Source organism: Callithrix jacchus, chromosome 4 (genome assembly GCF_049354715.1).
Source record: "Callithrix jacchus isolate 240 chromosome 4, calJac240_pri, whole genome shotgun sequence".
Lineage (NCBI taxonomy): Eukaryota > Metazoa > Chordata > Mammalia > Primates > Cebidae > Callithrix > Callithrix jacchus.
In genome coordinates this window covers 16,388,730-16,532,908 of record NC_133505.1, presented here as the reverse complement: position 1 = coordinate 16,532,908, position 144,179 = coordinate 16,388,730, and the positions used below count along the sequence as shown (strand labels likewise).

General features: G+C 43.8%; 1 long non-coding RNA gene, 1 other non-coding gene and 2 pseudogenes across 2 annotated transcripts; all 4 read left to right on the top strand.

Annotated features, from left to right (window-relative positions):
* Positions 1-6,402: 6,402 nt before the first annotated feature.
* Positions 6,403-6,542, top strand: LOC118153193 (U4 spliceosomal RNA). Its single transcript, XR_004742462.1, has one exon. It is a non-coding gene; the product is annotated as a U4 spliceosomal RNA (small nuclear RNA).
* A 12,358-nt stretch (positions 6,543-18,900) lies between these two features.
* Positions 18,901-18,968, top strand: LOC118153342 (U7 small nuclear RNA; annotated as a pseudogene).
* A 14,390-nt stretch (positions 18,969-33,358) lies between these two features.
* LOC108591351 (uncharacterized) lies at positions 33,359-102,471 on the top strand. Its single transcript, XR_001911250.5, has 5 exons — positions 33,359-34,716; positions 51,624-51,722; positions 55,999-56,188; positions 59,149-59,339; positions 86,570-102,471. It is a non-coding gene; the product is annotated as an uncharacterized LOC108591351 (long non-coding RNA).
* LOC118153382 (5S ribosomal RNA) lies at positions 41,956-42,074 on the top strand (annotated as a pseudogene).
* Positions 102,472-144,179: the final 41,708 nt, after the last annotated feature.

Genomic DNA, 144,179 nt, shown 5'->3' with positions numbered 1-144,179 from the left:
GCAAAAGTTAAGGCTTTGATTGATATTAGAACAAGAAAGGAGAAAAAGGTAGCAGAGAAAGCATCAGTAACCATAAATCTTGGACAAAGTGGTTTTGTTAAAAGGAATGAATTGGCTTTGGTGAAGGAGTCATGTTGCTTTCAGAGGATTAATACCCAGTGTACTAAATGCTCTATGGCCGTTAGAATTACAGTGCAAGACAGACCAGGGAGGAGGGCTGCCCTTTGTCAATTTGTACTGAATTAAGCTGGAAACATGATAGAAATTTGAGAGCAGGTAGGCGCTCCATTTCACACCTAGTCTTTGGTATAAGAAAAAGTTTGTGTGTGTGTGTGTGTGTGTGTGTGTGTGTGTATGTGTGTGAGACAGAGAGAGAGAGAAAGAAGGGGATGTAGAAGGGAAGGGAGGACAGAATAAATTCCTTGCTAAAGCAAGGAAAGTGAGCTGCTTCCCACTGCGTCAATTGAGGCCTATGAAGATATTTCAGAGGAAGGCAGATGATCATGGACCGTATTTATTCTTCATCTCCACCGCCAGGGAAAACTTTGTATTCAAGGCTGTCCTTTGCCTGTGAAATTAGATCTACAGTTACAATAATTCACCTTGGGATGTCCCAGGACACAAATATAAATGTGAATATCAGCTCCACATTCTTCCAAAGGAAAGCCTGTGTTTTTTTCATATTTATAATAATACTTAGGTGGTTTCCTCATAGAAAATACTGAGCCACACTCATGGAATCCAACAGAGCCCGATTATTTGCTGGAGTTGCAAGGGAAGAGATACAACAGCCACCTCTGGACACAGAGACAGCAAAGTGAGGCCATATGTTCGACCTCACAGCATAGGGAGAGTCAAGAGAGTCTTGGAATAATTCAATCTGGTTTCCAGCTCTTTCCTCACTGGCAACTCTATTTGGTAGCATTAACTGGATCATTGTTTAATACCTCAGCTTTCCTATGTGAAAACAGCCGAAGGCTTAGAAATCTTAGGCTATGAGCTATGTGCTTAATTCACCAGCTATTGTCCTCCGTGGTTGTGTAGCTGATCGTCTGCAGAGGCGGGTGTGATCTTACTGGTTGCTTCAGTGCAGTCAGTCAGTTATCTGATCACAGTCTACTATTGCTATTTATTGTCTTCTCAAGACTAGATGTGTAGTTTTTAATTTTCACCTTTAAAGTACATTTAAAATACGTAAGGAATTAAGATTGTACCACCTGCCATTCTGTGGTGTGTGTGTGTTGAATGGGTGAAATTGAACATAAATTATGCTGACTGGGTATTTTCTGTGGATACAATACTGTTGTAGGCCCTGTGCAGTACTTAACCTAGTGGGACACATTCTTTCAAGGAGCTTACAATCAACTGGAAGGAGAAGGGCGCTCAGAGCTGGAGGCATGGTCACTTGTTCACTAAATATGAGAGCAATATATGAAATACAAAGATTACTGGGAGCACAGAGAGAACTGTGGCAATGTCCAGATTCTTTGGGAGCACCTTAGGAGGCCTTGCAGAGCTGATTCTGTGTGAACTTGGACTTGATTTTGAAGGGCAGTGATGGAAAGAGTGGTGAGAATGGCGAGGGCACAGTCTCTAAGGCAGGAAAGGAGAAAGCAGACTGAACAGAGGGTCGTATGGGAGTTTAGGTGGGCGTGCGGCAGCTTCCGCCCAGGTGTAGGAGGGAGGAATCGGTAATGAAGGATGGGTAAGTTATTATAGAGTTTGTGCAGTGGAAGTGTCAAAGGATTCTGATTTGGGGCGCCATGTTTTCAGATCCAATTTTGGAATAATAACCAGGAAAACAAAGTAAAGGATAAAAGAGCTGGAAGAGATGGGAGGCAGGAGGACCACATAGGGGACTGAGGGGGGGAATCCTGAAGAAGCACTGCATCCATGGAAGAGAAGAGGAGGGCTGGACCCCAGCTGGCTCCTGCACGTGCCTGTTCAATTGTCAGCCCTGGGTTTTCTTATGAGCCTAGCTGCTGCTTATATGTTTTTGTTATTTTTTAAAACACAGCTATCTTTTTGCTTTTTAAAAATAACAGAATGCAAAACCAAACAAAAACCAAAAAAAAACAACTATCCCTCCCATCTTTATCTCTACCTAAGAGGCAGAACTCAATCACTGCAGACCATGCAAAAGGTTCCCCATGATGCACAGTCATTCCTGCAGTTAAGAAGACACTGCTGCGGCAGCAGCATAGGCTTCCCGTGCATGTGTCATGCTGCTTTAATCCTTCTTCACTTCCCCTCAGTCTCTCCTGGAAGAATATTCCTGGTTTTGCCCTTATATAATTTGCATTTCTGTCCTGGAAGAATATTCCTGTTTTCCTCGTATCTAATTTGAGATTCTGTTTACTTGGCGATGGATTGACTTAGGAAGCATGGTGTGCATCACCTGAGCTCTTCTGGTTTATTTCTTCCTGTGTTGATAACCATGTAACTGACATTGGATCCCTTCATTGATTTTCTGCCTTTATGCTTTTGTCCAACGAATTACATGTTATATAATTGCTCCTGAGCAATTTTTTTTTTTTTTTTTTTGAGACAGAATCTCACTCTTGTCTCCCAGGCCTGAGTGCAGTGGTGCGATCTCAGCTCACTGCAACCTCCGCCTCCTGGGTTCAAACCACTCTTCTGCCTCAGCCTCCCAAGTAGCTGGGACTACAGGCATGCGCCACCATGCCTGGCTAATTTTTGTGTTTTTAGTAGAGACGGGGTTTCACCATATTGGCCAGGCTGGTCTTGAACTCCTGACCTTGTGATCCACCCACCTCGGCCTCCCAAAGTGCCGGGGTTACAGGTGTAAGCCACCATGCCTGGCCAGAGCAATTTTTAAAAATAAAATCTTTCAGCAGTTGGATGACTAACAGACATTGCTAACAAAGCAAAATGATCAACCAAAAGATACCTTCAAAGGAATGTGATGGGTTGTGCCTGAGTGACGAGGGAGGAGTATGAATACTTCTTAGAGGAAAGGAAAATCGTACCTTATAACATTGTTTATTGCCCCCCAAGCTTGATAAATCACACATGAGCCCTACTCTGTCCTTCAGCAACAAGACATTTCACTTGCAGACGTATCTTTCTTCTTTTCCACTTTTTTATTTCATTCTCCCCATGGGATCCCAGGCAGTGCACACTGAAGTAACAAAGGACGATCAGGAAAACATCATCTAGGTGGGGTGTATTTGTTTCCATGGTTCCTGAGAAGTTTGGGTGAAGGAAGGAGGCAAAACGTGGGCACTGGAAGCAAATCTTCTATTCTTTCCTTCTTTCAATGCATAAACACGTACAGTATCCCTCCGGGCAAGGGAGAGAGACCTCACTTAGAGGTTCATTTAGATTCTGCATGAGAAGGAGATATTGTTTTATTCTTCATTATAAGAGGAGCTATTTCTTCAAATTGACCATTTCCCCGCCTCACTCTTTGCAAAAGTAACCTGTTTACAATCTACTCTTGTAGATTACAGTACTTAGTAGAGACAAGTAGAGAGAAATTCAGAGATTGAAAGGCTTTGCGACATCCCACAGAGTCGGAATGCTTTTTTCAAAGGGGAAAAAATCTGCAAATGTGTATGTACTTGCCTACATACCCAAGAGCCAGCTGGACGGCCCATAAACGGCTCCCATTCAGGAACAACAAAAGCCCATGTCAGAAGTCAAGGGACAGGAGGCTGAGAACTAATAATAATTTTGCACTTACACAGCAGTTTTCATCTGAAGACCTGGAGTGCTTTATAAACATTAATTAAATCGCCCAACAGCCCCGTGAGATGGCTGTGTATCACTGTTTTCAATGTGCAGGGGTATGGGGAGGAGAAATGGATGCATGGAGTGAAGTTGGAGCCAGGCCATGCTACAATGCATGTGGATTGCAAACTCAGAAGAGGCAGCAGGAATGTCTCCCTTGTGAATCAGGGCTGTGGTCAGGTGTACACGGTCCCTGCCAGGCCAGTCCCCACCAGACAGTCTGGTGACTCCTTCCGCAGCGGGACCCACCTTATTCGTGCAGCAAACCCGCCACCTGCACCTGGGCTTGAAGGATGCCGGCACAATCTCCCCCATGGGCTTATCACCACATGTCAGATTGCCATCATTGCAGACTCATTCCTTTAGTGAGACTTGCGATGGCCAATCGGCTTCGCCGCAGGTGTCACCTCTGATTGCTGGTAGGTACAGCCAGGCCGGCTGCCTGGGGGATCACTGTATCCAGCTTGTCCAGCAGAATAGGCCATGATTGATTAGTGATGTCTGGGAAAAGGTAGTCACTGTAGATTAAATTGTGTCTTGAGAAAAGATATGTGGAAGTCCTAATCCCTGGTAACTGTGACTGTGATCTTATTTGGAAGCAAGGTCTTTGCAAACGTAGTCGAGTTAGGATGACATCATTCTGGATTGGGATGGGTGTCCTTATAACAAGAGTGAAATGTGGAGACACACACAGAGAGAAGAGAAGGCCTTGTGGAGGCGGAGGCGGAGATTGGAATGAGACATCTACAAGCCAAGAAATGTTGAGGATTGCTGGCAACCACTAGAAGCTAAGAGAGGGGCCTGGAACAGATTCAGAGGGAGCATGGCCTTTGCTGCTGACCCTTTGATTTCTAACTTCTTGCCTCCAGCACTAAAGGAGAATACATTCCTGTGGTTCTAAGTCACCCAGTTTCAGGTACTTTGTCATGAAACAAATGTCACAGCCCTAGAAACTAATGATGATTTGAAGATTGGAAATCCTTCAAATGCAGGACTGTTCAAAATGATCGTTCATTTAAAAATACATCCTACCATCGTGATAACTGAAGGAAGCTTTCCTGGAAGGACTGGGCTGTGACTGTGGTGTGCTCCAGCTGGAGAGGAGGTCAGAGTGCAATGGTGGTGACAGGTACATGCCAGCAGTCCTCTGGCATGGCAGGTGTTGATGGTTCTCAGACACTTAGATGTTTGGCAGGTCGATCCTGTCTTAGCATGTTGAATTGCACTTGTGCAAATGCATTTAACACATTCCATTTCTAATCCCTACAATAAATCAGAAAATCAAAGAATGCACCCAGAAGCCAATGGTGCTAGATCAAGTGTAGCAAAAGGAAAAAAGAAACTATAGACATTAAGACCCAAAGTCTGGAAATACCATTCATCTGGCCTGGGTGAGGCTGCAGACATTCGTGGCAAGAGAGTATACGTGGTACTCATCTTTAGTCGTATCCCTTTCAGGATCCTTTTTAAAAAAGCAAACAGTCCCTAGAAGGTATAACACATAAAATGATAGAATGATGACTTACACACTGGTGTGAAAAAAAAATAGTCTTTGGAGTCACTCAATGTGAATCAGAAGCCAGGTGACTCAATTTACTCATCTGGTAAATGGGTATGATATTCTCATAGATTTGTTGTGAGAACTAAATGCATTGCTATACGTGTGAAGGTGTGGTGTACAGTATGTGTTAAATTATGTAGCATTTGCTTCTGCTCAATAAGTAGTTTTCTTCTTTTGGAGAGTGGAAGTTGATGAGTAGGGGCAGAAGGCAAGGCTGGGGGAGATGGTGCCGTAGAAAGAGGCTGCATAATTGAGGCTGCCGTTGGACTGTGGCTTGGGGAGAAGTTGCTTCCTACCCTGCATGGCTTTAGTTAGCCCCGCCCAGGATTTCCCTGGGAAGATTCTCCTTGTCTAGGGTCACCGCCTCCCTCCCACCAGAGCTCCTGGCGGCAGCAGCAGCCTCTCCACAGTGGGCCAACAGTGGGCAGTGGGGCTTCTTCCTTCTCTCCCTCTTCTCTCCGAGGCAGGGTACATCTCCTGGGGAACCAGAGGTGGGGAGCAACAGGGAGGCAGCGCAAGCTGTGGATGGACCCTCTTCACAGGCAAGAGCCACACAGGACAAAAAAAGGAAGAAGTTGCTCCTCTCACACTAGGCCAAACAACAGCCTCAGCTGAACCCGAGGGAGGTGAAACCAGCAACCTTACTTTCTTTGAAAGTGATTTATGGGCTGTGCACAGTGGCTCAGGCCTGTAATCCCAGTACTTTGGGAGGCCGAGGCAGCAGGATCACTTGAGGCCAGGTGTTCAAGACCAGCCTGGGCAACATGGCGAGATGCCATCTCTACAAATAATAATAAAAATATTAGCTAGGTGTGGTGGCGCACATCGGTAGTCCCAGCTACTTGGGAGGCTGAGGCAGGAAGATCCCTTGAGCCTGGGAGGTTGGGGCTACAGTGAGCCCCAACAGTAAAAATCATAGTGAACTGTGATCATACCACTGCACTCCAGCTGGGTGACAGAGCGAGAACGCTGTCTAAAAAAAAAGTGACCACTGAATCCCCATTATATTTTTCAACCCGAATTTACCCAGACAGAAATGATCTTTGCCAACTAACTCATTATGTTTTCATTTTTAAAAAACAAATTCTAGCTTTGCACAGTGGCAGTATCGTAGCCAATGGGTTTATCCGAGGTGCGATTATTGCTAATTGAAAACTTTTCCCAATACCCCGCCATGACGACTTGAAATATAGTCGGCATTGGCAATTTTTGACAGTCTCTGCGGAGACCGAATAAAAAGAAAAAGAAAATGAAACAAATCTTAAGTTTTGAGTATAACTTTATTTCTCCAGGCTTTTCATGACCAAGGACATGAGTAACAACCCGGATAAAAATAAAACTATCCTAGACGCCGCATTTACTCACCAAACAGAGCTGGTATCCCACGCACAGGCCCCATTCCCGTGGGCCTCAGTGGCTCTCCGTGTGGCCCTTGGCCGCGGTCGATGTCGTCTTCCTGCATCGGCCTCTGCTGCTCTCTGTGCTGCCACCTGGTGGACCAACTCAGCAACTGCTTCCCTCATTCCTTCTGCTCAGGCTGCAAGAGGCTGAATTGCTGCTCACAAGGCTGCAGCCGCTGGACCCCTGGGAGGCGGAAAGGGCTCTCTTGCAAATAAAACCTCCCTACATAATAAACTAGCTTCTTGTTGCTTTCAGTTCCTGAAATTGGGACGTTTTTCACCACCCCAGTGTCCCATTCGAAAACATTTTGCCCCCAACATTAGCCAAAAACCACGGCAGAGTCCAGACACAGCTGTTGTCACTGCAGGAAAATGCCAGGCCCACACGGGACTTTGCAGGTTGTGCAGCCTTTCTCTGTCATTTTTGTGACTCTTCAGCCCAGCATGGGCCTGATCCATCAGGTTCAGTCTCTCGATAATCTTCCCTAGGAAGCCTGTGGAGGTTGGCGGCCATATAGCTTAGATTTCGGGTGGTAGTGTAGCAGGTGAGGAGGCATCAATAATTTCAAATTTTCTTTCCCGCTGCATGGCCTCTTTGTTCCAGTAACCAGGTCAGCCTATTTTCTGCTCATGTGCACTAGAATTCCCGATGAGACCATCGCTTGGGGGTTTTCATTCTCACAGGCTCCTATAACCTCCCTTTCCCACAAAGATGTGTGAGCAAGTATCCAGCCACCTCCTTCAGCTTCCGTATTTGCGTGTCCTTCATGGCCCTCCTGAGAGCTAGTTCAGAATAGCAGCAGGCCGGCTGGGATGCAGCCCAGTAGGCCCACTTTCATGGTGCCCTGGTCCTCAGGACGGGGTAGGAGCAGAGAGGAGAGGAGAGAGGAGAGGAGAAGGTGTGCCTTAGTTCCCTCTTCTCCTCTCTGCCTCCTTCCCTAAATCATGCGAACTGGAAATGGGATGCTCTCACCTGGCTCCTTTATTCTCATAAAAATCCCATTGTCCCCAGTGCCAGATGCTTAGTAAAAAGAAGGCCAGGTTGAGGCCAAGCCTCTATCGTGATGAATAGGAAGCAAAAGCAGCCTGGTGGTTCTGGGCACAGAAAAGGGATTGGTTCAGAGAAGGAGAGAAGAGGGCCTATGTGGCAGGTCTTTGCTGGGGAAACAGCACAGTACACACGTGGGGAACGTGTGCAGCGTGGGCTTTGCACCAGGCACTTTGCATCTGTTAGCTTTTCTCACTTTATGGATTAGGTAACTGAACCTCAGAGAGGTCAGATAATGTCCCAAGGCCCCATGGCTAATGTGTGGAGCCAGGATCCAGACTCAGTTCTGCAGATCTGTTTGATTTCCATGCTCTGGCTTTTTTTTTTTTTTTTTTTTAAATGGAGTCTTGCTCTGTTGCCCAGGCTAGAGTACAGTGGTATGATCTCAGCTCACTGCAACCTCCACCCCCTAGGTTTAAGCAATTCTTCTCCCTCGGTCTCCCGAGTAGCTGGGGTTACAGGTGCCCACCACCACGCCTGGCTAATTTTTGTATTTTTAGTACAGACAGGGTTTTACCATCTTGGCCAAGCTGGTCTCGAACTCCTAACCTCATGGGGGAAGAATGCACGAGGCCCTGGGAATGTGTGTGCAGAAGAAGCCTGGCCACCTTCTCCTGACTACTGCCCCTCTGTGCCTCTGATCCTGTTACCATTGGTACGCTTTCAAACCAAATATTTGCAGTCATCTTTGAGGTGGCAGAGATGGCACCCGTGTGCCGACATCTGGAAGAACTCAGGCTGTGTGACCGCTGGCACTGAATCCAGGCTCGACCCATGTCCATTGCAGACATCAGATGGCCTGAATCAGATGCTCTTGGCAGGGAAGAGCCTGAGCAAAATCGCAACCAGGCCTGAGAGATTCCCTTGAGACACAGCCATGAGTTCTGTCTCTGTGGGAAGGGCGATTTGTGTAGCAAGCCCATGGGGAGTAGATAACCCAGTCTGACAAGTGACCTTGAAAGAATTACAGCAATAATATTTTCAGTTGGTTGGGCCAATCTTGGCCAATTTCTCCAGAGGGTTAGGTGCGAACGGCAGTCTGAGGCTCCACATTGCTCATGCATGTGTTTGCCGTGTTCCCTTCACTGTTTTAAGTGTTTATCCTGTGGCTTGTACAAGTGACATCGCTCTCTTCCCTGGTGAGAGCCAGCCTCCAGGTCCCCCTCCCCAACTCTGCTCGGAGTGCAGCGAAGCAGTGCGGACAAGGATCTTGTTCCAAGCCCACTGAGCAAGCTCTAGCATTCAGTGACCTTCCGCACCAATAATTCTGTCCTTCGGGGATTGCAATTGATTTTCCTCCTTTCTGTGTGTGAGCACAACCAGAGTGCACAGCTCTGTTACAAGCGCTGATCTCAGGTGTGTATTTAAAGGTAAACAGCAGCACTCTTGAAAAGAGAAATGACAAAAGTTGTTTTCAGAGCCTCTGTGAATGGACAGGATGTCTGCTTAAATTTTCAAAGACTCCATGCCCTTCAGTGTGTATGTACATACGTGTGTGTGTGTGTTGTGTTGGGGTGAGGTGGGATGTCTGAAGCTATAAGTGAACACATATACAACTGTTCAAATTCCTTCCCACGAAGCTGGACCAAGAGTGGGGTGTTTGTCTCTGGCACGAGACTTTAGAAGGTGTCCAAAGAGTCAGTACTCAAGATTAAAATGTTTTCATGTTATATATTTTAAAAATCCAAATGAATGCAATGATGAGCAAAATCTGCAGATGTTAAATAAATAAATACCCAGCACCAAAATCTGCAGATGTTAAATAAATAAACACCCAGCACCACTGATTTTTTTTTTCTTTTGCTTCTGACTCCAGGAGGGCTTGGCAGGGCACCTTTGTGTATGAAATGTTGATATTTTGCTTATCATGGCTTTTTGGGAATATTGGAAATATTTTATGTCTTGATCACTGAGTTTTCAGGGACCCCCCCTCACGGTTTGCCTCCCAGGTGAATTGCCTCTTCCTAGTCCCAGCTTTCTTGAAGCATTGCCCAAGTAAATCCAGGGACAGGGCTGATGTTGAGACTGGCTAAAGACACTAGCTCCCTTTATTTCCCAGCAGGCGAAAGGAGTTGTTGAACTATTCCTCTAGGTAGTAACTGTCGAAGCCCAAATGGCATTCATAGTTTGTCATTTGCTCTGTCACAGCTAAAGTCATTGTCAGAGCCAAGCAGAAGAAGTAAAGGAGCCTTAATTCTCTTGGGGAAAGTGCCAGTTTTGTAGACCATGATGGTCCAGGAACTGCCCAGGCCATGGGAAGATACGATGAGGGTTGTGGTGGAGCCCCAAGTGTGATTTCGATGCCCAGTCCTTGCTGACGAGGTTTGTAGAGGAGCCTCAATCTCATCTCCCGCCTTGTCCAGCTCATAGCACACGCTTGGCTGTGCACCCAACGTACCCCTACGTCCCCACCATATGCAAATCCCCATCCCCAGTCTGTCCCCAGCAACAGGCTGCGCAGGTGTGATATTCATAGCTGCCCTTTGAGGATGTAGACGGGTGGTGGCTGGTGTTTCTGGAAAAGCTAGCTGTTTTTATAATTGCAAAATTGACCTCTACTCCACAGCTTCACTGCACACTGGAGTATTTTCTGGCAGATCCATCTAACCCAAAATGAGATTACATTTCCTGGCAAGAAATGGGCAGCTGGTTTAAAATCTCACAGCAACCACACAGCTCAACTTGCAGTATTTCTTTACATTCAGTCACCCAGGTCTTTCTGGGTCTATTAACTGGCAAGGTTAAAGAGGCAATAATGGGAGTGTGGGGTCCTACCCTTTGAACCGAGAGTTCAGTGAGAGATGGTCTGATGCTGTTTTAACTTTGCTGTGCATCTTCTCCACCTCAAACCTATTCTCCCTCCTCCATATGCCTTTCTTCAGGAGCTGCTGTCCTCACCTGGACCCAACCAATCATTCCCAAGGTTACCTCCTTCATTATTTAGAGCCCTTCTGCTGCCAGGGCGATCCTGCTGTTCCGGTGCTGGGATGGCCAAGCCATCTAACTGTATTAGAGCCTTCTGGCCTCCCACCCCATCGGGGCTCTGTCCACCTCCCTGCTCAGGGCTCATGCTCTCCCTGCCTGGTGGTTTGCAGTTGGGTCTCAGCCTCTGTGGCTTTGCACACATCATAATTCCGGTCTCGCTCCCATTTCCTGCCTGGGGGGTCACTGAGCTCTGCCCTGGCAGTGTGGTGTTGGGTTCTTAGGGTCCAGCATGTGGGCTTTTTACTCCTTGTCCTGATGTCAGTGGGGCGCCAGCCCCTGCCCTCTGACCTGCCTGGTAGTTTTGAGCCTGGAGCCACTATAGTCAATGTCATCCCCCCAATAAGACCCTTGAATATCCTGGTGAGAGTGGGCATGGGGACCAGTTACCCCGCTGGACAAGTTGGGAAGTCTTATTGCCTCTTTTGTGACGTCTAATCAATCTTCCTGATTGATTCACTGCTCTGCCTCCCACCTTCAGTGACCCTCCGGCAGGGCCTGTAATTCCTGAATCTGTCTGGGGTCCTAAGAGCAGATGAGCTTATTTACCATTGGTAACCCCTTTGTGCAAACACTCACAGCTCTCTCAGGTTTGCTCACATCCTGGGTCTGACTTCATTTTCCTCTGCTGTAAAATGATAAAAATTTTACATTATTTTGAGCTCTATTAAAGAGTGGAATGAGCTAATCTCTCAGGTGACTTTTAAGCCCAGGATTATTTCATGATTAGTCAAGGAACTTAGGTTTGACAAAATGTTAAGTTCCTCTTTCTTTTCTAGTTGACTTTGGTCAGAGGGGGATTGGGGTTTGTTGGCACAAGGAAAAACTGGCAAATTAACATACATTTGTTTTTAGGTTAAAGTCAAATGTTGGTTGTGCGCGTGAATCTTTTCTATGATTCTGCATGTTAATAGACATTTGGATTAGTTGACTAATGACAACAATAGTCATCGTGTTGATAAGAGGCTTTGTGAAAGGAAGCAGCCGGGGATTCGTGCTGGAGAAGAACAGAAGAACCCACTTAGTGAGGCATGAGTGATGTCACCCTCTGGCGGAGGCAGTAACCGCATGACCTGCCTCCCCCCATGACTCGGTGGGTAATGGTGTAAGGTTCAGGGACAGATGTTATCGGACCAATTAAATAGCTCCGAACCCTTAAAAAAGACCAAGATTTCATTATGCTTTCCAAGAGTGGGCTGTAATTTTTATTTAAGTACACACAAACCACAGAAGTCTGAACCGTACTACTAGTCAATGTATGTAACTGTTCTTTGGCAAATGGGACATCACCCTGAATTGCTACTTGGGGAGCCATGAGCGGCCACTGCTGGCAGCAGCCAGTCACCAGGCAGCGCTTTCCTGGCAAGCGTGGACGGGATCTTAGCACTGCGATGATTTTGGAAGGGAAAATGAGCAGATGTGCCCCCGACTGACTCCCCGCCTGCCTTGGGACTCGTTTGCACATTCTAGGGGCTTGGATACCCTAAGGCACACGGTTGCTTTCGGTTAATTGTTATTACTGCATGTGTAAGGAGAACTCTGGGTAAAATTGCCAAGCGTTGTGCTTGGCCCCAAACTAGAAAAATCTTTCAAACAGAAAATGAAGTGTAGTTTGGCAACCTCATAGATCATTAGCCTGAAAATGTACACTTGGCCTGACTGGTAGGTTGGAGGAGAGGAAACAGAACCAGGCGTGGTTTGCACGCTCTGCCCAGTGAGGCCAGCCTCCCGGCCCACGTGCCCTTAGAGCCCAGGCCTGGCTGAATCTCTGCTTGGGACCAGGTGCTCCTGCCCTGTCGTTTTGCTGTGTGGGGAAGGGCTGGTCCTCCCTGGTGGCATCTCATCTGCTAGCATGAGCATTTTGCTCAGTGTATACTTGGTCTATTCAGTTTATGCTCCTCCCACAGCTGTGCCAGCTCCACCTGACCTCCCTGTTGCCCATGACCTTGGCCTCCCTTCTGAACTCCTACTACCCCTACACAATCAACACCAGGACATTGAACATGGACACAGCTGTGGTTTCTTCTTCTGTGTGAGTCCCTTCTTCACAAGCCTGGGACCCTGGAGGATTTCATCTGATGTGTCGCACAGCTCTCATGCATGCGGTTAACCTAGTTTCTGACGTGGCTCAATTTCATCCCATGTGGAAAGAAACGTGCCAGTCTTTGGAGCTCCACAGCTAGGTTTGGGAGCACGCTGATGTCACTGATGATGTGAGGGTCACTCAGATGTACGTGGCAAGCTTGCTTGGTAAGCCGCACCATTGGGGGCACAACCCCCTGCTCTTTCCAAACTGTGACCGAAACTTATCTACATCTCGAGGTGTTCTTTGAGTGGAGGTTATTGACTCAAGTGAGGGTTCATGCAAACAAAAATGTCAGTCACAACACTGACTCTGTTTGAAGGAAGCGGGGAAGGAGGGGAAATGCTGAGGTCTTGGGAGCAGAGCAGATGAGGACCGACAGCCTGAGGGTGAAGAAAGGAGAAGGGGGAATTCCAAAGACACAAAACAGACTATTCGAAAATTGACTTCTTGGATTTTGTGTTGCCATAGCTCAAAGGAGAACTGAAAAAAAAAGTGGCTGAGGGGTGGACATGGCTTTGGGGACAAATAAGTGGAGTCTGAATTCTAACTGTGCTGGTCACTTGGAGATCTGACTCTGTACCTCAGTTCCTTCTGTTGTTGCCAACATGTAGAATAAACAACCCATCCTCATGATTGCTCACTGGCCCTTCTAGGAGTTTGTTTCAAGGCGTGGCGGGGGCATAATTGCAAGATCACGATGGCGAGAGTTTGAGTCCAGGGTTGTGTGAGCTCACTGCAATCCCTGGAGGTGAGATGCTAGGACTTTAGCAGGCACGGGAGAAGGGCATCATGTGCCCATGCCTGGAATCAATAGAGCATGAGCAAGTAATTTAAGAGAAAATAACTTGGGAGAAAATCCAAGTTGAAGCAAGGTAGGCTGCCTTAAGGAGCAGAGTACATTGTGTTGACTGGATCTTTCCAAATAGGGCCCCAGCAAGTAGGCACTGGATGCAGATGCTCTCTGAGCAATGAAGAATGGAGCACCACACTTGGATCTGGTCATTTAAACATTTCTTATACAGGCAGTATTCCTCCTCCTCCCACTCCCCTCCTTCTCCTTCCCCTTTTCCTCTCCCCATTCTTCTTCTTTCTTCTTTCTTCTTCCTCCTCCTCCTTCTTCTTCATCCTATTCCATCTCCTTCCTTCTTCCTTCTTCTTCTTCCTCCCTCTTCTCTCTTTCTTTTTTCTTTTCTTCTTCTTCAGTAATCGCTATATCCTTTGGGCTTAAATTGGTAGAGATTATTTAAAGCTATACATGAACATACAATTGGTCCCTTCTTCCTGATGTGGTAGTTGTGTATTTGAGTTTAATCATTCTAAATATAATATTTTACATTCAGTCGCACTGAATTTAATCTTGTTTGTTTTGGCCTCTTGTTCCAGCTTGCCAAGATCTTTTCGAGATTCGGGTCTGTTTTCCAGTATATTATTGTCATTCCCAGCTTTCTGATGACTCAAATTTGATATTCATGTTTGATAAACTTTAATTGACATAAATGTTGAAAAGATAAGGTTGAGATCATCTACAAAATCTGTAGCATTCCATTAGATATCTTCCAGTTTAATATCAATTCTGCAATCCAATCTCTGGGTAATTGCAAACAGCCAGCTATTGATCATCTAACCCAATATGCAGGATACACAGTCTACTCCTCTTTAATGGCAATGGGCATGCTGCGTAGGCCAAGCCTTTACCTCCCATCCGGTCTGCACCACCTCCCTTCCAAGGGAAACTGCTTTACCTAACCCCCTACTCAGGCAGCCTGGCTTTATATTCTGTCATCATGTCCCTTTGCTAGCTAACCCTGACTCCACAGCAATAATCCTATTACCTTTGGCCTCATGTAAAAAAACTGGATCAGCCATATCTCCTCATTTTAAAATCTGAACTAGGAAAGTAAAAAGAATTTTGTAATTTGCAATCGATCTGGAAGTGAATGGATATTGTGGGGTTGAGATGGGGCTGAGGCAAGCCAAGGCTTTGCCTCTCTTTCTGGAGAGAGAGTGATAAGGAGGAGGTTTTAAGCTTCTTGTATCTTAGATTACTCTGAGAATCTTACAAAAGCCACAGACTCTCCTCGCAAAGAAATGCGCAAATGAACAATTTGCTGGCTGGGCGTGGAGGCTCAAGCCTGTAATGCCAGCACTTTGGGAGGCCAAGGTGGGTGGATCACAAGGTCAAGAGATCGAGACCATCCTGGTCAATATGGTGAAACCCCGTCTCTACTAAAAATACAAAAAATTAGCTGGGCATGGTGGCGCATGCCTGTAATCCCAGCTACTCAGGAGGCTGAGGCAGGAGAATTGCCTGAACCCAGGAGGCGGAGGTTGCGGTGAGCCGAGATCACACCATTGCACTCCAGCCTGGGTAACAAGAGTGAAACTCCGTCTCAAAAAAAAAAAAAAAATTGCTTACAGTTTTAAGATGTTTATAGACCTTCCAAATTTTGGAGTAGTTAACCCTGGAGAAGACATAATAAAGCCAATAGTGTGGAGATGAGGAGGATATACAGAAATAAGTGGGGTTGGAGAGAGATGGACACCCCCAGACCTGCCTCATTTGCTGAGGTCTCAGGGTCTTGTCCAGACTCTTCCACGAAAACTCTTTTCTCCTGAGATAAATTTAGTGAGTTCCAGTTCCTGCAACTAAAGGTGCTTGCCTGAAATATTCAGGTCAGTATCTACTCAGTCATTGGAGTGATAAACCCTAGAGTCCCATCGCTAACTCTAGGCATTGCTTTCCAAAGCTCCGTGCTTGACCCATGACCCTTCTTACTGTACCGATATTCTGGGGTGAATCCATCCCTCTGTCTTGTTTATTGGGCCATATCTCCTAATGATTGCTATGCCTCTAGCCCAGAAAGCTTCCCAAACCTCAGACCCCAGCCTTAGACTCAAGTATCCAACCACCAGCTGATCATCTCTACTTGGTTGTCCCAAGCAGAGATGTGAATAATGTGATAAATAAATAATGTGAATGCAACATGTTCGAAACTGAACTTGTAGTTTCCTTGCAGACAACAACAGAAATAGAAAGCAGCAATTCAAAGAGGCCCACACGGTGGGGCTTCTCCACATATGCTTTGCCTTTGTTTTTTGTTTTGATCAACAGTATCCATTCCAAGAAGCCTAAGGACATCACAGAAACCCTTCCCTCACCTGAGTTCAGTTGAATCAATCACTCCATGTTGCCCATTCTGTTCTTTGGAGAGTCCTCAAACCTTTGTGTTTCTTCCTGCTCGCTACCACGATCCTTATTCCACCATCCTCATCCATCACCTGGATGAGGTTTGTTGCAAAATAAAACCCTAATTTGTCTCCCTGTCTCCAATCCTGACCACTCGAATCTGTCTTCCAGCTGCAGCCACATGCTCAGTTGAAGTTACACATCTAAGACACTCCCGCTTAAGGCTCTTTGGTAGTTCGAAGTAATCTATGAGATAAAGTCCACAAGTTGTACAAGACAAAGGGATCTCCAAGACCTGTCTCCTGCTATGTCCATCAGGCCCCATCTCCTGTCCCTTTCTGCCTGTTGCTTTATGGCTCCAGCCAACAGACCTTCTCACACTTCCGGCCCAGACCATCCTATTTCCTGTCCCAAGACTCTGCTGGGGATGTCCTTCTTCTCTAGGTGGAAGTTTTCACAGGTTCAGCTAAATTCCTTTGGAAGTAGGGGGAATGGTTTGGAAAGCTATATACATATTCACAACGTTACCGATGCTTTCCTAAAGAAATGAGGAAGAATTGTACCTCACGCAGCATATGGCTAAGCATAAAACCCCCTTTGAGGATACCTAATATATGGAATTTGTCTAGTGTTTACTGTCTAAAGTCCCTGTGTTTGTCTGATGGTCTCTTTGTGGCTCCTTTATGCTCCAGTGGCCTTTCCCCTGCAACGTCGCCAGCAATGCTGCCCAGCGGTTCCCTCCTCCCGTATTTCTCTTCGTCCACTCTAGTTTTTCCTTTTAAAAATAGAGAATGGTTTTCTTTTGCATTTTTCCACCAGCATCCTTCAGCTTAGCACTCCGTTATCAGAAGCAACATTTCTCTAGGGATGTCTTTGTTGGAAGGCAAGGTGAGTCTGAAATAATATATGAATTACAACTAATAAGTGAACTTTAAAGAACAAATAAATTTTAAATAACATAGTTTTTCTGGTTACAAAAATAATTTCTGCTCAGTGAAAAAATGTGGAAAATCACACAAAAAATAGAAAGGGAGTTATAACAATTTCCACATTGCTAACTACCACCAGCATAACATATGACATATATATATATTTTTCTCTCTCTCTCTCTCTCTCTCTCTTTCTCCCTCCCTCTCTCCCTCCATCTCTCTCTTTCCAGTTTGGTTAGAATCCCCACAAGATACCAGGAGGAATCTCTCCTAAGACCTCCTGGAAGGCTGAAATCAAGTCCAACTTGCAAAAAATTCTGACGAAAGTTGAATGTTTTCTTTTAATGGAAGTAAACTGCCACAACTAGGAAACCCAGTGGTACTCATTCCCTTCTTTTAAAAAAATTGATGGATTAAATATTTGAATTAGGTGGTGTATATATATATATACATATATATATATGTTTCTTTATTGCATTTTAGGTTTTGGGGTACATGTGAAGAACATGCAAGATAGTTGCATAGGTACACATGTGGCAGTGTGATTTGCTGCCTCCCTCCCCTTCACCTATATCTGGCATTTCTCCCCATGCTCTCTCTCCCTAACTCCCCACCCTCCACGGTCCCTCCCCTATTCCCCGCAACAGACCCCAGTGTGTGATGCTCCCCTATGTCCATGTGTTCTCACTGTTCGGCACCCACCGAATAGGTGGTATAGTTATGGGTCTGCAAGTTCTTTGACACTCTTCTAATCAAAGATAGAGTCTAATTTCTCTCCCCTTGAATATGGCTTGCTCTTCTTAGTGACCCAGTTTCTTGAGTATCCATCCTATTTTTTATGCACTTGCAAAAGATACATATTCTTTTCTCTCCTTTTCACTCATTGGTTTGTATCTTTTTTTTTTTCCAGTTAGCAGCATATACTGGAGATCTTTTGTTCTTTTTTCCACCTTAATAATATTTCCTTGCCCAGGTCCCTTTTTAGTGGGCTTTCAGGTAGTTTCCAGTCTTTTGCTCTTATGATGTTGCAACAAATAATCTTGTACATACATCATTTTGCATATGTGTGGGTACAGCTGTAGGATAAAGGCTGTGAAATGAATTGCAGGGTCGAAGGGCAGGCACATTTGTAATTTTAATAGATATTGCCATATTGACCTTTGCGGCCATTCAATTTATTTCCTCTCCAGTGATAAATGAGATCCCTTTACACCAAGGCTCACCAACTGAGTATGTTATTGGGATTTTGGATCTTTGCCAATTTCAGCAGCAAAAAATAGTATTTCGGGATAGTTTTAACTTGTATTTTTTTTGAGTGCTGTGAATATTTTCCATATTTTAAAGAGGCTTATTATATTTACTTTTCTAAGAACTGTTTATATCCTTTACTTATTTTTAAATGGATTGACCATCTTCAAAAATTTAATTTGCCTGATAACATGCATCGTGGGGAAATTAGGTCTTTGTCGTTGATGGAAGAACTATATTTTTTCCTGATTTTTCATTTGTCTTTTTGACTTTGCTTGTAATGTTTACTGCACAGAGAATTTTCATTTTATGTTTTCATGATAGAATTTTATTAATCTTTTTTTTTATAACTTCTGAATCTTATGTTGGAAAAGTTGTTCCCATTCTCAGCTTATTAAATCTCCTCTCATGCTTTCTTTGACTACTTTGGGATTTTGATTTCTTACCTTTGGATTTTATCTGGGTGTGACGTGTGAGGCATGGAACCAGTTTTATTTTTTCAAGATGGCTTTTGTGTTGATCCAACACCACTGATCAAATAATCCACTTTTCTCTTTACCATTTGGGATGTCATCTACATAATGTATTACATTCCCAGGTGTGTTTCAATTTATTTCTGGACTCTTCGTTTTGTTCCATAGATTTGTCTGTCTATTTTGAGGCAGTACCATCCTGTTCAGCTACTGCCATTGTAGAATATAGAGTTGAGTGTGACAGCTCTTTTAGAATTTATCTAACAGGGTTCAGGGTTTATAATTTTCACTTGAAACCATCTTCATCCCTCAAAAAGAATATGTACAGTGGGCCCTCTGTATTCACAGATTCTGCATCTGCAGATTCAACTAACCTCAAATTGAAAACATTCATGAGAAAAAAAAACAATAAAAATAACAATACAATGATGAAAAATATACACATTTAAAAAACAATGCAGTATAACAACTAATTATATCACATTTACATTGTATTAGTATTATAAGTAAGCGAGAGATGATTTAAAGTATATGGGAGGATGTGCACAGGTTATATGTAAACATTTTATGCCATTTTATATCAGGGACTTGAGCATCTGTGGATCTTAATATCCATGGGAGCCCTGGAACCAGTCTCCCACGGACACTGAGAGACTGCTGTATTTTAATATCTGGTATATATATTTCCCATTCATTGTTCTTCTTATTCACATTTTCTGAAATAAATTTTTTTTATTGGCCCATATGAAATTTTGAATTGCTATGTCTGTATTTTCAGAAATACAGATCTGAAGTTCATGTTTACCAATATTCTTAAAACTTGGATCCTAGGGCCCCTCCCTACCTCCCTCCCTCCCTCCCTCCCCTCCCTCCCCACTTCCTCCCTTCCTCCCTTCCTCCCTTGCTTCCTCTCTCTCTCTCTCTCTCTCTCTCTCTCTCTCTCTCTCTCTCTTTCTTCTTTCTGAGAGGATCTTGCTCTGTCCCCCAAGCTGCAGTGCAGTGGTGCAACCCTGGCTCATTGCAGCCTCAGTCTCCTGGGGTCAAGTGATCCTCCCACTGCAGCCTCTTAAGTGGCCAAAACCACAGGTGCATGCCACCATCCCTGGCTAATTTTTTGTAGAACCAGCATCTCATGATGTTGTCCAGGCTTGCCTCCAACTCCTGGGCTCAAGCAATCCTCCCAACTCAGCCTCCCAAAGGGCTGGGATTACAGGTGTGAGCCACCATGGCTGGTCTGGCCACTCTCTTCAGCTTTTTATCTCTTTCACATTCAATCCTAAATGGTTCTCACTGGTTGGTGAGAGACAATTCTAAGAGATACAACTTCTATTACTCCCTGAAGGTGAAATTATTAGCAAGATCAGTCAAAGAACCCATGTTTTTGGAGTACATAGTATTTGTCACGTCTGGAGACTATAAATCCATCACTAGTCATGGACAGATGTTAGGAGAGCATCAGTAATACCCTCTATCTTGTGGAGCAGCCTGTAGTATATACTCAGTCTCCACTCACATACACTCTCCCACTGGGCTTTCCTCTCCATAGGCATGGATTTTCATACTCATTTATTCATCAGCTATTTTGGGGGACCCACTATGTACATGACACTGCTATAAATAACAGTGATGCAGTTGTGAACAAAACAGATAAAAAAAATATTCCCTGCCTGTGTAGAGCTCGCTTTTTAGGTAGCTGATAGCATTTGCTATGAAATAAATATATATATTTATCATATTTGCATGCACACATATATGTTATGTATATATTTATATTATTTTTATGTGTATATATTTTGTGTATATGTATTTAAAAATAAAACGGTGCTCTTCCTTTGCTAAAGCCAGGTCAAGAGCTCCAGGCTAAAATCATAGGTATCCGTCACTCTTTGCTACTCAGCATTCTTTCCTTCTTCCTCTGACTTTCGTTTTTCCTCTTCCTTTGACTTTTCTTTCCTTTCATTCAACTTTCCCACCTCTGGCAATAAGGAAGCTCACTGATAGTACTTCACACCCTTGCTCCAATCTTTGATTGGAAAAGGATTATGTGCTTTGTTAAGCCAGAAGGAGAGCCCAGGACTTCTTCTGGAATAATTTAGAAAAAGGAGTTTTTTACAATGGGTTTACTAAGCTGATTGAAGGTAAACTATGCTTTCTAATGACCATCTCAGGCATAGTTCAAGCATAAAAAGTTTATTGAGAATGAAGTCAACGCAAGAGAAAGCAAGACCAAGAGATTTTACTTCTATTTTACCGACATAATTTGAACTCCTCGATCCACCTGAGATGGTTTGGATTTGTGTCCTTGTCCAAATCTCTTGTCAAATTGCAACCCCCAATGTTGGAGGTGGGGCCTGGTGGGAGGTGAGGGGATCATGGGAGCAGATTTCCCCTTTTGATGCTGTTCTGGTGATAGAGTTCTGGTGAGATCTGGTTGTCTAAAAGTGTGTGGCACGTGGCACCTCCTGCCCCTCTTGCTCCTGCTCTGGCCATGTGATGTGGCTGCTCCTCCCTTAGCTTCCTCCATGACCGTTTCCTGTTTCCTGATGTGGATTTGTTTGGACCCTGGTCCTGTAAACAGTTGTGATATTGGGACTATTAGCCACACTTCTTTACCAGGTCACATTTGGCCTTAAGGGATTCCTGGAAACGTCTTGGTAGCTACAGGCAGCTCTATATCTGCCTCATACTTAAGCACAGCTTCCTGGCCAGGTGATTGTGTGTTTGCTTGATATGCAAATTTTACAAACCATTCTTATTTACTATTAAAAAAATCCCCCATTCTGCTGATGGCAATACTGCCAAGTATTTCCCTTAGTTAGCTGAGCTTCTTATATAAAGACTATGCTCATACTCAAAGGCTTCCGGTTCCAAGACTGCTAAATTTCTTTAATTGCCAGAATTTATTAAAAACCTCCTTATCAAAATAGCATAACAATCATTGTTGGGAAAAAAAGTTTAACTTATCCAGCCACTTACCTCTTGTCCACTTGGTCTCAACTCTTCTTCCACGTGTTCACATTTTACGTTCTTCAAAAACGCAGAGGTTTGAGGATGGATTGGATTGTTGGCTTTTATGGATGACAGTTAGTTTAATTCCTCAGTGGAACTCCATGAATTCTGCCCCTATGGGTAGAAGGTGTTACAGGGCCCACAGTGACCCAACTTTAACAGCAAGGGATCTTATGGTTCAAAAACATGAAATTGGCTAGTGAGGGTACAAGAGTGTACCTTTGTCTATTTTATACATACATATACAATCAGATCCATCCCAAGAATATGGCCCTCCTGAGGGAGGATGCAGTCGGTAAAGGCATTGGCTGAGGTTTGACCTGCTTCAGTCTGACTTTCCATGTGCTCATAAAATTGGACTCTGCTCTGAGATAAAAGAATTCTGCTTTCTTCAAAGAGAATGCCCGGTGCTCCTGCTCCACTTTCAGGAGCAGCCTTCTGCTCTGCAGCCTCCCAGATCCCCGCTAGAAAGACTGCTTTTGGTTCTCACTTGAAGCAGCTATATGTGAAAGAAGAAACTTCCTAAGGTAAGTTTAAAAAATCCACCCAGGGTCTCTGGAAGAAATCTGTGTCTCTCAAGGCCTTAGTGGGAAAAGGTGGAGACATGGTAGGGAGGAGGGAGAATTACATGCGGGAGCCAGGAACTAAAACCAAAGACTAATGGAGGAAAAAAGGGAAAGAGAGAGGCATCAAGCTCCATAAAAAGCAAGATGGAAAATCTTTCTTTTTTTTTTTTTTGAGATGGAGTTTCGCTCTTGTTACCCAGACTGGAGTGCAATGGCGCGATCTCGGCTCACCGCAACCTCCGCCTCCTGGGTTCAAGCAATTCTCCCGCCTCAGCCTCCCGAGTAGCTGGGACTACAGGCATGCGCCACCATGCCCAGCTAATTTTTTGTATTTTTAGTAGAGACGGAGTTTCACCATGTTGACCAGAATGGTCTCAATCTCTCGACCTCGTGATCCACCCGCCTCGGCCTCCCAAAGTGCTGGGATTACACGCTTGAGCCACCGCGCCCGGCCAAGATGGAAAATCTTAGAGAGAAGTGGAGAAAGTGTGGAAAGCTGCACAAGTCAGCAAAATAGGGAGCAACAAACCCATAAAAACCAAAAACCAGAAACACTAAACAGTAAGAAGGAGTCGAAACTATTTTTTCCGGTGTCCCCTGAAGTGTGAATCTTCACTGTAAGTAATTGTGTGGTTGATTACTGCCTGATTCTAAGGCATGCCACGGTTTGTTTATTTATTTATTTATTGCTTACATATATTTTTTTGAACATCTGAATTTTGAGAATTCTCCTCTGTGGGCATAAGCAGCTAAATCCTTGCTCTGAAATTCACAAAACAAGATGGAGGCATTCTAATTTCCGATTCATGCTGATGACCTTGGAAGTTCCTAACTCAAGGCCTTGAAAATGCAAGGGGTTCCTTAACTGTGTCCTGAATTAATGAACTAAGAAAGTGACGTCAGTGTCAGTTCCAGTGATGATAAAGTAAAAGACCCCATGTACCCCGCAATCATATAGCCTGGTTTAATGTTCTTTGCTGCTGGTTCTCGCAAATATTGAGTGACATGGGCAGAATAGATGCACAAAATCTTAAAACAATTTCTGGACTTGAGAATCATTGTATTTGGATCTGTACACATGACTGAAGATCATTTCAGTGGTCTCTTTTGAGTCTGGTTTCTTGATAAACCTACTGGGTTCTTGAACTAATTGGTGGATACCCTCTTCTTCTGGACAGGTCAACACAGGGGTCAAGTTTCTGCTCCTTGCAGACAAAAGCTTCTTCACTGGTGTGATGGACTGAATTATTCTCCAGAATTCATATGTTGAAGTCCTAATTCCCACTGTGGCTATATTTGTAGATAAGGCCTTTAAAGAAGTAATTAAAATTAAATGAGGTCATAAGGCTGGGCCCTAATCCAATAGAATTGGTGTCCTTATAAGAAGAGGAGGAGGCCAGGTGCGGTGGTTCACACCCATAATCCCAGCACTTTGGGAGGCTGAGGTGGGCAGATCACAAGGTCAGGAGTTCAAGACCAGCCTGACCAACATGGTGAAACCTCATCTCAACTTAAAATACAAAAATTAGCTGGATGTGGTGGCCTGCGCCTGTAATCCCAGCTACTCAGGAGGTTGAGTCAGGAGAATCACTTGAACCCAAAAGGTAGAGGTTGCAACAAGCTGAGATTGTGCCACTGCACTCCAGCCTGGGAGACAGAGCAAGACTCAGTCACAAAAAAATAAAAAAAGAAGAGGAAGAAACCCAGGGATGTGCATACCCATAAAAAGGGTCATATGAGGACAAAGAGAAGGGGGTTATTTACAAGTCAGGGAGAGAAGCCTCGGGAGAAACCAAACCTACTGATATTTTGCTTTTGGATTTCCAGCCTCCAGAACTGTGAAGAAATGAGTTTCACTGTTTTAAGCCATTCAATATGTGGTATTTTGATACGGCATCTGTAGCTGACTGATAGCACTGGTAACCCCACCTTCGTGACTTTCCTGCCTCTGCTGGGGTTACAGGGACTTGACCCCCTTTAGGCTGTTGGCATTAGACCGTCTATATATGATCCATGACCCAAAAGTGAAGCCAGGGCCTGATCCTTGGCTAAAGGCCCGACACACACTAGGAGCTCCACATGTGCTTGTAGACCTCACAGAGAAGAAACTAGTAGGGAGGACTTCATAAAGGGGCCTCTGGAGCTCCTGAAGAAGCAACCTCATGCCTTGACCCAAAGAGTAAAGCAGAGGATCTGGAGACTCCAGCTGGAGGAAGAAACTTCAAGGAAGGACGGGAAGTCAGAAAGGTGAGGCAGTTAGGGAGAGCAGAGGTGTCTTGGAGGTCAAAAGTGAGAGGAAAACTTTGGAGATTTTGGCCATGAGTGGATGAGCTGGCTTGTGCCCAAAAAGAAAAGGCAGTGGAGCTTGGGGGCAAGGAATTCTGGTGGCTGGTCTACACAGGGACCCTGGAGTCCAAAATCATTGTTACTGTGAAACCACAGGCTTGGCACGGGATGACTTGAGTGTGGCTCACTAAAGGAGAGAGCAAGGGTTACACTCACCTCCACCAGCACAGAAGCTTCAATTTTCTCTGTACAAGGCCCTGTTTAGTAAAAAGCCAGTTGGTTACCCTCCACATAGCTTCCCATTTTCCCATGCCCCCTTCTGGGCATAGTGATGTTGGACAGAAAGGGGGCCAGAGCAGCCCAAACACTGGAGAAAGGGCCATATTCTATGCCATTGTAACCATCCTGCTCCTGACCCCAGGGTGAAAACATTAGCATCCAAGGTAAAGAGAGGCTCTAGTTATCATCAGGGCTGTCTTCTTCCCTCATTTTTTCTCTGGCTCACCCTAAGTCATTCCGTGGAAGATGCCTGCCCAGGATTTCACACTTTATCTTTCATGTAAAATAAATGTAGCTTCATCCTTTAAGGAGTTATCCACACCACGTTTCTGTCCTTCCACCTTCGATCCTTGCTTGAATTCTCTATTTGCTCATTTTCAGAATCCTTCTGCTTGCCCCAGCCATGACCATTGACTGCCCCTACTGCCAAATTCAGCCTTCACGGGCAGCCTGTGTCGCTCAGCTGCTTGGAGGAGTTTCTGGGTGGAAGGTCAGCCAGCTGCTTCCTCCACACCAGGAGGGGTTCCAACTCTGAAGTCATTTTCTTTATGTCATCAACTTACTTGGCTTGCTTTGCAAACACTGGCTGCCCTATTTCATGGCATTGAAATGTCATGAGCCATACATGGTGCCCTTCAAAGCTGGCATCTGATACTTTCTGCATTTGATGCCTTATCTGCAGAAGCTTCACATGCCCTTGGCGCAGTTGCTCCGTGGCTGAAAACAGATGTCTTGGTATTCAAGAGTACTTTCTGTCTCCTGTGACTCAACACAGGTAAGATCATCTAATTCCAGCATCGTGAGGAAGGATGAAAGAACACAACTTCCTAAGAAATGGGTTTGTTAGAAAGGAAAAGCCTGTTAACACTAGAAGCACAGTCTTGTGTTAAAATGGAGATGGTAGAGAATTTGAGAAGGCTTTCCGGAACCACGGAATTTGCTGTAATTTCTTAACATCAGAAAGAATAGCTTTAAAGAAACACTTTTACACTGTTGGTGGGAGTGTAAATTAGTTCAACCATTGTGGAAGACAGTGTGGCGATTCCTCAAGGCCTTAGAAATAGAAATTCCATTTGACCCAGCAATCCCATTACTGGGTATATATCCAAAGGACTATAAATCGTTCTACTATAAAGACACATGTACACGAATGTTCATTGCAGCACTGTTTACAATAGCAAAGACCTGGAATCAACCCAAATGCCCATTGATAATAGACTGGATTGGAAAAATGTGGCACATATACACCATGGAATATTATGCAGCAATCAGAAATGATGAGTTTGTGTCGTTTGTAGGGACATGGATGAATCTGGAAAACATCATCCTCAGCAAACTGACACAAGAACAGAAAATGAAACACCGCATATCCTCACTCATAGGTGGGTGATGAAAAATGAGAACACATGGACACAGAAAGGGGAGTACTAAACACTGGGGTCTATTGGGGGGAAAAGGGGAGGGCCAGTGGGAGGGGAGGGTGGGGAGGGATAGCCTGGGGAGAAATGCCAAATGTGGGTGAAGGGGAGAAGAAAAGCAAAGCACACTGCCATGTGTGTACCTATGCAACTGTCTTGCATGCTCTGCTCATGTACCCCAAAACCTAAAATCCAATAAAAAATTTAAAAAAAAAATAAAAATAAAGAAAAATAAAAATTGCCATACTAGGGTAGAAATTCTATGTTTATAGCAGTTTTAAAACATGTATTTGTTCACACATAGGAAACCTCTTGGGTTCTTCTTCCTATAATTGCTTTCTAATTCATTCTAACTCAACAGCTGTAAATGGCTTTGGTAAATCGCACTAGTACATTTCCATTAACATTAGCAAAACTTATGTCAACTGCACTGACAACAACTGTCAGCCTTGAAAGACCCTAATCTTCTCTTGCACAGAGAACACACATCCGTGTCACACCTACAGCTTCTCATACATCACAGAACCATTTGTCTATCTTGTTTCCACTTTGTTGTCCTCTGGACTCAGAAGGCTCCTTGCTCATCAATCAGCTTTAGTGTCAACAAGGTGTATTCTGACTCCATATAGGCTCCCCTGGTTACTCCCTCCTCTGGCACAGCTGGCTTTTTATGTCAATGAATGAGGTTTTCCTTGCAGAGCAGATACATTTGTGTGCTGCGAAGATAGATGATAAATTGGTTTTGAAACGGCAACATACTGCGTAACTTCAGGGTAATGTCCATTATTCCATCAACAGAATCTTTTTTCCTCCTGAAGCATATGCAAGGGCTTACGACTCCCTCGCATCAAGAATCATTACCCCAGGTTGGCAGCTTTTCTGCAAGTCACGTGGCACAGAGTCTGTTCGATAGACCAACTAGGCCGCCTCTACATTTGACCCAGCTGAGACCCGGCTGAGACGCAGCCCCCACACTATTTTAGGTGGAGAATCAGTGATTTTTTTTTTTCTGATATATCTATTATGGGCCAGTACTTTAAAAAATACAACATAAAGTGCTTGGATGCTGTGGCAATGTCAGTAGCACATATAAGTTTGTAAGTGCTTGTTCTCACATTCTACTTATTCAGAGAAGTGATACAGTTAACTCGTGGGCCAGGCCAGGTCTGTGGACCACACTGTGACTAGCATTCAGTCTTGGCCTGTGGGTCACATGATTCTAAGGCTCATCCTGTAAAAACCACCATGTGATACAAAATGTGCTCTCTCTTGTTCCTAGAACAGAATAGTTTTAGATTGACAAGGAAGGAAACAATTTAAACTTGTTTCTAAGGAACAGGTGCTGAAAACATATGTCTCTGTTGGAACCCTGAGTCACTGTGATCAAAGCGTGATGATGTACAGCACTCAGGTGAGAAAAAGAAAACAAATTAACCCACAGGGCAGCAAACAAATCCGTTAAATAGCGTTCAAAATTAGAAAAGGGAATCACAACCAAAAGAATGAGTAAGTTAAAAAAATGAAAACATTTTATTTTAAAATTCATCCATCCATCCATCCATCCATCCATGAAACTGATAAAGGTGATGTTTTCAGGGAATTTATGTAGAGTTCCTGAAGATGGTTACCAGAAAAAAATGGGCATTGAAGATTTTAAAAGACAGATTTTCTCCAGAAAACCCCCCTTTATGGCTGTCTAGTAGAAAAAAAGAACTAATGCCATCAAAATTGGAAAGTATTGCTTGATGAAAGAGATTAAGAAAGAGCATAAGCCTGCACTTGTTTGAAATCAATACTAATTCAGAAAAAACAATTTAAGGAGACTTATTACTACAATGGACACCAAAGCCAAGAGTAAAAGTTTCTACACAAAAAAGAGCAAATCAACTACAGAACCAGAAGGCCACTCAATAACCGTGTTACAAAAGGTGGTTTGAGACCAAAGAGAGGCAAAGAGAGCCTCAATGACATCTCGTTTGGATTTCCATACTGATGAAATTCACAACTCTACATTTTCTTTTGAAGCTAATTAAGCAAAAATATTAGAAAAGTAGTTATAAGATCACAGATTATTCTAAAACTAAAAAACTGGCCATGAAAATAAATTCTCAAGCTCCTAAATTACCCACCCAAGAGTTTAGACATAACTGAAGGATGGCATTATGAAATTTTTAGCCATCATGTATAATATGCAGCAATCAATAGCCCCTGGGCACTGACTGATTAGCTGAGGAGTGGCAGAGTGGCAGAGGGACTTCCGTTCATAAGATCTCCAAAGATGCCCAGGAACCACAGTGAGAGAATCTCCCTTCCACAACTGGCCAGGTGGGGAAAATAACAGAGAAACAGAGAAAGCTCGAGGAAGCACCATCATTTAGAGGGGAGGATGTGTCTGGTCTGCTTGTTAGATTTCTTTAAGATACAAAGTTCTAATTATCCTTTTTAATGTTCAAAGAGGGTCTTCTCATGCCTGATCAATACAGACTTATTTCAACCAATCTTTTTTTGAGATAGTGAACTCTTTGTTACACCAGGGTATTAAAGACAAACTAGAATATAAGTTCCAGGAGAGCAGAGATTTTTGTCTGTGTTTTTTTTTTTTTTTTTGCCAGAAGCTGTATCTCCAGCACCTAGAACAAAACCTTGTATATATTAAGTAGTCATTAGTATTTGTGGAATGAATTAAACAGGCCTAGCTAGAGTCAAGGCTCATACATCAACCAAGAAAAAGGTTCAGCAAAGTCAGCAAGAAAAATAACTGGAAGCTTGTCCACACACATCTTAAGCTTTGCATTGTTGGGTCCTGCCCAAAGGTTTAGACAATTTGGCTCAAAGGGCTTGAATCTTCCTGGAGCAGGATGCATGTTTCTGATGAGATCTATCTTTGCAGGGAGCAGAGGCAGAAATATTTGCCTTCTCTTATACACATAGAACAAGTAATTATACGTAAGTAATTCCTCATGAGGCAGAGCTAAAATATGCAATTCTAGACACAGTTCAAAAAAAAAACATAGATAAAGCCAGTTTATTACCAGAATGCATTATTTAAGGGAAGTTAAGGGTAACAGTTGTATATCAGGAAGGGCCATGAGGTGACATTATGTTCTGCTATTAAGCATCCCTGGAGATACTCTAAGAGAAATAATACTGGTTTGTATGGGCCACTGAAATAAGCTAGGTATAGTCAGTAGCATTTCCTGTACATAATGCTAGATGTAAGCTCTTTTAGATGCAACATATAGCAAAGGATGAATAAAATGGAAGTAACAATAGTAATCCATCAGTCAGCAGTGAAATGGAAGCCTGCCCTGTCCTGAGACAGTGAAAATTGAACAATGGTTTATTGCTTGCCTTCATGCCTCATTTACATTATTTCTTTTTATTCTCACAATAATCCTAATAGTGGATATCATTATATTTCAAAAAAGAGAAAACCAGCTAAAAACTGACACAGTTGGGGTTAAAGTCCATGTTAGCATCACACCAAAACCACTGCCTTTTCCACTGTACTTCACTGTAATCGCTAATCAAACTGTTGAAAGACAAAGACAAAGGGAGAATCCTGCAAGCAATTAGAGAGAAGCAACTGATCACATACAAGAGATTCTTAGTAAGACTTAGAGCTGACTCCTCATCACAAACCATGGAAGCCAGAAAGCAGTGGAATACTAATTCAAAGTGCTGAAAGATGAAAAACTATCAATCAAAAAATTTATATCCTGCAAAACTATCCTTTAAAAATGATCAAGAAATTAAGAAATCTCCAAATAAAATCTGAGAGAGTTTGCACTACTAGATGTACCCTATAAGAAATGTTATAGGGAGACCTTTAGGCTGAAATGAAGGGACATCAGAAGTTTAACTCACATGAAGAAACTAAGGACACTGGTAAAGGTAAATAATGACATAAGAAATTATACAAGACAGTACTAATGTATTCCTTTGGTTGTAATTCCTTTTTTTCCTGTCTGATCTAAATGACAACTACATAAAGCACTAAATATAAATGTATGTTTATGAGAACATATGCACAAAGATGTAATCCACGACAATAGCAACATTAAGTGAAGTATGGAGCTGCACAGCTGCAAAGTATTAGTATGCAAATTTTTGAAACACAAAAACTGCCAAAACTGATTAAGAAAGAAACAGGAAATCTAGACTTTACAGAAAAAGAAAACTCAGGACAAGATTCCTTCACTGGTGAATTCTACCAAATAGTTAAAAAAGAATTAAGAACACACATTTAAAAATACTTCAATAGAAGAAGAGAAAGCACTTCCTGACTTAGTCAGTATCACCACAATTTCAAGCCAGACAAATACATCACATGAAAAGAAAACTACAGACCAGTATCTCTTATGAACGTAGGTGCAAAAATCCTCAACAAAATACTTGCAAACAATCCAGCAGCAGGTTAAAAAGATTATACACTGTGGCCAAGTGGGATTTATCCTAGGGATACTCGGTTGTTTCAACAGATGAGAATCAATCAATGAATCACATCGTATTAATAAAGGGTTAAAACCATCATCAACTCAGAGAAAGCATTAGAGAAAAATCCAGCCCTTTCATGATTAAAAAAAAAAACATAGAAAACTACTAAAAATAAAAAGGAACTTCCTCAGTATGATAAAAGGCATCTATGAAAAACCCACAGCTGGCATCACACCCAGTGGTGAAAGACCGAAAAGAAAACTTTCTCCTTAAGGTCAGGAGCAAGACAAGGTTGTCAGCTCTTGCCTATTTCTATCAAAATCTCAGCTGCCTTTTCTTTTTTTTGAAGAAATTGACAGACTTATCCTAAAATTTATATGGAAATTCGGAGGATTCAGAATAGCAAAAACAATCTTGAAGGAGAACAAAATTGGATTACTTATTATTCATGATTTTAAAACTTACTACAAAGCTACAATAATGAAGATGATGTGGTACTGGTGTAAGAATGGGCAAATAAATCAGTGGAACAGAATTGAGGGTCCAGAAATAAACCCTCACACTGTGGACAATTGATTTTCAGTAAGTTTGCCAAGACAATTCAATAGGGAAATAATAGTCTTTTCAATAAGGGTAGCTAGGACAACTGGATATCCACATGCAAAAGAATAAGTGTTAATCCCTAGTTACCACTATATACAAAATCGAAAGAAAGGAATGACAGACTTAAATATAAGACATAAAACTGTAAAGCTATTTGAAGGGGTGGAAATCCTTGTGAACTTATTAGGAAATCACTTCTTAAATATGACATAAAAAGCATAAGCAACAAAAGGAAAAAATAGATAAATTATAGTTTTTAAAAGTAAAATTTTGTACATCAAAAGACACTATCAAGAGAGTGCAAAGATAACCCACAGAATGGGAAAAAATGTTTGCAAATCAGATATAGATCTGATAAAGGTTTAGCATCTAGAATAAAATTTTTTTAAAACCTCTTGCAACTCAACAAAAATAACCCACTTCAAAAAAGGTGAATAGACATTTTTTTAAAGATAAAACAAAGGACTAATAATAAGCACATGAAAAGATGCTCAACATCATTAGTCATTAGGAAAATGCAAATCAAACCAACAAGGAGATATCACTTTGTACTCTCTAGGATGGCTAGAATGTCTTTAAAAAGGAGAAATAACAAGTGCTGGTGAAGATGTGGAGAAATCGGAACCCTCAAACATTGTTGGTAGGAATGGAAAACATTGCTGGTGTAGCTGTTGAGGAAAACAATTTGGCGGTTCCTCAAAAAGTTAAGCATAGAGTTACCTACCACATGAAGTACATATGAAGTGTCCCAAAGAGGCAAATCTATAAGAGACAGAAAGTAGATTACTGGTTGTCAGGGAATGAGAGGGAGAAATTCAGAGTTGTGGGGTTTCTTTATAGGATGGTAGAAATGTTCCGGAATTAGATAGTGGCAGTATTTGCACAAGATTGTAAATATACTCAAAGCCAGCTGGGTGTAGTGGTGCAAGCCTGCAGTCCCAGGTACTCGGGAGGTTGAGGTGGGAGGATCACTTGAGCCCAGGTGTTTGAGGCTGTAACGAGCTATGATCATGCCACTGCACTCCGGCTTGGACAACAGAGCAAGACCCCATCTCTTAAAAAAAGTCACTTCACTAAATTATACTCTTAAAATTATTAAAATGATGTTTTATGTTATGGAAATTTCATCTCAATTAAAAACATTTGAAATGCAATGCTTTGCATTTAACTTGATGGATTGTAGGCAAATTTGAATATTTAGGTCCTCTGCTGCTGGAGAATGCATTGCTGAGGTTGGCTCTTTTAGTTTATCTTAAAATCAGAATTTAAATACAATGATGAGTTATATTGTATTTGACTTTATACCAACAGTCATAAATCATAATTTTAGATTTTTTTTAGGGTGGAGGGGCCTACAAAGACAAAAGTGCCTGGGGGCCACTGCAGTCATAATGTAGCTCTGGCTCCATGAGCAGAGGTAAAGTGATATGGATGTGTTTAAGAGATGTCTAGATGATCAAAACTGATGGGTTTGGTGTTGGGTGTGGGGATTACACAGCTGAGTGGTGAATGGTGGTGTCTGCTGCTGAGATGGGAAGCACTGGGAGAAGACTGAATTTGGGGAACAAGGATGAATTCCTGTGGTTGTGCTTAGTCTGAGGTGTCCATGGTGTTGGAGGATGGAAATGGACAGCTGTGTGTAAACCCTACTGTGGTTAGATTAGCAATTTAGCTGCTTGCAACCGGGACATGAAAATTGCTTTACTAAACAAAAGATTCTCTTGATATGGCATTTATCATGCTGGAGTTATACCTATCCTACATTTATCATAGTGAGCTGAGGTCTGGGAGCTGTTTGGAGAGATCTGAAGAAGCGTCATTCTTTTGCTGAAATGTGCAAACTCTACCAGTTCTGATGATATTTTGCAAGACGTGGGGGAAAAAAAAACATGTTGAATTAAAAATTTTTTAAAAAGAAAGAAGAAAAACAAAAACAGTTATTCACCCAGCTCCTTTGTGCACATGTAGGCAGATAATACCATGAATACCGAAGCATAAACAACAAATTATATTAAACAAACCAAGCTATGTACATCTCCATTGGAAATGCATTAAAAGATGAAACTCAACAGCTGCCAAATGTTCAAAATGATCAGATCAGGAGGAAGTGAATGTCGTTTTGAATCTCTCCAGAAAGGTTTTACGACTGAAACATTCAAAGAACAGAGATAATATGCATTTGACAGTGATCTTAGAAACATCTTAAATATCTTTTGACATCTTCAGTTCATGTTTCAGAAAAACCTTCGTTTCTCCAATTATATCTGATAATGTGGTACATTTGGTAAATTACAGAGAAAACTATGTGTTTTGCAAAACGCTTATGTATAAGAATGATATGGCACCTGATTTAGGCATTTTTGTAATAAAATAAAATGTGACCCCAACATGTCGTAATAAAAGAGCCGCTGAAATAGACCCGATGATCTTGTCCCTGAGAAATGCCCGATTCATCTTTTTCCTGAAGCATCAGCAGAAGTGTGGTTTTCTTTTGTAAAATTAACTCCATGTTAAGAGTCTTTTCCCTTTAAATTTCTTCCTGACAATTAGTAATTTGGGAGATCAACCAGAGCCATAAAAATCTCTATGCATTTAGATGTAACCATCGCTTTTATTCCTTTTGACTCTGATGCCTGGAGTAATGGTCAGGCCAAAAACAATTAAGCAGAATGTAGGTCAGTTCACCAGGTGATAAATTTACCCATCTTTTGGATCCTCACTGAAGTTTCTGAGGCTAACGCGATGGCAGGTACTATTCTGAGCAGAGATGAAAGAAAAGGATCTTCAAAGAACGTGACTGCACAATGCCTGGCGCTCAGCTTCAAGAGAAGCCTGCTGTCCCAGAAGCAGCTGGGAAACTCAGAGGCTCCATCTGCCAACGTGGCTCTTTTTAAAAGCAGGAGGAGAGAATGCGTAGTGGAAAAGACTGACTGATTGTTGAGTTGGATTGTTTTGTGGAGAGCACTGGCCTGGGAGTCAAGTGCTGGATTCTAGACCCTGCCAGGCCCCTAAGCTGCTGTGTGTATGTGGCCAGCATTTTGCCTCTATGGGGCTCAGTTTCGCTCATCTACGAGGGTGTTATTGATCTTTCAGGTGTACTTCATAGGTATCCTGATGGTCTAAGAATCTGCAATGCTTTCTATTAGACGTTTATGTTTCTCAGTAGGATTGCAGGCAGAATATTGGCCTCCCAAATATGTTCCCCTCCTAATACCTGGAACCTGTGAATATGTTTCCTTACATGGTGGAAGGACTTTGCAGATATAATTAGGGATCTTGAGATGGAGAGATCACTCTGAATTATCCTGGGGGGACCAATGTAATTACAGGAGTCCTTATAAGAGGGAAGCAAGAGTGTCAGGGTCAGAGAGAGAAGAGATCTGAAGACACTGCCGCTGGCTTTGGAGATAAAAAGCCAATACGTGCAGCTGGCCTCTGGAAGCTGGAAAAGGTAAGGAAATGGATTCTCCCCTAGAGCCTGCAGCAGGCAGCTCTGTCACCCCATTCGAGACTTCTGACTTCTAGAATGGTGAAATAAGAAATGTGTGTTGTGAGAAGCCTCTTAGTTCGTGGTAATTTATTACAGTAGCACTAAAAAACAGATACACCTGGCCTATAAGAACTTGAGTTTCTGTACCTTCCCTTCTGGTAGTGTGGTTGGTGGAGAGGATGAACAATGGGCAATGGAGGGGAATGAAATTCTTAGAAGACATCTTTTTGTTCATAGACTTCCCAAGCCAGGGAAGAACAAAAGAAGACATCTTTTGTTCACCTAAAGCCAGGAAAGTCTATGAAGCTCCCTTCTCTGCAGAAACCGGGTCCCTTAAGTGGATGATTTGCACTGAAGGCCGACACAGTGAAGGTAGCTCTGTCTACAGTCCTACTTGGGTCAGGTTTGTACAGCATCAAATGGAACAGGAAGAGCAAGAGCAATAGAAATGCAACCGCAAACTTGGTGTGGCTGCTGCGGGGACCATTCCCATTCGGGAATGGATTTCAGAAAGTGAAGACAGACAGAGAGACAGGCAAAGACTACACTGGGTTCACGTATCAGTGTCAGAAAGGGTCTGCTCTGGCAGGCGCAGAGTGCATACCGAGGTGGCCAATGCAAATGGGGAGGGACAGTACAAGGAGATATGAGAAAATGGACCAGACAGGAGAGACATAACAACCTAGTACTACTCACTAAATGGCTGCAATAATGCTTTCACAAGAAGGGATCGATAGTTAACACCTGGAAGTATTTTAGTTTTATCACTGTAGTCATTATTTTATAGGTTCATTATATTTAGACGCGGAATGCTTCCGTTAACCTCCGCTGTCGTTCATTTAGAAATGCGTGTGTTCTGATCTTTTCCACGGCTCCATCTTGGGTGTTTATAGAGCTCTGGATTTATTCTGCCCCTTGTTTTGTGTAGCAGAGACATCTTAACCATGTAGAACCCAGATAACGAGTTGTTTTCAAGAAAATGCCCTGCTTAGGCACATGAGGTGAAATGACCCCCACCTAAGGGATCAAGGCTGTTTTTCTTGTCAGGCTAGAAAGTTTGGCCAAGGTCATTTCCAAGGCTGCGTGTGTGCAGAAAGCAGGGGTGATGGGGAAAGTGGCTGGCAGGGTGTGGGGAGGAATGTGGCTGTAGAGGGGCAGCAACGGAAGCAAAATCTGAAGTGGCGACCAGGTTCCAGCAAGGAAACAGTCCAGTACTGGGTCGTTATCCACGGGGGCCAGAGTAGAAAATAAAAGTAAATAGAAGTTCCGCTTCAACGCTTTCTTCTTAGCTTATTAAGGATGAATAATAGCTTCTTCAAAAGTTGATTTACTCTAAAGCCTTTTGTTAATAATCCTAAATAGCTGTTAGTTATAATAAAAAAAATAAGTATATTCTGTGTTCCTAGTTCTCATACCCTAGCCCAGATGTCTGCCCTGACATGTCTGGACAAGCCCAGGGAGGCCTCAGCCCATAGTTAACTCCCCTTCCTTAGTTAGAAATGTTACTGCCTCATAAATGACTTCCTCTTTTCCTTTCTTCTCTCTTGCCTTTACCGTTCGAAGAAAGGTTTTGAGCATTAGCCAATTAGCATGGTTTAGATTGTGAGGCCCAGCTCCAGCCAATGGAGGCAAGCACAGCAGTAGAGGCCAGCCTGTGAAAGAAAAATATGTGTGCCTCCTTTGTTCAGTGTACTCTTGAGGGAATGTATTCTCTTCCTGGATCCACAAGGGGGTGTAGTTTCAAGGGCAAGAACTTCCAAGTGCCATAACCTTGCCTCCTCCCCTCTCTCCACCCAGGGAGTAGAGGTCTTTGTTTAAATTTTCGCAGGCACGGAAAAATTATCAAAGTCAACCACTCCAGCAGAAGCTTAAAGGAACTCCTTTCAGAGGTCAAAGGGCTTGGAGAAGGAGGGAATTCCTCCCAGGTTTAAAGTCCCTGTCACCCACATCCAGGTGGATTTCCCCCTCAGGGGTCCCCTTCCGCTCAGTGTGGAAGCTGCTTTCCCTCTCTGGGATTCCATATTTGGGTCCCCTTCCACAGTCCTCTTGGAAGCTTTCTCTCACTCATCTTTTTCCACAATGTCTGGAGGCACATTCCCCCCAGGGAAGAAGGGCCCACCAAGAGAACTCAGATTGCTCACCCACGTTTTAGACAGACCGACAGGGAGCGTGCATCTACTGAAGGCGACACGTGGCAGAGTGTGTCGGAGGGAAGCAAAGATTTCTGGAGAAATCAATTCTTATTGAGTCAACATTTGAAAGTGATTCATAAAAGGGCTTGAGCAAGGACTAAAATTTGTTAGTAAAAATTCAGGAAGACATTCCAGAGCAGACAACGTGCTTACATGGAACAAGGAGTGCATTTGGGATTATTTACATAGTCATCAGATGTAGGCAGGACATTGCTGAAATGATGGGAAAAGGAATGCTAGAGTCTACCCGAAATTGCTTAGATTCTTCTGTTGGTTGTAAAGATGCATAGTAAATTCCATTGCTCTTACTGCGTAAGTCTTTGTCAATTGAGTCTTTTTGCTGGTTTCATGAAGTGCTGAGTAAAAGCACTCTTTCTGGTATTGATAAATATAGGCTCCTGAATTGTGGGTGCTACAGACTCTCAGATTCACCACCCTACTCTTCAAGTGGATGCTGTATTCTCAGGGAGGTACTGTCGTACAGTGCCATAGCACAAAAACTTGGGATGCAGAGAACTTGGATTCATGGTTGTCCCGCCCCCTTCATAGCTTTGTAATGCTGGGCAGTGCCTTCATTTCCCCACCCTTCAGTTTTCTCATTCCTAAAAGGGAGCTGATATAATACCTCCCTCTGGGATGCCTGTGAGGAAAAGCACAGTGGCTGCATACAAAATGCTAAGCAAAGGAAGTGTCCAGCTTAAAAGAGGCACTCCCTGTTTCCCCGTTATTCTTTTTTTTTTGAGACAGAGTCTTGCTCTGTCACCAGGCTGGAGTACAGTGGTAAGATCTCGACTCTCTACAACCTCTGCCTGCCGGGTTCAAGTGATTCTCCTGCCTCAGCCTCCAGAGTAGCTAGAACTACAGGCGCGCACCACCACGCCCGGCTAATTTTTGTATTTTTACAAGAGATGGAGTTTCACCATGTTGGCCAGGCTGGTCTTGAACTCCCGACCTCAAGTGATCAACCTGACTTGACCTCCTAAAGTGCTGGGGTCACAGGCGTGAAACCACTGCGCCCAGCCATCCTCATTTTTCTTAATAACTCGTCTGAACATGGGTTATTTCCGCCTTCGTGTTCCTTGTGATGATCAGGTCCCTGTAAGAAGTTGGGAGTTCAGGCTGGGCACAGTGGCTCACACTTGTAATCCCAGCACTTCGGGAGGCCAAGGCGGGTGGATCATCTGAGGTTAGGAATTCGAGACCAGCCTGGCCAATATGGTGAAAACCCATCTCTACTAAAAATACAAAAAACTAGCTGGGTATGGTGGCGGATGCCTGTAGTCCCAGCTACTCAGGAGGCTGAGGCAGAAGAATCGCTTGAACCCAGGAGGCAGAGGTTGTAGGGAGCCGAGATTGCACCACTGCACTTCAGCCTGGGCAACAAAAGTGAAACTCCGTCTCAAAAAAAAAGAAGTTGAGTTCAGAATCCTACTCCAGAGTGGTCACTTTGTGAACGAGTTGAGCATGACAATGGAGCCATAAGTCCCAGATACTCAGTGAGCCTTAAGCACCTGTCCCTCTGCTTTCATGGCTTGGCAGCTTACAGCAAGTTCTCTGGCAAAAGCTGCCTCTATTTTGTAGGTGACACTTAAACACCTCCTCATCCTCTGCAGAGCCAGAGCATACCCCGGGGTCTGTGCAATGATTGAATATGGAAAATCCAGGAAGGAAAATCTTTTCTTTCTCACCTTTGCGAAGGCACAGCAGGTGACTTCCCAAATGCAAAAGCAAGCTGATGCCCACCCTTGGCCCCTGCTGACAGTATTGACAATCCTCAAGGATATAGTGTTCCCCTCCCAAGGCAGATGCTGACCTTTAAGGACCAACGGAGCCCACTGGAGTTGATGACGGGACGCTCCCAAGCTGCAGCCAGGGTCCAGCACTCTGTGATGGGAGGACACTTAGCTTTCCATCCCCCAAACCTGATCGTGTCTCAAACAGGCCTTGTTCTGCTCTTGCAGAGCTGGACGCTGATTTCCTCTTCGATGGCCCTCCAGGAGTGCCTTGTTCGTGTCCTTCTCCCTCCTGGCAGTGGAGTCCCAAGTGTACTCACAGCCAGGTGGGGCCACCAGAGAGAAGACAGCAACAGCCCTAGTAGGCAGGAAGTCTGCTTCCTGGGGAAGACTGTTCCTTGAGAACTCTTCCAACAGATGATGCATTCTGTCTTCTAGAAAGCAGTAGGGCCTGGCCAAAGCATGGGAGCATTTCACTTTTTGTCGCCCTGGGCCTAATGGGCTTGAATGGGAAGAGGCAGATGTGGTAGAGCCCAGCCTCAGCCTGGCTGACCCAGCAGGGCTCTGACTGACCCCAGCGCCTGTTCTTTGACTCTCCCCTCTCTCTGCCACTGCCAAACCCACCCCTTTCATTTCGATAACTCCTTAGAACGCACCAAGCAGATTCAAAATTCTTACCTCATTTAGACTGCAGATAATTTTGTGGACATGGAAAGAGAAAAGAATAGTTACTGGTCATCGATGACACCTCACACTTGTGCTAGGGACATGCACCAGAAAAGAAGCGCAGCTGATATCCACTCAGTATGCACCATACACCAAGCACTGAGGCAGAAGAATCACTCTAATGCTTCTCAATATTTTTTTTACTTGCTCCCGACAGCAACCCAGTGAAGAAGTATAAGTATCATTATTCAGCCCTACCCTTTTATTTTATTTTTTTGAGTCAGTGTCTTGCTCTGTCATCATCATCCAGGCTGGAGTACAGTGCGTGATCTCGGCTCATTGCAAACTTGGCCTCCCGTGTTCAAGAGATTCCCCTGCCTCAGGCTTCCAGGTAGCTGGGATTACAGGCATGTACCACCCCACCCGGATAATTTTTGTATTTTTAGTAGAGATAAAGTTTCACCGTGTTGGCCAGGCTGGTCTTGAACTCTTGACTTCAAGTGATCAACGTGCTTCCCAAAGTGCTGGGGTTGCAGGCAGGAGCCACCACACCTGGCCCATTATCTCCTTTTTATAGATGGGAAAACTGAGACCCTTAGGGTTTGAATTACTCATCCAAGGTGACTCAGCAAGCAGGTGTCAAGTATGACTAAGTACAGCTGCCTGATGGCAAGGGCCTGCTCTTTATTACAGTAATGCAGCTCTTGCAAGGTTTCAAAGAGTCCTTTTTGAACTCAGAGTTTCAAAAATTACAAGTTTGTGATACAGGAAGTCATTATTCACATTGTACAGATGAACATCTAAGTGTCCTTCAGTCATCATCTTGGGTCATGGCTCAGTTTCAGTATTGGTTTCAAGCATATCCTCATGTATTCATTCATTTATTTATTTTTATTTTTTAGCAGCTGTAATCGTAGCACCTGGGGTAACACTAGGACCAACCCAGGACAGCTCATATCTTTTCCACTAGCCGAGGAAAAGGCGGACTTCACCCTGTGTTCCTAATTTTGTTCCTTTAAGGCTTATATAGTTTTATCACATCTGTATAAATTTCTAAAATGTATATGTTTAAATTTGAAGGATTTTTTCTGAACATAAAAAGATACAAAGCTGTAATAAAAGAAAAAGGAGAGAAAAGGGCTTTTCCAGGAGGCATTACCTAACCAACACTAGGTAAAGCTCAAAGGGAATCCGGTTTCATGGCTACATATTGATAGAATTATTTTTACTGAAAATTGTTTTTCGAATATTTTAGGAAGCCATCGTAGGAGACTTCAAATGAGTGGGAAGGAAAGCAACTCATGTCTCAGTGAAATTTTTATTAATCGAGGATTAGGAAGGCCTTATCTGAGATTTAGAAGAGCAAAACTGAGGCATTCACATGAGGGTTCCATTAGGAAGTTTGAAAGGGCCTGAAAAGACATGTTAAAAAATAATTCCAAAAAAGAGAGAAAAGGTGATTACCAGACATGGATGCTTTTTATATGGCCGGGGTGATAAAACAGGCTGGTTATCAACCTGGCAGGTAGAGAGAAAACCCATTGATGATAATTGGGGAAATTAGTGCTCAGGATGTAATTCTTCCCCTTCCACCATTCTTTGGAGGAAATAAATGCTTTATTGAAGCGATTCCGTGAGAATCTTTACAATTTCTTGGAAGAGTTGGTGATTCAAGAGGCTTTTGTGACTGCAACGCAGTTATTCAAATCACTTCCTGAGGAAAGAGGTTGGAAGAAGGTAAGAATAATCAATGCCAGTGTAACTGTTGGTATGGGAATGATGGGAGTTAAAGCGATGTTTGCCCGCCTCAGTCTACTTTCTGTGGCTCAAAAGGCAATGTCACATCTTGGCAAACATGAGAGCTGAGTTTCATGGTGGCAAATAGGCGCCCCCTTCCAAGTTTAATACCATGGTGTGATTCTAGGAATGTTGCAAAAGATAGACTATTGTGTGTCAGGGTTTACGGTAGGAAAAGAACCAACAACCAAGAAAGCAGAACCTGAGTCAACTACATTTCGCCTCCCAAAGGAATTGTATTAGGAGAGAGAGTGTTTTTGTTTTTGTTTTTTTGTTGAGACAGTCTCCCTTTGTTGCCCAGGCTGGAGTGCAGTGGCACTATGTCAGCTCATTACAACCTCTGCCTCCTGGGTTCAAGCGATTCTCCTGCCTCAGCCTTCTAAGTAGCTAGGATTATAGGCACCCGCCACCATGCCTGGCTAATTTTTGTATTTTTAGTAGAGATGGGGTTTTACCATTCTTGGTCAGGCTGTTCTCGAACTCATGACCTCAAGTGGTCCGCCCGTCTCAGCTTCCCAAAGTGCTAGGATAACAGACATGAGCCACCGTGCCCGGCTGAGATCTGTTTTCACTAATGCTTTGTTGATCAATACTTTGGTCTAACCATGTTGTACTTCGGTATCCTACTTCAGGAGAGAATCTGAGCTCGTAACTGTGGACAGTGGAGAAGCAAAATCATTTTAGTACAGGACTTTAGTAGAGTGAATATGCAATAGTATAAAGTGGACTGAACACTTCTGGGAAACTGTGACATAAACCATGGCTGGACTGGATTTATGTGATTTCTTAAGTACGTGAAATAAGTAATCGTGGTCTTCGGCCATACCACCCTGAACGTGCCCGATCTGGTCTGATCTCGGAAGCTAAGCAGGGTCGGGCCTGGTTAATACTTGGATGGGAGACCGCCGCGGAATACCGGGTGCTGTGGGCTTTATAAAAAATAAATAAATAATATAAAATAAAATACCGGGTGCTGTAGGCTTTATAAAAAATAAATAAATAAAATAAAATACCGGGTGCTGTAGGCTTTATAAAAAAATAAATAAATAAAAATAAAATAAAAAAATATATAAGTAATTGTGACTTCACAAGCTCATTGGGTTAAGTCACAGAGTTTTCACTCTGGATACAGAATTTGGATTGTCATGATTTTTTTTAAACAAATGCTGCCTGAATTATGGGCATTTGTAATTTTACTGAGTTTTTAAAAAGCCCCTTCCTAATTTTCTGTTATAAAGAAAACAGCTATGTGCATATTTAGTATTTTTTAATATTAAGTGCATATTGTCAGGTTCTTTGCATTAAGAGGATGTTTTCCATTTCATATCCCTCTGCCCTTGTCTAATCCTTTCAGGGGCATAATATTCTCCTGTGTGTGTTTAAGAGTGTGTGTGACATCATGCCTACTTGTAGAGTGATAAATTAAGTGTCACTTTGAAGTAGTCACAAATCATGTTAGTAGTTTGCATTAAGTTGCCAGTTAATTAAATAACCTCTGTCTTTTACTGCAAAAAACTTGAGCCTTATTAAGTTAGAAAATTTACAACCAATAGCATAATCAATAAAACATTAACAAACGTGTCACCCCTGACAAACCTTTTGTATTGATTTTCACATTCTTACAAAGCTTGCCCATAGCCTGAAATTTAAAAAATAAAAAAGCCACCAGCAGTAAAATGGGTGTAACATTAGCCAGACATACCATTCCATAGGGCACTTTTGAAACTTGGATAGTTGCTGTCGGATCCAATTATCTGGAAGTCTGCTTTCGAAATAGCTTCACCGTTGATGAAGTTTAACTCCGGAGTTCACTAGTGAGAGATATATAACTAATAATAGTAGGATGTCACTGTAACCTTCATTCATAGGTGACTGCAGATTGAGGGAAGAATCGAGGCAATTTTCTTACTAATCCAAGTAACAACCACAGGTTCAGCCTTAGTCGTTGAATTTTCAGGAGGCTGTAATCATTTTCCGTCTGAAATATCCAAATAACAGCTTTATGTTTCTACATCTGCGTGTAGGGACATCCATTTTATGGACTGAGTACTGGGGAGTTGGGTTTGAAGAGCTTCCGGAAGTGAGTGACTGACAAGCTGTTTCTCCTGCATGGTCTGTCCGTCAGCCAGTGAGAGCAACAAAGGTATTCCCGAACATGCATGTGAAAAGTCTGCATCGCTCTGTGAAAAATTTGTGAGTTTGCAATTCAGGGAGCGAAGGCTGCTTAAGACGGCTTGAAGAAGGATTCTGTCTTGTGTCTCCCCTCGTACTGTTTGAGTAGATAGGGTGCCATGTGGATGTGATGCCTACTTTCCGGAGGCAACCCCATGGGCGATTAGGCACCACCCATCCCATGCACGCTCAAGAAGCCACATGGCAAATTGTCTGCTTAGTCTTGACTCTAGAAATGCATCAGCGGCAGACTGACTCCCTTCGGCAAGTCGTGGAAACAATGTACTCTTCTGGCAGTTCAGTTTCCCATTTAGAAGAAAACCGCTATTTTGGAGGGAAAAAATCATATATTTGAAGAATGTACGTGTCTGATGCAACTACAGTGCACAAATTTTAAATTTTGACTCTTTCCAAGTCCCAAACACATTCATTCATTCATTGAATAAAACATGTGCCAAGCGCCTACTGTTGGCCAAGTACTATGTTTACTTTCTGATGCAAAACTTTATGTAAATCCTCACCTATCTCAAGACCTAAAATGGTTACAAGGAAATATTGGTGTTTCAGCATTTTTAAGTCGAGGTGGGATCTTGGTTGGTGGTGACAGCAATCTCCTTGCCCAAGTTGCTAGCAGGCTGTGCATGAGGTCTGGACGACCATTCAGGGAGATATGGTTGTCTCTTTGTATGAGTCATCTTCAGAGGATGCCCTTAGTGAAGGCCACCCTCTATAATAAACCGTTCTACAGCTAAGGTCAACAGTTTCCTGTGCCCTTTGGGGAATAGTTATCTGTCATTTGAATGCAAAGTGACAACCTGGAGAAAGGAAAAATGAACTGAATTTTGTGTGAGCTCTGGGCTCACTTTTACTAAGTATTAATATACTTAATATTTAATCTAGAGGATTCCTTTAGGATTTTCTGACGCTTCCCTCAACCTCTCTTTCTATTTTTAATGGTAACTACAGCAAACAGAAATGCTGAGCTCTTTAAAGCTATGATTCTTGAGATGGAGATATTTAGGTAACACAAATAATTCACTTGGTTTTGGACATTGGAAAGCAAGAGACTTGTATCCAAGCAATACCTTTAGAGAATATTTTATTTAATTTCTTTAGAGATGGGGTTGAAGAGATACTGGAAGTGAATGACTGACAACTGGTTTCCTATGCTGCTCATGTTGGAGTGCAGTGGTGCAATTACGGATCACTGCAGCCTCAGAATCCTGGGCTCCAGTGATCCACCTGCCTCAGCCTCCTGAGTAGCTGCAACAACAGGCATATGCTACCACACTTGGCTAATTTTTATTTTTTGTAGAGGTGGGAATCTTGCTATGCTGCCCAGGCTGGTTTTGAACTCGTGGCTTCAAGTGATATTCCTGCTTCAGCCTCCCAAAGTGCTGAGATTTACAGGCATGAGCCACCACACCTAGCTGAGAGAATTTTAGAACAAAAACTTCCCAGCTACTGGGAACTGAAATGGGACAAAATCTACACTTGCTATGTGTCACATGTTGTTTTAAATCGAATTATATATGCTGTACTGACAAGTTGAATAATAGCTCCCAAAAGATGTCCCCACTTTCTAACCCCCCATACCTGTGAATATGACCTTATTTGAAAAAAGAGTCTTTGCAGATGTGTTTAAGTTAAAGATCTCAAGATGAGATGATCCTGGGTTACCCAGGGATGCCCTAAGTCCAGTTGGAGTGTCCTTGTGAAAGACAGAGGAGAACACAGGGAGAGAAGAGAAGTCCCTGTGGAGATGGAAGCAGAGATTGGAGTGATGCAGCCACAAGCCAAGGGAAGCCCGGAGCCACCAGATGCTGGAAGAGGTGTGGATTTTCCCCTAGAACCTTTGAAGGGTAGTGGCCCTGCCCACACTATGATTTTGTACTTCAGACCTTCAGAGGTGTAAAGGAATGAATTTCTGATTTTTTTTTTTTTAGACGAAGTTTCGCTCTTGTTACCCAGGCTGGAGGGCAAAGGTGCAATCTAGGCTCACCGCAACCTCCGCCTCCTGGGTTCAGGCAATTCTCCTGCCTCAGCCTCCTGAGTAGCTGGGATTACAGGCACGTGCCACCGTGCCCAGCTAATTTTTTGTATTGTTAGTAGAGACGGGGTTTCACCATGTTGACCAGGATGGTCTCAATCTCTTGACCTCATGATCCACCCACCTCGGTTGTGGTAATTTGTTTCAGCGATCCTGGTAAGGTAATACACCTAAGCTTTGGAATGACCCTACAATTTTAGGAATGATTATGATCGTAAGTTATCTTATAGCTAAAGAACCTAAGGTGCAAGGACGTTGAGTGAGCTGGTCAAGGTTTCCTGGCTCCTAAGTGGCTGTTACTGGGTGGCACCAGGTTGCCAGGCCTCCACAATCCATGTGCATAACCACTGTGTCCGGAGTCCCCAAACAGACGCCGCTTTCTAAGATATTGACCCAAACCCCTGTCTTTTATCAGACTCCTCTAGCTTCTGCCTCAATATATTTTTTTAAACTGCCAACGCAGAAAACTTGGGTAACTCAGAAAAGAAGAAAGAAATGCAGACACTGTCCACAGTCCTGCCTCCCCAAGGGAACCAATGTTTACATGTTTGTAATTTATACCCCCCGCCCCAGGAAAACACATACCCACACATATTTTACTTGAAAGCGGTGTGTTTTAGTATTCATCATGATTCTCAGATTTCTTAGTAAAATTTCAAAAACAACACATCGGATTACCATACCAACTGTTTATTTTGCCAACTAAGGCCACTGAAACAACAATAAAATAACAAAGAAAACCTACTATCCAAAATCACCTTCATTGTATAAAAGAAAGAAAGCTTCACTTTATGAAAGCAAGATCATAATCTCAGAATAAAGAATGGGACTCTAAGTTAAATATATTTAACTGTGTGAAAAACTCAATACATTGCCCTTACTTTTCTCACGATGCCATGGACCAGCAGAAACTTCTTTGTAAACCTGTAGCAGTCCGTGGTCTAATCTCGTGCTTCTCAGACTCTAATGTGTTCTGAGCATTCGGGCCTCTTGTCTAAATGAGAACTTTTTTTTTTTTTTCTTGGAGATGGAGTCTCACTCTATCACCCAGGTTGGAGTGCAGTGGCACAATCTCGGCTCATTGCAATCTCCGCTTCTAGGGTTCAAGCAATTCTCCTGCCTCAGCCTCCCAAGTAGCTGGGACTATAGGTATATGCTGCCACACCCAGCTACTTTTTTGTATTTTAGTAGAGACAGGGTTGCCCAAGCTGGTCTTGAACTCCTGAGCTCAGGCAGTCTGCCCACCTTGGCCTCCCAAAGTGCTAGGATTACAGGCATGAGCCACCACACCTGGCCCCAAATGCAGGTTTTGATTCAATAAGTGTAGAGTGGGCCCTGAGAGTCAGCATTCTTACAAGCTCCCAGGAGATGCTGATATTGTGGATCCGTGGATTATCCTTCTATCCATGGGTGGCTGGGCTCTAGACAGTGATACTGGCCTTTATAGTCTGACTTCCTTTCCTTACAGGAACCTACTGTGAACATTTTTACATATGAAGAGACATATTAGGATGACTTTTTGGCTGCATTTATACTCAGTCACGTGAGCGTATCTTGATTTTGATTTAGTGATCCAATTTCCTATTGTTGATTATCTAGGTTGTTTTCAAATTTTCTTCTCTTTCTTTTCCCCTTTCTGTCCCATTACAAATAGAGCTGAGATGAATATTCTTGTACCTACACATTTGTGCACTTGTCTGATTAGTTCTTTAGGAAATACTCTAGAAATAGAGCTACTGGTTAAAAGGACAAGCATATTTGATAAGTACATTTTCAAGGCATTTAACTTGTTTTCCTTTCATCCTAAACAAGCCCATAAGTCAGAAATTATTCTTCAAGTCTCAGGGAGTCTCGGGGAGCTCAGTGCTTCATCAACATCTGAGGCAATCACAAGGTAGTGTGCGAGGTGATGGAATAAAAGTCCAGGCAACAAGAGGAAGGTGGGTCAGGAAAGGCTTCTGAGAGGATGCAACCTCTAGACTCGGACTTCTTGAGTTTGTCTGTTCACAGCTGTGCGCAACAGTGCACCTTAAATGCATGCATGAGAAAGAATTCCTAATAGACTCTATAGCTAAATGATTTTTGCCTGACTAAATAGCATCACCTGAAATACAAAACATCAAACAAATTCCTCAAAATGAATCAAAGCAAAATAAGAGACTTCCTAATAATTTATTAGGCCTGTTTATTTCTATACCTTTTAAGTAGGCTTAGGAAAAAGGTGAGGAAACAACAGCATTTTTTAGTATTAGATAGTATTTAGTATTAGATAGTATTTATAGGGATTAATGAGGTCAGGTTATGAGACTCTGTCATCAAGTTTAATTGACATCTTCTTTCTTTAAAATTGGTATTTTTACGCTTGACTCCTTATACTAACCTATAGAAGATTTGGAAGAAGAGTGGAATATTCACTTTTTTTATTATGTCAAAATTTTGTTTTTTAGAGACAGGGTCTCACTATGTGGCCCAGGATGGTCTTGAATTCCTGGCCTCAAGCAATACTCCCGCATCAGCCTCTTGAGTAGCTGAGACCGTATGCTCATGCCACCACACCTGGCTAACAATGAAATATCTTAACACGGTCTTAACTCTCTTTCATGGCCCAGCTACCACACCTGAAAGAATGTATCTCAAATATTGTAGCCTGGAGCCAGTAGGCTGGCCGAGGGGCTTCTTAACTGCAATCCTGTCAGGTGAAAATAGACCTTCATTCTGGGATGTTACCCTACCAAAGGCAGCAGAATGACCCCCCAAAGACCTTTTGAGGTTCCTTCCACCCAAGGATTCAAGAATTTTCAATGGATGCCTCTGTGGGAATAGTTAACAGCTAACTAGTGAACAGGTAGTTGGGAGTAGAGGAAAAATGACAGACATCAGAGTACAGGAATTCCACTATGCCCTGGTCTTCAAGAAAAATCATGGCAAAACGTTCTGGAGCACTAATATTTTCTGCTTCCATGGTGACAAATATATGACACAAATGTTGCAACATACACCAGCCTGCTGCCCTCCCATGCTGGTCTGATGCCCTGACAGACATTACTAATCGGTCACTACACTCTTCCTGAATCCATCCCAGATCTCAGAGTCTCACTGAGACTCGGGGTTGCTGGGTGGTACCACTCCAGGAAGTACCAGTTGTATTATACTCAATGGGAATGTACCCCTGCCATCATAAAATGGGGCAGCCCTGCCATTGTGCATAGAACATAGTAGACACAAAATAAAAATTCACTGAATGAACCAGATATCACCTCTGAATCCTTCTCAATGTAACGCTTCAAACAGCCACTACAAATTGATTGGATTTGGCATGCAAGTTGAACCTATTTGCTATTCCTGCTTTAAGGAAACACAGTAAGAGGCTGCCAACATGAAACATATTTAATCATCTTTGCACAAGTGTGTGTTGGGTACATGCATAATGTGTATGCAAATACAGTTTGCTTAGAACATGCAACTCTCTCCTCTCCCTCCCTCCTACTCCATCCCTAAATATACGATTTCATAAAAACCACACCTGCGACTGCTTATTGGAATGGGAAGGGCTCCAACTTATGTTCTCAAATTTATAACACTTGCCTGTGGATTTCTACACCACGGCTCCTGTGATAAACTACAGTGCCTGGCAGAAAGGTGCAAAATATTTATATCTGGGCCTAACGAAGTTTTCCTTGGCTTCCCAACCTGGGATGATTGCACCCATGTTTGTGGACATTGCTCTTTTCTTTCTCCTTCCTTGTTTGGCTTCACACCTGTCCCTCTCTACTGCTCCCATGGCATCAGACTAAGAGAAGAATCAGACATGAGTGGTACTGAAGAGGTCATTGGAAAATTCCAAAATTTGTTAAAATTTTTGAAAAAATTAATTGAAAAAGTAACAGGAAAGGAAGGCAGGATAAGCACATTTTGTATTCATCTCCCAAGGTTTGCGGTGTTGCTCAGCCTCATGACGAAATGGGGATGCACTATTTCACTGGCCATGAAATAGTACATCTCATAATCCTGTTGTAAAGACAATTTCAAAATAGACGCCTCTCCATCCATTTACTGTTTTTGAAAAAATAGCATTAATTTACAAATGTTCTGTTCCTAATCAGTCACAAGGAAAACGATCCTGCCTTCACATTTATCCTTTTCCCTTATACTCCCCTCAGAAACCATCATGCTTAGGGGAAAAAAATCTTAAAACAATTCCATTCCATTCCTTCCAGCAGCTTACACTGAGTTTACAGTTTTGACAGTGTAATTGTCCATCCCGAGCCTATGGCCTCTTTTGCTAAAGAGCAGAAGGAAAAATCTTATCTTGACCAAAAAGTAAATAATATCAGGCAATAGTAGAAGAAAAGATAAATATTTGGGATAGATAAATGTTGGTTTGATTCGGCTAGGACCATAGCTTTGGGTTATTAAAAGAACCTCAAGTGGATAAAATTTGGCCCTAAATTTTGTAGTGAGGTTAGCACTACCCTATGGGAAATGCAAAACATTCTTCTCTTATTCTAGTTTTAGAAATGTCATAGGAAACACATTTAAAGTCCATTAAACGTGATTGGAGTTGACAAGACTCCTTCTGGTGAAAGGCTGGGTAAAGCAAGAACTAAAAGTTTCCCATCAGCTCTGACAACTTTAGCTAGTGGTTGATACTATGTGTTAATCAAAATGGAGACAAAACTAGTGACCCCTTGAGAGCCAAAATAGCTCCTTATTGAAAGAAATGGAGTTAAAAATTATAATAGAATATTGACTGCTGTACCTTCTGGAGATTATAAATTTGCAAAATCTGCTTATGTAGTTATTAGTTGAAGCTGAAATTGCCAAACGGGCCCCTAGAGGTGTGATAGGAAGGCGCATATTGGAAGATCTGAAATCTTGATCCCTCTCTGAAGGAAGGGTGGCTCCAGTCATGTACAGCTTGAGCTGGAGGCTGGATAGGGTTGAGTAAACTTTGGGTTAGTTTTCTCACAGTTTTTGTTAATGTGTGTTGAGTGTTGGCTTGCTTTCTCTCCGATTTTCAGACATGGGGCCCTTGGGAGCAGTAACCCTCCAGCCAGGCTTTCTGGGAAGGTTCACATCCAAGTAAAACATGAGTTTTCTGAGCCAATTTGATAGACAATTGGTCTGAGCAGAGCTCTTCTTTTGCCAACAGATAGAAATGAAGCTGGGAGTCTTACAATACCCAGGGCAGGGAGAGGATTAAAGCTTCGGGCGAGCAGAGCGTAGGGAGGTGTGAGGATGGGAAACTACCTTCCCGGGATGTTGGAAACAAACGTATGGTGCCGCAGAGAAAAATCAGCACTGAGACAAAGGATCTTTTAGCAATGTCATTTTTACTTCCTGGACTGCAGGAAGGGTGCCCTTGCTAGCCATCTTGCCACGAGAGTACCATGAACAAAGGAAAACACACAAATTTATCCCTTACGCATTTGGGGTTGTCCTTACTGTTGCGTCTGATCTCCGTTGGCTGGAGCCAGACCTCACAATCTAAGCTAAAACCCAATTGGCTAATGATTTAAAACTTTTCTAAACAGGTGAAAGCAGTGGAGAGCTGGGACATGCCTGTGAACATGTCCAGCACAGATATCTTGGTTAAGTACAAGGTAATAGAATGTGCTACATGCTTGTAAGCATGGCATAGCTAACAGCTACATAGGATAAGGCTTATCAAAGTTATTAGCAAACTTACTTTTTAACAAGAAAGGAAACTTTAAAAAGGAACTTTTCTACTTCCCACGTAGGAGTTGACAGGTGGCTGATGATGACTCTTTCATTACAACCTCACCACCGATCATTTAAGGATTTAGGAGTTACGGCAAAGTGGCGCGTACAATCTGTGAGGTTTAGGTGCTTCTCCATGTCATCTCTTCTGTACCCCCAGCACCTAGAACACACAGTAGGCCCTCGATGCTGGGTACTATTGACTGTTGGAAAGAGCACAGGTGTGGTTTAGCACAGCCCCTCCATTGTCATTTATAAGCTGAGAGGCCCTGGGTCTGTTACTTAATTTTACTAATGTTTTTCAATTTTTTTCTTCTATAAAGTGGAATTGTCATTTTTACCTGGTAGGGCTGTTTGGAGGATTAAGCAACACAAAGAAGGTGAAAGGCCTATCACAGTCGCTAAATAAGTATTCCTTATTTTCATGATTACCAATTAAATAAATGCTTGATAATCATCAGAATGCATCTGTACTATGTGCTAGGTGCTGTCCTATGTGGTTAGAGGATGATACTATTTCTATCTTCACTTTAATAGATGGAAAATGGAGTTTTAGAGATGAAAAGAAACCTAGAGGGAAAGGCACGTGGGACCTGTGGCTGAAAAGAGGCTCTAGGAATTCTGTGGCTGCCAGAGGTGAGACCTAGAAGCAGATACGGGCTATTGGGTTTGTTCCTTGAAGGGATCCAGGCCCTCCTGAATCTCGGCCAGTCAGTGTCACAGACCTTGGGACTGTGCAGAGTGAGAATCCAATGAGCTGCCTGAAGCTGGTGTTCACCAAGAATTTATGGAAGCCTTTATTGCTATTTCCAACTAAGAACTTTTCTTCAATCATTTATGGAAAACATAAAAGCCAGTGGGAATCAACTAGGATAAAACAAGGTCAGAATCACTCTTCCAGATGCTGAGCACAGCTGGTTTTTGCTTAAGCAGTGGGAGCAAGAAAGGAGGATATGCATTGACTATTTGGGTCAGAAACAGCACCTTAAAATATCTCCTCCATAATTCATCTCGTCCCAAATAGAATGTGGGGTCAAATTGCAGACCCTAAACCTTTTCATCCCTTCTCCTCCCCCTCCTTCTCTTCTTCTTCCTTTTCTTCTTCTTTTTCTTATCTCATGGAATTGGTATGAAAAATTAAGGATTTTATTCCATAAAGGCAAAAAAAATATCTCTCTGGGGTGGTAGATACTGCAATCCCAGAAACAAGCTGGAACGCACTGAGGGCTTCCTTATATGCCTAAATGCAGGCTGCTCTTCCTCTGCCTCTGTTTTATAGTTGGTGGGGCCATTGCCCTGGGAACAAAAAGGAAAATGGGAACAATCCTAATTTTAATATTCATAACTCATGAGCAGGCTGAAGTTTTTTTTTTAAATAAGTTAATGGTTGTCCTTTGAACTTAGAGTACCCCTCTTACCCAGGGGGCTTTAGAGGGGTTTGAGAAGAGCCAACCAGCCAAGATCACCCTTCCCACTCCATGACCTCTAGATAGCACCCTGCCTGGGAACTCGACAGAGAGAATGCATCTGTCCAACCCACACTGGCTATCTCCAGGAGTCCAGAAGAGCATGACTCTTGCTGCCAGCAACAGATCTAAAGCTGCCAGTAATCCATGTGTAACTGTAGAAAGGACTACTGGAGGGGGTTATGACCAGATTGGCACAATCACATATTTGGCATTCTCATATGCTGTTCATAACACAAATCCATCAGTCCTCCTTTTGGGGATACACCCCGGAATGGCCGGAAGAGACAGACTGGGGCCCACTGTTCTGAAGTGTGGTATGGTGGTGGTGTGCCTGGGAGGGGTAGCAGGCACATATTCCTGATGGGAAGCCACCTTGACTGATCCCAGGGTCCCCACCTCCTCCTGAAAGCAGACGAGAAAGCCTGGGTTTGTACTCTGATTGCCAGTGTGCCTAAGAGTCTAGAATAGATTTCAGTGAGACGGAAGAATGATTATTTAAATGATACAAGCGTTCGCTTTTAAAGTGTGGGAGAAGGAAAGCGTGGAATTTAAAATGCCCTTGAGTCTGCCCATGGGAAAGAGTTTAGGGAGTGACACAGAGCAGAAAGGAAGGCTTTTAGGGGGGAACCAAAGACTATTAGAGTTCTTTTTGGGAATGGTAATGAGCTATTGAAAAATGAGGCCTGAGAAGAAAAAGCAAGAGGGGAGAAGTCTGTGATAGAAAGGTAAATGAGTCATCTGATGAGTTGAGTGCATCTCAATCTTCAGGGTGCATTAGAATCAGAGGGAGGCAGGAAGGTGACTATAAAGTGCCTTTCCCTAGGACCTCTTGAGGCTTCAACGCAATGGGTCTGGGCCATGGTTTGATCACGATGTGGGCACTCTGCAAAGCACTCCTTAAAATACACTAAATAGGGCATAGAATCAAGAAACCCAGAAAAATTTCTAGGCCCAGAATGAGTGGAGGGCAATGGTTGAAAGGGCAGCTGCCGAGGTGGTAGGTCCCTGTCTTATAAGGACAGGTTGCAGGGTACACGAGGGGCCGAAGAATCCCAGGGTGGACTGAGGACAGTGTGGAATGCCTGGGAGGCTGGGGTGTGGAATGCATGAGAAAGTTGCTCCAGGACTCCCTGCTCCCCCAGGGTGCAGATCATTTAATGGTCTGCAAATGATTTAACATGCCCCCTAGTCAGGGTTCCCAGGGTAAATTGTCTCCATTCCCATCATAGAGGAGCTGTGCTGTCCAACAGCTAAGAGGCGGGGAGCCACTGTGCTGGGATGCTTTGGCCAGAATGTTGCTGGAAGTGGCACTGTAGCAATTACTGGTTAAGAACTAACTGCAATTATTAATTATGACCCTAACAACAGTTGAGGTCCTGCATAATTCTTTCTGTGGGCCGCCTTTTGCCTGTGGAGCCCAATTTCGCAAACATCTCATTAGTCTTATAATAGTTCTTATATATATATACATATATATATATATATATATATATATTTTTTTTTTTTTTCCAAAGTCAGTTGTATGTAAAAAAAGGATTTCGGTGAGAAGTAGATTTATTTTTAGCCAAGAGGTGGCAATACCCAAGCTTTCCTTCTCAGTGCAGGGCTCATTTCTCTTTCTCTATTTAAATATTCAGATCTATTACTATATTGAACTGAGATTTGGTTTATTCGGGTAGAAGTAGCTAAATAAAGATACACACTTAGAAACTCATAACATCATATGTTTAAGTGCTGGAACAAGGTCTAAGTTAAAATTGGACTTTTTGATTTTCACTGTAGATAGAGTTCAGAAATACTGTCATAGTTTAAAAAAAATCAAAATGTTTCACCTCCGGGAGAAAATGAAACTCTGTGATATAATACATGGTGCTTGTGATTTTATTCAACAGTTTAATCTTTACATACAAACAAAACCACCAGAGCAGAAGCTTGTTTCTTAAAAACAAGAGTGGCGAGTATGATAATGAATGCCCTGAAAACATCTCTGTTCATCCTATGGAATTCTCTTTCTGAATTCTCATGTGGCTTTCCCTAACATGGAGCAGGGGGCTTTAAGTCACATTGCCTCCCAACTGCTATGCCTAAACTGTTTCTAGAAGCACTGAGTCCCCTCCGCTGCTGCTGCAGATTTAGCTTTGGGCTGGGGAGAATGTGGGGAGAAGTCATTTGCATTAAAAAACACTAGCTGTCTATTCCCATTAGAAAAAACACTCGGTGTTTTAGTGCAAATTATTTTAAAAGGGCAGATAACTTATGGATGCAGAAAGGGTAATCCACAAAGATGTATGCAATTTTGTTCAGTTGATATCCTCAGGGCGAAAACATCAAGGATAACAAGTGTACTAAATACAAACAGACACAATCATAAAATATGACACCCATGATTAAGATACCCTTTTCAAGGGTCCTTGGCACTTAGGAGGGAAGCTGCCTTGTTAATATCAGGGCCCATTATTTTCTAGGATTCAGAGGCAGGTTGAAATGATCTCTATTTTAGTGACTGTATTCTTAAAAGGTTGTGAAATTCTGGGGCTTTAATCAGACTAGCCTAGAATCACAGCTCTGGGGCAGAGAGGGTATTAGTGTTAAGGGTTATGAGCTCAGTCTTTGGAGCTGGACAGATCTGGTTTTGAATCCCAGCTCTGACACTTAGATGTCATCTTCTCTGAAGTCTAGGGGTCTTCATCTGCAAATGAGAAATTGAGGTTGTTGAGATGATTAAACACAACAAAACAAAACTAAAAACCCAGATGTAAAGTGCTTAGTGTAGTGCCTGGCACAGGAGAAAAAAAAAAAAAAAAAAAGTGTGTGTGTGTGTGTGTGTGTGTGTGTGTGTCTCCTAGTGCCTGATTACAGAAAAGATTGGAGAATTTTTAAAATGCACTATCCACTGACATATGAAGGAAAGAGATTTTTATGGTTTAAGAAAAATCACACCAAAATCTTGGTATTTTAGGTAGAGAAAAATGGAAGCGCATAACTCTGCGTTTGTGGATGGCACTGTTCATAGCCAAGGCTTAGGTATATCTCTTTCATTTATCTGAGAGTAACAGTTAAAGTTCTTGAGCATTTGCTTGATGCCAAGTGCCCTCTAAATGCTTTATATGTGTTGTTTCATGTAATCTTCAAAACATCTTCCTGAGTAGGCACTAATACTATCACAGTAGTAGCCAGTCAGGCATGAGCAGGGCAGGAGAGGGCTTCCCCGACCCCCCACCAAGAATGTCAGACGACCATCCGGTGACTATCCGGCCGTTAACTGTCTCTCTAAAATAATGATTGTTCACAGCCGGCACCAGGGAAAGGCAGTCTCCCAATACAAACACCTTAAAATGGCGATTAGCAGCTTCCCAGTAAGATGTCAGGAGTTGGGCGAGTGGGCTCACGCATGCGCATTAAGAGGCAAAATGGCGGTGCTTAACTGGTATATGACCTCCTAGGGACGTTCCACCGGTGAGAGAAGACTGCTTCAGGTAAACGTGCGTGCAACTCCAGTGAACACACTGCACATACTCCCCTCTCAAGTGCTGAGAGGCCACTGTGCACGTGGACAGCCCACCCCAGGGGAAGAATCAGAAGAGGACACGAGACCCCAGAAGCATGCCAGCATGGAAAACTCAAGTCAGAAAGGTGAAGCCAGGCCCCTGATCTCTCATTGCCCTCTTGGGCCTCTTCCAAGTGTATTTTATTTCCTTTTGTCCCTTCTCTAATTAATAAACTTTCGCCTCCCTGGTTCAAGCAGGTCTCCGGCCTCAGCCTCCCGAGTACAGGTACGCGCCACCACGCCCAGCTAATTTTTGTATTTTTAGTAGAGACGGGGTTTCACCATGTTGGCCAGGACGGTCTCTATCTTTTGACCTCATGATACAGGCATGAGCTACCGCGCCCAGCACCTCAGTCTCTCTTTATGTCTTCTGCCCCTCAGTCGAATTCTTTCTTCTGAGCAGGCAAGAATTGAGACTGCTGCAGATCCCTACAGATTCGCAGCCACTGCTAACAATACTATCCCCATTCCACAGGGCAAGAAACATAGGAACAGAGAAGCAAAATATTGATAATTTGTCCAAAGTCACAAAGCTAGCAAGAAGTGGAACCTGTATTTAAATTCAGGCACTTACTCCAGAGACTACCCCATTTTTCTTTTTTTCTTTTTCTTTCAGCTTTCCCAGGTTGAGCAGAGTCTACTTTCTTAACCACGATACTGTGTGTTTGATTTATTTGTACATCTCACAGCATCATAAACACCTAGCGCTTTGCATCTAGTGGACATTGAATATTTATTCAATGATTTTTTTTTTTTAAAGAATGCAAGCCTTTGCTGTGAACGTGAGGGAGAAGGAAAGGGTTAACGTGTTTCCATCAGATTCTAGAACAATAAAGTCCAGTCGAGGGACTGCATCTTACCAAAGCCGAATGGCATAACCCTATTTATGGAGCCGTGCAGGCAGTGAGCAAGTGAGTGAACATGGTTTAAGACTTAAACCTGGAACCAGAAGAATACCAATAGCAAATGCATGCTGGTTATTTCCTTCTGCACAACAGCTACAAAATAACCTGGAACGTTAAGACCAATGTGATCACTGAACTTCTGTGAAATTATCATGATCTAGTGGAAAGGCCGCAGGATTGGGTCCGACTAGACCTAGATAAAACATCGAATTCCACCTCTTCCCAGCTGTGTGGCTTTGGGTACATTATGTAGCATCTCTGAGCCTTAGTATGCCCAATTTGAAAAGGAGGGGGTGTGCAACAAAAATACTAACTCCTAGCTTTCCAACATGATACTGTGTTCATAATGAAACACTGGAGAAGTATGCATTAAGTAACACTAGATTTTACAACAGAAAACTCCCACATCTCTAGCTACTAAAACATATCAGTGTGAGCAACAGACTTTTTTTTTTTTTCTTTTCTCTGAAGGGGTCTTCCTAACTGGCAGGTAGCTCCAGTCTCTGTGGTAATTTAGAAAGTGAAGGCCCTTTCATCTGTGGCTCCTCCACCTCCACAGGTTTGCTGTGTAAGGGGAAAGAGCATGGAAAACTCCTGTGGGAGGTTTCTATGGACCAGAAAGTGGCTCAGTCCCATGGCCACACCCAAGTGCAGGGATACAAGGGATACTGCAGTCTAGTAATGTCTGCAGGCATAAAAGGGAATAGTTTTGATCATTGACTGGCAATTCTAACTCCCATTTTTTCCACTGGGCTGTTGTGAGATAAATAAGTGAAAGCAGAGGAGATGACTCTGTTATCATAAAACTCTATGATATTGTAGTCAATTCCTAATGTAGATGCCCAAACATAGGAATATCCTAAACAACGGAAATGTAAAGCTCTCATCCACGTGTAAATGCCAATACCAAAAACAGTTTGCCAAGGCACATGGTGCATGGTGATGGTCCCAACAGGTGAGCAGGCTGACGGCAATTCAGTGTGGTCAGGTAGAGTGGTAGCGGTAACACACGACTCCATTAGAGGCTGTCTGATCACGTGAAAGGCTCGCAGACTCTTAGGACATTGGTCATTGACTACTGTGCAATAGATAAGAAAAAGTTGAATAGGAAATTTGAAAGGAAAAGCATAGCAAGGGCCAAAAATGGTACAGATGGATCTTTGAGAAAGAGCTGTTGTCTCCTCTTTCCTTTCTATCTGAATGCTGTAACAACTTCTGAGGATAAGTGAATTTGCCATTTCTCCCTGTGCAATTAAGAAGGATTTCTCAGTGATGAGCAGCTTCATAGATTTTTCATTATAACGTGATTTGTTTTTGTTTGGGTCATCTTTAAGGAAGTGGATGTGTACTGAATATCCCAATTTTCCAGGAAAGAATTAAGTGATATGTATTCATTTGTTTCCATCACTAAATGTTTTGCATTTTATCTGTGATATATCATTTTTGTTTTAACATAAATCCAAATGTATTTAGGGAATACAGAATGATGTTTAATACTTTTTTTGGTGAATTCCAATGATATATAATGTGTATATTAAATAAAGGATTTTCTATGGCATACTCTTTTTAAACTCCTTTATTTCTTACCATTCTTTATGTCACATATTATGTGCCATTCTTTACCTGGTAAAACACCTTTTGTTCAATTATTGTACTCTTTGTTATATATACTATATATATTATATATAGAGAGAGTGAGAGAGAGAGAGAACAGGATAAAAACATTCCATTTTTTAAAAGAGTGACTGATAATTTTTTTTGAGAGAGAACTGCCTTTAGGAATGTCTGCTTGGGGCAGGAGAGACCTCATAGACATGGACAGATGAACGGATTAAGGAAGAGAGACCACTGCTTTGAGGGAAGAGCTGAGTGAAGAGGAGAGTGAAGGAAAACTCAGTGAGACGGCTAGACTAGGAGAGTGAGGGCCAGGAAGGCCCCATGGAGGTTGTAGCAGGCAGCCTTCAAGATGCCCCCGTTTCCTGCTATTCACACCCAGTGTTCGCACAATGTAACCCTCTTCCACGTTGTACCAGGGATGGTTTGTGTGGCCAATTAGGATATGACAGGAATGGTGTTGTGTCACTTTCAAGATTAAAGGAGCATGGCTTCTTCTTAGGACCTCTCTCTCTTTCTGTGAGCAGCTATGGAGGAGCTCATGTGTCTAGGAGCTGAAGACTGGACAGCAGCCAATAAGGAACTGAATTCTGTCAGCAACTATCTGAGTGAGCTTTCAAGAAGCTCCATTGGCACTGGGTGAATCTTGAGGTGACTGCAGCCCCATGAGAGCCACTGAGCCAGAACCACCCAGAGGAGCTGCTCCTAGATTGCTCAGGTAATAAGTGTGCACTCTTTTAAGTTAGTCATGTTGGGGGGGAATTTGTTATGCAGCAATAGCTAACAAATAAAGTGGGAGAGGAGCCAAAGAGCATATTACTCACAGTGATGTCTGTTTTATGGAGCGTTCTGAGTGGAAAACGGACTCTGATCCTGTCTTAGTCCAATCAGGCTACAATAACAAACTACTACAGACTTGGTAGTGAATATGGTTTGAATATATGTCCCCATTAAAACTCATGTTGAAATGTAATCCCTAATGTTGGAGGTGGGGCCTGATGGGAGTGATTGGTCATAGGGGCAGATCCCTCATGGCTTGGTGCTGTCCTCACAATAGTGAGTGAGTTCTTGCAAGATCTCCTCCTTCACCCCCGACTCTCTCTTTCTCTTGCTCCTTCTCTGGCCATGTGATATGTTGGCTCCCTCTTTGCCTTCTGCCATGATTGAAAACTTCCTGAGGCCTCCCCAGAAGCTGGGCAGATGCCAGTGCCATACTTCCTGTACAGCCTGTGAACCGTGAGCCAATTAAACCTCTTTTCTTTACAAATTACCTAGTCTCAGGGGTTTCTTTATAGCAGTGCAAGAATGTCCTATTACAGTAGTTTATAAACAACAAAAATGTATTTCTTACCATTCTGGAGGCTGAGAAGTCCAAGGTTAAGGTACTGGCAGATTCATTATCTGGAGAAGGCCTACTTTATGGTTCACGAGTGGTCCTTTCTTGCCATGTCCTCCCATGGTGGAAGGGATGAGGAGGGTCTCTCAGGCCTCTTTTATAAGGGCACTAATCCCATTTATGAAGGTCTTGCCATTATGACCCAACAACCCCATAGTCTGTATCTCCTAATACCATCACCATGGGGGTGAGGATTCCAACCCATGAATTTTGGGAGAATCCAGACCATAGCAGATGCACATTTATCTTTAGACTCTGGGTCACACTTTATGTACCTGGGCAGCAAAGAAACCAGGAGAGGGAGACTTGAGTACCTTGAAGGTCTTGGGGCTTTGAATTTTCCTCTGAGATGATTTAGATGGGCCCCAGTTGAGCTGAGGATAGTCTTCTTGAAACAGACACAATTGCCAAAAATTCTGGCTCAAATTGGCAATGTGTTACCGTGTAAGGTGATAAGTAAGGAGCGTCTTTCTTGCAACCAACAGAAAACCTGCTCAGACTGGCTTATGCACAACAGGGCTTTAATTGTTTGCTGTAACTGAAAGGGCCAGAGATGGGTTGGCTTCAGGAGGGTTGGATCCAGTGGCTTCACAGTATATCCCCTGGTTTGGCTCCACCTGCCTCTCTGGTCTCCTCGGAGTTATCACCCCAAGTCTGGCTTCCGACATGCTCACAAGATGGCTGTCAGCCACATAAGGAGCTGGGCATAGGATGGCACCCTCCTTGTTCATGTCTAGCCAGCATGGACAGTTTTACTCTTCTGACCTGCAAACAGAAGTCACATGCTTCACGTTGGCAAGACGAGCTGAGGTTATGATTTCAATTCTGGACTGTGTTCTTCCATCTGGCCAGCAGCGTCTCCCTATCCCCTCTGGGCAAGGAGACTGGGTTTTGCCGGTGAATTAGTCCTGGAGGTGGGGTTCATAATGGAGCAGTGGTGGAAGGAAGGCTGGAACTGAGGTCCAGAGAAGTTAAGGGGTTGCCCAAGGCCAAACAGTGAGAAAGGTGAGAACTAGGTCTTGATGCAGAGTCTGTCTGGCCCCCAACTCCATGCTTGCCTCCTCTTGCCACATGGCTGTCATCCAAAGCCAAACCAGAACATATTATCCCCTCCCACATGTCTGGTACTGTGCTTTTTCTGTGTTCACACATTCATTTTTCATATCAGTCCTGTGTAGTGGCTATTGGTATTATTATTTCCATTTCGCTGATGTAGCAATGGGGCCTCAGGATGTGCAATCATCTCAGGGAAACCGACAGAGACCAGAGGAGTCCTCTGAACAGGTGGCAGAGTGAGAATCTCTGTGGGATGCTGCGGGGCCCCTTGCTGAAAGGAGCTCTGAGCTGTGGGGTATGGGGTGTCAGGCATGCAGTCAGGTTGCAGAAGCAGCATTCCAGTTAGAATTTTCAAGCATTCTGGAAAATTCTGAAAGCCATCCTTCAGCTCAGAGCATTGCTCAGTCTTGATCATCTCCCCTGTAAGCCCTTACCATCAGTGGCTCATGACCCTTCTTCTTGGTCATTTGGTTTCTGGCCTACTGTAGGGTGGGAGGAGGCCACAGGCCCTGGAAACAGGAGAACTTGCTATAATTGTCAGCTCCCCTTCTTAGGGAAGGCACTTTATCTCCCAGGGCCTTGGTTTCCACTTTTGTAAAACTAAGATAACACTGTGTTGCCTGGTTATGTTGAAAATGAAAGGGGGTGACATGTATAAAATGAATAATGGAGAGTGGAAATTCTTGCCCCTTGTAAGGGTTGTCATTACAGACATACAGAGTAATACCAAAGTAACTAGCAAGTTGCAGGAAGAAAGACTTCTAGAAATAGCACATACATAGTACATTTTTGGGTGAATTGGGTAATTCCTCACTTCCTTTTACATTTCAGCTGCTGAGTACATGGATCTGCTATATAGGCATAGAAAGGCCACACACACTGGTATTTTCTTCAGGTGATGGGAACAAAACTGGCTCTAGCCACCTTGAAGCCCACGTTCAAATCGGGAGAAAAAATTCTCTCTTGGATGTTCAAATCAGAGGCAAGTCCTAGAAGGTGGAAGAGGTGTCACCCTCAGGCTGGAAGTGCAACAGTGGATGACAAAGCGCTGCCAGTGGGTGGCAGGAGGAGACATGGGCTTTAGCAAAAATCCCTTCTGTACCAGGTCCCAGGAACCCAGGGAAGGTGAATCACAGATAGTAATTATGGGGGAATGAGAACAAGCATTGGCGTGAATCATCCATGCACCAAGTCACTGGCACCCCTCTTTCCTCACCTGCAAATCTCCTCTCTTCCTGTGGCTGGGATCTGAGGACTCTTATGTTGCCTTTGAAACTGTGAAAATGTTCTTGGGTCCATCTCTTTGGTTGCAGTTGCTTCTGGTGCTGCTATTATCTTGCTTCTCAACACAGACCTTCCAAGGGATCAGACATTGCTGTTGGTGCACATGTTGACTCTCTGCCCCGGTCACAGCCTATGGGAGTGCAAGAACCCAGCAAGTAGCTTCTATTGCCACTGGGATGGGAGATAGGTTTTTTTTCACCATATATATCTTTCTTTATTGAGCTCCTCAAAGCGTAGTCTCACTCTTCCTGCATTAAAATAGGAACAAGCAAGAAAAAAACAGCTGTCCTCTCTCTTGATGAAAGTATCCTTGGCTGACTCAGAGGACAACAAACAGGTCTATCCAGTGTCACAACCCAAAGTGTCCAACTGCCTCAATCCCCTGTGTATGCTCCGGGATAAAACCAGGAATGTCTCCTTCTATCTGAAATCCATCCAGGGAAATTCCTGGGAATTGAGTGCAGTCTTTGCCGCTGGCATTTGTTTGTCCCTGGCTCCATCTCCAGTCCCCAGAGTCCTTTTACCATTCTTCCCAGTAGGCCCAGTGTTTTCATGCAGAAGGAACCCCTGTTTTTGTTCATCAGTTAGCCAAGGACAGAATTTTAGAGCTAAAAGAAATCTAATTTCGCGCCTTTACTGAATACAGAACTAGAGAGGCCACGTAATTTGTCTGCAAGTTCATATCTAGTTAGGGGCAGAGCTAGACTTGATTCTTGGTCTTGGAGTGTCTAAGTCAGACCTCTTTCCACTGGAGCAGTAACTCATTCCCCAGGAGGTAGTCCCCAGATGGTGATGATCACCTCAGGGGCTGACAAAGGGGTTCATGGTATATATGTGTGGTCAGCAAAATGAGGTACAGTTTTCAAGCAATTAAAAATAGATTGGAAGAGAAGTACATCTATATCCGTAAAATTAAATTTATTGGAGGAAGTGTAATTTACATCTGAAATACAGATTCAAGATTAATCTAATATAGAGAAGACACGGAGAATTAACTCTTCCGACTGTTACTTTTGAGAATATGCATAATTGCTTCCTTTTTCTTGATAATGGATAAGATTATTTTTACTGTTCTTGACAGCTCCAGTATTTTCTTTTCCTCTCTGTTTTTTTGAGACCTAGTCTCTGTCACCCAGGCTGGAGGGCAGTGGCAACCTCCACCTCCCAGGTTCAAGCAATTCTTCCACCTCAGCCTTCCTAGTAGCTGGGACTACAGATGTGAGCCACCACGCCTGGCTCATTTTTATGTTTTTCATAGAGACAGGGTTTCACTATGTTGGCCAGGGTGGTCTCAAACTCCTGACCTCAGGTGATCCACCTGCCTCGGCCTCCTAAAGTGCTAGGATTAGAGGTGTGAGCCACCGCACCCAGCCAACAGCTCCAGTATTTTCAAGACAAAATGTGAAATTTCTTGAAATTGTCATTCCTCAACTGATTACTTTCTATTTAATCCATTTAGTACCTGTCAACAACTTGTGTATTTTTACAAAATAGTCATAGGTATCTCTTGTGTACTTTTTTTCTCGTCTTGGGATAACTAGACTAACCCAAGCAGTCCCAAAGGGGTGCCCTGGTGTACCCCAAGAGACACTGAGTTTTTCCAAGAGCGGGGACTCTGTGTAATCCATCTTTGGCTCATCATTGTATAAAGTTGTATTTTTTTTTTTTTGTGGAAGCCAAAACATTCCCTTATGTGTATGGGCTACAGAGTATCAGTTGAGATATGATCTGTAGATTCTATTTGCATCAATGGGATCCTTTCATTCCAGAGGCTTCGAGTCTCTGGTCACTCAGCACATAAGCCCTATGTAGTGTTTCGTCTGATGAAGCTTGTGAGCACTCTGCAGGAATCCATGCAGCAGCAGTGACCTCAGGTGTGGGGGACCAGAAATCAAATTGGGCCACCTCATCCACTGTTGTGGACACCCCAGCTTCCTAAGCTGGTGTTCAGCTGCTATTTACTAGCTATATTCAGGTACACACCTGGCCCTGTGTTGACTGAACAGCTATGGGAAATTTAGAAGCCGGGCTTGGTCTAAGGGGTCTATGAGAAGAAGTGACAGAAAGGTCTTGGCCAGGCATCATTGGTTTCTCCTTGTCCCTCCTACCTTGTCATTTCTGGGTGCCTCTTCCTTTGTGGATCTTGAATTCTGGGGAACAATCACTAAGCAAAAGCCTAGTCTCCTACTCAATCCTCATAGGAGTGGGTACACTGTTCCCTGAAGCTACCTCCCCCCCGCCCCGCAGTTAGCTGTTTCCATCTTCTTTTGCTTCAGCATCCACATATAGGAGAGTCTCAAGATCGCATCGTGCTAGCCAATGGAGGGATGATTTCTATTTGCAGCTCTAAGGGAGCCAAGGTGAAAATCTGAATAAGTAAAGAAAAAAAAAACTTCTTCCTAGATAAACTTTGAGGCAGTTCACTATTGTGAAACAGTTGAGTGTAACTTGGGAGTTGGGAAAGACTAGGTTCAAATGTCAGATTTGCCACTTAGTGTGTGACCTTGGTTACGTTTCAAAACCCAGTTTCCTTATCTGAAAAATGGGGAAAATAGTAATGCATACATCATAGGGTTCTTATGAGGAGTAACTGATAAAGCGCTTGTCTCAAAAAATACTGGCTACAATTATTGTTAAGTTTTGTGATATGGACTATGACCTGGTTCGACCTCCCTTGTTGTTCAGATGAAAAAACTGAGCCTCAGAGATGTGATGTTCTGTTCAGCTGCCACACAGCTATAGTTAATGATATTTAAAATGAGCTTCTTGGCCTCTGAAACTCAGCTCAAGGCTTTTCTCCATCATATGCTGAGTGAAACTTACAATGAACCCCCACGCCCCGCACTTTCCACCACCAAGCTTGAAAAATAATTAAGTAAAAAACGTGATGTGTATTTTTAAAGTATTTCTAGCATAATCTTTTTATATATTTTCTGCCTACAACTTTGGATTCTATAACACTGAATATGTGTGTGCTTAAAAAATAATTGCCAGGCTGGATGTGGTGGCTCATGCCTGTAATCCCAGCACTTTGGGAGGCTGAGGTGGGCAGATCACGAGGTCAAGAGATCGAGATCATCCTAGCCAACATGGTGAAACCCTGTCTCTACTAAAAATACAAAAATAAGGGCTGGGCGCAGTGGCTGAAGCTTGTAATCCCAGCACTTTGCGAGGCCGAGGCGGGTGGATCACGACGTCAAGAGATCGAGACCATCCTGGTCAACATGGTGAAACCCCGTCTCTACTAAAAATACAAAAAAATTAGCTGGGCATGGTGGCGCATGCCTGTAATCCCAGCTACTCAGGAGGCTGAGGCAGGAGAATTGCTTGAACCCAGGAGGCAGAGGTTGCGGTGAGCCGAGATCACACCATTGCACTCCAGCCTAGGTAACAAGAGCAAAACTCTGTCTCAAAAAAACAAAAAACAAAAATATAGCTGGGTGTGGTGGCATGCGCCTGTAGTCCCAGCTACTTGGGAGGCTGAGGCAGGAGAATCACTTGAACCCAGGGGATGGAGGTTGCAGTGAGCCAAGATTGTATCACTGCACTCCAGCCTGGCAATAGAGCAAGACTCTGTCTCAAAATAGTAATAATAGTAATTGTCGACTAACCAAATAACACTAAAGATAGAGATGATGATTGTCTAGAAGTTAACATTGTGTACAATTTGTTTTCCCAAGAACAGACATAGGTAAGAATAGCAAGTATCCATGGTGTGTTTCTTTCTTTTTACCTTAAGTGTTCTGCTGTTCCCAAGACAGCACAGATTAAGAAAAAAATCCAGTATGGTGAAAGTCAAACTGTACCCACTTGCTTGGCTATTAGGATTAGTCCAGACGATGTAGATAGTGTCACAGGGTTAGAGGCCAGAGAGAAGGCAGATCATATGCAGCAGTTGGACACCATATTGTTTACCACTTAGAATAAAATCCCTTCTGTCCTGCCCTTAAACACAAATGTATACCAATTACTCAGGTCCAAAGTTGACTTCCGATTCCAACCTTAACAGACAAGTGCTGAGCCTATCAAGTTTTATTGCAGTCAATACATCTCCCTTCCAGAAGCCACTGGTCACAGCCATTTCCAACACAAAGCTGCTTGGGCCACCCTTTCTTCTGTTTATAGTCTGTTTCCAGACACTCAGTGACCCATAAAGTTAACTTATAACCAAGTCACAGCCATGACTGGAGCTGTTGTTCTTGTGTCCACCCCTAAAGTCGCCTTTTCCCAGGATGTGCACACTTGGAGGCAGTGAATCATACTGTTTGTCCTTTGTGGGATCACTCCTTTTGGTTCAAGCCCAGGTCCTGGGTCTTTAACTCAGACTGTTTCCTTTAAACATTCTCCAAACTCTGGAGTTTTTAAGATTTCGTAGTTTGCCCTTATGAACATGTATACTGCATGAACCCTGTCTTAATGGAGATGTGGCTCCTGCGTGGTGAGCTGGGGTCAAGGCGTGCTGTGGGCTTGAAACATCTGTGCAAACACACCAATGACTGATACTTTGATGTCCTGGTGGTGTCGTTTACAACCTAATTTGTCTTCTCACCTTTTACTCCGTCTCTAAATGGGGTGAGGATATATACTGGAGAAAGGGGGATGAAGCAAGTCAGCCTATAGGTTGAGTGGGAATGGAGTTATTTAATTTAAGGAAACCTATGAGGGCACAGGCTCCTGCAATGTTCATGTGCATGACTGTGATTACTAAGTCTCCCAATCTCCTAATTTTCTGTATTTAGATAGGTTAATAAGATTCCTTGATCAAGCTAACTAGTTATAGAACTAATTAAAAGCAGGACCAGGTTTAGGACTAATATCTTCTCATCCCCATTGTGGTGTTTTTCTCATTACAGCATATGTGTCCCATCAAAATACTTTTCCCCCCTTGTGGCAGAGAGATTGGCTTTACAAACAGGGAGGGAGTAATGAAAGATATTTTGCTTTCAGCTGGTGACTATCTCCTATAACATGATTACATGAAGAAAGAAAATCCCATTATAGAAATATACGATGTTAAATCTCATCATAGAAATATACAATGTTAGGAAATTTTGACGTATAGAATTTTAAAAATGGAATGTCCTTTAAAACAATCACCTAGCACAGTGACTTTCAAACTGTGTTCAATGAAACCCTAGGGTTCTGCACAGATGCCTCAAGGCCTCTGAAAGGTAGAGAAGAGCATATATAGGACTCAGACTTCTCCCTCAGGGCCATGAAAGCAAGTCTGTCTTACTGTTTTATATGTTGGGGTTTTATGTTGGCTTTTGTTATAAAAGGGGAATCCACTTCTAAAGAAAATTTGCAAGCTATAAATCTAGGTCAAACCTCTCAATTTACAGATGAGAAAACTGAGGCCTGGAATCTTGAACCTGTGGAGTTGCCAAGTAGACTACTTATTCCATTCTAGGGATGAGGAAACTAAGATACCAATATTCAGATCTTAAAGGTTTGTAGAAAGTTATGGATTTTGTCAAGTGGCAGGGCCAGGGATGAAGCTAGGTATACAGTTGTTTTCATTCCTAGTGCATGACTTTTCCCACATCATATTATTTAACAGTATTCAACATGTGGTGATATTATTGCTCCATGATCAAAGAAGTCAGAAGGAATGAAGGTCGTAGAGGCAGGATTTGAGAGAGCCGATTAAGAGAGAATAGTCAACTAGTGAAGGGGAGGTGACTATGGAAACAGGATGGTTTCTTTTCATTTCCTTTCTTCAGCGTTCCATTGCATTCTGCAAATTCCCTGCTGCAAAGATGCATGCCCAATACCTAAGCCCAGGCCTGGCACTTAGAGCACAATACATATTTGTGGATTCAGACTAAATGCACGTCCTCATGACATTCTTCTAACCCTGTACTGGTCAGAAACTCAAGAGTATGGTACATTTAAAAATCAAATACTGTATTAAATGTGTAGAAACATAATTAAGTATGGTAGTGTATTTCAACACTGGTAGGTGCACAAAGCCTGCTCTCTAAAAGCAAGTAAGTCAGCTGGCAGGGTCTGACTCAGAGTGGACCACTTTCTCTGAGCTGCCCTGGCAAAGCCTAATTGTACCTATGTCCCAGGCATGGTCTCCAGTGTCAGCAGACACACTGATCGTGGTGGAGGGAAGTGTGCATTGTGCAAGCCATTCCCATAAGCCACCGGACAGGTGTTTTAACTGCCCTCTGGGGTAGCCTGACCCTGAATGAGTTTAAATAGAAACAAATAAAACCCAGATCAGAAGGTTCTTATATTGTACTTAAAGCAGTTAGCATTTGTAGTAGGTTATCAAAGAATATTGTACAACATCTTTCCCTAGGGAACCTTAAGAATAGGATGGCTAGATCCTGCAGTCTGAGATATTTTTGTCTCTATAATAACACCTTACCACGGTATCACAGCTTATACTAAGTGCCTCGAGGCCGGGCATGGATTAGATATCCTTCTGAGGCCATCTGCTCCCTGGATTTGTTTCAGAGGAATGAAACACAAGGTAGAAAAAGAGAGGTAGAGAGCAAGAGAAAAAGGAGAGAGAGACCGATCCACGGACTCTGTTAACAGGGTGAAATCTGCCCAGATCAGGAAGCCAGAAGAGTAAGACCCCAACAGAAACCACGCTTGCCTGTCCTGATTTTGCCCCAGTCCTGCAATACACCTCTCAGTCTGTGCTATGGTCTTCTGCGCGTTCGGAGGTGGGCTGGTTTACGTCAACATGGTGGGATTACTGTAAAAGTCATTATTGGTACTTTTGGATGTGCCTTTTCTAATTTAAAATAATTAAAACCACTGAAGCTTTTTCTTTCTGACCCAATTCCTGGCTCTCATCTACTTTGGAGTCTTCGGGCCAACCTTGGAAGCCCTAAGGGCGGGCGGATCTCTCCCACTTGCCTACAAGCAGCGCAAAGGGGCCAGTGCGCCCCCCACCATTGCCAGGAGCCTCATTATTCTTTTTGAATTCCCCTGTGTGGATCCAAATGGCAGTCTCGGGGTCAAGGATTTGGCAAAGCAACAAGTGGCTGGAGCAGGGACAAACCCAGCTCCCGGCGTCGCTCCCCGCCCGCTTCCCACCCGCGCCCCCGCCGCCCACTGCCCCGCACAGAGGTCATTGCCGTGGAGCGTGGGAATGGGACAGTCCCATTTTAAAGCTCTCGTTCATCCCGCCCGCAGCAGGCAGCTCCAGAGAAGAACACCCTTTCCGGACTTCGCTCCCCGCTGACCCACCAGGCCCGCGGCGCGCCCACGCCTCCTCCCAGGCCCCTCACCTCCCGCGCGGCGGGCGCACGCATCACCTGACTCGCGCTCTCATTGGCTGCTGCCTGTTGCTAACCCACGTGATCCGCTCCTCGCGCCCCGCCCCTCCCCGCCCCTCCCCGCCCCGCAGCGCCCCGCCCCCGCGGGCTCCCGCTCGGCCGGCGCGTTCCTGCGGGCGTTCGCTGGCCGGCGTCTGGCTCCGAGCCCTGGGACGCTCGCCTCGCCGGCTTTCCGCCGCCGCGCCGCTGCCGCCGACGCCCACAAGGTGGCAGTGCCGCGCTGCGTGTCTCCTCGCTCGGGTCCGCGCGAGCCGCGCTGGGCGACCGGTGCCAGCGCAGCCTCCCGCAAAAGTTTCCCTGCTCCGGAACGCATCCGGGCGTCGCGCCGTCCGAGCTGGCTGCTGACCGCCCGCCTTCCCGTTCTCGGGTTGCCTCGGGGCGATTTACACTTCACAGCCCCGCTGGCGTCTCCTGGCGTCCCGCACTCGGGGCCTGTCACTGATGCAAGTCGTTGATGTTTTCAGGAGTGTTTTGTTTTGTTTTAGGATCTGCACGCTAAGAGTTGATCCCAAAGAGGCAGGCAGACACCCTGACAGCGACGCCTCGTCTCTTCTGGGCGTCCGGCTGAGCGTGCCTCACTGCAGGAGCAATCTCCAGCCTCCCTTTGCGCTGGTGCAAGACACAAGCCAGCAGCCCTTCGGAGGGGCCTCCCCGCACGTGCCTCCTGGGATCCTGACTTGCTCAGGAAGAGGAGGGCACGGGGAGCCTCCTGCTCTGCAGCTGTCTCCAGGATGCCCTTAATTCCCGGGACAGGAGCGATAAGCTCGTCTGACCTCAGTTGACCTCGCCGCAGGCTCCAGGCGTCCTCATTTACTGCGAGGCATTGGAGAGCCTACTTTTCTCTCTGCTCCCTGGGATTTTTTTCCTTACGTCACTTTTTTACTTGTTGGCTTGTAGCTCGTATGAGATCCCTAAACTGCCTCCCCCTACTCCCACCTAGGCACGCGTTTCCACTCTCCCTTTTTCCTTTAAAGAAAACGTTCTGAGAGCCTTTTGAACCCACCTGACCCTGGGAAAGGGCAGGTCCGTGGATGTGAAGGCAAGTCCAGGAACTGAGGCTGGCCTTAGGTAAGGAAAACGGAAGAGAAGCACACCTTGCCTGCCCATTGTCTACACCGTGAAGCCCGGATTCCATTCCCTGGTAGTCAGGCCTTTCACACTGGGCTGCCCTCCAGGTAACTTCCAAAGGTGCCCCTAGCCTGCTCTAGCCCCTAGCAGAACACTAGAAGGGACCCTGTGTTCATGACTGCTGGAATTTCTGCTGAGACCCTGATGCAGAATAATATATGGGCCAAACAACTCCCACCCCAATTCTCAAGGGAGGTATAGACTGTCTCTGGGGGGTTGTTAAGGGACCAACACCAGCCTCTCCTTGGAGGCTTAGCCTCTCCAATAGGTGGCTAAGGACACAGGAGAGGCCTGCAGTGAGTCTTTCTTTTTGGAGAGGCGTCTATATGCTGTGCTTCTCCACCTACCTTGAGATAAATGACTTGGGCTCCAGAGAACTTCCTGGAGAGCTTTAGGCGTCTCCTGGAGTTTGGGAGGCATAAGGACTGATGTGACCTGCAAAGCAGACAGCTGTTTGCAGTGGCGAGAGAAAGAGCTATTTGGAGCCACCAAGAGTCAGTGAGTCACACATACACTAGGGGCAGGGTGGATCCTCTCCCCTCCCGCCCCAACAAGGGCGAAGTGAGCAACACTTGCCAGGACCTGAGGGTGACAAATGAATGTCAGCTAACAGGGGCTGCCCACGTCCAGGAGCTGCAGGTGGGGAACTGGCAACAGTAGGGGGAGAGGATTGAGAAAACTCACAAAGCATCCACGGAAGAGCCAGCATTTGTGCATCTGCCCCCAAGGGCACCAACACCTAGATGCAACTGAACCCAAGAGCTTTGTTCTTTGGGCCCCGAGAAACCTGCTGTGATCTGAATGTTGATGTGCCCCCAGAATTTGTACGTGAACCCTAATACCCAGTATTAACAAGTGGGACTTCTGGAAAGAGATTAAGTCATGAATGTGGAGCCCTCATGAATGAGATTAGTGTTTTTTATGAAAGAAATGGAAGGAAGCTGCCTTGCCTCTTCCACCATGAGAGGACACACGGACGGTGCCACTGGAGAAGAACAGACCCTCCCAGTCACTGAATCTGCCGGCTCCTTGGTCTTGGACTTTCCAGCCTCGAGAATCACCCAGTGATTGGAGAAGGTGGAGGATCCGGGAAGGAACAAACGTTGACTGGGTTCCCCTCCCAGCCACATGTTGCAGACCTGAGCCAGCCTCCAGGTATTGGAGGGAGGAGAGAGGTACTGATTTGAATGAGATGGTCAGATTTCTCAGTATTTTGTAATAGTGGAAAAATGAGACTGTTTATGAGATTAACCATGGAAACTGGTCCATGAGATTTCATTCTGCCATGGGGGATAATATAAAACTATGGATAATAGCAAACATTGACATCACATTTAGTGTCTTACATTTATTAACTTATTAATTAGGTTTGTGTGCTTCACCAACTCTTATAATTCCCATTGCATAATTGAGGAGGCGGAAGGCCAGAGAGGTTAAGAAATTCGTCAAGGTCCACAGCTAGTAAATGGCAAAACTGGGATTTGAATGCAGGCTTCAGCATCTAGTTGCGGAACTAAAATGCTTCCCCATTGCCGAATCCTTATTTCCATTCTTAACCAAACCTCACCTGTCTTCAAGCCCTAACTCCAGCCTCCCCAGCTCAGGAGCTTCCTTGGCTGTGTCAACTGAAGGAGCCTCCGTTACTGTCTTGTGCTTTCAGAGGTGCAGTGGTGGCTGCAGAGTGGCCGTCACCCTAGACAGTGGGGGGACCTTTTGTGGAATCATGCTCAGAACCTGCAGCACATCTGTGAAATACGTTCAATCCCAGGAACTGCTCTTTGGATGGTGGATAGGATGTTTAGAGCCATCCCGACACCATTTTGAGTCCAGTGAAAAAACCAGCAATCAAGGTTTGAGAAACCATTTTTGTTAAAATGAAATAGGGTGCATTCTAATTGAATGAGACTGCTTTTCTTCTTTGGTTTAAAAGCTGGAACTAAATGTAATTCCAAAAAAAGTCCCCCAAAAAGTGTGTCTTGGCAGCCTTACTGGAAAGATCCAAGGGATCTATGCAGGGTGAAACTCATTTGCAAGTATCTGTTGATTGTTTTTAAAATATATTTTTCTAATCATGCTCATCATTGCACTCAGCTTTCATTTATTTATGTTCTTTCTGTACAACTAGATTATGAAATTGTGAGAAGGAGACTGTATCCTTTTTTTTTTTTTTTTTGAGACAGGGTCTCACTCTGTCACCCAGGCTGGAGTGCAGTGGTGGGTTTATGGCTCACTGCAGCCTCGACCTCCTTAGCTCAAGCAATTCTTCCACCTTAGCCTCCCCAGCAGCTGGACTACAGGCACACACTACCACGGCTAGCTAATTTTTGTATTTCTTCGTAGGGATGGGATCTTGCCATGTTGCCCACGTTGTTCTTAAACTCCCAGGCTCAAGCGATCCACCTGCCTCAGCCTCTCAAAGTGTGCGGCCTGGACTGTATTTTTTTATGTTTCTCATTCCTTTTCTTTTTTCTTTTACACTACAAAAGCTTAGTGTCTATCTCATTTCTCTTTACAGCTTGGCGACTTGTACATAGTAAGTACAAAATAAGTATGTTTTCATTCGATGGACAAGAATTGGGGGAAAGTTTCTATCCAAGCAGAATGCAGAAGGGGATTCCAGCCATGCAGATGAGCTAGGGTCCAAGGCTGAAGAGAAGGTGCAGTGGTGGAGTAACGTGACAGACACTCAGCCTACTTGGCTAGAGCATCTCACAGGGGCAGAGGTCACTTAGTGGGACCATGGGAGATAGATTAGAAAGGGATGTTTTATGGCGGATTAGATGCTTATCCTCTGTGCTAGTGGTTTCAACTTTTATTATCATTAAGATTTTCCCCTGCTCCCACTTCCCTGCCTCAAAATCCCCTAAGCCATATATAGGAACACAATTTGTAAAGCAGATAACAGCAGAAGGGCTCTGGTTAAAATCATGGGGGAGGGACCTGGGAATGACTTCCTTGGCATGGTTCCCCATACGCACATGCCAGGCACCTCTGAGGAATTCTAGGGCTCTTCCAAAGCAATGTGAACCACTGGTGTGGATGCTGGGAAATGTTGGCTGGCGTATTCCTTTTCTCTGTCTGTCCACGTGAATGTGGTCCCGGGCTTCCTGACTGTCCTCCATCCGTATCTGGTTCTGACAGTGCCACATCTCAACTCTCCTGGGAGTGTTTTGGAGTCACCATCCATGTGGCAGGCTCTACACAGCCCATTCCTCTTTTGTCTTTGCTGATAGAACCCGTACAACTGATCAGGACACCCAAGTACTCAGTGACATCGTAACTGACCTAAGGCAAGGATTGGCCAAACCCAACGGCTGAGTCTTTTGGTAAATAAAGTTTTATTCGAACACAGACATGTTCATTTGCTTTCTTAGTGCCTGTGGCTACTTTTGTGCTATAGCAGCAGGGTTGGGTAGTAGTGAGAGAGACTCTATGGTCCCTGAAATTCTTTGCTATCTGGCCCTTTGCAGAAAAAGTTTGAAGACCCTTGGTGTAAGGCAACTATGGCCATCCATTCCCCTTGGCTAAGATTGGGGGTAATCATATAATCAGCTTTGACCAAGGAAATATAAGGCAAATTCTGATGGAAGCATTTGAGAAATACTTCTCTCCCTGATAAGAGAGAGGACTGTGAGGAGAACATTCTTTTTGTCTCCTCTCTTCCATTCTGTCATATGAGGAGGTGATGTCTGGAGCTGTGGCAGCCATCTGTTGATCATGAGGGATAGTATATGAGCCTGATTCCTTCATGACATCATTCAGTTCCCCAATCTACCTTTGGACCATCTACTTTCAAACTGTTTGTTGAGTAAGCAGCAAAAATCTTGATGTTTTAAGCAATTCTTCATTGAGTTTTTGTTAGTTGCAGCTGAATGTAGAATAACCAGGGCATTTGTTTAAAAACCCAATAGCCAAAGATGAGTGTTCCTGCTCAAGTTGTGTCATGGAATGAAACATAGAAAATCTAGTAGGTAGTAATAAATGAAAGCTAGCACGCCAGTCACTAAACCAAGTTCTCTACCATCCCTGCCTCACGATCACAAAACCCAAGGGAGACGCGATGGTCATTATCTCCATTTTAGAGAAGGGGAAAGTGCGGTTTAGAGAAGTTTCAGAATTCACTCAGTTCCACAGTTAAGCAGCAGAGCTCAAGTTCGCACCCAGGTGTGTTGACTTCAAAAGCCAAGTGCCTGTCTGCTGTTTGACACTTCCATTTCTGACATCAGATCTGAATTCGAATCCCAGCTCAGCCACATGGAAGGCAAGTTGTTTAATCTTCTTAAGCCCCAGTTTTCCCACACTAATGTGGAGATACTACCTTCCTTGAAGAGAAAATGCTGCCACTGCAGTGCCTGAAATGTGGTGTTTCATTGTTTTTGCTTATGTGCTTGTTTCTTTAGTCGGGAGTGGATGGCTGGAAGTTAGCTATAAGACTAGCCAAGAGGTGCAAAAGAAAGTAGCAAGGGAAGTGAAAATAGACTCGGTGAGCAGAGAAAGGCATACCAGTTCCTGAAAAATTAAAGGAGGCTGCCGCAGATCTTGGAGCAGGGTTCAATGAGAAGAACGCATGGTACGGAGTCCTCACAAGTATGCATTGTGTTTGACCAAGAACTTGGCGACTTTACGGTCAGCTGTGGCCTGAGAGCACTTTCTAGTCCATTGTCCTGTTTCAAGGAGCTTTGAAAAATTGTAAGGAACTAAACAGAAAGGAATTGCTTGAGTTGTTGGCACGATTCACTTTTGTGTAAAACTGAGCCACTGTGCAGAAGTGAGTGTTTTTCAAAGTGAGGTCACTGATGCCTAGGAACATTTCGCATGTCGGTATTTTCCTCGCTGTGGTAAGGCCCTTTGCTCATGATGAATGGAAATCTGAAGACTCCGAGGAAGGGTCAGAGATTACCTTTGTGGCTGTTAGCTCTATTTGAGCAGTTTTCTCTCTGAGCATTCCTGTACAGTTTTTAATGGAGGGGAATAATCAAGACCAGCCTGCTTGAAGAGCTTATGAAAAATAGATGAAATTTAGAGTTTAAAATCCAGATTTAATTGTTCGGCCTATTTTTAAAAGAGAACAAGAAAAATGACCCCAGTGGCTTATTATATAACATGCAGATGTTCGGCATCAGCCAGACCAGATGAAGGATGACTTTTTCACTTTTCATCTGGACGCTTCGCCTCTATAGATGCAGCTAAAGAGGGCGGTTATATAAGAAGCTGGCTGGAGTGACCTTGTCCTCATTCTCAACTTGCCCTTTAAGAGACCCATAAACATTCAGCTGCATTTTTAAGTTTAGATACAGTAGATTGTTAATGAACACATTCCTTAGACCCAGCGTGGGCTTGAGAAGCTTCTGGAAATCATTCGATCTGATCATTGGCTCCAGGTAGACAAAGTACTGAATGAGAGAAATTTTTCCTTCTCATTCAGATGTTTGAGGCTCAGGTAGACCTAGACTGGCTTTATCATAAAGGAACTAATATAACACTTCTCATATATCATTAAAATAGGTTTGTGGGCTTTTAAAAAGTGACAGCTGCTCTTCAGAGTGACAGACAGCTGTCCACATTTCAGCTTGCTTTGTATGTTTGTCAGTGTGCATGTTTGTTCTTACCAGCAACGCCCAGGAAGGGCAGCAAACACTGTTGCGCTCGGATACGAAAACCGAGGCCTGATTAGTGTAAACGTTTGTTGAAAAAGCATTTTCTCCGCACACTAATCTCTACATATCCTGTGGGGAAATCCTTTCAATCCCGTACCTGATAAATAAATCTGGCAAGTGAATAAACACTCTCAAGTCTCTTTCTGGTATATAATCCCACCCGATCTGTGAGTTCGGCTGGCCTCTGAGCTCCGGCAGTATTGTGTACCTTTCAGACTGACCTGGAACAAAGCCGGCTGAGGAAAAGCAATGTTTGCTGTGACCTTGCCCATCACCGAGCCCTCAACAGCCTTTCACAGGAACCAAGCGGGTGTTCAGGGCTGCTGTGGACTTCCTGGATCATGGCAGTTATTATTTGGTGCTTTCGTTGAACTTGAACAATCCACTAGACACGGATAATACTGCTGATCAGAAACATCACATTCCTTTCCCTTCTGATTTTCCACCCAAGGGTGCTGGAGCTGCTGCCAAAGTCCTTTTTTTTTTTTGAGATGGAGTTTCACTCTTGTTGCCCAGGCTGGAGTGCAATGGCACGATCTCGGCTCACCGCAACCTCCATCTCCTGGATTCAGGCAATTCTCCTGCCTCAGCCTCCTGAGTAGCTGGGACTACAGGCACGTGCCACCATTCCCAGCTAATTTTTTTGTATTTTTAGTAGAGATGGGGTTTCACCATGTTGACCAGGATGGTCTCGATCTCCTGACCTCGTGATCCACCCACTTCGGCCTCCCAAAGTGCTGCGATTACAGGCATGAGCCACTGCAAAGTCATTTTTGAAAGTGAAACTTGGCTGGGCACAGTGGCTCACACCTGTAATCCCAGCACTTTGGGAGGCTGAAGTGAGTGGATCACCTGAGGTCAGGAATTCAAAACCAGCCTGGACAATATGGTGAAACCCCATCTCTACTAAAAATACAAAACTTAGCTGGGCATGCTGGTGCTATGCCTGTAATCCCAGCTACTCAGGAGGATGAGGCAGCAGAATCACTTGAACCTGGGAGGTGGAGGTCGCAGTGAGCCAAGATCACGCCATTGCACTCCAACCTGGGTGACAGAGCGAGACCCAGTCTCAAAAAAAAAAGAAGGTGAAACTCAGGTCTCAGTATTAACATGCTCTCTTTAATGCCCATGCAGTCTCCCAACTCTTCTGCAGGAAGCTTGGGCTGCTCCTCCACTGCAGTTCCTACATAGCTATATTATATGATTATAGTATAGGATCATGGGGGCAGGGGTTATGTCTTTTTGTCTTTCTGAAAACAAGAGCCTGGCACGTTTATTATTAATTAACTTTATTAATAATTACTTAATGCTGAATGAATGAACTTTAGTGCTTCCTAAATTTGTGTGTATATTTGTGTGAGACATTGCCAGAGAATGACAGGCCTTATTAGATTACAATTTTATTTAAAAATGATAGGAAAATTTTCTTAAGTCTTTGATAGGAGCCTTAAAAATGGCAAAAGGTTTGCTGGGCACCTGTAGTAACAGGGCACACTACCCCAGCAGCATCCAAAGAATGATCTTCCATAGCTGAGACAGGGCGTGCAAAGAGGACCCCCCAGATATACCCACAGTTCTCAGTGTACATGTGCACACATTGAGAATGCCTTTACAAACTTTAAAGGATTCACATTCACTGCCCAATGTGTGGAATCAGGCAAATATGCCTGATGTTGAAACAAGTTTTTAAGATGATACTAGTAAAAGAGGTAGACTAGTTATTTGATAGTTTACCAACAAAAGAGTTTCTATTTGTTCTCTACGGCTTTGTAACAAATTGATTTAGCACAACAAACTTTATTATCTCACAGTTTGTGTGGGTGAGGAATCTGGAGCTGCTTAGCTGATGATTCTGGTGCAGAGTCTCTCATGATGTTGCAGTTAGGATGGTCAACAGGGGCTGCACTCATCTGAGGGCTTGACTGGGACTGGAAGACCTGCTTTCAAGGTGGTACGCTCACATGGCTATTGGCAGGAGGCCTCAGTTCCTCCCGACCTGGGTCTCTCCATAGGCTTCTGAATGCAGCAGTTCATTTTTGCCATAGTAAATTATCCAAGGAAAGGACCAAGAGAGATACCACAATGCCTTTTATGATTTACTCTCTGAAGTCACACACCGTCATGTCTTTGGAGGACATATTTTAAATCCATCAGAGCTGTTGCTTTGATGCAATTTGACAGGTAGGTTTTGAGCACTAGCTGGCCTTTCCAGATGTGCTTGTTAAATATGTAAATCCTGCTTGCTCTGCACTTTGGAGGGAGTCCACACGGACTTGCCCAAATGAGACACAGGTTGTCTGAAAATCGGGACCTGTGGTTCAGTGTTTGACTTTGTACCTTCTACTCTTAAACCAGTTTTGTTTTCTCTGAAGCATGGAGAGGGTTCTCCCTGAAATCGACTTCAACCTCTCTAAAGAATAATAACGATAGCACTTTCTATTAGCTGTGTTACGTGCTCCATGAATGCCAGTTCATTAAAGACTCACCACCGCTCTATGAGTTAGATATTCATATCATCATCTGTATTTTACAATGGGGATACTGACGGATGAAATAATTTTCCCAGGGTCACCCAGCCAGTAAATGGTGGCACTAGGATTTGAGCCCAGAGATTTGGCCTTAGAGTCTGGCCTTCGACTTCCTTCATTGTGTTACAATACAGTGTCTGAACCTTCAGATGGGCTCTCTTGTGCCGCTTCTACTTTAAGTCAGTCCATCTTTAAAAAAAAGACTCTACAAAGTAAGAAGAGATCGAGTTCTGGCATGTATTATCACCACCACGGGGCCTCCCACCACCTCCCCATCATCATCATTCTGGGTTCTAGAAACAGTTCCCCTTCTTGCCCCTCAGGCCTGTGGATAATAACACTCCTGTTTGTGGTAGACAGAATGATGTGTCCCCCAAAAATGTCCCCGAAGCCTGTGATGGTGTTACCTTACCTGGCAAAAGGGACTTTGCAGCTGTAGTTAAGAACCTTGAGAAGAGAGTATCTGAATTATCCAGTGTGAGGGAGGAAAAGTTTCTTTTCCTCACCTATTAGGCTCACTGGCTGGGACCTCTACAATAAAAAAAAAGCATGCAAATCTATTGAATATGATTTTTATGTGACATGGGAAACTTTACAAGGAAATGAAGACCACAAGAAAGAGTTAAACCTGAGTGTTTTTATAATAGGCTTGAAGAAGAACAGACAGTTGTGGAAAAATATGGTTGAGGGAAAACAGAAGAAGCATAAGCTCAGGCTGATAAGATGGGGGAGCAGCAAGACGCGTTTGCTCAGATTCCTCTCAGCACTTTGGGAGGCTGAGGTGGGTAGATTGCCTGAGGTCAGGAGTTTGAAACCAGCCTGCCAACATAGTGAAACCTCATCCCTACTGAAAATACAAAAAATTAGTTAGGTGTGGTGGCAGGCGTCTGTAATCCCAGCTACAAGGGAGGTTGAGGCAGGAGAATCGGCTAAGGCAGGAGGCTGAGGGAGGAGAATTATGCCTTAGACAAAATTAATTACTTAGTAGTCAGAATCACATCCTGGTGTACACAGGTGTGTCCCAGAGTGGGCAGCCTGGCTATTTGTCACATTTTCCAGGAGGCTGCCTGGAGGCCCATACCTGCTGTGATTTTTGCAGCTGATCACACAAGTGTCTGACCATGTTAGTATTGATCTTAGGCCTGGCTGTTAAATTGCACTCCTGCAAAGAAACATTTGTCTGGTTTTAAAAAAAAAATTTAATGTTGCCCCTCATCTTGGAGATAAGGATGCCCCCTTCCTCCAAGTGTAGGGAGGGTGCCTCTTGCATGAGGTTCTGATGACTGCCCGAGGGCAGAAGGGCAGGGGGAGTCAGAGAGACCTTCCTGCACTTGCTATCTCTCTAATCCTTTTGGTTTAAAATATTCACTCTGCCACGGTGCCCTATTGTGGGGTAGAGTGTCTTGAGCCTCAGTACAGGCATCCTTGATAAGGATCTTTACAGGGGGAAGAGGAAGGGAGGGGAGCAGGAGTTCGAGAGAGGTGTGGAGATGCTCTGCGGCTGGCTTCTGAGGTGGAGAAAGGGATCTTGAGCCAAAGAAAGGAGAAGCCTCTAGCAGCTGGACAGAGCAAGGAAACATGCCCCTCTGCAGGCCCCAGAAGGAGCGCCACCCTGCTGGCACCTGGACTTTATTTATTTATTATTTATGAACTGAGATGAAGAAGTCTCACTCTGTTGCCCACGCTGGAGTGCAGCGACACGATCTTGGCTCACTGCAACCTCTGCCTCCTGGGTTCAAGCAATTCTCCTGCCTCAGCCTCCCTAGTAGCTGGCATTACAGGCACCTGCCACCACGCCTGATTAATTTTTTGTATATTTAGTAGCGATGCGGTTTCCCTATGTTGGCCAGACTGGTTTCAAACTCCTGACCTCAGGCAGTCTACCCACCTCAGCCTCCCAAAGTGCTGGGATTACAGGCGTGAGCCACCGCGCTCGGCAAGCACCTGGACTTCAGCCCAGTAAGAACTCATCTTGGACTTCTGAACTCCAGACCTGTAAGCTGATAAACCCATATTGTTTTAAGAAAAAAAAAAAAAATCTAAAATGCTGCAAAGATGATGAAAATCCACCCTGCTGTTTTTATATGATGCAATAACAGAAAAACTACTTCTCATTAGAGATTCGTTTAAATTACATAACCTAGCGCATGCTTAAGTTCCAGGCTATAGGAGACAAGCCCTGCCCTCCAGATTAGCAGCTCATTTGGAAGGAAAGGTATACACCCAGAGAGCAAGCAAAGAGAAGACAGGTGACTGAAGGGCAAGTGTGTACTGATAATGAACGCTGGAAAGGCATGGAAACAGATACAATCAAGGAAGGCAGAGGCAGCTCAGTCGCTTCTGGAACCCCGCTCTTGTCTTCTGCTATATCTCAAAGCCTGTGAAGAGCAGGGGCATAATCTTGCTGATAGGCAGCTCCAGACACCAGATTCCAGAAGGTGTGAGATGCTTCTCCACTTTTTCATTGGATCACCCTTACATTGATTTAGAGCAGCCTCAGATGAGTCCCCACTCCCCTCATTTTTCTATTTTATGCCCATCCCCTTCACCCCCCCATCTCTCTGGGTGGACAGTGGAGAGTCTTATACTCACTGGCCCTCCATGGCATTTCCGTGCATGGGACTTAGGCTTGCCAGATAAGTGAGCATCCACAAAATAATAAAGCCATTGCTTTCTGATTACATCATTTCCCCTCATCCTTCACCCTTTGCGGGTGAAGAGGGCTGAGCAGGCTCTGAACTGGGTGGGATGATCAGACAGGCAATCCACCTGTCCATATTGAGCAGACTTCAGGATTTGAAGAGGGACTGGGAGGTAAGTGAGCTTGTGGAGAGAGAAACCCAGGCTGGGAGAACGCATCCCCGAGGCCAGGAGGTTGGAGCAGCCATGCGTTATGGAAGGAGCAGGGAGGAGATGGGCTTACATGGGGCACAGGACTCCTCTAGGGATGATGAAAGACAATGCTGGCGGTGAGAATGATAAGGTCCAGGTGTGCTAGGAATACTGTAGCAACCAGTACAAATTTGGGAAGCTATTCAAGGGAGTAACTGAATTATTCCATTTCCTATTTCTCAGCCCAGTTTGTATGTGATTTAAATGTGGCTAAAGTAATGGAAGGTGGTTGCTGGAGGGAAGCCTTGTGGTTGCTGGAGGGCCGCAAGTGCTAATATTCCCAGTCCACCTCATGCCTCCTCCGACAGTGCTCAGAGCACTGCCCTGGAAATTCTGCTACAGAATCCCTAAGAATTATTGCCAGGCCTTGGACATAATTAATATACTTACTAGTCAGAATCACATCGTGGTGTACACAGGTATGTCCCAGAGTGGGCAGCTCTGCTATTTGTCACATTTTCCAGGAGGCTTCCCGGAGCCCCACGCCTGCTGTGATTTTTGCAGCTGATCGCACAAGTGTCTGACCACGTTAGTGTTGATCTTGAGCCTGGCTGTCAAATTACACTCCCCCAAAGAAACATTTGTCTGGTTAAAAAAATATATTTAGAGCTGAACTCTATACTCCCTGCTATGTGGACATCGAATGTAAATTATTTCAACCCCGTTCTTTGAGTCAGTAGAGGCTGAACTATGAGTGCCTTTTTCTAAGTGAGTATTTCATGAGGTCTTTTCAGAAGGGCTGGTTTCCGCTCAGTTTCTCTTCCATATATCATGGTAGTCCCTTGGTTCCCTGCAGTCCTAATGTGGAGAAGATGATCTGTCTTGATTGCAATATCTCATCCAGAATTTCTCTCGTTTTTGTAAGTGGGAAGGGGGATATTCACACATTCTGTAAATGTACTGGGTTCTTATGAAAATATTTTGAAATTTAGAGTAGAATTTAGTATAAGAAAATTCCATCTTGGACCATAGCCAATGAGATTTAGGGGATTAAGACTTCATAATAAATGAGACTGGGATACTAGGCCAGGCGCGGTGGCTCACGCCTGTAATCCCAGCACTTTGGGAGGCCGAGGCAGGTGGATCATGGGGTCAAGAGATCGAGACCATCCTGGCCAACATGGTGAAACCCTGTCTCTACTAAAAATACAAAAATTAGCTGGGCATGGTGGCGCACACCTGTAGTCCTAGCTACTTGGGAGGGTGAAGCAGGAGAATTGCTTGAACAAGGAGGCAGAGGCTGCAGCAAGCTGAGATTGCACCATTGGACTCCAGCCTGGGTAACGAGTGAAACTCTGTCTCAAAAAAAAAAAAAGACTGGGATACTTAAAGATTGTTCCTATGGGTAGGGCTCAAGTGACATAATATGGTCACACTGTAACTGAGAAATGAACACAGAATTTGAAGAAATCATCCCAGTCTATACTGCAAAAAGGAAGTAGCCTGCTAGGTGAAATGGGATTTATTACGTAAAATGGATAGTGATTTTATTTCTGTTTAAATGGTGAACTTTTTGCTCTTCCGCTTCTTTCACGTAACTTCAATAGTGAGACACCAGTTTCCATTTAAGAGCATGAGCCCTGGAGTCAGATGGCTGGAATTTGAAACTCAGCTGTATTCCTTCTTACTTGTGAGATTACCAACCCATTTAGAAGAAAAGGTATGGGCGTAATATAGTTATTTAGCATCTCTAAGACTTCAGTGTATGATCCAGAAAATGATAGCTATACCACCACCACCACTAACAAAAAACAATTGTAATCTAGCTCATAGCATTACTGTAACACTTAAATCATATAATTCATGCGAATTGTTTAGTATCTGGCATATATTCAGCAGTCAAAGATGTTATTAGGAAGAGCAGTGTAATATCTGATATTGCTTGTAATGAGGTGAAACATTCAGAATATTTTAACAGGGACAACACTGATGATGGCAAAACTATTAAAAAGAGTCAAAAACACCTCCAGTTTTGGATGATAATCAGGAAGGAAGCATTTGCTTAGCCCCTTCTAGGCATCCTCACTGTGGTTAGCTTGATAGCGATTTATTGCTGGCTCACAGAAGAAGCCCTTCATCCTTCTTTGGTTTAGATACATGCAAAAGCATGTATATGTATGTGTACACACACATTGTTTCCTGTGCACACCGTTGCAAAATGTAGAGAGAAGCATTCTCTCTGACAGCGAGAATGTCACAGGAAAAAGAGAGCTCTCTTCAGTCCTCTCAGATAAGCCACAGCCCATTGAAGGACTTTTTCCTTAACTCCAAAGCCAAGTAACCAGCACTGGGGCCAATCATCTTTCAACAGTCTGGCCTTTCTTCTTCTGTGGGGTGTGCTCTAAGTATGATCCCTAGGGAATATGGAAAATTAAACAAGGGAAATAATTTATCTTTTTTTCCTCCTTGAAGTCAGAAGCTGCAGAAATAAAGGGAACCAAGATACTTATAATAGGATCCATGTAGGTTTTCGAGGACAAAGTGACAGCAATCATATGTATGGCTTAAAATAGCACACTTCAGGTTAGAAGTGTTACGCAAGGGATGTTATACTGGCGTTAGTCCCAGCTGCTTAAAGGAAGCTAAGATCTCTATTCCTCGTCGTAAAAAGACTTGCCTTCTGACTACACATCACTCATTTTGGCCACACAGAAAGAACTAAACAGCAATCTGGAGGAAAACTGAATTGGGAAGAGACAGAAAAGATAGGCAATAAAAAGTCGGGCTATTGATACTGATTGGGATTAGCACCTCTGATTCATGGAGTGGGTTTTCAACGATATTGGGTGGTGCCTCTTCAAAGAGTGGGCATAGCAATTATCTGAAGGCAAAGTTTGGGGAAAACCTAAGCAAGGGTGGCTAGGGATCCCCTGACAGTCTTCTCTGCTTTCCTGTCTGTCCTGAGAGCTGACAAGTGCTGGGGCTGCTGCTGAGAACATGGTGCTCCTATCACCCTTTCTCAGGGGAGCCCCAACTGTTCAGCCAAGGTCTTTAATGCTTTGAAAAATAAAATAGGTGAAGGGTCAGGAATGTCCCAGGAGAAAGAAACAGTAATTGCTGTCCCTAACCAGGGAAATATTTTTATGTATTTGGGGACTGAAAGAAAACCAGTACAAATGGAGAAGAAAAAGTTAATGGAGAGAAAGGCAGGGAGTGGATAAAGGAGCAGGGGCCTTTTCATGATTATGAAATCACAAGGTCATGTGAAGGAGTTTAGATGCTTATTTAGAAGTTTATTTAGATGTTTATTGGTAAACCACTGGGGACTTTTAAGCTGGGAAATTACAAATTATTTGCTATATGTTCACATTTAGGAAGATCTCTAAGTAACCCCAGGACATTCCCTGAAAGAATAAGTTATACATAGACCTTATCAATACTCAACCCAGGCTTGGGAAGCAAGTTGGGGTGGTAACACTCTGTCTCTCAACATTATCTAGTCTGCTGGAGGGCACAGCATTTCAGTGGTCCCTCTTCACCACCCTGTCATGCCAATGGGTCTTTATTCAAAATAGAGCTTATTACTTTAAGGAAGACTGGGGAATATTCTGTATCCCATGCCTCAGGTTAAGATATTGAAGGGGGAAGTCCAAATGAAATTGTACCTTGGAGATTTTCCGGACAAGAAAATCCTAAATGGGTAACCTGGAGATAACATAGGGACTGCTTGAGATTTTAACAAATCTTTTAAATGCCACTAAAATTTTCTTCAGGTCCTTTTATGTTAGTCCAAATCTGGCTATAATGAACTGTTAGAAAGAAACAGATCCCACTCTAAGGCTCCACCTATTTGGAGCAACAATAGGTACAAAACAGATTTATGTCTTTATCAGTCACCTTAGGTCTAGTTATGCCACAGTAACAAACAGCCCTCAATTGTCAATATCACAACGAAAACAAGGTCATTTCTCTCTCAAGTCACAGTTTGCAGGCCATCTGGGCTCTGCTCTGTGTCATTTGATTCCAGAGCCTAGGCTGAAGGAGCAGCTCCTATCTACACCTCTGTCAGCCTCATGGCAGAGGGAAGAGCAATAGTGAGACCATGTGTTAGTTTTGAAAGCTTCTGCTCAAGTAGGGTACAAGCCACTTTCACTCACATTTCATTGTCCAAAGCAAATCAAATAGCCAAGCCTCATCTTGGCAAGGAGGGGAGTATACTTGTTCTGCAGGCCCTGGTCTGTAGGCAGAACGTTGAATATTATAAACCTATGGTGCATTGTCTAACAATGCCATACTTCACTTTCTCCTTTTGTGTGTGTGTGTGTGTTGACTCTAAGGTGGAAATTGAGTGATGATCTTACATTTATAGACCTGAAAACTGTCAGATAAAGTGATTCAGAATATGATTCAATCCCTGAAAATTAGCGTCATAGGTGTTCCTTTTTTAAGGATAAGTTTCTGAAAGTCTGATATAAGCAGTTTAGAAGTGATTAAATACAATTTTACTAGAAGAAAAGATCATTTAATAAAGCAGATTCTCAATTCCTAATCGGATATGGTACCAATCTCTCAAAGATCTGAAACTTACTGCTAGGAGGATTTTTATGCAGGAAAAGAAAGAGGTTCTTATATTTCTTTTTTCAAATTAGAGTGAATGAGATAAAAAGAGTATACTGGTACCATAATTTTAGCCAACATTATGTTTTATTTAAGAAAGTCTGTATTTTGTGGTTAGCTATGACATATGAAACTTTATTTCCACCAAGGATGAAAAAAACCAAACCAAAACAAAGCAAAGCAGAACACAAACACAGCTTCTGGGAGTCAAGGAAAGAAGACAGCAAGGATTAAATGCACATCACGTTGAGTGGAGGACCTGTCAGCTCATGCCTGGATGACTGTGGTGGTCCCTATTCTTCTATTGCCATGAAGACAACTGCAACCACTTTTCCCTACTTTGATGTCACCCCCTGGTGAGCTGCCATACCGTGCATGAGTTGTTCTGTCCAAGCTTTCGTGCCTGTGGAGCGCTGGTGACTCACAGAATAAGGTACTCAGTGCCTGGCTTCTCTGGGTAACTTTAAGCTCCTGCGGGATGTTGACTGTGCTCCAATTTATTTTTTATTTGAGTTCTTCCTAAATACTCATTGAAAGAATGACATTGTGGAAAAGCTGAGTTGGATTTTCTCTGGAGATTTAACTAATCCTTTACAATGATTATTAGTGATCAAGATGCTTGATTCTATTGCTTGAGTGTAGAGATGATTGGCCATGACCACAGGGCCCTTAGCTGAGTAAAGTTCTCCTCATCCCCACAAAACAGAAGCCCTTGGCCAGGCTGAGTGCTTTGGTCCTGCAGGATGAGTGGATCTCACAGTGCAGCCTTGAGAGAGAGATTCCAAGCTGTACTGGTCACGGCTCCCTTCCTTGCTAAGGTAGAGAACACTGTGCATATGTGCAGGTTTTACTCTTGGCTGGTAGGGCCTGGAATTGTTAGCAAGTCCCATGTCACACACATGGAATGCAACATGTGCTTCCCCTCCAGCTGTGAGATAATGCAAATATCTTCATATTCCACTCAAGCTGTCAGACCCTGTAACTTCGAGAGGCTAGACCCAGACGGTGAGCTAAAAGTTCATCCTTGCTCTTTTCTGCTAGAAAGCCCAGGGTAAGGTATCACTTGCATGTTCGAAAAGACAGAGAGGAGAATTCATGCATGTAAAATGCATCATATAGTGCAGGCACATAATAGATGCTCCATAGAGGTCATCTCACATAGCCTTTGCAATAACCTTGCCAAGTAAATATTCTCATCGTCATTTTAGGGGCAAAAAAGTCAATACTCAGAGAGTTTAAATAACTGTCCATGTCAGTCATGGTCCTGGCAGGAAAACCAAGACCCACTCCAAAGGGTTTAACAGAAGAAAGTTTAATGAAGGGCACACTCTACAGAGGTGTAGGCAGGCTTACAGGCACTGTCTAAGGACATAGAGACACGGGATGAACTCCTGGGAGCTCTGAGTAGCCCTAGGCCTGAAGAGCCAAAGGCGGGAATGTTTGCAGAGCCTGGGAGTGCAGGTGCTGTGGAAGAGGGATGTAGCCTCATCCATTGGCCAATGGGAAGGCCCAGGACAAGGAGTGCAGGTGTTCCTGTCTGTCTCTGGGGTTCAGCTTCTCAGGCAAGGCAGCAGGGAGGATGGATTTGGAGGTAGGTGGTGATCTGAGAATAACAAGAGCATCTTCTAGTGTCACCATCTAGTGGTACTGGGTGCAGGGGGTGCGTTTGTAGACAGCTATGACTCTGAAGTCTTGCAGTCTTTGCTAAGACGAGAAGAGGAGAAAATCCATTCTCTTCTTCCCTGTATCTCAACTTTTCCTTCTGTTTTTCCCTCCTTTTCTCCCTTCTTTCCTCACTCTTGCCCTTCACCCTCCGCCCATGTTTCCTTCTTTCTTTTCCTCCCTTCCTCCCTCCCTCCCTTCTTTCCTTTCTCTCTTCCACCCTTACTCTGTCACAAAATGTAAGGTGCTGGAACACAAATAAATATGACCTGACTCCCTCCCTCGAGATACTTATGGCAGCATCATGTTAGGATGGAGCTTGTTCCATTAAGGGCACTCTTGTTTAAAGCTCTGAGCACAATGTTTTTTAAAATTTCATTGTTAAAAAGGTTCCATATGTGAAGTCCTTGGTGATCTCCAAGGCAAGAGTACAACCTAAGTCTACCTCCTCTTTCTCTAGAGCCTTCGAGGGCTCGCACATCAGAAGCTGCCTTGCTTCAGCTGACCAAGCCCCAAGCTTTTGCTGCTGCATCCATCCATTTACTTTTCAATGTGTTTTTCACTCTGCTTTGTAACCCGGAGGACTTAGGTCTTTATGTTGACATATTTTGGGAGCACTTACTCCTGAGAGTTTTCTTGGGAAAATGGGGTGCTTGGGACAAAGCCTTATCACCAGCTCCCTGCTGTCTTGGCCAGGGAGACCCTTGGCAGATAAGAGCAGGGTCAGAGTCAGAATTCCCCCTTGGCCTTCCTGCTTCCTTGTGTTCTGAGCCAGGGTAAAACACTTCTTTCTTTTTCTGCACCTTCATTTATAAAAGAGACATAATGGCCCCTTTTCCTTGGAACAGGAGTGATGGAGGCTTCTGTGCATTTCCAAAGTACTTGGAACTCTCCCCTGGCCGCCCGGCTCCTCACTTGGTACGTGGAGAGTCAGGTCAGGCTATTGTGCTGTTGATTGTGCTCCTTGTTCACAGAGCACATCCACTTCAGGCCGCTGCGCACACTCACCATTCTCCTCGGTATTATTGACTTAAGTACTCTTCAAGGAGAATTTCTCCAAGGCTCCCGTGTTGACACCCTGCTAGCGTTTTGAGAGCCAGACTTGCTAGCTGTTTGTTGCTTTGGATGAAAGCCTGCAATCGCTCTATTAAACATTCCCCATTCAATGGGGAAGAAGAAGGAGAAGCCTATCTGCTGCAGAAGGAATTGGATTTTTCTACAGTGCAGGTTGCTATGGGAAGCATTCCAGTGCTGGGTCAAGCTTGCCAGGCAACTCAGGGCAGGGTACTGGGTTGTAGCGACTCAATGTCTCTCCCTCTCTCTGGTCTGCCCAGCAAAAGCATTTGGCCTAAGGACTTACTTACCTTCTCTAACTCTATGCCACTGTTTCCCACATCAGTTCTTGCCTCTTGCCTTGTTGCCAGAGAAACCTGTGGAACGAAGGAAGCTTGGAGATCTGGAGATCGAGAGAGCATCTCACATGCTTCATGGGGAGGAAGGACTGATATTGGAGTGAATGGAATCTAGACTTCTGTGTGTATCAGGGTAAAGCAGCAATGCTTTTTTCTGGCAGACCAAGGGCATCCTTGACAGGCAGCCCAGGGAGATAGAACAGGCACCTGTCAAAGAATTAGTAAACATGGATTCATTAATCTGGACTTTTGTCCAGAGACAGTTTTGTGACTTTGGACAAATCACTAAACATTTCCAGAGCCCAGTGTCTTCAGTTATAAAAATGAGAGATGAATATCAATGTCACAGCCCTCCTTACCTAGAAGGCAGGAAGACTCCAGAAGCTGAACAACTCTGTAGTAGGCCCAGCACTTTCCCTAAGATTTTTCCAAGTATTTGAAAGGTGATACGGTGGGGAGCCTTATTCTCCAGTCAAAGTCCTCTCTCCGGCCAGAAGGCTTTTTCTTTCATGAAACACAGATAGGAGTTTCAATTCTATAAATATATATTGAGAATGCAGTATACGAAAGTCTCAGAAATGGCTATGAAACAAAATTGCTTCTGAGAGCACATGGCTGTACAAGGCACGTGCCTCCTGGTTTGTTTTAATGATGTTAAAATTCATCATTAAAACAAAGAATATACTATCTTGGACATTTGTGAGTGTAGTTTAAGTTCTGTAGTGGTACATAGATTCGCATTGTTGTGTTAGCCAATCTCCAGAACTCTTTTCATCTTGTAAAATGGAAACTCTGTACCCATGAAACAACTGCCCTTTCCCCCTCCCTCAGCCCCTGTTCTGCTTCCTGTCTCTCTGAGTGTGGCAACTCTAGGGACTTCATGCAGTGATACCACACAGCATGGTTGTCCCGTATTATCCACGGTTTTGCTTTCTGCAGGTTCACTTACCCTCAGTCAACTGAGGTACAAACATATTAAATGAAAAATTCCAGAAATAAACAATTCAGTCCCTGTGCAATGGCTCATACTGTAATCCCAACACTTTGGAAGGCTGAGGTGGGCAGATTGCTTGAGGCCAGGAGTTTAAGACCAGCCTGGGTAATATAGGGAGACCCCACCCTGTCTGTATTAAAAAAAAAATTTTTTTTCTAAGTTTTAAACTGCACACCCTTCTGAATAGTGTGAGGAAATCTAGTACCATCCTATTCTGTCTGGCTTGAGACATGAATCCTCCCTGTGTCCAGTATCTTCACACTGTACACTTACATATGTATAGGAACAAAACAGTATATATAGTGATATGGCCTGGCTCTGTGTCCCCACCCAAATCTCATCTTGGATTGTTATCTGAATTATATTCCCCACAGGTTGGGGGAGGGACCTTGTGGGACATAATTAGGTAATGGGGCAGTCCCCTTAAGCTGTTCTCTTGATAGTGAATGAGTTCTCATGAGATCTGATGGTTTTATAAGGGGCTTTTCCCCTCTTTGCTCGGTACTTTTTCTAACTGCCATCATGTGAAGAAGGATGTGTTTGCTTCCGCTTCCACCATGACTATAAGTTTCCTGAGGGCTCCCCAGCCATGCTGAACTGTGAGTCAATTAAACCTCTTTCCTTTATAAATTACTCAGTCTTGGGTATGTCTTTATTAGCAGGGTGAGAGTGGACTAACACATATGGAGTTAGTACTATCTACTGTTTCAGGTATCCACCGGAGGTCTTGGAATGTAACCAGGAGGATAAGGGAGATCACTGTATTTGTCTTTCTGGGACTGGCCTATTTTACTGAGCATAATGTACTTCCAATTCATCCATGTCATAGCCTATTTCAGGACTTCCCCTTTACAATGGTGCAATCCTATTTATTATGTTGTAGCATGTTTCCCATTCACAAAGGCATTCCTACTTTTCTTTCTTCCACACTCCTTTTCTCTGCATTGCAGTCGGGAGTGGTTATTGCCCCTGGTCTACAGCTAAGGAAACAAGCCTCAAGGCTGCAAGATCACATAGAGAGCCTGGGACCAGAACATGGCCTCGGGTCACTGGGTCCAGCACACTTTCCCTGAAGGTCAACTGCACGTACAAAGCCCTCGCTGAACTTGGTGGTAGTTCACAGGGCATAGGCAAAGCAAAGACGTCCAGGGGTCGGAAGACTCCACCCGGGCAGAGAGAACAGATCCAGCAGCAAGTCAGTGACAGGACAGAAGTGGAGGGAAGGCCAGGTGGCAGACCCCAGCTCTGGTCTCAGTCCAGGTAGTTGGCCCTGCTCACCCTGGCCTCTCACTGTCTCCAGATATAGGAAATAGGATTTCCAGGCTAGTCTCAGGAGTTGGGTGAGGGCAAAGTGCTGCAGGGCTGACCAGCCCTAACAAGGTGAATCCTCCAGATTGTTCCTCAGTGATTAGAGCAGCCATCCAGGAGGGACGGGTAATGAAGTAGGGATCTGAAATATGCAGTGGTGGCTGCGGGCAAGCTGCCTGTGATTGCTGCCAGTGGGAGCCAGGAGCTTTAATGAACTGAGTGAACTCCCTTCCCTTGGAAGATTCATACTTTGGGAGTCTTGCTGGAGTGGTAGGGCCTACCTCTGAAGCTGGCATCTTACCTCTCCTAGCATTTCTGGCTAACCCACCAGTCAGTTCTGAAGAGTAGACCTTGTGCTTGGAAGAGCTCACCACCCTTCCTGAGCTCTAGCTGCTTTTTGGTTGCCCCTGGCAGTGGTAATGCTCCTACACCTAAAACAGCTAAATAAACCACACCACAGACATTTAAGTCACATTCTCTGGGACCTGGGCTTGGTCAGAGCAGGAAATAAGCAGTGGTTTGCTGCTTTTGATTCCCACTGGGAAACTGCCTCCTACACTACTCAACTCTATCCTCTCATTTGGGGACTGTTCTGGGACATTTGCTATTTGTCATGGCTGGGGGCTGGGTTATCCCAGTGAATCATATATTCTGGTTAAAGGTGAGCAATTAGCTATTCACAGAGCACAACTTTTCTTTTTCTTTTTTTTTGTTTGCCAATCAGTTTGAGCTTATGAGGTTGCTCAGGTTAGCCTTGAACTGATGACCTCGCTTTCGCGAGTGCCATGACCTCCGGCGGGAGCCACTTTGGACCCCCACAACTTTTCAAAAGACCTAGAATGCTAGCAAACATGCTGAACTGTAAGTTACAAGTAACAGAACCTAATGTAACTTTTAAAACACTGAAGCCACTTTTATTTCTTCAGGAGCATCAATATGAACCTAAGCGCCCAAGAATTGAGAAAACATGCAAATGCTAGTTAATAGAATGCTGGATAAACAGCTTCTAATGAATTTCCCATGTCTTGATTCTGTCATTTTTTTTTTTTGAAAAGGCACTGAGTATGTTTGAAGATGATTAAGATTGTGTAAACTAATAAAGAAGGGTTGACTTTGGGGGCAACTTCAACCAAATCTGCATTCGACACGGAATTCCCCTCTTTAAACTTTTCTGACGTTTTCCCCACTGCCTTTGCTTTGGTTTCGGGGGCTCACTACTCCATTCTATTTAGTAGTTTACTTTTGGAAAATGTTTCTTTATTCTCACCTTGGAAACCACAGGGAATAAGTCCCATCTTCGTGTTTTTATAGAATCAGAACATTCTCATATCTGTGTTTCCAGTTTCCTTTTAGCTGAAACTGTCAGTTTCTGCAAACTTCCTCAAGTATTTGCAGACCCCGTTTTGAATGTTCCCTTGTTTGTGGGTGTTCCAAGGAGAATTATGAAGGCACACACGGTAAATCTGAGACTGAATGCCATGAGACTATCACCTCCATCCTTCTGGATTATATGCTTCTGTGATAGTGCCTGTGAGCTCTTTCTGGGGCCATATTCCCTGAGTTCAAATCCTCGCTCTGCTACTTTCTATCTCTCAACCTTGAGCAAGCAACTAAACTCTTTAATGCTCAGTTTCCTCATCTATGAAAGAGGTTAATTATAGTATCAACCTCATAGCCTCACAGGGTTATGGCAATTGACGTCATATGTGTAAGTGCTTAGTGCAGACTTGGAACTTGGTAAAAACTCAATCAGTGTAGCTGCTTGTAGAACAGCTGGCATGAAATCAGATAATGAAGGCTGACTGGCCAGGTTCACATCCCAGAATAGGTTTAAAATTTGACCCACCATCTATGAGCTGAATGGCCTTTTGTAAGTGGCTTAAATGCTTTGTGCCCCAATTTTCTTATCTGTAAGATGGAGATATAGGGTTTGTATGAAGATTCAATGGAGCTGTTTTATGTAAGATACCTGAAACAGAGCCTGAAAAGTAAAAAGGGCAAATGAGAACTGTTATTATTATTATTATTATTATTATTATAGCTTGGAAATGCATTTTATTTTTTAAAGAAGTCACATCCAAAAGTTGACTCATATTGGAGCTATGGTCACCAACGTACTGGTTCCCATGACCCCTCTTCATTGTGCATGGAGAATTCTCATCATTTATTGTGTGCATGTGAGTGTGTGTTTGTGTGTGTGTGTGTGTGTGTGTGTGTGTGGCTCAAACTATCCTCTTAGCAGAATGTCTTGAACATGTAAGTGCCTTTAGAATATTGGTCTTTGGAATCACATCTATCTTTCCTTTGTGCTATTTGAAATCTGCTTTCCTTGATTCTGGATTATTTGATTGCATACTTTTCTAGACTGTGCTTGAGAGCCACTGCTTCTGAAACTGCTTGGATCCTTCCTGGTAGAACCAAACCCCTATGACATTGCACCCACCACTGTACCATGTGTTTACATAGCTTCACCCCTTGTTAGACTGTGCTAATTGATTTTTCTGTATTTATTATGTCCAGGCCTGTTTTGGAATAAATGCTGTGCTTAACCTAGCCCAGAATCCCCACCTGCAACAAAAGTGATAATGTTAGAGAAATCTGTCTCAACTGAAACGTATTTCCAAAATGGTTATTATCATTACTGCTAAAATAGCAAAGTTACTTTTCCAAGTAACTTTCCATTTTCTTTTCTGTATCCCAGCTGGCATTTCTTTCAAGAAATTTCAGAATTAAGTCAGCAAGAGAAAAGAGAGATAGCTATCTTTATTTTTTCTATCTTATTACAGGTTAAGAGATTCAATTATTCCTTAAAATAAAATACAAATTTATCCTTTGTTTTCAGCAAAGGGAGACTTACATCAGATGTGTAGATTAAATGATTTCCATTGCTCCTATATATTGCATTTAGGCCAGTTTTGTCACTGAGGGAAAGTATTGAACTAGTTCTTCCTGTTGCCATACCTGGCTCTAATTTCCAACTGCAGCTTCTTCTTTAAAATCAGGTTAAAATAATCAGAAGAATTATTTTAACCTGATTTTTTTTTACCTGAAATTGAAATATTAAGCAAAGACACCACAAACAAAGTCAAAAGCAAACAACTTGGAAGAATATCTACAGCATATATTATGGACAAAAATGTTAGTATCAAGTTAATAAGACAAAGACAAATACACCAGTATAGAAATGGGCGAAGAATATGAACAGGCAATTCACAGAAGAAATGCATATATTCAGTCCACACTCAAAAGCTGCTCTATTTTGTTAGTAATCAAAGAAGTAGAGATGTAAAATGTAATGAGTTTTTTTTAACCTATCAACTGACAAGACTAAAATGAATAAAAAAGGCTAGTATTAGTGTGGAGTTAGAAAACAGAATTCTCTAGAAGTAGTTGAAGGGAACATAAGCCTCATGTAGCATTTTACCAATGTTCAGTGAGAGCTTTCAAATGTTAGTACTTAATACAATTTTACTTTAGAAATACATTTGTAAGAAAAAAACCTGACAATTGTGCAGAGTTATATGTAAAAGGCCTGACACAGGCCTTTAGTTTTGCAGGGTTTTCTCACTGGATATAAGATTCAGGCCTAAAGTAACAAAGTTTTCATGGGTGACTTGGCCATGAAAATAATTTCAAAGGAATGCTTGTCCTAGAAATTTTGAGATTTTGGAGTGTCATACAAATGTTTCCAAATTGACTGAAAGAAAAGCCAAGTGTGAAGGTATATTCTGTTGTAGCCTTCAACAAAAGTTGCTCTCTGGATACTTGGTATATTTAGTTGACCTAGAAAGTTGAAAGTAAAGAAAACAAGGAGAAGAAGAAGTAGTATAAAGTATAAAGCCACAGAGAAAGAGAAAAAAAAAACAACTTCTTTATCAGAATTAGGCTTGGCTTCAAGCATTTAAATTGTCATGTCTAACAATATTGTGAATATCTCCTTTTGGGACTGAATTAAAAATTTTAAGGGACTAATATAAGAAGGTTTGGTAATCTTTGGGAATGAAGTCGTTATTCTTTACGGCCAAATCTAGGCTGGCAGGGATGTGACTTTCTCTCCAGACTGTCCACTGCTGTATGTGGTTTGGTCAGGTTGACTCACAGGTAACACAGTACTTGGCTGTGACACACAGTACTCCCCATGACACACCTCAGAGCGTCAATTGATTTCTATATTTTTTGGCTCATGGCCAAGAAAGTGGGGCACCCATTCCACACTTCTGCATGTTTTCCTTCCAATTGTGAATTGATTCTGATAAACAAGCCCTATTTCAAGGCTTCTAGCAACATTAGCCTCAAGAAATGTGGTAGGTGAAAAGAACTGTGGTGTAACTATTTCTAATAGTCAAATATGTAATCATAAAATAATTTGGCTCAAAATTAAGAACATTCCCATAATGAAAAATATTTGAATTAAAACAGAAGCGAAGATATTTCAGTCACGCCATGTAGATCCAGCCTTGTGCTGTGCCAAAATCAGCAAAGTTGCCCAGAAGACCACACCTGTTAGGGCACATGCAATGACTGACAGAAATATTTGAAACCTCAGTTAAACACAGATAAGAATAGGTAAAGAGATGACAGAAGAGCACCTGACAAAATTTAACAACCAATTAAAGATAAAAACTCTTGGAAGAATAAGAATAGAAGAGAACTCATAAATCTGAAAAAGTGCAAAGCAAAAAACCTACAGATAACATCATACTTACTGAAGAATGCTTGAAGATATTACATATAGGATAAGAAACAGGACAAAAACATCTGCTTTAATCACTTCTATTCAACATTATGCTGGGAGCCTGGCCACGATAATAAAGAAAACAGACCAACAAACAAACAGAATATCCCCAAAGAAAGAAACAGTGTAAAAATGTGAAAGGAAGAAATAAAACTATCTTTAGTTACAAATGACATGATTGTATACATAGAAAATTTTAAGTGATCTACTAAACAACTACTAGAAATAACAATTTATCAACTTTATAGGATATAGATACAATAAATGAAAAGCAATTTGTTTTTGTATGCTAATAGCAAAAAATCTGAAAAATGGAATAAAAACAATTAATAGCATCAACACATAAACTACTTAGGAATAAACTTAACAAAATTACAAAACAATGCTAGGAAAAATTTTTTAAAGGCTTAAATTAAGAGAGATATATCATATTAATGGACTTTCTTTCTTGATTCAAGATTCAATATTGTTCAGATATCAGTTCTTCACAGACATAGCTGGGCATGGTAGCTCACACCTATCATCCCAGCACTTTGGGAGGCCAAGGCAGGAGGACTGCTTGAGACCAGGAGCTCAAGACTAGCCTGGGCAACATAGTGAGATCCTGTCTCTGCAAAAAATTTTAAAGAGTTAGCTGAGCGTGATGGCATGTGCCTGTAGTCCCAGCTAATTGGGAGGCTGAGGTGGGAGGATTGTTTGAGCCCACTCAAGGCTGCAGTGAGCTATGATTGTGCTACAGCACTGCAGCCTGTGGGACTAAGCAAGACCCTGTCTTCCCCCTCAATACTCCCACAAAAAACCCACAAATGGATTCAGTGCATTCCAAATCAAAATCCTAGTTTTTTTAAATAGAAATTGATAAACTGGTTTTAAAATTCACATATAAATACAAATGAGCTAGAGTAGCCGAAACAACTTTGAAAAATAAAGTTGAAAAACTTAGTACTATCTGACTTCAGATTTTTTTTGAAACTACAGTAATTATGATATTGGCATCGAGAGGGACAAATAGATGATTGGAATAGAAAATAATACAGAAATAGACCAGAACATATATGGTCAACTGATGTTTTGCAAAAATGCCAAGCAAATTAAGTGAAGAATGAAGAGGTTTTTTTTCCAACAAAAGGTACTAGAATAATTGAATATTCATATGCAAAAAAAATTAACTGATCCATACTTCACACCACAGACAAACATGAACCCAAGATGGATCATAGGCCTAAATGCACAACTTAAAACTATCAAACTTTTCTGGGAAAACCATAAAATGAAATCTTTGTGACTTTGGTTTGGGAAAATATATTTTTAGTTATAGCAACAAAAGCCTAATCCATAAAAGAAAAAACTGACAAATTGGGCTTCATCAAGATTAAAGAGTTCTGCTCTTGGAAAAACACTGTTCCCCAAGTGACATACTTAAAGCAAATGTTTACAAATCACATCTGATAAAAGACTTACCCAGAACATATAACAAACTCTCAAAACTGAAAAATAAAAAATAAAAAAAATAAAAAACAAAAGTGTGCAAAAGATTTGAAAGCATATTTACCAAAGAAGATACAGAAAGGGTGGGCACACACAGGACGAGCCATCATTAGCCACTAGAGGAAAGCAAAGTGAAACCGCGATGAGATACCACTTCATGAGAAAGGCTGCATGCAGTTAAAAACCAACGACGCTGAATGTGAGCAAAAGTATGGAGCAACTGGAATTCTCACGTAAAATCACTTTGGAAAACTCTTTTGCAGAGATTAAGCATTTAAGTGAAACATATTCTTCCCCAGTGATTCAGCATTTCACTGCTAGATACTAACTCAAGAAAAATGAAGACATTTAACCGTAAAAAGACTTATACAAGAACAATATGTTAGCTTTACTCATAATACAAATTGGATACAACTCAAATGCCCATCAACAATAGAATGCCTGAACAAATTGTGACATACTCACATGTTGGAACACTACTCAGTAGTCAAAAGAAAGAACAACATCTACTTGTAACCACATAGATGAATTTCAAAAATATGCTGAGCCTAAAAACAAGGCACAAGAGATTCCACATTGTATAACTGAAATTATACAAAATTCTATAACAGGCAAACTAATCCATGGTGATAGAGTAGTGGTTGCCTGTAGAGAGGAACTGACCAGAAAGAAGGAAAAGGGAAATTCCTGGGGTGATGGCAGTATTTTTTATCTTGACTGGGTGGTGGTTGCATAAGTGTATTGTATAGTTTTGCCCAAACTCATTGAATTATACATTTAGGATCTGTACCTTTCACTATGCATAAAATGTATGTTAAAAAGAATAGTAATGGACTCTAAATACCTCCTTCCTATGTCTTGCTTACATTTTTTATAATGTATTTCTGTGGTTGTTACCAGTGGTGGTCTTTTGACTTGAAGAAGAAACTCTTAAGAACAAACACTTAGTTGTGTGAACAATTGCATGTCCCAATATGGAGAGGAGTCAGTTGTGCACACCAGTCTCCTTTCATGATGGACACCTCTCATTATGCATAGAGGGAGCAAAGTTGCTTGACAGTTACACTGCCATCAAAGCAAAGGACAGAGCCAGTCAAGAGCTGAGGCTCTGGGCTCAAGCACACGTGGTTTTGAATCCTGGTTCCGGCATTCTTCAGCCACTTGACTTTGGGCAAATGACAGAGCTTCTTGTCGCCTTGGGTCCTCACCTGTAAATGAGGACCACAATGCCTGCCTCATGGAGTAATTAGGAGGTAAATGACAAAGTGCTGCAGATTGTCCACATGGTGTCTGTTAATGAGATGAATAAAATGAGGCTTCTCCTTAGTAGATAGGTAGTACTTTAGAGGATTTGGGATTTTGTTTAGAGATCTGTCTGAAAGTCTCCAGAAAGATTTACTTAGAAATACTTTCTGCTAAACGAATGAGTCGGTTTGTGATAAAGAAAGAGACTTTGGTCCCTGGGTTCACACCTCTCACCTTTCCACAAGATTATTTTCACCGCTCACTCCCAACTTAAGCTCCTGGTCTCACCTCTACTTTACCTCCTTAAGCAGGAACAGGTTGTCAGGTTCTGGTTTCACACGGAAGCGAGGGAACGCTTTTATTTATTTTACGTATCATTTAGATCTGGGTTACTTCAAGAAAGCTTAAGGCCTCCAGTGGAAAAGCATGAAAACTTAGCATCCACTTCAACTGGGTGTTGGGTGTCAGAGTCTGTGCCATTTGAAGCTGTGCCAATCTGATACTCAAGGTGCACAAATACAGCCAATCAAAGAGGATTCTTCAAAGGAGATAAGTTTCTAGGATGGCCCGAGTTGCATCCTGAGCTATACTGTGTCCTTCTCTGACCCCTGTCCCCAAGGCAAGATTTGGACAGCCTCTGGTTGAGTTACCACCTTTCACAGCTCAGAGATCTGTGTGATATTGCAAGAGTCATTTACCTTTCCAGGTATCCACCAGACCGATCTCAGAGTAGAACCCAAGTTGCTCACAACTCCCCTGCATCACCAAGACTGGAGCCTAGCTGCCAGAGTCTTCTCTTTACTTGTCTGACTGGACAAATTACAGTTTTTCCAGTCCCAGTTCCAGCCAGAGCATCTGTGATATAATACAGTGGACCATACCCCTGTGGCCTTCTCTGAGGGTTCTGGAGCTCCATATTCTGGCTTCTCTGAATGACCCCAGCACTTCCTCTCTGTTCCTCTTACTGACGCACATTCGGAGCTGGGGAGCACTTAAGTAGCCTGATGTCCAGCAGATCAGACTTCAAGTCCTGCCGTACTGGCCGCGTGACCTTGGGCCAGTTGAAACCTCTCAATCTCTGGTTCTATGAAATTGCCGTCATAACAGTACTTCTCTGTTTTCCTAAGGATTTAATGAGATAACATACCCAAGGGGCTGGTACTTAGTAAGCCCTTAACACATGCCAGCAGTTGTTCTTACTGTATTTACCAACTATAATAATGTTTTGTATTATTCGCCAACTGTTGCCTCTAATGAAATCTTGAGTCCCAAATTAGCTATTTCTGTGAGGGTCAAGACAGCTTGTATAGTCTTTTTATCTATCTCCCACCATACCTAGGGTGATGCCAGGGGTTGGGGGCAGTACTGACAACAACTGAGTAAGTGATTATAGGTGACTTGCTATATGACTTGCTATGCCTCTCCGTATACCATATGTATATACATATACCATTGTATTAGTCCATTCTCACACTTCTGTAAAAAATACCTGAGACTGGGTAATTCACAAAGAAAAGAGGTTTAATTGGCTCATGGTTCCACAAGCTATACAGGAAGCACAGTGGCTTCTGCTTCTGGGGAGGCCTCAGGAAGCTTCCAGTCATGGCAGAAGGCAAAGAAGAAGCAGGCACATCTCATTACCATGAGATTTGGGTGGGGACACAGGTCGAAACCGTATGAACTGTATACATACACATACACATATACACGCACACATATACATGCACATATACCTTACACTCATGCTGCGAACAGGGGATCTGACCTTAATTATTCTCATATCGCCATGTTCTTTCCCCAGAACTTTCTTTGGAGTCACACTTTCCACATGCAGATGAATATTTATATGTATGACCGACTTATCTTACAATTTTGTTTTCTTTAAGAAAACATTTGCTTCTTCTCAGTAAGCCCAGGTTAAACCCTGTTGAGCTGTTAGTTGATCCCTTTCTTTCTGAAAGAGGACAAAACATCAAGGCATTAGTTCACAGATTACAGGGATCTTCTTTAAATCCTCCTAACTAGTTCAGTTTCAGTGTATTTGCTACTGTGGAAAAGATGGCATCATTCCTGAAGGGAACACAGAGAATCGGGTGGCACGAAGACAAAAGCCCTCTGGATTGCTGCAAGAAGTGTCCTCAGGTAACCGGGGCTCCTTTGTGAGAAAACGAGAATGTCCTGGCTGCTGAAAACAACAGAAGGTGGCATGGTTCATGTCGGGCAATTAGGTGACTTCAGCAGGTGCCGCAGGAAAGTTCCCCTGCTCTTGCTGGTCTGTGTAGGGCTTCCCTCTAACCTGCCTGTCCGGGGACTGGGAGAAGGGCTCCTGGGAGGAGGGTGAGGGGCCATGATGCCTGGACCTTGACCTCCTGTTGATACCTTGTTCAGGCTGGAGCTAAGCCACAGACCCCACAGCCTTTAAGACCAAATCCCTGCAGCAGAGCGGCTGGGACCCATTACATGCTTTTCATATCCTTTTGTAGGAGGCTGGGTGAGGGTGAGGGGACAGGATGGAGAGCTCGTGACAACACCTCTTCTCTTTGGCCTCTTCAACACCACAGGCCACTAAGAGATGCAAGAGACCAGGACCCAGAATCCCGAGATACAAATCAAACACCCAAGAGTTCCCAGTGTCTGTTTTCTTCTGCCTAACCATCGCTGGGGTCTCAGAGACAAATCGGCTCCCTAGGACTCTTATCCACCCACACTCTCCAGGATTTTAGCTATTACTTTTTATTGACCTCTTGTGGTAGGTAGAATGTTATATCACAATTTGAGATGTGCAAAAAGTAGAGGTTTTTAAACTTCATTTTGCTATTTAATTTCTATTTTGAGCCCCCCTTTAGCCAAATGATGAAAATGTAGTCAGATCAGGATCCTCTTCTCTTTCTTCAGGGTCACTCACATCTATGCCCCAGCGGGTAGATAGTATTGAAATGTAGAGGGTGTGCGGGGAGGAGGAGAGCAGGGTCATCTGAACCTGGGTGTCATCTTGGCTCTGTCCTGGCGGCTGCAGAGAGGCCCTTCATCATTCAGCTCTCTGCCGGGATGCTTTTGTTTCTGACTTCTTCTTTGGGTTCTGTCTGCCTCTCTCCTTTCTCTTTCTCTCTGCTATGCCTGCACCCTCTCGGGAACAGAAAACATATCACTGGCCCAGCATACCCTCAGTGGGAGAGCTTCTGAGAGGCTGCCTCAAGCCCGCCCCCCAGGCACATCTCACAAACATTTCCTCTGCGCCTGACCTTACCAGGCAGGGTGAAAAGAGGTAGGGGGTGGGTGGGGCTTATTACCCCTCAAGGCTTTCCCTAGGCCCAGTAGGGTGATCTTTTCTGCACTCATGGTATTCTTCCTTCTCTTTCCTACAAAACTCAGGACCCAGGAGCATCCCAGTCTTCCCTTCCTTCCGTCCCGCGCTCCCCTTCCTTGCTTTTGGACCCAGGAAATCTGTCCAGTCCCAGGGTGGGGAAACCTGACATTGATATCATCATATACATTTTATGCTTTGAGTCCCCAAGATCATATTGACTTTCTTCCCTCTCTTTGATCTGGTACAGTATTGCCCTTAGGCCTGGATAAATAGGACCCCTGCACCAGTCCCCACCCCTCAGGAGACCCTGCACTCTGATGTATTTTCTCTGGACATTTCCAAGTTCTCTTCTGGTACTTGAAGTATCCATAGGTCCCATCTTCATTTCTCCCTTGCTGGTCTGACTCTTTTTCTGTTTTGTTTTGTTTTTTAGGAGATGGAGTCTCGCTCTGTTGCCCAGGCTAGAGTGCAGTGGCACAATCTCAGCTCACTGCAACCTCTGCCTCTAGGGTTCAAGCAGTTCTCCTGCCTCAGCCTCCCCCGTAGCTGGGACTACAGGCGCACGCTGCCACGCCCAGCTAATTTTCTGTATTTTAGTAGAGACAGGGTTTCGCCGTGTTGTCCAGGCTGGACTTGAACTCCTGAGCTCAGGTGATCTGCCTGCCTTGGCCTTCCAAAGTGTTGGGATGACAGGCATGAGCCACCGCACCCAGCTCTGCCTGACTGTTCACTGCAGGGTCTATCAGATACCTGAAGGGCCCAGACCTTGCACCTATAGCATCGTCCAAGGCCCCAGTGCCGGGCTTTGGTTCTAAAAGGGTGACCTGTAAGCAGATTCCTCTGTTTTTAAAAGGGTGAACTGTAAGCAGGTTCTAAAAGGGTGGCCTGCACCAGACGGAGCAGTATTTAATTCTCAGAATCCTATGAGATTGGACCACCATACTGGTGCTCCAGTCATGCTGATCTGAGGTGACCCAAACTGTCTATGTGGACAGTTCTCTGTCCCCTGCAAAAATATTTGCCTGGCACCGTTGTTAAAAAAAAAATAAGACAAATTAAGAAGTTTAACAAATTTTAATTGAGCAACAAATGATTTGTGAATTGGGCAGCCCTGAACCAGAACAGGTTGAGAGAGGCCTGGTTGAAAAAGACTTGTAGAAAGTGAAAGGGAAGTGACGTGCAGAAAATGGAAGTTTTCTTTTTTGAGACGGAGTTTCGCTCTTGTTACCCAGGCTGGAGTGTAATGGCACGATCTCGGCTCACTGCAACCTCCGCCTCCTGGGTTCAGGCAATTCTCCTGCCTCAGCCTCCCGAGTAGCTGGGATTACAGGCACACGCCACCATGCCCAGCTAATTTTTTTTGTATTTTTTAGTAGAGACGGGGTTTCATTATGTTTACCAGGATGGTCTCGATCTCTTGACCTTGTGATCCACCTGCCTCGGCCTCCCAAAGTGCTGGGATTACAGGCTTAAGCCACCATGCCCGGCAAGAAAATGGAAGTAAGATACATAAACAGCTGGATTGGTTACACCTCGGTGTGTGTCTTATTTGGAAAGGGTTTGAGCAATCAGTTGCCTGTGATTGGCTGAGAAACTCTGACTGGCATGAGAGTAGGTTGTAGTCTGTTTACACATTCAGGTAGGTTACAGTTCACTGTGTATGAAGAAACCTTTATGCTGAACTTAAAATATGTAAGGAGGCAGCTTTAAGCTAAACTTAAATTTAAGACCCCACGTACCCCTGGGGTAACTTTGTTCTGGCTTCTGCCTCCTTCACTCAGGTGAAAAGCATGACATATAGAGCTACTTCTAGAATAAAGAGAGGGCCATAGGGTAACAGAAAACACAAGGAAAAAGTACATTAGCAAATTTACCCAAAGATCATACTGCCATTCTTGTGAAAAGTACCCTACTATATAGTCAGTATTGAGCATCAGAGGTCTTGAGTTTGGCTGGGTGCTGTGGCTTGTGCCTGTAATCCCAGCACTTTGGGAGGCCAAGGCAGGTGCATCACCTGCGGTCAGGAGTTTGAGACTAGCTTGGCCAGCATGATAAAACCTGGTTTCTACTAAAAACACAAAAATTAGCCGGGTGTGGTGGTGGGCGCCTGAAATCACAGCTGCTCAGGAGGCCGAGGCTGAGGAGAGTCACTTCAACCCACAAGGCAGAGGTTGCAGTGAGCTGATATTGTGCCACTGCACTCCAGCCTGGGTCACAGAGCAAGACTCCATCTCAAAAAGAAAAAAAGATTGAGTTCACGTTAGTTTTAGTCCTGACTCTGCTACTAACCAACTTCATGATCGTGGGCAAGACGCTTGACTCTCTGGGCCTGTTTCTTCATCTTTAAGATGAGATGGATGGATGGCTATCTATAAGAGACGGATGGGCAGATGAGGAAGGGAAGTTTCCAGGCAGACTGGGGAGAAGGAGATGGGAGCTGGTGGCTGTCTTGACTCTCTGTCCCTTTCCAGTTCTGCAGAAATTCCCATTTCCCTGGCTATTGTCCTCATCCTGCCTCTTTCCCCCACTGCTTTGTTTCTAAGAGCAGCTTGGTGAGGTAGATGAAGAGATCACTCCAAGAGTCAGAAAACCTGAATTTTTCTTCTACAGTGTTTGTTGTGACCTCTCGGCAATGTAGAAACGCTCTAAGTGTTACCTTTCTCATCAGTAAGATGCAGTTAAAGATACCTGTTTTGCGTATCGTGGTGTTTTGGACTTCACATATGATAATGCGCATGGAAACAGCTCTGCAGCCATGAAACCCACATGCAAGGTCATGTCTTTCAAGGCATGATCGGGACTGCGTCTCTTCCTTATTCCCCGCAGTTGCCCTTGGGATTCCCATACAGTGCACGCTGAACATTGTTCCAGGTGACTTCACAGCTCCCGAATGAAACTGAATAACAGAGATCACCAGATAAGGTGGTGTTACTGCATTGTGTTCACCACGTGTCAGAGAAAGGACTTCTGTGTGTTTTATTTTTGTTTTAAGGCATCAGAGCCAGACTGTGTACAGTTATTACAGGGAGAGTAAAAACTAAGGGCTTATCTGTTCGAGTAAGTGTGGTTTGTCACCCAAACTGAATGAAACAGTGGAAGATTTCCCGCTAGATGAGACAATGGGAAAGAAAAGCAGGCTTAGAAGCATTTGTGGGAGGGATCTATGCAGACAGGGCAGTGCTCGGAGAGGAAGAAGAAAGTTTTCCTTCTGGTAAAGGCCTATATGAAGTTTGAGAGACAACCGCCACATCTTATCTTTTTGACCTGAGCCAGGTACTCTTGGTCACATCTTAAATAATTCCAACTTGATGGTATCTGGGAAAAACATGTCTCAGACTGTCCCCTCTGCTCTCACACCTCAACAATCAACATAGAGGAAGGCCTCTGTAACCAAATGTGTGGGGTTTCCCCCCGAGACCTGCAGCAGACACCAGCTGGGTGTCCTCTAGTTCGATTCTGACTCTCCTTATCTGGAATAGCATCAGATTCCACAGGTTGAGGGGCTCCCTCAGTCCCCAAGACTGCCCCCACTTCGCGCGCCTGTGGCATGAGCAGGCCATCGGCACTTCTGATCTACTGTCTTTAAGTTGGGGTTCCCACAGCCCCCTCTTAGGACCTGATTAACTTGCTAGAGCAGCTCACAGGACTCAGGGAAACACCTGTCTACTGCTTTATTATAAAGGATACAAATGAAGAGAAGCATAGGGAGAGGCGTGGAGGAGAGCCATGGAGTTTTCATGTGCTGTCCTGGGCACGCCACCCTCCAGGAACCCCTGTGTGTTCAGCTATCTGGAAGCCCTCTGAACCCTGTCCTTTTGGGTTTTTATGGAGGTTTCCCATAGGCATGATTGACATTAGATAGGCATGGTTGACAACCGTGTAGAAACATGACTGGATAAAAAGCTCATGATCTAAACCCAGCAAGGCCTGCCTGCTCAGACTTCTCGTGGCCTCTGCATAGCAGTCCTTCCTCTAGGATAAGGGGCAAGACCCTCTCTGAAATGAGGGTCTTTTTGAACCATAATCAGAGTAGAGTCATGTCTTGGGCAGGTTAAAAGAGGACAGGAGAAGGTCAGAGAGGAGATTCTATTTCTGGAGGCCTGCTTCTGAGGTCTAAAGCACCCCAACATTATAACAAAAGACTGCAGTCAGGGTTATGGGAGTTATGATTCAGGAACTGCAGATGAAAACCAATATGGGTGCATGTGTTTGTATACACATATATATAAAACCACATACAATATCATAATATCACACGACATCATAAAAGCTGAGCATAGGAGGAAAGCTTGAAATGTCCTAGTCTGACCTTCCCCTTAGTTCAGTGGCTCTCAAAGTACCCATGCTCTCAGGCCAGCAGTTGCAGAGAACTTGGTAGAAATGCAGGTTCTTGGGCCCTGCCTCAGGCTTACCAAATCAGCAACTCTGGGTGGGATTCAGAAATTGGTGAACAAGCCTTCCAGGTGATTCCAACAGAACTAAAGTGTGAGAGCCACAGTCCTCATTCATCCCTTTCAAAAACAGCATACCTGACACCTAACAGATGATCTTTCCGCCTCTCTCTATTTCTGGTGATGGGGCGCTTACTACCTCACGAGGCATCTAACCATTAGATAGTTTCTCATTTTCCTAAGATAAATCTGACTTCCTGTCACTGTCGCCCTACTTTATCCTCTGAGTGCAATTCAGTTATACTGACTCCAGGTCACTGGAAACTGGGCTAGCAATTCACATAGCAGGAATTTGGTAAAAGAGAATAAACTGGGAGGGAGGCCAGGGCCTCACATTTTCCTTTCAACCAAATTAAACAGCAAGATTAAGGGCTGTCCTTGGCATTTGTGAGATTATGATAAATATCAGTATTAATAACAATAGTGACAGTAATAATTACCCACGGCTCGATTTGGATGCAGGTCAAGAAACCATCCAAATCAAATTACATGTAAGAAAAATATGTGTGTTCAGTGGGGGGAACATTCTCAAAGAGGAAGAAAAATTGACACTGTGAAAAACGTTTCACTTTCTAATGGGGTTAACTACTCCTTTCCATTACAAGGAGGTTATAAGAGAAAAATCTCCTGGCAGGACAGGGATATTTTATAGATCAGGCCCCAGCCCCGCTTTGGCTCATTGTGTGCACAGAAAAAAGGACTGGTGGGGGAAAATGAGCCTTTACCTGGGGACCCCATAACCAGAGATACTTTGACTTGAGTGTACTTGTTGGGCCAGCTTTTATTGCTGGGGATCTTTGCTGTTTGTTCCTGGTGGGTGTTTGGTAGAAGGAACAGGAAGAGTGTGATATTCTTTCTCACACAGGGAGGCAGAGAGGGGAGGGATGGGACTAGGGAGCAGGAGAAGGAGGTGGTGGAGGAGGAGGAAAGAGGAGGAAGAGGAAGGAGGGTGAAGTTACCTGGGATCTGGCCTCAGCCTCCCTTCCCTCAGTGCAGTTATGATCTCTTCTTCCACTTTCTTGCCCCCACAGCTCTAAGCAGTGCCAGGGTACTCTTACAGATATTTTTTTCTCCCCCAAATTTGAGCCTGGAGAGTGTTTACTTCCTGTCAAATCCCAGGGACCTGCTGATTTTTCCCATTACTGCAAATTGCTGCTCTTGGGTGCTTTGCATTTGTTATTAAGATGCAATCAGGGCTGCCTAGCTGATTACCAGCCTCACCTTAGCCCCAACCCTCACACCTGACTTAGGAGTGAACTGCAGTGGAAAACAGGATGCCAGTCTCTAGCTGCTGGGGGCTGGTCAGGGCTTTCTGTTTTGTCAGGGGCTCAGGTGGGCAGCTGGGCCAGAGGGAACACCGGGAAGGAGCCAAGAGGTGCTGGGTTCCTCCGTGGATCCTGGGATGCTGAGAAGCAACTTGATGTTTCTCAAGTTCCTGGGAATCGTGGTGGGTGTCAGGCCGTGTGACAGGCCTCTGGAATGATGACAGCTGATGGCCGTGGCGGCCTGCCCAATGAGGCAGAGGCCAGCTCGAGCCCAGCCTTCCACACGAATAAGCACAGAGTGTCTCTTAAGGCTGAATGGCAGGATGATGTGCCCATGGGTGATGGCCTGCCTGGAATCGTGGCAATCAGCATGCTCCCAAACAGCTACAAGCTCTGCCACAGACAAAGCCCCCACCTCTGCCTCCCACCTGAGGACCCCTCCTCCTCTGCCCACCCTTGTCAAATGCACCCACCCCCTTCTTCAGTTATGTTCATGACTGCAGCCAGCAAAATGCACAAAAGCACGTGAGCACACACTTCAGCAGCTTCTGAGAGCACACAAAAACCAGCTCCCGGGCCAGAGCTCACTTCCTCAAGGCCATCTGTGACCCTAACTCCTCTCTCTTGCTCGCTTTGTAAAAAGTGTCTCCATTTTTATTAAACAAGTGCCTTAGCTCTTGCCCTCCCTGAAGGTTCATTGTTGTATGAGGAAAAGAACAGCTCCCCTAAAGATCAAAAACACAGAAATTGTGTGGAATCACAGAGAAGGGAAAGGCTGAGAGAATCGGAGGAGAAGCTGCAGTAACACAACTGCCACAAATTCAAGCAAAAGCATCAAAACCTGATAACGAGAGAGACAAGCTAGAGCTCTCTGTGAGCCCTCCGCGGACATCTTTCTAAACCCAAGTCAGATCTACGTGGGGAAGCTTGCAGCAGAGTGATGCCTGTCCTGTGTCACCTGGTTTTTATTAGATGTACTGAATGTGTTGATGGAAGAGGAAACAGACAGTAGAGAGGAAAGGGAGAGAGCGAAGGGAGGTGGGATTTTCGCAGCACTGAAAGTGCCCAGATTTGAAAAGAGACAGGCAATCCTGAGTTCAAACCCTGCCTGTTCCACTTACGGCCTCTGTTACTTGAACCTGTTCTCCGCACTCTGAACAGAGATAATGAATCTGTATCACAGGGTTATTATGCTGTAGATAACCCTATCTATATCACAAGGAGAACACAGGGAACAACAAATAAAGTATGCAAAATTTGCTTCCTTTCTTTTTCTGTTGTTTGGTGAAGAAGATGATTAGGGCAAGAATTTTTAAAAAATAAAATTATTTTTAGCATCATTTAAAGACCAAGATGAGACTCTACTCAGGACCAAAAGGGATTATGGTGCCCTATCTATCCTTCCATGGAGAAAAACATGCAGTTCTTAAACTCCAAGTTTGCATTATTCTGCTCTCCCTACTGAGTCTGTTTTTTTTTCCTGGTGTGCCACTCAGCCTGAAGCTGACCAATGCAGAGCCAAGACCTGAGGTCCTCCCAGGCTGCTCAGGGAGTCTTCTTTCTGAGCCCAAGTTTAAAGGCAGGTTGCATTGTGGGGTCCACACAAGAGAGAGCAGAACTGTCTTTGGCACAGAGAAGCATCCCAGAGTGTGTTTAGGGAGAAACAAAGGGTTGACCTGGGTGAAGCCCACAATAGAAGCCTTATGGAAGAATGTCCCAAGGAGGCACATGGTAAGATGGGCTGTGAGCATTCCAATAGGTGTCTTCCCCTGGGGCAGCTGGAGCCTCAGCCTTTTCTAGTTGTCAGCTGTGGGGTGTCCAGGGAAGGCCTAACATACGTGGAACTGGAGTCCCTGACTATCATTAGAATCCCAGGAGCAAGGGAGAGAAAAGAATGAAACAGAAGGAAATTTTTAAGAGATAATAGCCAAAGTTTCCCAGAACAGAAAAACAATATCCAGACACAGATTCTAGAAGCTTAATAAACACATAAGACAAACGCACCTAGATATTTCGTGGTCTTATATATTACTGCTGAAGAGGAAAGACAGAGAAAAATCTTAAGAGTAATCAGATTATTTTTAAAAAGACATAACTTTCAAAGGAGCAAGGCTAACACCAAAGTTCTCAAAAGAACGAATGGAAGTCGGAAGATGATAAAATGATTTGTTTAATATTCCAGAATCATAGTGGGAAGTTTTAACAGTTTAAGGAAATGATAAACAAGCAGCCAAAAAGTCAGGAGGGATATAGAATGCCTGAACAACAGGTCTAATTTGAATTATTACAATATAGAGGAGACTCACCAAACGAGTGCAGAACATGCCTTCTTTTCAAGCACACACGAAACATTTTCCAAATTGATTATGGGCTGGACCATAAAGTGAGTATCAACAAACTATAAACTATTAAAATTATAGTCTTTGATTATAGTAAAATTAAGCTAGAAATTAATCATAATAAAAATGAATAAATGATAAAATACGACCTATTAAAATAGGTCCTATGCTTAAAGGAAGTGCATAGCCTCAAATGTACACACTAGAAAAGAAAAAAGGCTGAAAATAACGCTGTGAATATTCCTATGAAGAAGTTGGGAAAATAAAACACAAACTCTTAAGATGGTAGAAACAAGAATTTAATGAAATAGATGACAAATGCATGACAGAGAAAATCAACAAAATTAAAAGTTACTTTTTTGAAAGGACTAATAAAGGATATTACCCCTAGGAAAACTATGTATTTAATATTTGTGTGTGTGGAGGGGGGAACACATAAATTGTCACATTAGGAATGAAAAAAGGGACATTATCCCAGATTCTCCTTACATTAAAAAAGTGAGAAGATATTTTCAATAAATTCATGCCAATGCATTTCATAATTTATAAAAATAGATCTTATCACAATACAGAAAAAAATAGAAATTTTGAATAGCTCAATAGCTATTAAAATTTAATCCATTATTAAAAACCTTTTCCTCAAGACAACTCCACACCCAGATGGTTTCACCAATAATTTTTTTCAAGCTTTAATAAATAAGTAACTGATTTTATACAGTTCTTTCAGAAATAGAAAAACAAAAGACATTTTAAAACATATAAAGCCAGATATAATTCAAAATAATTCAAGGAAATCACAAGACAGAAATGACAGGCCGATCTCTTTCATGAATGTAAATTTTAAATTATTTTGCAAAATATTAGCAAATCAAATTTGTGATATATAAAAGATACAAATTACAACCAATCTGAGTTTATTTCAGAGAGACAGGATTGGTTTAATAATCAAAAGACAGCAATTGTAATTTATCACATTAACAGAATGAAGGAGAAAAACCATGTGACTTTTTATAAAATTCAATATACATTTCTGATAAAATCTTTACTTATCAAAATGAAAATAGCATTTCCTTAATCTGAGAAAAAGCATCTATCAAAAAAGACCTACTGCAATCACCATGCTTAAAGGTAAAATACAAAAGCCATCCCTTGAAATTAGAAAGAATAAAGATTCCTGGATAACTTTTCTTCAATGTTGTCCTAAAGTATAGCAAGAAAAAAAAAAGCTATGAAGTCTCAAAAGTAAGGTACAATACTATGAAGCATCTGTAGATGGCATGGATGTGTGTTTAGAAAGAGACAAAAGAATTTGTAGCAAAACTATTAGAATCAATAAGTAAATTCAGCAGTCACTGAATACAATGTTGCTACACAAAATCCATTGTATTCCTATATTTTAGCAACAATTGAAAAAAAAATAAAATTATACTATTTATAATGGCATCCCAAAATAACAAATGCCCAGAATAAATCTAATGAAAAATTTGCAGAAAAGTATTATGAAAGAAATTACAGAAGGGCTAATTAAGAAGGAATAGACTATGTTCATGGATTAGAGATTTAATATTATAATAAAACCAACTGATCTAAATATTCAGAATTTAGGATACCCTGTTTGTTTTTTGCTTTATTTCCTTTTGGGAAAAATGACAGGCTGATTATAAAACGTGTATGAAAATGTAATAATAATAGCTACCTTTTCCTTGAATAAGAAAATAAAATTAGAGGGCTTATAATATTAAGAGAGATTATAATGCTACAGCAATTAAGAGAACATAGTATTCATGTAAAATAGAAATATCAAGCAATGTATCAGAAGAAAGTATTAAAAACAGACTCATTCATATAAAGTTATTTGATTTATGCCAAAGTTAGCATAGCAGTGGATTTTTTAAAAAATGGCATTTTCCTAATAGTCTGAATCAATGAAATATATGTATGCAAAAAACTTAATTCCTGTCTCCAACATATTTTAAAAAATTAGTTCCAGAAAAATTACAAATATAAATATGAGAGCTGAAATAATTCAACTTCTAGTTGAGTAATAGGGCTCTACTTTCATAACATTAAAGTGAGAAATTGTTTCTTAAGCAGGGCACACACAAAAGAGTAATGGCTATAAAACGGGTGATTAATAAGTTTTACTACATAAAAAATGAGAATGTCTATTCATAAAAAGTATACATTAAGAGACTAAAAGTCAAACCTGAGAGTAGGAAAAAGATATTGGCAATACATCTATCTGAGGAAGGTCTCCTATCTAGAGTAGATAAAGACATCCTATTAATCAATAAAGAAAAAATGACAGATAAATGTGCAAAAATCCTTGTTGATTACCTCTAAAAGAAGATATCCAAGTGGTTAATATGCATATGGAAAGGTGCTAAATTTCATTAGTCTTCAGGGAAATGAAAATTTAAGCCATAATGTAACAACAACACTACTCCACCACAATGACTAAAATTAAAAAGACTGACAACACTCCATGTTGGTGAAGATATCAGGCCAGCTGAAATTCTCATATTCTGACTATGTGCTGCGGTGTTACACAGTATGAATTGAAAAACAACACCTTGAAAAACGATGTGATGGTACCTACAACAAAAACTATATGGTGGTATCTACTTCCTTGTGGTATATGAACCTATGTATACCACAAGACTCAGCGATTTCACCCCTGCTGTTTGCTGGGAAGTCATCTCTCACCCACATATTCCAAGTCTTCCCTCTTGCTAATGTCCAGTGCTTTTGAAGGCCCAGGGCAGTGCCTCATTGTGGTATAGGGGAGAAGAAACACTTTTCTTCCTGTCTTAGGTTCATGACTGAGGCCCCAGAGAAAAGCATATAAATTTATTTGACATAAGTTTTGTGTAACATGGAAAACAAGATCCAAAGAAACAGTTCAGCTTGTGTATTTTTATGCTAGACTTGATAAAGAGTTGACAGTGATGGAGAAATGTAATTAGACAAAGGGGTATGATTTAATGGTAATAAACTAGGGGGAATGTAACAAGGCTTGTGTGTTTAGATTCTTCTCTGTGTCCCTGTGTCCTCATAGGTAAAAATGTTATTTTCCTCTGGGTATAGGGAGGGCACCTCTCATATGAGGGTCTTATGATCTGCTTCAGGAGAAAGTCAGCAGATCCTTTCCAGGTTTTATGACCTGCCTCAGGGGAGAAGGGCAGTGGGGAAGTGAGAATTTCTTTACTGCTTCTGCTGTTTTCTTAAATGCCAACGTGCCACATTTGGGGATAGCACATTCTGTACTCAATCAGTGCCCATTCTCTGCCCAGGGTACTATCTCTAGAAGCCATTCTGGTGACAAAACATTACTACATTTTCTCCCATCTCAACTGGGCCTGAGTCACACTGAGCTCCTCACAGACATAGGGAGCAGGTTCCTCCACTCATTATGTTCTGCATTTCATAACTGAGGTCTGGGGCAGTTTGCTTGTGCCCCCAATCACACAAAACCCATTGGACTTTCTGCGACTCTTGCCTGCTGGTACTCTCTCCATAGACAAAGCCTAGTCCATGGGTTCTTATCAGGAAACAGACCCCATGCTGTCCCCTCAATCTGTGTCTTGCCCCAGGCCCTTGTCATCAACCTTCTGTAAGTGCAAACAGATGCTTGCAGGCTGCTTGTGACGCTCATTACTCAGACACCCCAATTCTAGCTCTTGCTTTAGGTCCCTTGGGTCTCCTGCTATGTAGTGTGTCATTTAGGAATTCTTTGGGCTGCAAGTAACAGAAATCCCAGACAATGGTACCTTAAATCAATAGGCATTAGCTTTTCTGATGAAGAAACTGGGGCTGGGCACTGTGGCTCACGCCTGTAATCCCAGCACTTTGGGAGGCCAAGATGGGTAGATCATGAGGTCAGGAGATAGAGACCATCCTGGCTAACATGGTGAATCCCTGTTGCTACTAAAAATACAAAAAATTAGCTGGGTGTGGAGGCACATGCTTGTAATTCCAGCTACTCAGGAGGGTGAGGCAGTAGAATCGCTTAAACCCAGGAGGCGGAGGTTTCAGTGAGCTGAGATTGCGCCACTGTATTCCAGCCTGGGTGACAGAGTGAGGCTCCGACTCAAAACAAAAAAAAAAAAAAAGAAAGAAAGAAATAGGGAGGTAGGTAGAGGCTGGTGTTGGTTCAGCGTCTCAGTCAAATCATCAGGGAGCTGGACATTTTCTGTCTGCTTACTGTGACATCTTTAGTGTTGGCTTTTTGACCCTTATCCTTGCCATCTCATAGTTACAAGATGGCTATGTAGCTCAAAGCATCATGACCCTGTGCAGTTCAGAAACAAGGGGAAGAAACAGTATAGCTTACTCTATGTCCCACCTGTCTCTTTTATCAGAAAGGAAAGGCTTCCTTTCCCCAAACCCCACCCTCAGCAAACCCTGATGTCTCCTTGGCCAAAACCAAGTCACATGGACAGTCCTGGATACAGAGGACACTGGAAAGTGAATATTCAGTAGTTCAGAATGGCTTTTGCATAGCCAGCTAACAGTGCCAAACAACTGTCACTCAGAATTACAAATCAAAGCAAAAATGTATAATTCACCTAGAATGGAATAATCAGGAGCTGGACTTACCTATTCAGCTTGGCTTTGCTTGGGGACAGGTATGTACTTCAGTCTTCCCTGCTCAGGCTTTGAAATTACTTGCTTGGTTTTTCTGTGTTTCCAGTCAAAATGAGGTTTTCCTTTGGTAAACACAACGATTTCCTAATAAAAGTGCCAAATTATTTTATTGAGTGGTGACTTTAGACTCTCCTCCCTGCTACTTATCTGAACGTCAGAGTCAATTCCCCCAGTGCCATTCCAGACAGTCTGATAGAGTAAAGGAATGAGAAGCCTCTGCTCAATCAAGTATCTGATTAATACAGGTGCAGTATGCAAATTGCTGACTGTCTAAAAATTAGAATCAGATAAAACATGCTTATAACTGCTCTTACAGCGTCTCTTCTCTTTTTCTCAATCTCTTAACATCTTCTTCCCAAACATTACCTGTTATGTGTGGGAGGATATGTTATTGAGACAGTTGTTAATGTTCCCTCTTTTCTCAGCCCTAATCACTTTCCTCTAGACTCCTAGGCGTCTCTGCCACTCTTTGCTGATTGTCTTATGTGGGCAAGCATAAATCCAACTGAGAAAATGGCAGGTTTCAGGGTGTTTACACCAGCATTAAATCTAATCACAATACACACCCTTTTCTGGACATGGCACCTCCCCATGAACAACAGATACTCATTTATACATAAGACTTTTTTCCGACCTAGTTCCTCTGTCATTGCTAGGTGGGCATTTCCAATCTGCTTTCATATTGCTTTTATGGCAAATGCAGTGTGTCAGGAATTCTAGATTATCCTTCCCAACGTAGTGTGAGGGGGTGAATTGACAAGTTGTTTCTGTTTCTTTGTGTCTCCCTGTATGTTTTATGTACAAATAGAGAGTGTATTAAAAATTGTTGCTATTTAATGATTCATTCCTTCAAACATCCTGTGACCCAGCTCACAGCGCTCAAAACATCAAAGATAGGGTGCAGTGCCAAGCTAAAGGCTTAATGGAAAACCGGAAATAGAAGAGCTGGTTTGGAGAACGCAGGATGTGCTAATTAAGATGGGAAAGGCAAAGAGACAGCCTGCATGTGGAGTTTTAGGGCACAGAAAAGAGAGAAAATGGGGATTTTAAGGTCTGATGAGCTGAGGGGCCAGAGAATCAGCATTCCAACACGGACGTTTCTATCTGTGGCTGAACGTCCTCTCCTGCGTCAAACAGCTGCTGAAAGCTGCGCTCCACGAGCAATGGCCAGTGGAAGACAGAGCAAGGCTGGTGTCAAGAGCCTCTGCTGTCACACACAGTATCTGAAAAAAATCGTTTTCTTCACAGAAACAGTTTAACTGAAATCTTAAGTTTTTTGTTTTTGTAAAATGTGTTCTTTTAAGGCTGGGCACAGTGGGTCACAGCTGCACTTTGGGAGGCAGAGGTGGGTATATATCACCTGAGGTCAGGAGTTTGAGACCACCTGGCCAACATGGTGAAGCCACATCTGTACTAAAAATACAAAAATTAGCTGGGCTTGGTGGTGGGCAGGTGGAGGTTGCAGTGAGCTGAGATCACACCATTGCTCTCCAGCCTGGGAAACAAGAGCAAAAGTCTGTCTCAAAAAAAAATGTGTTTTAAAATTTTGTCTGCATTCTTTAAAATAGCTTTATTGAGATATGATTCACATACCATATAATTTGCCCACTCAACGTGTGTAATTCTTTGGGTTTGATATATTGTATTATTAATCTTTTCATAATGGTGGTGAAAAATATAACACCAATTTCATCATTTGAACAATTTCAAGTGTACAATTCAATGACATTAATGACAGGCACCAGGTTGTACAACCGTTACCACCATCTACTCCCAATTTTGTTCATCATTCCAACAGTATCTTTGCATGATTTTGAAAGATGCCATCTTCGAGTGGGCAAACTGACAAAAAGCCATTTAGCTTTGGGCTGTCAAGTGTACTCTTTGGCTGCCTGGCATGTTGGCACACCCCTATAATCCCAGCTACTTGGGAAGTCAAGGAGGATTGCTTGATCCCAGAAGTTCGAGACCAGCCTGGGCAACGTAGTAAGACTCTGTCTCTAAAAGAAAAGTATACTCTTGGTTTGGTGAGTGGGGTGTGGCAGAATTCAGCTCCCACTTCCCCCTTGGCCAGGCATCTGGTTCAGCACATGCTCCCAGGCTTTCCCAGCAGCCCTGTTGATGCTGTCATGGAAGCACCATGCCCAGACAGGACAGGAGCTTGCCATCCAATGGGGAGAAGTAATGGAGGGGAAGAGAAGGAGGATATTCATTTGTTGGGTACTGATGCTGATGAGCTGGGCCCTGTGCTGTGGGCTTGCATGTCTCTCCTGAAAAGGACTGCTTCATGCTTTCATTCTATGCCCAGGGAACTGAAGAATTTACCATACCTCGAAGTGTCTCAAAATTCTTCCAGTTCTACTGGAGACTTGGAGACCTGTGTAGCTGTGCAGCGTGGAGGAGGTAGAAGAAAGGGCTGTTCATGGAGACAAAAAGAGGACTCTTGGTGGGCAAATTTCTGATGGGCATATCTGTCCTATTCTGTACTAACTTCCTGGGACTACTGTAACAGACTTCCACAAACTTAAGGGCTTAACACAAAGAAATTGATTGTCTCATGGTACTAGAGGCCAGAAGCCCAAAATCAAGGCGTTGGCAGGGCCACGCTCCCTCCAAAGGCTCCCACAGAGGATCCTTCCTTGCCTCATCCAGCTTTTGGTGGCCCCATGCACTTCTTGGCTTGTGGCTGTACCATTCCAATATCTGCCTCTGTTTTCTCACGGCCTTCTTCTCTTCTCTACAAGTCTCTTCTTTCTGTGACCTGCATAAGGACACTTATCACTGGATTTAGGGCCCACCTGGATAATCCAGGATGATCTCATCTCAAGATCCTTAATCATATCTGCAAAGCCCTTTTTCTAAATAAGGTCACTCTTGCAGCTTCTGGGGTTTAGGACATGAACACATCTTAGTGGGGGCTACCGTTCCAACCATTACACTTCCATGTGCCCTTGGCCAACGGCAATGGAGAACAAACCCTGCTTTTTGGTCCACCCAAAGGTAAGACCCAGTCATATATCACCTCTGTCTATATAACAATGGTGGCAGAGCCAACGCTGGTGCCAAATCTGCCATTTTGGAATGATGCCACCATTCCCATTTTAGGTCCAGGTCACAGGACACAATCTCACCTTAGTGGGTATGCTTCCTATTGGGTGTATTCATGTGCAGGAGCCATGGCACCTTCAGAGAGAGACACTCAATGTCCTCATTTGCTGTAGAGGGATGGCAGTGGCTGAGGAAGCTACGCAGGTGGGAGCTAGAGGCTGCCTGGCCTTGAGTGGAGTTTGCAACTCTTTGCGCTCCTTCTCTTCCCTCACGGATAGCTGAGGCCCAGGTGGAGGAAGTGCTTCTTCTTTAAACAGAGAGCTTCATTTCCCGTGGGGCTTCAATGAGGGGCCTGGGGTGGAGTCAGCGGGCCCTGCCTTTTCTGGCTTCTTAAGGTAGCTTTCCTCCTCACCCCTCACTCCTTTTCTTTAGTGAGACAACGCTCACAGGCTGGAGGAGAGGTGTGGAGAGAAGGACTCAGAAAAGACCACTCTGCTTTTTCCTAGATGTTTTCTGTGCAGAGAATTGGGCAACTTCTTCCTCCTGACGCTCCCTAGCTTTCTCCTTTTCTAAGGACCCACTTACAGATCAGCAGTGTCAGGTAAAAAGGAATCACAGATTCCTGCTAACATGGTTTGCTGGGTAATTCATGTTGCATGGATAGATTTTTTTTTTGAGACAGAGTCTCTCTCTGTTGCCTGGGATCTCGGCTCATTGCAACCTCCGCCTCCCAGGTCCAAGTGATCCTCCTGCCTCAGCTCCCTGTGTAGCTGGGATTACAGGCATGCGCCACTAAGCCCAGCTAATTTTTGTGTTTTTAGTAGAGAAGGGGTTTCACCATGTTGGCCGGGCTTATCTTGAACTCCTGACCTCGAGTAATCCACTCACCTCGGCCTCCCAAAGTGCTGGGATTACAGGTATGAGCCACCGCACCCGGCCTATAATTTATTTTAAAAAAAACTTTGGAAAGGTTGAAAGGAAGTGAGGAAGGTGGTCATGGGCTCTACATACACTTGGAAACATAGATGAGATGTAATTTCAAGACCTCCCTGATGAGCAATGTCAATATGGAGAATTCCCTGGAGAGTGAGGGCTTGGGCTCCACCAAGGGGGAGGAGCCGTGGTAGACAATAGGAGGCCAGCTTCCCAGCAGGTGAAAAGAGCCTAGACCTGGAGGGGAGGATTGGGGGTGGAAGGAGGTGAAAATGAAGAGAATAATCGGAGGTACACCATGTGCAGAAAGAACACCCGGGCTCACCAAAACTCTCCCAGGGTGGTCTATGGGAAAGGAACACCTGAGCACAAGGGTGGGATTGTTCAGTGGACAGCGTGGAAGGCACTGAAGCCCTGGTCTCCACTGCACCAGCAAATGCTGGGGAAACCAGCAGTGATTCCTTGGGAAGGAAGGATACACACATGTGGGAAGCCTGTGGAATTAACTATTTCTATTCTTGCTTCTAAATAGATGAGTAGGATTCAGACTTGTGCTTAGAACATTTATCCCATAAATGAAGGTCTTTCTGTCAGGGATCCCTGCTCTGAGTGGTTCCACAAATGAGTGTGTAGGATGCAAGGTGTGACAGCATTCACTGAGCACCTACTGACACAGACACTGTGCTAGGGGCGTGTGTATGTACACATATGGTCTCATTAAATCCTCACAGTGACTCCCTGAAGCTTACTTTTGTCACTTTTGAGGAAATTGAGGCTCAGAGAGGTTCAGCTATTTGTCCAAGGCCACACAATCAGGAGTCATGGACCCACATTCCAACCCGGGTGCACCTCATTCAGGGCCCCCTCATTGGACAAGCTCTTACTGAGGCCAACGCAAAGGCCGATGTTGGTTCTCTCCCCTGCAGAGTGCCCAGCTGCCCCACCCCACTAAGTGATCTTTCCCTTTCCAGCTCTCCTGTGGCTGGGTGTGGCTGAGCTGACACAGCATCTGGGGTTTTTCCAGACTGCACCCTTGGTAACGTTCCAGTCTGGCTTATGGTGGCGCTACTTCCTTTAGAGCCTGTCATCACCTGTGGCTTTGCCTCTCACCCCTCCCGTGGGTGGCAGGCTGTCTTTGGTGCAAAGCAGCCACTCATCTGGAGAAGCCCAAGGCGGCAGGGTGGCATGTGCTGGCATTCCCACACTAGCCACACTGGGCGGAAGGTGCTTTGGAGCGCGGTCTCTCAGTGGGTTCCACCCAAGCTCCATCAGCTCGCAGCAGCTGCCCAGAGATCTGACTCACACCCATCCTCCACATCCTCCCTGATCAGAAGGACCCAGACTAGGTTTTTTTTTTTTAAGCTTTAAGGAAATGCCTTTGAATTTCAAGGTGCCAACCTCCTGACCATGTGGAAGAAAGTCAATCCCCTCTGCAGCTGGTCTTTCTGCTTCTCTCCTTGCCTGGTGAATTTGGAACTAGGGTCTCTGGGACAGCCTAGTCATAACACTGCCAACCACCCATTCCTGTGACTGGACTGTGGGATTGGGTCACAGTGTGATGAAATGGACACAGTCATTGGAGTGAGTACTCAACAAGAGGAGAGGCCAGTAACAAAATCTATGCACCTCTTAGGACATTTGGATCTGGCATTTACTAAGCAGGTTTAAAAGCCTGACTCCTTTCTGTTAGAATAATAGGATGTTTCAGAGCACACCCTCTGGGGTAATCTTTATCACAGAGGTTGTTGAATAATAAGTCAGTTTTTCAAGTTATTCTATGCAACCTCAGCCTTGAACTTAAAGGGAAGCTAGAGAGGAAAACTCCTTTGCAAAGATTCTGGCAATGAGAGAATCTAGTGTGGCCGACTTCAGCTTGCTTCTAGCTTCACAGGCTACTGGCTCTTGTTTGTTCATAGGTGTAGGCCAAGCTAAACATGAAAGGAATTGAATTTATAGTTTATCTTTGAAGCAAGGATGATAATAGTCCTTCCTGAAAACTAACCTCCTCCTTGTTCAGGGACAAAACTAACTTTGTAAAACTAATAAAAGGCTAAAAGATTATGGTTATGGGAGGGGCCTGAATTCTGCTAAAATGTAGGTATGGTTAAACAATAACCAGCCATTGTTTCCTAGCTTGCTTTTCTATAATTCCTCACTGCTCAGGAATTATATGGTCAGAGGCTACAAGATTTGTGACTTCTCCAATTGCTCCTACAGATAATATCACTATTGTATAACCTAAGATTGGCCTTTGGAGATGGTTTTCAGACGTTTGCATTCTGGCGACTGACTGACTTCACCCAGACTCATGACTCAGGACCCACCCAGTCCTGTGGCCTCCACCAGGATGCTGACTCAGCACAGGATACTCTTACGATTTCATTTTCATACTCTTATGATTTCATACGATTTCATACATTTTTCATACTCTTATGATTTCATCCCCAACCAATTAGCAGCACCCATTCCCTAGCCCCCTGCCTACAAACTATCTATAAAACCCATAGCCTTTGAGTTCTCAGGGAGGCTGATTTGAGTAGTAATATCTCTTGTCCTTCTGTTCTGCTAGCCCTACAATTTTTAACTCTTTCTTTACTGTACTACCACTGTCTCAGTGAATTGGTTTTTATCTGTGTGGCAGGCAAGAAGAACCCATCAGGTGATTCCACTAGAAACTGGCACTAAGCTGGATTTGGGGTTTTTAAATTTTGTTTCCTGCTGAATAGGTTATAAGGATCATTCCAAGTCATGGATAGATTTATCCAGGGTGGATGTATTGATGCCACTGTTAAGCCAGTGGGCAGCTGTGATAGAGAGGGCAGAGTCAATAGACCACTAATGAGGCTTGGCTGCCAGGAAGGTTGTAATGGCTCTGCACTTGAGCTTGCCCACCTCTAGCTTGGCAGTGACAAGGCTTCCTTCTCAGGGAGGTGACTGCAGGCCTAGCATGGCCCACCAGACCCTACCCTCCTTGAGAACAGGGGTCTCCCTTGTTCTTTGTTACATCTTCAATGCTGGGCATGATAGGGGCTTGATAAAAGTTTGTCCAGTGGATCCTTCTAAGCTTGGCAGTCTTCCTTGTCTCCACCACAGCCATCGTCCCATATCTACAGGATCTGGATTGAGATTTGCCTTTGGATCATTCCAATCTATCCCACATCCTCACCTATTGTGGGAATAGCTCTGTTTCCAAGGAACAATCTTCTTTTCCATGCAGCCACACCCGTGCAGTACATAAGTCGGAAGCAGAAGTGAAAAGGGGAAGAAAGTTGAAGGACTAAAAATGAGAGGAGAGAGGGAGAGTGTGGGAGCAAGGCAGGGACCCACCCTAAAAGAGATCGGAATACAAGCGCAGCTTTAGTTCATGGCCTGCCAAATAGTCGTGCTGCGCCTCTGAATGGAAAATGGGATAGAACAATGAGCTGGAATTTACATCGCCTTTGAAAAGCAAATGCTGACAGCAGGCGTTCTGAATATGCCAAGTATTGCCTTCAGACCAGAGAAGGCTTTTCTGGCCCACACGAGCCCCGTGACAGCCTGCAGAAGGCAACACACCCTACATAGCTGTGACCTCCAGCCCTCTGAGCCTTGAGCATCTCTGGAGAAAATGTGTGTGTTTAAAAAGGCCACATCTGTTTCTAGAAGGCTGAAAACAAGGTAGGTGTTGGAGGAATCATATATCAAGCGGGTACACACTTTGTGGCCTGGTTTAGCAGAGATGTGTCTACAGGTCTCAATCAAATTGTTCAGACAGAGGAATAGAAATTTCTGATCTGGGCCGGGTGCAGTGGCTCACACCTGTAATCCCAGCACTTTGGGAGGCCGAGGCGGGTGAATCACGAGGTCAAGAGATCGAGACCATCCTGTTCAACAAGGTGAAACCCTGTCTCTACTAAACATACAAAAAATTAGCTGGGCACGGTGGCGCGTGCCTGTAATCCCAGCTACTCAGGAGGCTGAGGCAGGAGAATTGCCTGAACCCAGGAGGCGTAGGTTGCGGTGAGCTGAGATCGCGCCATTGCACTCCAGCCTGGGTAACAAGAGTGAAACTCCATCTCAAAAAAAAAAAAAAAGGAAAGAAATTTCTGATCTGATATTATTTAGGAGTCAAGCCATGCCATCGCTGAGATCGTGGTACTTAAGGGAAAAGTGCACTTTTACATATTCTTGACATGTTCTTTATTTTAGTTAATGGTGTTATTCTCCAGTTTTGAGCCAGAAGAATCTGGGGCCACCCATAACTCCAGGCTGTCACTTGCCATTCTCATCCAGTTGGTTGCCCAGCCCTGCCTGCTTCCTTCCCAGTCACATTACACCCCTGTATCTTCATTACTGCCTCACTGGTGGTGTTGGTGGAACTGACTGCCCCTGTCTTCTACAGTTTTCTTGGTTCAGTTTGCTAAGGATGGCAGCGCAGACTTTATTCAAGGGGGTTCATGGCAATCAGACACAGGGACCACAGCCACGGGGTCTTGCAGCGGGCAGAGAGATCGGACTCTACTTCAACTCCAGCAAGGACCGTGGGGATTTATAACCAGGGAGCTGAGTAGAGGTGGAAAACGACCAAGAGGAAAAATCAAGGATGAGGGGTTTCTGGCTAAACTGACTTGATCAGTTACTGCTAAAGGCAGGCCAGGGTGATAAGGCATTGAGGATTTTTGCTAAACTCACTGAACAGAATTCTTGCTCAGACTGGATTCTACAAGGACGGAGAGGGAAGCCCAAGATCGGGTCCCATCAAGCAGAGGACTCAGAGGAGTGTAAATAAAGTTTTGGTCAAAGGAAGAGGGTCTGTTAAGTTCAACCTCTGTGATTCTGCCAGATTTGACTTTCTTTCAGAAAGTCCGGCTAAACCACTTCCATTTCACAACCTCCATTATATCCCACTTCACACAGGGGAAAACTGGGGAGTAACGTGTTTAACGAGCCAGACGAGGCGGAGTGCAGTGGCGGAGCCCACACCGGGGTACATGCCTCAGCAGCTGGCCTGGCTACTGCTCTGAGCCTCAGTGATGAGTCACTTCATTCATTCATTTATACGGCAAGTTTTATGCAGCACCTGTGATGTGCGGGCGGTGTTCTAGGCCCTGGGGATGCGACCTGGTCCTCTTGCAACTTATTTTGCTGTGGCCCAGCCTCTATGAGAATTGGGCACTTAGGTAGAGGTATCCAGGGTGAGGGGTCTTTTAGAAAAGGCTGATCACAGAGCCAAGTCAAGAAGCTCGCCGAGGTCAGCCCATGTGGTGTCGGGGGTGGAGGCAAAGAAAGACCCCAGCTGCGAAACACAGGTACCTCCTTGATTGCTGAGGTTTATTTTAGGAGCTGTCAGGGAAGAAGGGAGAGAAATGGGGCACTAAAAATACCCGAGGATGCTTCTAGAAACCTCTGATGTCTGGGCTCCCACTCTGTATAGCCTGCCAGATGGCTGTGTCTCCCTCAGAGCTGTGACGCCCACCAGTGTGGGGTTGAATCAAAGGCACTTTACCACAACTGGTCAAAGAATCAACCAGAACAGCTTGGTGTGTAGCAATCAGCCCAGCCCTGACCAGCTGTGCCCCTCATGAAGAGGCCACATTGCCATTAGTTATCCAGATGATGAGTGACTTCAAGGTGCACCCCAATGAGCATCCTCTTCTGACCGTCCTCTACTGCCACCTTTGGGGCTCCGCTTCCAGCCCTTTCAGCTCTATGTGGAGCTTGGCAGCCCCCAATATGCTCTTGGGCCTGGAAAGGCTGCACAGCTCCACACTTGGGTTCCCTTGTTCATCCCAGCAGCGTCGAGCTTGGCAAAGCCAGGAAATCTGGGATGAGCCCAGGAGTGTCTTCCTCAGCCTGCACCCAGCAGCTCATAGGAAACCATAGCTGCCAGGCAGCAGCAGCTGTGGAATGCTGTGAGGGGCACCCTGCTCATAGCCATGGCTCCTGGGATGGGATGGAACATGAGCCTCTAGTTGAGGTGGGTGGGGGTGAAAGTGAGGAGGCAATAATTCCTGCCCACAATGCACAGGGATGCTGGTGCCAGGCCATACTGGGGAGCCCAAAGAGGGTGCAGTGGTGGGCAGAGCATGGAGGAATTCCTGAAATTGAGAGGCCACAGTTGCCTCCCTTTTCAATGGGGCTCCTGAGACTCTGCTGTTGACGGAAGAAGATACCACCTGCCAAGGTGATGTGCTGGTCACTCTGGTCTCAAGGGGAAGCAGGACTATTTCCAGGTGGGTCCTGCCTTTCCTCCTGCCCCCTTCCTAAGCACCTAGGAGTATTTGGAGTATGGAATAGGTCCTTTTACCCACAGAGCTGTGAAGGACTTTTAATTAACAGGAAGTGCTGTGGCACATAGCACGTGTAGCAGGCATTGAGTCTGTCTCTAATTAGAGACATTTGAGGTTCTGAACAGCTCAAGTCTGCAGTTCCCATCCTCCTTACACACAGCCGCTGATGACAGAGGAAGGGCCAGTGCTGCTCCTGAGTCCTGGCTCCTGGCTAAGGGTCTTCCTCCTCTTCCTCCTTTGGCTCCTCCTCCTCCTCCTCTTGCTTCTCTTTCTCCTTTTCTTGCTCCTCCTCCTATTCTTTCCCTTCTCCTCCTGCTCATCTTTTTTTCAAACTGGTTGCCACTTCTAAAATTATAATTCACTCAACAACAAAAAAAACCCATAAATAGAAAAAACTAAAGTGGTGGGAGGATGTGTTTGATTTTGGTCTGCCTCAGGTTCTGCTGCATAAGCCAGTGCTTATTTTCAGATCTGTCTATTCCTCTTTCTGTGTCTTGTGATCTCACTTAACTCATCCTGCTAGAGTCAACAGATCTCTCCATGCACAGGGAGGAAGCCAGGCTATCAAGGCAGCAAAGAGTTTTAAGGCAGCTAAGTGAACAGTTTTGGTTTTTTAAGTGGAAAATCCTTTAGACATGACACTACATTTTGCTTCTGATAGGTGACCAAAAAAAAAATCCAGGAGATGGGGCATTGTGCACCTGGTATTTCCTCAGGCCTGCCTACCAACAGATCCGACCATTTCTCTTCACCCGCATGCTGTCCTCCTGCTCTGAGCTGCCATCGCCTCCACTGCTGTGGCCACTGTCGGAGCTTCCCTCCTCTTTGCCTCCTCGCTGTCTGCTGTCAACATAGCAGAATCCCCCCATGGCTCCATAGATTGCAGGGGCTGCTCGGTGAGCTGTCCCACCCCATCTCGCTGGCCTCCTTCCTACCCTCCCCTTCTCTCACTCACTCACTCCCACCGCTCCTACTGACCAGTCCCTTTGCTACATGCCTCAGGGCCTTTGCACTTGCTGTCTCTCTAGAATGTTCTTCTCCTGTTCTCTATGTGGTTTATTCCCTCAGCTACTTGTTGACTTGCTGCCTTCTCTCTGAAGTTTCCTCCAAGTTTCCCATTCAAAAGTGGATCGCACACCACCTTTCCTGTTGTCATCTTGCTCACTTTCCTCCGTCGCCCTGGGCACGATCTAATACGCTGTCCATTTTCTCCCTGCTCATTTTGTTTGTCCATCTCTCAGCGAGTGTGGCCTACTGAGAACAGGTCTTTTCTCTGAGCTTTCGCTGTCTTTTGTCCAGCACAGAACAGTGCCTGGCGAAGAGTCATGTCCAAAAATACTTGTTGGATGAATCTGTGGAAGGCTTCAGGGTGATAGGGCAGGAAAGAGGAGCACCTGCTGGGCTTCCCTGAACCCAGAGGTTGCAGCCGGGAAGCCCACAGAGACATTGTCTTTAGCTTACACAGTGTTTTTCAAAGACTCATGTTAGTCATCAGTGCTTAAGAATATGGTGACTTCACGCAACACCCAGATAACTGACATCGCTTGAAAAATATGGGAAGATCAGAAGTGTCCCTTTCCTGTGACAGTACTGAGCAGTACCCACTCACCGAGCCACTTTGATGGGCATCCTCTCCTGTTGTGCTCACTACCCAGCCCCTGGTGGGCAGGTGAGTCCGAAGAGAGGGAGGAGGAGAGGGAGGGAGTGACGGGGGTTGGGCAAAAGAAGGGGAGGAGGAGAGGGAGGGGAATGTGGGGGGCAGGAACCAGTGCAGCCCCCAGATGCTGCTTTGCCAGCGAGGGGAAAGTGCCCCTTGCATTTAGCTGCCCAGATTCCCACTGGCAGCTGCTTGCAGTGTCCCAGTCCCTCTGATCTTTGAGCTGTAGAACCCTTTGTCACATCCTGGCTCCCTAGTAACGGCAGCCATACGGGCATGTGGTCTAGAATGGATGGGCACAAATGCAGCTTGGGAGAGGAAAGAAAATGTATCTGTTGTTAAAGTGCATACAATTCCCTACACACATTAAATTCCAGTGGCTTTACAACATCAGTTTTGCTGAATCTGGTGATCCTGTAGTGTCATTGGCTAAGTACTCCCGAGCATAACTTACGCACGCCAACCAGGGTGCTCACTGAACAGAAGTAATTAGAGAAGGAGAAAAAAAAGACAAGAAGACATATTTAAGCTTCAAGCATGTGAGTTATTATAATTAACAAGCAATAAGAAAAAGGATGTTACTTATTCTCATCTTGTATTTGCTACATCCTTTTATTCTAGGCTCCTTCCTCGACTGCTGCTTGGTTTTGCCTTTAAAGGAGCTTGGGCAGAATTAGTAAGTCAACAGCCTCTGCTAATAGTTTTACAAATAAGAAAAGAGGCCCGGTGCAGTGGCTCACGCCTGTAATCTCAGCACTTTGGGAGACTGAGGTGGGTGGATCACTTGAGGTCAGGAGTTTGAGATCAGCCTAGCCAAAATGGTAAAACCCTGTTTCTACTAAAAGTACAAATTAGCTGGGCTAGTGGTGCACGCCTGTAGTTCCAGCTACTCAGGAGGCTGAGGCACAAGAATCACTTGAACCCAGGAGTCGGAGGTTGCAGTAAGCCAAGATCCCACCACTGTACTCCAGCTTGGGTGACAGAGCGAGATTCCATCTCAAAAAAAAGGAAGAAAGAAAAAGAAATAACAAAAGACTTGTCAATTAGTTGAATTATTTACAAAATATTTCTTTTGGCTTATGTGTTTGTAACATTGAAAGATACAGAAGTTACCTATTAACAGATGCACGTTGCTATAAAATCAAAAAGCACACCTTCCTCCCATGTCCCCATCCGTCACGCTCAACAGTTCCAATTTAAAACCTACACTTTGAGATACGACTACCTCAAATTATGAAAACTACAAATTTAGATAATTGATTTTTTTCTCTCAGATTATTCAGCATATATCCTGGGAAGATGATGAATTAGGCTTGCATGTATAACAACGCATACCGATTTGAGAAAAACTAATGCTGTGTTAAGTAACTTGGACCTTTAGTTTGGTTCTGCAAAGAAATTTCTTCACACTGCTCAGTGTATTATCTTTCCCTCAGTAGAAGCTGAAATTGCATTTGCTGACTAATTGTTGCTTCATGTTTAATGGTGGGGGAGAGATGTCAGCTGATCAGTGAGCAAGTTTGCACCTATATTGTAACAATCACTGTTCCCCACTGTCTTAGTTGGTTTGTGCTGCTGTAATGAATGACCACAACCTAGGTGGTGTAGACAACAAACATTTATTTATTGCAGTTCTGGAGCCTGAGAGGCTAGAGATCAAGGTGCCAGCATGGCTAGGTTCTGGGAAGGGATGGCTTCCATTATGCCCTCACTTAGCCTTTCATTGGTGATTGCAGGCAGAGAGGGAGCAAAGGATCTGACGTCTCATCCTCTTGATGAGGGCACTAATCCCATCATGAGGGCCCCACCCTCATGCCCTCATCTAACTCTAATCACCTCCCAAAGGCCCCACCTCCTAATACCAGCACAGTGGGGATTAGGGCTTCCACATATGGATTCTGGGGGCTACGTTCAGTCCAGAGTACAGGCCATAGGGAAGCAAAGATAAATGAGGACCACGAGGGCTTCTGGGACTTGTGATTCACAGATAGACAAAGAGGCAAGTACAGTGTTTGGAAAGCAAACAAAAAAACCTACAAAGAGCTCTAGAGGATTTTAGAGGGAATGGCACTTTTCATAAGCAAAGATCAAGGGGCTGAAAGGACGTGTGACATTTAGGAATCGGTGCCCAGTCTGACTATAAGTGGCTACTGCACCTTTAGCCTCATTTCTGCGGTGTTTTCCATCACACAGAAACCCAAGACTGAGGACCATCGCCATCCTCATGTACCCGATGATTGTCACACCTCCTGAAGTTTCCTGCCACCTTCTCTTAAAGTAGCTTTGCCATTAACTGGGCCCCTTTAAGTGACCTTTAGACAGTGGTAGCTAGAATCAGATAATTTCTCAGATCCCCACCAGGCAAAGAGGAGAATACCAGCATCCACTCAGACTTTTCCTACACACATCGGATCCCGTGGAAAGTAAATTGAAAGGAAACGGGCAGGAGAGACGGCACGTATTGAATTTCTCATTAGCCCCACTGCCTGGTTCTCATTAGTGAGCCTTCCGGGTTCCAGGCACAAGGGCCAGGACTTATTTTCATGGCTGAGTAGCACATGTGAAATGTAGGCGATTTCTAATCCATATTATATGAGCTCCACACTTTGCTATCTTATAAAGTAATGGGCAACGCTCAAGGAAAACCCCATCAGAATGACGGGCTAATCCTTCAGGGGGAAAATATTGCTGTTCTGCATAAGCTTTTGCTCTCTGCTTAATTAATCCCTAAAACTTTCAGGCTTTAATGAGAATAATTAGACTTGACAGTACTGAGCTTAATGCACAACTACAGACAACAAAAACCGTGTTCAGTTTATAAGCTTCCCAGAGCTTGCTGAAAGACAGGGTAATGTTATTTACAGTGGCCCCAGTGAGGGGCCGGACGAAGGTTGGGACTGGAAATGTGCCTGGCTCTCCCTGAGGACAGTTTCTCGGAGGAATGGGGTACTATAGCCCCCTTTTGTGGCTCTCCCTCAATAACAAACTGTGGTCTAGACAGGACCTGGCTAGAAATTCCCTTATTACCACCTGGGCCAGGCTCCATTTATCATCACCTTGAATGTAATGCTTGCGCAAAACCTCCAGGCTTTTCCTGTTCACATAACGAATCGAGGGAGGCAGAGCTTTTACGGTGCTCCAGCCAGTGTCTGCCCGCTTCTGGAAATACCTCATTTTCCAGAAAAGCATTCATTTGTCAACAGAGGGATAATGCTAAAACCTGAAAGACAAATCGGCCAGAAGGCGGGGATGGGAGAAGCAGGCAGGGCACAGCCGGGAGAGACGGCAGCTTTGCCTCTGTGCAGTTTCTATGATTTGTTAGCCTCGTGCCAGCCTCAGTCTTTTCCAGGAAGAGGTTTAAATCTCTTCTTGAAATGGCGTGAGCTTACACTCCCCAGATAGAGAGTCTAGAAATATCCCTCTGGCACTGCAGGGAGGACCAAGTTAATTTTGTCTGTGTCTGTGAGAGGCTTCTCAATGAGGGGCAGAACAGACGCACAGGTGCTGGGTGCTGGGTGAATCCTGTTCCCAAACTTGTGTGCAGCTGGACGACATTAGGGGTCCTTAGGAGTAGGAACGGTTTCTGCACATTCCACCTGCGCTAATTATCACAAGAGATATGAAAGTGGTGATCAAAGCTACCTTAGCCATCCTCAAGGTTATAACAAAATTATAACGTCCATATGGAGAGAGAGTCTTCTCAGAGATGAGAAAGTGCAGATAAGCGAAATGACTATCCACTGCTTCTCAGTTTCGCCATAATCTAAGGGTTCAGATCGTGAAGACCTAAGGAGATGAAAGGAAGGGGTTCAGCGTTGGGATCGAAAAGCCTACATGTTACCTTTCTAAAAACAGAAACCAAAACACACTCCTGCATGTGTACACACACATACACACACACACAAAGCAATGTGAGGAGAGGAACTTTGACCCTGGAAATGGCATGAGGCTAGAGAGCTTTGTTTTTAATTTTCAATCAAGGATCTAAAACAGACTTCAAAGGGCATTTAAGCTGACAGTTTTATTTGCTCCTTGAGGAAGAGGAAAGATGAATAAGTGTAAAGACAGATCATTCTCAAAATAATTGCAGCCCTGACATATCTAAATGAGTTTGTAAAAGAAAATACAGTGGCAATTGATCTTATTAATTAGAGATGTACCAGGATGGTAATACCCACTTATCCACAGATTGCCTGCAGCTACAAAAATAAAATAAAATTAAATTAAATTAACCACTTTCTCCTGGAGAACACAGTTTCTTTCTTTCCTTGCCATTGAAAGTCAGCTGGGAAAAATCCCCTTGCGATCTCCTCTTCTCTCCGTAGTGGGTAACAGCCCTTAGAGGACAGTGTGGATGGGTTTCCTTTCTGCCCGTGAAGCTCCGAGTTTATACTGCATTGCACGATGCCTCTCGTGATGCGGTGGCTTGTCACAATTGATGGAACATGCAATCTGACAAACAAACAAAAATGTGCTACAAAAAAAAAAAAAAAAGGGAGAGCTGCTTTTTAAGCCTGTATGTGTCATTTACCTGTGAAGAACAGCAGTGAGAGCCTGTGGCAGGCCCGACTCTCCCCATTGCTCATTCTGCCTCTGCTCTTTCCATTATCTTATTTCTGTGAACAATTGCTTAGCATATGGAATAGACCGGAATACGCTGAGTGACGATTGAGTGGCAGCCACCTCTGAGTGCGGTCCAGCCCTGTGCCATTGGAGGCGAATCTTCAGGTTGCTGGATTTGAAGCTTATACACACACTCACTGTATTATTGCAGGAGAGAGAGAATGGGAGAGAGAAAGGAATAGGAAGGGAAAGAGATGAGGAAAGACAGCAGGAAGGGAAGAGGTGGGTGAATAACTGTTTAGTGCCAGAAGAATCACCTAATGCTACTCCAGTGATTTCAAGGTGTGTGTGTGCGTGTGTGTGTGTGTGTGTGTGTGTGTGTGTGTGTGTGTATTTTGGGCAATTGTAGGCAGGGTGATCAAAGTGGCCCCACTATATTTATAGTTATAAGGCAAGTAGGAGCTAAAAGTCAGCCTTTGGTGTCTCACCGAGATGGACACAGTGGCAGGGCTGTGTATCTGCCCCTCAAGGGGGAAGTTTTCACTAATTTGCACTAAGGTTTAGTGGGGCCACAGGGTGAAGAGTGGTGTAATATCGAAAACAAACCAGGGCAACAGGTTTGATATTAAAAATGACCCATGTCACCCCTGATCTTCCAACTTGTTTGGAGCAGAAAAATTCATGGCTTCAGACTCCAAGCACAAAATACTACCCACACAAAGTTAAAAAAAAAAAAAAAAAGACATGAGGTAGTGAAGTGTAGTGGTGGTGTGTAGTTGTAGTCCCAGTGACTCAGGGGGCTGAGGCAGGAGGATAGCGAGTTCAAGGCTGCTGTGAGCTATGATTATCCCACTGTATCACAGCCTGGGCAGCGGAGTGAGGCTCGGTCTGAAAAAATAAAAAAAGAAGGACATGATTCTTTCAAAAGCAAAAGACGTTTTAATATCACTGTGACTGTGCCTTGACTTTCCTGGAGTAACAAGATTAAATTTGTTTAGAAATTTCAAATTAGCTTTAAAGAAGAACTTGGCAGCTTTTGCAGAATGTAAGAATGCCCAGGCCCATCTCACCTTTCTCTTACCTCCCAGAAGCAGGATCTTTATTGAGGTGTGAAGAGCAAATGTGGCTCATTGGTTCTTGGTGTCGCCTGCTACAGGGACTCACCACTTCTGGCCTCCAAATTAACCAGGGTAAACGCAGATGCAGGAGATGCTGTGTGAATGTTGGGGAAGGCCCTGGAAAATCACAGGCCTGAGTAGCCGACAGGCCCCAGTCAGGGAAAGAAAAAGAATGCTCCCAACAGATCAAAGCCCACAGTCTCTTAAAATGGAAATGAACATTTAAAAAAGGCCTTTCTCAAGGGAGAAATATGCAGTAAATCAGAGCTTTTGAAAGACAACTGGGGCCTGTGCCGGTTTTTGAATAACTTGCCGTTTAATAAATGTTCTATTTTTGACCCTTTAGGGAAATATACAACTCCATCTGAAACTTATGAGCCAAAATAATTTAACTTTTTTTTTCATCTCATTTTTATAAGTTTTGTGATGGAGACAAATGATCTGGAAGCTTTCTTTTTAAGGTTTTACGATGAGGCGAGGTCATTTAATGAGAGAGAAATGGTTTTCTCTGCATGCCAGCTCTGACTTGGTGAGGGTTTGGATAGCTGGTCCCAGCATCTGAACCCTCAGGATCGAAGAGGAGCCTGTGCATGAAGTTTTGAGGAACTGTTCTTGGTTTTCTTTGTAAGGGCTTGATGGTAAGCATGTAAACATACTATACTCATTGTAGAGCATCTAACAAGCGTGTGTGCATGTGCGTGTACACAGAACATTTGAAACTGCACATCATGGGACTGTGCCTTGACTGTATGAAACTGTATGTCATGCATCCTCTGTGCTGGTGAAAAGGAAGCACTTAATACATGTTGGCCTTAAGTGGTTGGATGTTTTCCACATCTTTTCTAATTCTTAGGATCCTGGGCACACAGTTTGTCCACAATGGATTCTTATCTTGTTGTGCTATTTTATAAAATCTTACGTATCTCCACCTGCCTTTGGACTGATCCGTAATGGACTTGAGACATCAGCTTCCTGTCCGTCAGAGCCTTGAACTGATAAAAACTGTGCAGGCTCATTTTACCTCCGATGAGTGGGTGCAGCAAAATCCAGGGAGCAGATGTCCCTCATTACTCACAGTGCTCAGTCCCATTCCTGTCTGCTGGGTCCTGAGAGCAGCCTTCTCCCTGGCACCCAGCTGGGATTCCCACTAACCCGACTCAGGTTCAAGGGCTGAGGCAGTTCAGGATCTGAGGGATGGCTCAGGGACCACATGGAGTTCGGTTTTGCATGTTTTCTTTGAGTGCCGGCCAGCAAAGACCGTGGCCTCACATAATTTTTCTGCCGGGTGTGGAATAGTGCCATAGAAAGATGATTCATGAGAAGACATTGTCAAGTTTCTGCCTGGAACTGAATGGAAAAAACTCGGTTGAAAAAATCCCAGACATGCACACAGAAGACGCGTAGGACCAAATTTATATCTTTAGCTTTGGGAATCCACATTCATTATTCCTCTCACTTGACTTGAAAATGGGTAAAAATCTGGCCACAATGCTCTTGTCGGGTTACAAATAAGATTTTTGATTTGGTATGAGAGTCTGGCCCGTAATAGTTGCTAATAATATTTGTTTTGTGTTGCTCAGGTTATAAAGTGTTTTTTCCTGTGTATTTAAATTGCATATTAGATCTGAATATAGGTATTATTCTTTTACCAACATTCACTGTTGAGAAAACTAAATCTTTGCGACAGTCACATAGACAATACCAGCACGAGTAATTGAATCCAAGCCCTCTGCATCCTGCAACTTTTGTTTCAGCCACAAGGTGATTCTATTTGGTGGTTGCATTCCAACAGCAACTCTGACACCAACTGGGTGTCCTAGTTAGATGCATTTTGACACTAACTACCCCAATTTAACATCAGAACCCACAATTTAAAGGGCAAGGTCCCTAACAATACTGCCCTTACTTACATACCAGCTACAAGCAGGGTCCCCAGGCTACCCTCACTTCAGTCTTAACTTGGCAACAAAGTTGGGGGTCCCCACAACTCCCTCCGGCTCAAGAATTCAAAGGATGGCCTATGGAACTCAAGGAAGCACTGTGCTTACTCTTGCCACTTTATTATAAAGGATACAGATGAATAGCAAGAGAAAGAGATACACAGGGCAAAGCCCTGGGGGTAGAGGCGGGGTGCAAAGCTTCCATGGACTCCTTATGGAATGCAGATGTTGTCTTCCTAGCACATGGATGTGTTCACAAACCAGGAACTTCTCAGAGCCTCCTTGTTTCAGAGTTTTATCAAGGTTTCATTATGTAAACATGATTGGTGTAAATACTGACCTTGGTGACTGAACCCAACCTCTAGTCCCTCTACCTTCCCCAGAGGTTCAGGGTGAGGCTGAAATTCTAACTCTTTAATCATGTGGTTGGTTTTTCTGGGGACCAGCTCCCATCCTGAAGCTATCTAGGAGCCCTGCAATAAGTCACCTCATTAGCATAAACCCAGGCATGGCAGAAAGAGGCTTGTTATGAATAACAAGACACTTCTACCATTCAGGAAATTCTGAGGATTTTGGAAGCTGTGTACCAGGAACTGGGGATAATGACCAGTTATTTTCTTTATAATGTCTGTGGTAGGCAGTCCAACAACACCACCCTTTTTGTAGGTGCAAGCTATATTCCACCTCGAGAGGTAGGTTGATTTTTCCTTCTCTTGAATGTGACTTGCTTTGACTAACAAAAGTGACCTTCTCAAATTTCTGAGCCCAAGCCTTTCAAGAACTGGCAGCTTCTAATTTTTCTCTCTTGGAATGCTCCCTTTTGGAAGTCAGCAGTCATGCTTTTAGGAAATTCAGGTTAGATATTTGGAAGATGAGGAAATGTGTGGAGAGAGAGCCTGGAGGATGAAAGACCATCTTGGAAGTGCCAGGTTCTGCCAGACTCACAGCAGAATGCAGCCACATCAGTGATGCCAACTCTACCACGTGGAGCAGAAGAGCATCCTAGCTGACCTCAGTCAACTTGCAGCATTGTGAAAAGTCATAAATTACAGTTTTAAGCCATTAATTTGAAGACCGTCTGTTGCACAGCAGCAGATAACTGAAACATGGATCCCAGGGTCCTTCTGAAAGTTTAGTATTTTGGCAACAAAATCTCACAAAGTGTCCTTCCCAGAAGCACCAGAGTTATGTAGGATTCTGTTATATGCAGAAGAATGTAAGAGTGGGGCTGAACATAAAAAGTTTAGAGCAGGCCGGGCGCGGTGGCTCACGCCTGTAATCCCAGCACTTTGGGAGGCCGAAGCAGGTGGATCAAGAGGTCAAGAGATCGAGACCATCCTGGTCAACATGGTGAAACCCCGTCTCTACTAAAAATACAAAAAATTAGCTGGGCATGGTGGCATGTGCCTGTAATTCCAGTTACTTAGGAGGCTGAGGCAGGAGAATTGCCTGAACCCAGGAGGCGGAGGTTGCAGTGAGCTGAGATCACGCCATTGCACTCCAGCCTGGGTAACAAGAGCGAAACTCCGTCTCAAAAAAAAAAAAAAAAAGTTTAGAGCAGCATATCCTGTATTAAAACATTACAACATAGGGCCTGATTAATTCTGATTGTGTTTTCTCCACTGCTTCTTTTACCTGTCTTCCTGCCACTCCTTCCCAGGTACTTTTCTGCATCCTTCTGATTCACTCGCTTTGTGAGTCTAGGACAGTACCAAACTATACATTAATGAAACTGCTTCCTAAACGTCTGCACAAGACTAACTTTTCCAACTAGGTTTTGTTTCTCATTAGAACCACCATTTTCATTACCTACATTTTTTTTGGAACGCTATATCCAACAATGCAGTGATATGTACAGAAAAAGGAAACATACATTCCTGTACCAAGTTCAAAAAGAGAGAACCAGTTGGCAGGGCAGATCTTCACGCAGTCACCCAGGGACCCAGGCTTCTTGTATTATCAGCATAATAATCAGAGTAGCTGCCATCTGCTGGGTCAACGCTGGGTTCCTACGGTTCCTTGGAGATGGAAATAGTCAAGGAGAGCTCATGTGCAATATTTTGTACCAAGGTCTGGAAATGACCCATAGCACTTCTATTTTCTGCTAAGAACCTAATCACGTGGCTCCACCTGGTAGTCACCAGCTGGGTAGCCATATGCCCAGATGCCATTTTACTATTATAGAAGCCACATACTCAGCTCTCACATAATACAAAAGAAGAAAGAATAAGTTTTGGTAAATAATTACAAATATGTGCCACAGACATGTTGCAGTCTTTGAAAGCATTTTTTTTTTTAATGGAAACTGGCATTTAAAAATTTGGACAATGGCAGCAGCATCATTGTAATAATTGCTTTGGCTAACAAGGGTAATACCTTAAAGTATTAACAAGGCTAATCCCTTAAAAGGATAAATCCTTTGTTTTATGCATGTATAAAGTCTGAGATGTTTGTTTTAACAGTTCGTTAGAGTATTTTTAGTCATAGCTAATATTCTGTATTTCATGACTTCTGTCTTCTTCTCGGAGCTAAGACTGAGAAGACTCAACAGCTTTAGGTCTCAAGGAGATGTGGTTTAATTGGCACAGAGCAGCTCACATTCCGCCTGCTAGTTACTTCAAAACACTCCTCAAATAAGTATGCAGAGCCATTTCCTCCTATTTTTGACTTCTCACAGCCCTTTTCCACCCTTGTATTTTCACCAGTGTTAACTTGTGAGGAAAAACTAGCACCTCATCTTCTTATTTTGTGTGGCTTACAAATTGCCACATATTAAATGGACATATTTGATTTAGTAGCATACATTTAAATGTTTAAAATATGAGGAGTGTTCAGGGAATGCCATTTCCCTTAGCAGTCAGTGCTAACATCATTTTTTGAAATGCTCCCCATTTCTACGATGTAGCCAAAGCTTTATTTATCATCAGATTTGCATTTTGTGATGTATTCTTGAGCCAGCCAAACTCATCTAAAAGCAAGCTCATTTAATGCAAAGTAGATTTAAATGTGACTGCTTTAAAATGGACCACCCTGTTTAAATGATCCTCTGGATGTAATTAGAAGAAACTCGAGTTCTTTGGATAGGAAAAAAAAGGGTGAACTAAATGATTTCTCTCTTCCTGGGTAAATTTTGACCACGCATCAATAAAACTGCTTATCACGAAATGATTTATTTTTAATATAACTTTCCCACAAATGGTTTAGCAGGAGGTGGTTTAGAAATCATGTACCGCATTTGAGCAGACGTCGAAAGTGCATAACAAACCATGATTCTTACAGCCTTCAGCATCCCAGCCTCTTCAGACAAGAGGAAAGAGAAGGACAAAAAGAAAAAAACAGAAAGAAGAAAAGAAACCAAAAAAATAGTAGAGTCATGAGACAGTCTGTACTCCAATTTTGACGTATATTCAGAAGCATCTTGTTATCTCACGGGTAAACTCAGGCTCCGTTATCCCAACTCAGTCTCCGTCCCAGCAGCAGTGAGTGATGGTGATGTTATTTGGGAGATATTCACATGAAAGCTTACTACCCAAAGAGGGTCTGGTAGTATTAGCATGCCTGTCAAATCTCCCATCCTCTACACAACGAAGAACCTCGAAACAGTACTGCCTCTTCCCAAGCCATGATGAGGCCATGCTTGGTGCCAGCCATTAAAAATAAAAGCCCGTTAAAGTTTCAGGACATGCTTTCACATTTTTGGGCACTGCCAAGTTTTCAAGATTTGAGCCAGTTCAGTGATAGTATCAGCAGACCAGAATCTCCTAGGCAATGAAAGTAGTTGCCATGGAAACCCCAGAGCTGCACCCATCAACAGCTTTACAATTTTGACAGTTCAGAAAGTGACTATTTAGGAATTTCAATTAGAGCAGAAACATACACATTTAGATGAACAAAATGCTTAAAAAGTCTATAGGAAATGATTTGGATATATATAAATACATATTTTAAATCAGAAGGCAGACTCCTAAATATATTCTGCGTGTAGAAATGGATTTCAGGAATAACGTAAAAAGCACTCAGTAACAAAAAAAGATGTTAAAGTTCTTTTATCCCTTTTCCTTCCTTGGAAAGGAAATAGGCACCAAGAATAAATAAGTTGTGAAAAATGATCAGCGGATTTTTTTAACAGGGTAGTCACAATATGCCATGCTTTGTAAGTCAGAACTTGTGCATATTATTAAGAAATATTTTAGAATTTTATATTTGCCAATTCCTCATATTTGAACAGTTCTGGCAGGGTAGTCTTTCTTACAACTCTGCTTTAAGAGTTATAGCTCTTTTTTCCTCTTTATAATAAGGGAAATTGAGGTTCCTGAGGATGGATGGGCTCCACGTAGTGGATTTCAAATCAGGGCCAGACTCCAATCACTTTGAGCCCTGGTTTCTCTTTAATTCATCGGCAGCAACAGCTACTCAAATGAAAAGAGCCACATCAACAAATCCTTCAAACAGATAGTCAGGCCTCATTAAATAAAATACACAAAGCAGGAAACTTGGATCTATGTAAAAGAAAAACAGGTCCTGTTATTAGAGATACACGATGTTCATAGCAATAATATTCATTTGTATTGGTTAATACTAATATTAACACTAATGCCAACTTCACCCCTAAGAACAGCTGTGCTAGTTATCTTGGTTTTTCTCCTCCATCAGATCCAAGCTCTATGTCCCCGGAAACTGACCTGTGGACTGCTTCATGTGGGCTCATTTGCCCTCTGCTTCTGGCTGGTTTGGCAATGGAGACAGAGAGAGATGAGAAGGTGGGCGGAGAGAAAGGTTGGTGTGTGTTCATTCCTCCAACCCCCGCCTTGTCTCTTCCACAGCTCCAGCCTCAGGCTGGTCCTTTGACCATGCTTCATTGATTCCTGAAACCTGCTGCCACCTGTGTAAATAGTATCTGCAGTAAATAACTCTTCAGTTAAACTCTTCTCTGCACTGTGTATGCCCTGCCCAGACCCAACTGTTACAATACTGAATGCTCATATAAATCTTATATAAATGCTTACTTACTCTTAACTCTGACCCTCTTATAAATGCTATATGTATAGTTAACATTTGCAATAAGCCTATGAGGTAGATGCTGTTACTCTACCCATTTTATAGATAAAAAATTAAGGCAGGAACTTTGGAAGTGCATTTTGCATCAATGATTTCTTTGATCCTCATGACTCCCCAGTGGGGTGAGGGTGGGGAACTGTGATACAAGACAGAAAAGTTAGGAGACAACTCAAGGATGCTCGGCTAGGAGGTTGCTCTCTGTGCTTCCTTGCCCTCTGGATGTCCTCCTGCCTTGTTCTGATGCTTTGCTCTGTTTCCGTCCAATTAGAAGTGTAGGATTCCATGCCATTGTTTTAATCTTCAGCTCTGGCTTTCTGTCAGGAGCCCTGACTTGGGAAACAGGAGGAGGAAGATTCGCCTGGGTAGCAGTGCTGCTGCCCACGGCAGAGAGAAGAGATGGGGCTTCCTGGCTTCTTTGGGCTCTTGGGTCCTCCCTGGTGACTCTCCTTAGAGCACGGTGAATAAAAGCGATGCTCAATCCTGGTCTAGGGGTTTTTTGGTGCCCTGTGATGTTTTAAAACCAGGCAGTTAGAAGCACTTTGGGGAGAGGGGACTGAGGAAAGGAAAGTGACGTACTAATCAAAACCCGTGGAAAGGGTTTTAAAGTTCTCATAGCAAGAAAAGTGAGCATACAAAGAACATGGTGCTTGCTGGTCTACAGCCACTTCTTCTCCTGGCCTGTACCCACACCTTATGCTCCCTCACCTATGCTTCAGGTGGAAGCTGCCCCTTTGGATAATTTCCATCTGTTCTTCCCTAAGAGTTTCTTGTTGTTCATTTTGGTTAGATGTTACCTTCTAGGGAAAGTGAAGGGGGCAGAGAATCAGTCTCGTAAGGTGTGAAGTGTCCTGGGTCCACCCCGCTTCACGTGGGTGGGCCTGGCCATCTTCATTCGTAATAACAGAGACACAATCACTCGGGATCAGCTACCATCCTGGGCACTGCAACAAAGAATTGAACCAAACAAATAAACCAACCAACCCCCAAACAAAATTCCGAACCTGGAAAGACCATGAAGGCAAGGAGGCATCTATCTCACTGGGCACTGAGACGAGGAATTGAAACCAAACTAAACCAAACTAAAACCAGCACACACACACACACACACACACACACACACACACACACACACACACAGAGACAGACACACACACACACACACAGAGACACACACACACACAGACACACACACACACAGACACACACACACACACACACGCACACACCCTTGCCTGGAAAGGTCTTGAAGGTAAAGAGATACCTCATTCACTATTTTCCCCCTAGAGCCTGGCCTGACACCTGTAACACAGAAAGAGTTCAATAGATAGATGATAAATCAGTGGGTAAACAGATGATTGAATATTCTATTCATACTACAGACGAATATAATGAGTGATAAAGCATTGAAGAGGAAGAACTTGAGACAAGATTCTACTGCTCACTCCAGGGAGTCTCCTACTGCCTAGGAATGACTGATCCTGGTCGAGGACTTCTGTGTCTGCAGGACTTCCTGGAGCCTGGAAGTAGGGCTTAGCTGGGAGGCTGAGAACACGTGAAAAGGTCATTCAAACCCCGTGTGACTTTCTCTAAATAGTTAAAGCTGCCAGCCTGAGTCATAATTCCTCTGTCCTCCCCCAGGGTCTCCAGTATGGGGCTGAAAGCGGGAGAACCCACCCCTAAAGAGAAGGATGCAGCCTTGTACATGCAGCAGCTTTGGGCTCCGGTCATCAAGCTGTGTCCAAGGTCGATCCACAAGTTCTAGCTATGAGGACAGCCCTCCACTTCTCTTAATGTGTGTGCAATGAAGAGGTCACATTTAGCAGCCTTGTTTATGTCTGACATGGCCTTACATATCCCTCCTTCCTTTCAATGATGGCAACAAAAAGCAAGAGGCTCATTGTCTCTAAGACCCACCCTTCCTTCTCTTCCCTCAGCTTCCCACAGTCATAGGAGCTTCACCCTATGGCCACCACCACAGGCCCTTAGGGAGTACTGCCCGCCTTCCACCCATGTTTGCTTAAGGCCCAAGGGCTCTTCAGGCAGATTGTGGTGGATGTTGCCAAACCTGGTACTCACCCTTCAGGGCAGTGGGCTCCCCTCTGGCCCAGGGCAGTTTCAGAAATGCTAAGGCCTGGAATTAGGGCCTCAAGAGCCCACCTGATGCTCTTCCCACCTGTGGCTGAGCTGGTACCTAAGATGTAAATCATACACACTGATGACTAGCAAAATACAACATACCAGCTTTGGTCTTGGCCGTGGCTGGTTGATGCATGGGAGGTCTTGGAGCCTCCAGGTGGGCACACTGGAGCAAGGATTTGAAAGTGCAGGCTGATCCGAAGGGCTAGAATATCATTTCCTGCCTTAGGAAGAGATTATGTTGACCCCAAAAATTTTGGCAAGGGGCTGGGTTAGGAGCAGCAATGTGCCTTATTTTTTTCTCTTAAGCAAGAAAGAATGACATTTAGAGCTTTCCCATGGTCTTAGAGAGATCGTTGGAAAAAAAAAAATACACGTTTAACCAGAAAAAAGAGTGAAGAAATACAGCATTGCTTTTGTAACTTATGCTGGCCACAGACCTCAAAGCTGCTTAGCTGCTGTTATCAGACTCTCCTGTGCAGTCCTAATGCCTGTTCAGCAGTGTGTTTTTCCAATGTAGATTTTAACCTTTCTATTTTCAATTGAGAAGGGAAGAGATTATTAATTAATCATTACTTTTAAGCAGTTGTGAAACTTTGTGACTTAAACAGCTATGACTTTTGGTTAAAAATTACCTTAGGACATTTATTATTTTGAAACAAATTGCTTCCATTGTTTAAAAACTGCACATAATTCTTACACTTATCTCTAAAATGTTTACAATTGTATAATGCATTTAAATGTAACTTTATTCCCAAAGCACGTTCATATTCTAATTCATGGTCACACCACAATGCTGTGATGTAGCTCAGCAGAGGTACCCACCCTGTCACTGAGACACAGAGACAAGATCACAGACCTAGTGCCACCTGGCTTCCTTGTATGAAGCAGGATTTGAACCTGAGGGTGTCTGAATCCAAAATGTGTGTTCTTGTCGCAGGGTTGTATGGAGGGTGTGGTTTCCTCTAGGCACATCTGGTAAACACCATTCTTTAGTATCATTCTAACCCTTTTCAACCAGCATTCCTTCTGCCCTTAGTAGAGAGCAGGCCCTGTGCTAGCTAGGTCAGGGGATATGGAAATGAGTAGCTAACAGTCTACTCAAGGAAACAGCCACTTAAAGATTTACCAATGAGTCTTCAGTTTTCACCCAATTTAGCTTTGCAGCAAACCTCCAGAGCCCATATTAAAAACATCCATGGCAAAGCCCACAAAACACACCCAAACCCACAAATACACACACACACACATATACACATACACACACGTACACCAGCTATTGCCCACTGGGGGAAGATGAGGTCAAGTAAGCTTATATGAAGCAAAAGAAAATAATTTCCTGGACCTCGTCTAATTGATTTCAAGGCTTGTGGTCCACCTTTAGATATGATGTGCAATGATTCCATCTCTCCAAGGAGGAACTCTGACGTTAGTAAAATCATTATGGGGCTCTTCAAGTATTCCCAAAGCAGTTAATGGAAGAAGGATGGACACCCCGCCTCCTCTCTCATTAGTGCCTTCAGGGCCTTCAGCCCGATCAATTCTGCAGCCTTCTACCCTTTCTTCTGCAGCCTTTTACTTAGTCCTTCAATGGGACCGGCTACAGGGCTGAATCTTTTTAACTTTTTAAAGAAAGACTCCATTTTTTTTTTTTCCTGAGACAAGAGTCACACTCTGTCGCCCAGGCTGGAGTGCAGTGGCACGATCTTAGCTCACTGCAACCTCCATCTCCCGGGTTCAAGCAATTCTCCTGCCTTAGCCTCCTGAGTAGCTAGGATTACAGGCAGGCGCCACAACGCCCAGCTAATTTTTGTATTTTTAGTGGAAACAGGGTATTACCATGTTGGCCAGGCGGGTTTTGAACTCCTGACCTCGTGATCCCCCTGCCTTGGCTGGGATTACAGGCATGAGCCATCATGCCTAGCCAAGACTTCATTTTTTTTGAAAAGTTTGAGATTCACAGCAAAACTGAGCAGAAAGTACAGAGATTTTCCATATGCCTCCTGCCCCCACAGATGCACAGCCTCCTCCATTATCAGCACCCAACCCCTACTAGAGCAGTACACTTGTCACAATTGATTAATCTACATTGACACATCATTATCACTCACAGTTCACAGTTTATATTAGGACTCACTCTTGGTGTTGGACGTCCGAAGGGTTTGGACAAATGTATGATGGTGT